Below are 143,559 nucleotides of genomic sequence, written 5' to 3'. Positions count from 1 at the left end.
GCTTACCAGAAAACCTGTAATACCAGAGTCCAGATGGCTAATTGTCCCTGCTGCAATCTCAGCCTCTATTTCCATAGATCAAATCTTTTCTTTATTAAGCATTCAACCCTATGGGCAAAAATTCCAAACGTTCTTTATGCTCGTGCCGGGCCCTCTGCCTTATGGAAATTCATGATGCATTATGGAATTACTAGCAGAAACCATCCAGAATCAACAGGAATGACAGGTGAAACTCACAGTTTCCCTTGTTTTACTGCTCTCCTATGATCTCTGCTTGCTTTGATAATTAGTGTTGCTATTGATCTCTTGCTGGCTAGCATGGAGAAAATACTCTTGGAGCTGTCAGTTTCTAGCAATATATTTGACAGTCTGCCAAAAGTTTTGCAAATAGAGCAAACCTACCAAATTTGAGGTTTGTAATGTTTTTTCAGTGGTACTTGTCCATACCCCATCAGCAGTGGGAATAGTAGGAAAATAGTAATGAAAATACTAGGAAAGTGCATGCTGACTGGACACTAGTATGGAAATAATCTTTAATTCACTTGTCTTTTATGTGATCCTATTTTTATTCACTTGTCTTTTCTGTAATCCTATTTCTGAGGTCCTGCTGACCTGGCAGGAGCAGCATGGCTGATGACAGTGAAGCACTGGCACTCTGCTGCAGTGGGTGCCAAATTCACCTCTGCAGCACCCACTGGTGGGGTGCCCTCATTGCTCAGATAATTCTGGTTGCCAGATAAACTTTGCTAGGTTCTTCGCCCTACAGAAAGGAACCAGCCAATTTGAAGTGTGTGCACTGAGTACTTTTACTGCTGGTTTTCCTTCTTGCTATATGTCTGGAAACTCAAAAAGTCAAATGATAAGGCATAAGACCTTTGGTAGGATTGGAAATTCAAAGGCCTGTCCCTAGGAGGCTCTGTTCTCCAGACTTTGTAATCTGTGTGGGAAGAAGCTGATCACAGCAGCTACACTCTGCAGGCTGAAAGGCAAGTGCCATGAATGCAGGAAGGTGCTGTCTGAGCTTGTTTTCAGTCAAGGCTCTTTGTATCCTCATGAGTCCCAGGACCTTGCTCAGTATCTCACATTTCTTTCCTACTTTTGCTTGGGCCACAGATGTCATCTGTAAGATTATTTGAAGATAAGGCTTTTTACACTCAATTCCCTGTCATTCTCTGTTGAGTTGGACACTACTTCAACTATTAAACAAGCAAGCTGAAAATTACCACAACTCTTGATATATTTTCATTTTAAGGTAATATTATTGAACTTGGTGCACTGAAGAGAAGAGGAATATATGTGCCATTTCGTGTCATCCATTACAAACTGAGAGAGGAACATATGGCTGGGTGATTGAGGACTTTTGCTTTCTTTGAGCAGCAATGTCCTAAACAGCTCCTTCCTGCACAATATCCTCTGAACCACCTCCCCAGCTACATTTTGGTGGTAAGAGTTCACTATGGTTGACAGCTGACTGAAATAAATGAGGAGAGTCTGTGGAAAGGAAAAACCAGACAGCATTTTCACAGCCCTTTTTAAAGTGATACCTCCACTGTATACTTTCAACATTGGAAAGGCTATTTAGTGGCTCAAATCTGCTCAAAACATCAACATTCAGGTAGCACCAACAAAAAAAAAAGTTTTAACCATAAACAGCAGCCATATATTACAATATTTACCATAATATATCATCAGATTATTTCTTAAGATCAAATGAATAGAAAAGTCTAGGAGCAGCCTAGAAATCTTTTCCCACAGTAGCAGGAAAATTGCTACTAGATGTGTTCTCCAGAAGGATCTTCAGATTATCTGCTCCAGTATGTGATACACAAGCAGTACTTACCAGAGGAGGCTTTCGTGTCAGACTGCCAGGCTGAGGGGTTAGGGCTGATTTTGCCTTCTGCTGTAGAATTTGTGTCAAAGATGTTCTCGTAAGGAATGACTTCCTGCTGTTATCAGTCTGTCCCAGTGCCCTTGACAGCTTTGACAGCTCACTGATGTCAGCTTCCAAATGTGACATGAGGATGATCCTGCCAATTCTCCAGCCTGTTCCAATGCAAGCAGGTGGCTTCATAGCAGCCAGAGGTCTGGTTTTGTCTTGTCTTTCTCTTAGCATGAGGGAGCCCTCATGTGGCACGGATTTGTGTTGCCTTTCTTTTCATGACTTCGTGCTTCTTCACAAGCACATCCTGAATATCCACTTTTCCCAGAAGGCACAATGTGCCAGGCCCCTGCTTTGCTGTCAGTAGAGATGAGAGACATGGCAGTCCTTAACAGCTTACTGAGAGGTTCAAGTGTGCTCTGACACAGCCCTGCAGGTGCCACTGCAAACACACTGATCCTAACCAGGCACCAGCATTTAAGTGGGAGCTGTCATCTGCTCAGCCTCACCTCGGTGATCCTTGTGGGCCCCCTCCAGCTCAGAATATTCTGCGTGATTCTGTGATCACACCTTGGTGCAGTGTTGGACAGAGGGTGAACACATGGGCAGCCCTTGCCCAGCATTGGCAAGGGGAAGTAGCAGCTGGAAATGCATCTCCTGAGCCAAGAAAGTTGCAGTGGCCTTAATGTGCTTTGAAAGAGCCCCATTAAACACCTACTGCCTTGCCAGCTGCTGGCACAGTAGGACTTCAGGGTCATTCAACACAGCAAAACTAAGCTGAAATGCTCTGCCACCCACCAAGGAGAGGTGAGAAGGTTGTTCTTTGAGGTATGCCCCAAAGAAGTTGTAAAATGATGCATCTGTGGAAAGGTATAATGGATTTACTCATTATCAACCTGTTTTGATGCAGCAACAATTTGCATGAGTTTTTGATTGTAGCAGATACTAATCAAGCCCTAACACTCCCAATTTCTTGCAGACTTTATAGTCAGCTTATAGAAATAGCCAGCTCTGTACCCTTGGTTTTCTCAGGCAACATATGGAATTACAAAGAAGAGAATGTTGCTGATAAAATGAAGGCATGATGAACTTGGAACAGTCTATGTAAATGTTTGTAGATAAAAAGATATCAATGTGCAGCAGAAAAAAATTGCTTTGTACTGCTTCATTATTTTTTAATAGTAATCAAAGCAGCATTGATACACTGTGGGTTTTTTTTAAATACACCACCGTGCTTATCCTTTAAATAATTTTTGATATCAAACCAGAGGAGATCAAGGGATCAAGCTATTGAATCAATTCTGTACAGATAGACTTTCTTTTATCATTAAGCATAGTTAATCTGCTTTTCGTAGGAACTACTTATATCTGTCTTTCCAGAGTTTGTTTGTTTGATTTTTTTTCACTATTTCAGCTCCCCTATAAGTCAACGTCATTTAACCAGTATCACTGGTAATCTGCTAATTCTACAGCAGGCCATGGTCTCTTTTCTGAAATAGCAGGACATTGCACAATTCTATTTGGGATGTACCACTATAAAGAAAAGGTCTAAACCCAATGAAACCTTTGTGTATTTTAGTGTCTGGCTCCTATAGCTGCTATAGCTATCATAAATTTTTGATCTTGCAAGAAACAGCTGGGGCAATAACATTTAAATAAGTTAGACAGAGAAAATATTGATGCAGTCTGACTCCTAGGAAAGAAGATGTAAAAATCATCCTGGAATTGTATACAGTGCCAGGGTATTGTTGTTTTCCAAGTGGGAACCAAATGTAAGATGCAATAAATGTTCTTCCAGTCTCTGATGGAATCTGAATTTTGTCTGTAACAATTGAACAGACACCTTTCGGGATGTCTATAGAAGAATAACTCGATTTTCTGACACTGTAAGGCAATATTCACAAGCCTTTGGGATTATAGGAATATATTTATTTCAAGCAAGACCTTTTAAATCCAGGAAGTTCAGAGAGCCTTGAAGCAGAAAGAAGTGGGCACCAAAGGAGAATTTGCCCTGTCAGTACAGTCAAATAATCCAGTGCCACAAAAGCTCATTTCTTTACCCTGACTTCAGAGGATGACTAGCACAAATATTGGCACCTACACCAGAGATGTTACATCAAATCCATCCCCACTGCACCTGCACTCACTGCTTGGCCAAACAGGGCAGGTAGGATCAAGCATGGCCACGTGGTGTGAACAGTGCTGGGCCAGCCACTCCCGAGCTGTGTCTGTCACCTGAAGAGGGGCTGTGGCAGCCCTTGAGTGGAGTCACAAGGCTGACAGAAAGGCTGTTGTTCTGCTAAAATTTTATGATTCTGAACCAGACACCACAGATGGAAAAGTTGAGTACTGCAGCTCTGGTCCTGCAGTAGTTGGTTACCTTCATCAAACACACTTGCTTCATCTAGAATGGAAATTTCATGGCTATCTCAGGAAAAAAAGGGCCCTCAGATTTCATTGTTTTCCACTTTCTTCCTGAGTGCTTTTGTGGTTATACATTAAATGGAAAGAAGAAAATGGTGACACCAAGATGTGGAAGGAAGCTGCTGTATAAAGGAAAATGTCTCTTCGTTTAAATATTCACACAAAGAAAGGAGAGGGAAGCACTTGAAAGCACCCAGGATGCACTATATGTAGAATAATGGGACATAAATGGAAGAAAGGAAAGCCAAAGCTATTAAATTATGTTTTGTCTGTCCAATGTTGAAAATTGTTATTATTCAGCACGGCCCAGTCCATGTTTGTTTTGTTTTAATGTCTGGAATACTTTGCATTTCACCCTAATAATCCACTCTGTTCTAAATGTTTATACAGCATGATTTACTACAATGTGGATGTGTAATTATAGTGATGATTAGACAAAACATCTTTGACAAGAAAGGAAAACAGTAGTTAATAATGTTTTCCATCTGTTTGGTAAAACCTCACTTAGAAAGAAAGAGCCCTTTAGCATATAGCAGGGTCCAAGGCAACACCTATGTGAGTACATGACAGCAGTATAAATGCCTAATGAATTCATTCTGATCATTGCTCACACGTTTTTGAAAGCACTACCATCTGTTTTATACATAAATATTACAGTAATTAATGTCAGCACATGTTTATATTATATAATTTCCAGAGTCTTATTTTAGAGTTAAGATCTTTTTTCTTTTCAGGCAGAATAACAGCATATTTTAAGTTATTGGCAGGAAATGCAATGTTATTAGGATAAAATGGGTGAATTTCAGTAATGGCTCGCATCTTTATTGGAAAACTTTAGAGCATTTAATGCTTCTGTTCCTCATTAAAGGATAAATACTGGGTCAGTGCCTACTCATGGAAAGCCCAAAAGAAACTTAAGCACTGCTGAATGAGGTAAAACTATAGTGGAAAATACCATGAAACCTCTGAGCTCCTGAAATTGGTATTTTGAGTCCCTGTGGCAACCTCCTGATGGCTGGGCATTGAGGATTTATTAATGCCTGGCATTGGGCACTCTGGCTCCAGATTGGCCAATGAGCCAGGTTTAAATTAAATGGATGGGTTAGCTCTGGTAGGGTTACATGACTCCAGAGCCCTATTGTTTCTTGCTGTTTATAAGGTTCTGGTGTTGTTATTGTCACCAACGCCTCATGAACATTGAAAGAAAGCAAAATACTTGAATAAAAATGTTTCTGCCCCCCCATCCAAAATGATAACAATGGTGTCCACAACAGTGCAAGGCAAAAGTATTCATCTGATTCTCATTTATGGCTTCTGCTTACATGGTGTGCAAGTCACAGATGTGGTGAAAAACCAACTGAAGTCAATTTAAAGAATTCTGTTGAGTTCTTTGGGCTTCAAATGAGGATTTATCTTTACTTGTATTCCAAGAAAAATATGTTCCAGATGCACAAAAAAAATTGAATGACAGTCTTGAAACATAACTGTTTTCACTGTGTTCATTATATCAATAACTTTCTCTCCTTTCCAGTGAAATTGGGTCACAGCTGAACTTTTCTTGTTCTGTTGCCAATACCCCATGCACCTGTACAGGGACCTGCTGTTTGAAAATCTTTGCCTAGCGACTGACATTGGTGAAATTTATTTCTGATATACTTTCAGTTACATCTCTTTTTCTAGATTCCATGCTGCTAGTTTCACCTTTCATTTGAGTATTGATGCTGCACTTTAGCATGGCTTATTAGTATCTTAACTTTATTTGACTTTTATCTTATTCTTTTACTTTGTTTTATTTTAACAAGAGCTGCAGCAGATGCTGCAGTTGTCGAATCTAGTTGAGATTTACGCATCTCTGGAGAGACTTAAATCTTCTAACACTATTCAGTACAATCTGAGCCTCCAATAGATTTTCCTGGATATCTTCCATCCTGGATTCCACTTAAGCAAGGTTCCTAAGTATCCATCTAAGTTTCCAACCAAGTAATTGCTGCTAAGGATTGCTACTTCTTGCAAAGAAAGCTACTTCATGTTTATTTCCATTACAAATAAATAACTGGAAAGGGCAAATAATTGGAGACTAAAAAGGGAATGAGAAATAAATAGCAGCCTTATCTACCTGCAGAATGAAAGTGTTTTCCCCCAAATCACAGTTATCTGATAGCTAAAACTTCAGAGAATCATAGGATATCTGGAGTTGGAAGGGACCCATCAGGATCACCGAGTCCAGCTCCTGGCTCTCTGCAGGACACCCCAAGCAGCACACCATGTGCCTGACAGCATTGTCCAAAGGCTTCTGGAGCTCTGTCAGGCTTGGTGCTGGGGAGCCTGTTGCAGTGTCTTGGAGAGCCTGTTGCAGTGCACAGCAACCCTCTGGGTGAAGAAACTCTTTTCAGATATCCAGCCTAAACCTCCCCTGATTCAGCTTCGTGCCTTTCCCTTGTGTCCTGTCACTGGTCACTGGAGTGAGGAGATCAGTGCCTGACCCTCTGCTTCCCCTCGTGAGGATGTTGAAGGTCACAATGAGGTCTCCCCTCAGTCTCCTCCAGGCTGAACAGACCAAGTGACCTCAGCCACTCCTCACACAGCTTCCCCTCCAGACTCTTCACCATCCTCGGGGCCTTCTTTGGACACTAACAGCTCAATGTCTTTTTGATATTGTGGCACCCAAAACTGCCTCCAGGACTCGAGGTGAGGCTGCCCCAGTGCAGAGCAGAGCAGAACAATCCCCTCCCTTGCCTGGCTGTGCCTGATGTCCCCAGGACAGGGTTGGCCCTCCTGGCTGCCAGGGCACTGCTGGCTCAGGTTCAGCTTGCCATGGACCAGGACCCCCAGGTCCCTTTCTGTGGCACGGCTCTCCAGTCTCTCATTGCCCAGTCTCTACACACAACCAGTGTTGCCCCATCCCAGGTGCAGAATCCAGCACTTTCCCTGGTTAGAGTTTCAGAAAATTTGCTTGTATCACAACTGTGAGTCTCCTGTGAAGTTCTGCTCAAGATTTAAACTGCTGCCAGTTATTAGAGGCATTCATCTCTGGAGTTGTGAAACAAGCTTTTAAATACATATACATTCATGTACTTCTGGCATTCTATGTCTCCTTCTTCCAGAGGATCCTGAAGGATGAAATAATAAATGGTGTACAGTAGCCCCAAGAGTTAGGGGTCCCATCCCAAGGAGCACAGTAGTTGCCTAACAATGAATGATTTTGAATGTGAGCTGAGAGTTGGAAATCGAGAAGGGTCTCACACATCCCTGAAACATCTGGGGGATTTGACTGGGTGGAAGGCAATGACATGTGGGGCTCTTGGCCACAGTATCAGTGTTGACACCACAAAAGTAGTTTAAGCTCTCTGGTGACCGTGAGCAGTGAGAATCTCAGTTTAATGTCTTATCTAAAATACAGTGAGTGGCTTCCTTAGAAAAGGCCTCTCAGTATAGAAATGGGATGCTCATTCAGTCTGCTCTGGTGGTGGAGCCCAATCTATCACATCACCCATGCCATTGCCTAAGCTTGTTCTCTAGAGATTTTTCCAGTCACGCAGTAACTTAAGTTAATTCTGCCTATTCTGCCTACATAGAGACTGCATGTAATATCCCTTGGTTACAAAGGCAGTGTATTCTGCTGCTGATATCAAGCAGTGTGCATGGAAAATGTATTACAGTGATCAAAGAAAATGTTATGGCTACGTTCTGCAAACACTAGCGTGTGCAAATGGAAAAATTGGTATAGCCTTTGGCTCTCCTATGTTACACACATAAAAGGTAAAACAGATTAGCTTTTCTGACTGTATAATTTTGAGCATCTCTAATATATGAAAAAAGATAAAAATAAGACAAAACAATGGAGGTACTCAAATTGTACAGAATAATGGATTATTTCTATATGTATTTACACATATGTTATATTTCGATAACTAAATACAAACATATTAGTCAGGAAAGCAGAGTCTAAAGGAGAAAATCCAACATCACACTTACCTGTCTGCTTCTCTTTCAACACTCAATTTCATTCTCTCTCTGATAAAGTAAAGTTGTGGGATTGGGCTCCTAAGTCAAAACTCCCATTAAACAGAAAAGTCTTAATTATGAAAACCACAAAATTCAGCCCAAAGGAGTTGTTTGGTTAGTTCATTTCTCAGGTTAAATAATGACAAAAGATAGTAGCTTCAGTAGCTTCAGGTTAGCATTACCAGCTCTTCCTGTATCACAGCTGCTCTCTGCTATTTTCTGGATAGGGTATGGCTGTGGGCCTGTTGCTGGTGTGCTTCTGTATAACTTGGTTGAATTAGTGTAACAGCACCCTGGAAGAATAAACAGGACATATGACAGTGCCTGAAGACAGCAGATTTACAGGACTACTGATAGAAAGGGTATTCACTCGAGTGTTTTACCCTCAAGCCCCTGCTGAACTCACTGAAATAGGTTTTCTTGTGAACACAACAGAAGGAGCCCAGCAAATTGATAAGCACAGCAAATTACAAGGACATGCTGTAAGCAGGTGGCACTGTTAAAAGCAAGGCAGGCAGAACGGGGTGATTTGGAGCAGGACAACAGCCCACAGTCTTTAGGGAATTGAAGTCTGCTTGAGATCAGGATGGAAGGTGCACACACATGTGATATAAAACTCTGCTATTCAAAATTCTTTCCTCTCAGGTATTATTATGCTGCTATTGTCAATACAAAAGAATGCTTCAATTAAAGAAATCTGTCTGCTCCCTCAGTTCCTGCCCAACTGAAGGGAAGAAGAAGACTGAAACCAAAGGCACTGCACCATAAACCAAGAGTGAGAGTAGGGCCGAAATCCCTCCAGCTGGAGGGAGAGGAATCCCCTCCCCAGTATGTGGTCACCCGAGCCCAGGCTGCCTGGTGGTTCCCACTGCACAGATATTGGCAGGGTGGTCTGGAGCAAATGAGAAGGCTTTTCTGGCAGGGAAAGGCAGGCACAGAGTAGGGACTACTTAACCTTTAACCTGATAGACTGAGTTCAAGTCTCTTGAACTCTGTAATGTTAAACAAACTTACCGAAGGATGGCTGAAGAGACATAGAAAACAATAGAGTTGCTTCTGAACATGTGTAAGCATGTTGCATTTATTTCTCAAAAAATATGATACATGTCCTACTAAATTCATGCTCTCCCTAGCTCATCTACCACTGACCTACTATCTGCTACAAAAGTTAATAAATTTACTCAATCTCTTTACCTTCATCTTCCCTGATGCAAGAGGAAGCTCAGTATTCAGCAAGAGTTAGTATGGGTCTGGTATTGAACTGGTCAAAATGGTATGTGCAACACCCACCTCACAAACTACAGGTGTTTTTTTGTCAGCAGTTTCACCCAAAGGACAAAAAGGCTAAAAAATCATCCAAACCTCCTCGTCCCCCTCCAGAAAAAGAAAAAAAAGAAAAAGAAAAGAAAAAAAAAACCAAACGAACAAACAAAAAAAAACCTCCAACAAAAACACCACAACTAAAAATCAAACCAAACAATCAAAAGAAAAACAACTAAAAAACCAAACCAACCAACAAACCAAAAACCAAAACAAAAAAAAACCCCACGCAAAACCAAGCAACCTCCCTTCCCCCTAAAAAAACAAAACCAATGCCCAAAAAACCCCCAAGCAAGCCCAAAATGTTCTTTAGAGCAGGCATGTCCTAGAGATCAGAACAAGTGTTCCTGGAGCCTGTTTTCTCAGAAGGATGGATGGTAAATAATTCAAGCCATCAGGGGAAGAGGACAACTAAATCAGTCTGGATGGTAATACTCCTATTAGAAAGCAGCCAAGAAACTATAGAAGATTGTGATTAAGCACTTGATGAGTAATTTTATATCCTTCATTGTAAAAACAGACTTTGAAATGGCACTTTTCAACAGTTGTTTTTCTGGTAAATTATTTTTAGACTGTACCCTATAAATTTTCATACATTTTCAGGCTGTTCCTTCTCCATCAGTGAAGATACCTCAGCAGCAGAATGCCGATTCTCTTAGTTCTCAGAATTAGAGCATCCAAAAGATTTAGATTACAGTTGTTAGCAGTTCATGTATTTTTTTCTCTTAGACATTTTCCATATTTTCATATGAACACATAGTATTCTTCTACTCAGATCAATTTCTTCTGCTAGCAGGATAAGTACTAAGATAAAAGGGCTCAGTATATTTTCTTTTTCTGCAAATCACTTTGTTAAAAAGACTTGACTCTGATACATGACTTTAAACTGCACAGAGACATTCAAGTAATTTGTAGGAATTATAATCAGAGATACACATGAATTTCAAGAAGAAAATGTGCATTATAAATACACAGTTTTGGTTCAGTGGTGCTCTGAGCATCCAGAAATAGCAGAGAGATCTTTGTACCCTGTGAGTTATGCAAACACCATGTACCTGCTCTGACCTCAGACACAACATACAATAGCCTATTTAAAAAGTGACTAATATTATTTAAAACAAAAATATGGCTTTTGAACAGATTAAGAGTATTAATGCTACCATTTTTTAACTAACTGGTCGCTTTGTTTGATTTTCCATTATTTTTACAGGCATCCTGCCAATATATCACTAGAAATACAAAAGAGGCACACTAGAAACTGTACCGCTATGCATCTGTTTTGCCACTGTGTAGCAAATAGGTATAATCCATCATCTGCAATACCCCTTTCAATAATATCCTTCATATTTCAAATAATTTAATAGTCCAGCGACAGTCTAATTCTTTCCTTTGATAGCCAAGATGTTTTCAAAGGTAAGCTTTTCCCCCCCAGTAGCACTTTCTGGATTCTCTACTAAAATAGCCTTTAGATGCAAAATGCCTTCCCTTTTTTAGCCAACTTGAGGAACATTGGAAAGATCTGGAAAATGCATTTTCACTTTTCAGGTCTGTCCCAAAAATCTTCACAATCTTCCTGTCATTTCCTTTTTCAATCCATCTGACACTGGATCCTCATCAAATATTTAGGTTAAATGTTTTTTAGTGGCAACCTCATGACAGCAGATTGTGGGCTGAGTCTTGTCTTTCCTCCTAACAGGTTCTATTAATGAAAAAAGAGTATTTTTACTAGCAATGGGCCATATATGGCTTATTTGATGGAGCTGGGTGCCATCATCCTTAGTGGGAAGAGCATGGAATAGTCTCAACACATTACTGCATGCTGGAATAATGTCAGTACTTCTGTACTGCAAAGTCTCCCTACTAGTTTGTATGAATAATGCAAACCCCATTGCTTGGTACTAGGATAAAAAAAGAGGGAAGAGCAAAAACAATTTAACAATGAAATATAATTTCATCATTCAACAACATAGCCCATTTCACCACTTCAGCTGTCTCAGAGGCCAGAAAATGCTGCTTGAAGCCTTCTTAGCAGGTCTATGCCAAGAAGAGAAGCTGACCCTGAATCTGTTGTTTTAAACCTCTTTTCACAGTGTAGGATGGTTTAATCAAGTGTGTTTGTAACTGTGCCAGCGGTACGACTGCTTTGAAATGTTATATGTGTCTAACACTCATGGTTCAACACTGATACCCAGGGGATGTATAATGCTAAATACTTGTCATTCTCTAAAGGAAAAGCAGACAAATTCAGGACAGTATGTGCTTCCCATCTGTGCCTTGGAGTGAAGCTGCTTTTCTTTATCAGCTTTCCTATGCTTAATAATGCAATACATTTTGCTGTTCACTTAGGCATGGTGATGATTGCAGCAAGCAAGAATTCAGCAAAAAAGGGAGAGATTCACATTTGCTGCTGTGCTGCTGTGCTGTAGCCTGCCTGCTTATTTGTCGTGCTGCTGTCTAATGGGCATCTCACGAGGTAGCTCTTTCTAAATACTGTCCTGGAAAAATCCCATGTATCCTATTTGTCAAGACCATTTCCTTTCTGCATCTGTACAGTGCTGGCAACCCAACTGCAGCAATTGATGTTGACAGGGCAGCACAGTGTACAGTATTTATATAATATCCATTCAGTCCAAGAATCCACATGTGTCTCACAAAGAGGCAGCAAAAGGAAAGCACTGGGAATTGGTTTTGAAGTTACACAAGTGGTCTGACAAAAGCTTTACTGAATAAATAGCCCCTTTCAAAAAGGATGAGCTTGCAGTGCTTCTAGTATCAGAAAGCAAAGCATTCAAGAGGGCAAGAAGTTCAGCAGCACCAGAAAAAAACATTTGAAAAGAAAAACAGGAATGGAAAATATTGCTGGTTGCCATGTGGAATAGTATTACTTTGAAAACTGACACATTTTTACCTCTCACTTGTAAGCTAGAAGCTTTAGATTTAATCTTCGATTTTCCATTTTGAATTCCATACTGTCTGAGAAAAGAAAAGAAAAGAAAAGAAAAGAAAAGAAAAGAAAAGAAAAGAAAAGAAAAGAAAAGAAAAGAAAAGAAAAGAAAAGAAAAGAAAAGAAAAGAAAAGAAAAGAAAAGAAAAGAAAAGAAAAGAAAAGAAAAGAAAAGAAAAGAAAAGAAAAGGCCAACAAACAAACCCTTCCCCTAAAATAAAACATAATGCTATAGGAACTCGGGGTCCTCACAATTCCTCCAAAGTTATTACACTATTCTTCCTAATATTTGTGTGCTATCATCCATTCCCGCATGTCATCACTAAGCAGGCTCTAAACTATTAAATTATAGCACACTTATAAGAAATCACTATAAATATATGTTTTACATTAACCAAGAACTTTACACGTTGCCTGAGCAAGAGCTTCACAACAGGATCTGCTCAAGGCTTTATACCACCCTTGGCAAGCAAAAAGCCGGTGACCTTTTAAGCAGCCGTAGCTGGTTCCCAGGGCCCAGTTTTCCCCCAGATCCACCCTCAGTATCGCAGGTGCCTGTGGTGCAGCCCTTGAAGCAGCCACTCCGGCTTTCAGTGCTGCAGAACCACGGAATAATTTGGGCTGCGAGAGACCTCTCAGGACATCAAACCCAACGAGAAGCTGACAGGGCTCCCGGGCGGCAGCAAAACCTGCTCCCAACACCATCAGCAGTGATGACGACGCTCAGCGCGGCCGCCACCGAGCCCGAGGCACGAGCAGCTCCGCCGTGCCCGCCGCTGCCCGGCCCGGCCCCGCCTGCCGCCGCTGTCCGCGGGAGCGGGAGAGGGACCGGGGCGGGGAGCGGGGCCGGGAGCGGGGCCGGCAGCGGGGCCGGGAGCGGCGGGCACAGGATCGGAGCCGGGATCGGAGCCGGGAGTGGGCCGGGAGCGCGGCGTGCGCTCGCCCCCTGCCGCCCGCTGCCGGCACTGCAGCGCCGCCGCCGGGCCCGCGGATCTCGGGGCCTGCTGTGGGAACGAGCCCCGGGCCTCAGAGCGGGCAAACACACGGGTAAAGGACTCTGTACACAGGGTAATTCTATAGGGTATTTTCATGTCCTGAGAAGGGCAGCGAGGGTGGGGAAAGGTTTGGAGCAGGAATCTGATGAGAAACTGCTGGTGGAGCTGGGTGCGAGGGTTTAGCCTGGAGAAAAGGAGGCTTGGGGGGTCCTTATCACTCTACAGCTGTCTGAAAGGAGGGTGCAGCACCTGCGGATCAATCAGCCTCTTCTCCCGGGTAACAAGCTCTCTTTCCTTTGGAGACCAGCGAAGAAAAACTGCTCCCAATAGATTAGTAAGTACTTGTTGCTTCATTTGTCCAGAAGTTTTGCTGTCTTTAGACTAAGAGTTGGAATGTCTTTTTTTCTGTGTAAAAGGATGGGCTGAGAAATAATACCTGTCTGTGTACAGGAGTAGGTAGCAGAGAGAGCAGAATACCTTACTTGATGTGCCTTTACACTTTGTAAGTATCACCAACATGACTTCTATAATTATTGTCTGGTGAACTGTAATGGCAAGAAGCCAGGCAATTGCCATTACTGGTGCCCAAACTGAATTCTCCCTGATCCCTGGAAAAACTCCTGTGGATTTGGGTCAAGTCCTGTGATGAGATTTGTGCCTCAAGTTAAACTAGCCATTTTCTATTATAATCACAGGCCATGGCAAGCTGTTTATGGATTCTGTCATCCAACCATGCTACCATGGCTTAGACCTTGAAGTGTTTTGCTGCTTGTGACTGCTGACAAGACATGTATCGCAAAATCCTCAGATGATCAGTTCACAGGACCATTTCCTCATCACTTACACTGGTACTGAACTGACTACATCTGGTCTAATTTAAACTTCCAGCAACCCTGGTACAAAGCTAAATGAGGACAAAAATAAGACCCTTGATTTAATTTAAGGAGAGTTATTTTTTTAAGTAACTTTAATTAAGTCAAGATAGGAAATTCTTACTCCTAAGTGAATGTTCATGCATAAACTTACAGTGAAGTATGTGCAGCTGTGGAGGAAAACAGATCCAGTTACTCTTGGAAAATAGCTTAAGACAGTGTCAGAAGCCCACTTCTTGCACCTTTGTTAACAATCTCCATATACCTTGCTTTCCTAGTGTCGGAGCATACAGGGGGAGCTTCAGGCACTGTGGCATGGAATGGGAGGAGACATTTGAATACAGTGAAGCTGAGCTGTTTCTGTGCTGCTGTTCTCAGCATCCCAGCTGCACCTCTCTGTGTCGGCCCTGGTCCATCAGCTCTGTGGGGCTGCTAACCCACACTGTGGCTCTGAAGGTGCTGATTTGCCCTGTCTCAGCTGCCACCTGGAGCTCATGCAAGTTCCTGCACCAAATCCACTGGTACGCCTTTGGGAAACAATTCTTGAGAGCTACTGTCCTGCCAGTAGACTGGATTATTTGAGAAATATCTCCTTAGTTGGCAGGAAAGTGCATTTATTTCATCGGCTTAGTACGATCAGGATCTGTCAGTTTTGAGAGATCTGCTCTGCAAATAAATTACCTAGGCACCAGGAACTTGGCAGGGAAAAGCCAGAAGTCATTGTCCCAAAATATTTGCTCTTCTCACTGTAAAACTCACAAAGAATTGAGTGCTCCTGTCAGGGAGAGATGGATATGTGTGTGTATTTCTAACACTTGACTACCTCCATGTATGCAAAGTAACTCAGCAGCACGCTAAAAGAAGGATGAACTGAAAGCTTTGCAAGGATGTATGTCCTTGTCTCTTGCCCTTTGGCATGTAGAAGCACAGCCAGACACTCAGTGAGGCTGAATGAAGGAATAAATGTTTTTGCCAGTACAAACATGCATCTCTAAGTCGTTTCTGGCTTAAAGCCCAAGTCATTTTGGCATGACTGAAAACATTACTTAAAAATTTACCACTGTGTTTGGAAAGCCGAGAGTTGTAGCTTTTGAGAGGTATTGGCACAGAGCTTAATAACAGCAGAGCCCTTAACAATATGGCAGGATTAGGACTGACAATAACAAGAAGTCAAAAGCATACTGAACCCACAGGCTTATGTGATGAAAATTTTAAGTAGCAACTGTTTAAAAATGTTGCTTCCAAAGTCATTGTAAAGCCTGAAGGATGAGGGAAAAAATGGATGTTTCCTCCCTGTGCTAGACCCAGCAGCTTCCAACAGACAGCAGCATGTTCATTCCTTGATGAACTGATGTGGAAAGTCCTCTGATTTCAGTTTACCTTGGCAGTGATTTAGGTCCTTTCCCTCAAAGCAGAAGAATCAAAGCCATTAATTGTACATCTAAGGTCATGATGCACTCCTCTTTCTATCTGAAACTAGACTTCTGTTCTCACCAAAAGCAAGTTCCAAGTATTTCCATGATCTTCAGAAACTGGAATATTTCGAAGTTTTCCATGCATCTCTTCTGTTTTACTTTGTGACCTGACTGCAGGGAAGAGAACCGGTGGTCTCTCTTTTTCTGTCATTGTCATGGGCTGAAAAATGTAACCAAAAATGTGTATTCTACTTTCATCTGTTGAAGCCAGTTGGGAGATATTGTTCCTTATCTCTTGTAACTCTAGGGGGGGAAAGAGGGCAGGTGCCCTCTGTTAATGGGACACCTGATAACACCAGATAAGGCAGTGCCTTCTTATCTCTTCCTCCACCCATCCTCTGAGGGATATCACCTGTGAATGGGCCATTTAAGGCCTCTCACATCACTGATAACATCACCTCATTCCATTGTGCGATGCTCCACCCAGTGGGAGCAGCCAAAGCCTTTCCACCAGGATAAAACCAGCAATCCCAAACACCAAGGGAGCCTGTTTCCACTGGATTCCCAGAGGAAGGCTGGACCCTTTCTTGGGGATCATCTCTACTCCAATGGGGCCACACCTGTCACTCCAGGAGGACTTACTTCAGGCTGCTTCCAACACCTTGACCAACAGGGTGTTAGGTTTGTATTCTGACTCTGTCAGTGATCCTTTGTACTATTGCATTTATTTTTGTTTTTACCTTTTTTTGTTGTTTGTTTCTTCTTTCTCTATTAAATTCTATTTCTGTCTTGAAGTCTCACTGGTTTTGCTTTCAAACCAGTGCACTCGTGTATTGCCAAAGGGAGTGTTTTCTTCTGCTATTCAGAAAATCAGGAAATTCTGAAAAATTCATCTTGTCATTGGGTAAAAGAAGACAGATCCTTTCCTACTTTTTTTTCCTACTGTACAGTTAAAAAATGCGTATTTCTGTTGCTTTTGCGAATTGTGCACTAAGTGTATTTGCTACAGGCTTTGAAATGTCAGGATGAACATCTGGTTTGGGTGTGCATTAGTTGGCCAAGTTAGGAAACTAAATATTTTGCCAAAACATTAACCCAGCTCTGAATTTATAACTAATATCAGGAAAATCACTTGGGGAAAGTGTAGGCATGTGTAGACTGTGTAACAGCCAAGGTCAATTCTTCCATGATAATTTTGACTGAATTAATTTTATCAATGTGGTTCACAGACAGCTGCTTCCAGTTCATAGGAGAATATTTATATCAATGAGCAGCTTTAAAAATATGCAACCCAAATAGTTTCATAAGGAATGTACATCAGTGAAATAATTTTGGGAACTAGAAACATATTTTGGAACTGAGTCATGAGCAAGTGATAAATATGAAAAAAACCAAGTTGCCTCGAAGTTTTAAGAAACCAAAAAATGATCTTCAGACCTTCAAAAGAGCCACATCAAGAACCAAAATATTCCATTGGAACAGACAGAAAGAAAGGGAAGTATCAAGAAGCAGTGCAATGCATCAGGAAAAGCTTTCTTTATACTAAGTAATGAAGCACTGAAGCAAGTTACTTAAGGGTGCTGTGGAATTGTCATTGCTGGAATATTTCAAGGATCAGGCTAAACAAGCATTTGCCAAGAAAAGTTTTGGGAGGCTACATCGTGCCGTGGATTATCTCTTAGCATGTTTTCTTTGAGTTTGATCAATATAATGGACAGAAATAAAAATCCTTAAACAAATCTCTTCTAGCTTTCTACACACTGTCCAGGGCTAACTGTTTTCCCTTAGAGGTTTCATAGTTGTAAGCCTTTGTCAGGTTCCAATATTGTTTTTGCTTCCCTGGTTTTGATGTTACTGACCCCAGCCAGCATTTTAGTGTTCACTTTTCATCTGGCTGCTGCGGTCATGACTGTTACCGCAAATTTGAGCCAGCAGATAAAGTGCTGCCAAGGCTTCAGCAACAAACATGGCAATTAAAAACAGCAAATTTTCTTTCTTATGGAAAGAAAAAGGGGGAAAAGAGCAGGCTGCTGGCTGCTGAAATTTTTCCAGAACTCCATTTCCTGGAGCTGGCATCTCATCCTCCTCCTGTCCAGTTGACAGGCTCCCAGCCCGGTGCTGGTGCAGGGCAGAGGTGCAGAACTGGCAGGCCATGGCAGGGGTCAAGCAGGGAATGTGGCAGGGACAGCTCACCCAGCATGGCCTGGCCTCTGCAGGAAGGGAAGCTGCATGACTAAACATGTTTTATGTGGTATGTGTCTCCTGCAGCCCATTGCTCAGCTCCCACGGAGAAAGGAGGAACACTTGAGCAGAGCTGTGGAACAGGGTGAGATTGAGGACACTCATGGGGCCAGAATTGAAGACTTTGAGGGTTCAAAGACTGTAAGTGACTGCAGTACTGCAGGGACTTCCTGTGGTCAGTGGAAACAAGGCACTGCACCCAGCCCTGGAGATGGGGCATGACGGGCAGAGGGCTTCCTGCTGCCTTTGGCCCTGTCCAGCTGCACAGCGCAGGGGTGTCAGCCTTGGGAAGGGCTCACAGACAGGAGGCAGAGGCACCATCGCTGAGAAATGGCTCTGGGAGTGGGAACTTCCCACGAAAAAGAATGGGGAAGCTTGATGCAAGCAAAACCCACTTCCTTGTCCCACCCTTTCACAGAAATACCTCAAACACAAAGATACGGTTCACAGCTCATTGCACTGACAAAGAGAAGTGATACTCTCACTGTTTTCAGCTTTGCTGCATGTTATGTGAACACTGTAAAAACTGCAGGGGGAAGTGAAATTTTCGAGACAAATGTGGATGATGCTACAATTAGTGGCAGTAGTCAAGATTATCATGTTTCTTCTCTGTTCCATAAAAGCAAATTTACTAGTTTTATTTTAATGCCTGGAGCTTGTGGTGTTTTGTCTGGGATAAGAGTTAATTTCTTCACAACAGCTGATATGAGGCTGTGTTTGGATTTGTGCTGGAAACTTGATAGTGAGGGATGTTGTAGCTATGGCTGAGCAGAGCTTACACAGTGTAAAGGCCTTTTCTGCTCCTCACCCCACAGGGAGGAGGCTGGGGCTGCACAAGGAGCTGGGAGGGGACACAGGTAGGATAGCCAGCCCATGGGATATCACAGATCATATGTGTCATGCTCAGTACACAAAGCTGGGGGAAGAAGAAGGAAAGGATGATGGTGTTTGTCTTCCCAAGTCACCATTACACACATGATGGAGCCCTGCTGTCCTGGAGATGTGTTCACCTGCCTGCAATGGGAAGTAGTGAATTGATTCCTTGTTTTGCTTTGCTTATGCATGCAGATTTTGCTTTTACCTGTTAAACTGTCTTTATCTCAACCCACAAGTTTTCTGACTTTTACCCTTCCAATTCATTCCCTCATCCCCTGGGGAATGAGTGAGTGGCTGTGTGTGGCTTAGTTGCCAGCTGGGATTAAACCATGACAGATACTCTGCACCTGGCCTTTCTCTTTATTTGACAAATGTAGTAATGGAATTTAAGTTCAGAAAAATGCCAGGTCCATCCAGCTTTTGTATTTTTGCCCCTGTGTCCTCTGAGTAGTCCAGACATGGCAATGAAAGAACCTTTGACAGTTCCAGGTTCAGAAGTTCTCAGCAGCAGAAATATCCAGACAGGCCAAGGATTTCTTGTGATAAAATGGGTACTGTGGAATGGGCAGTGGGACGCTCAGAGAAACGATTCAGGTAAAGAGCAAATGATGCACAGAAGGGCTGCCAGTCTGTCGTATGTCCCAGATCAAACAGGTTTGTGATATCCAGTTAGTGTGCCAAGTGTCTACATATCACTTAACCTCTCTTTGAGGATGTGTTTGTACAAACACTTGGGGTTTTATCCTATTTCTGTGCTATTGTTTGCCTAAAAACAAGGCAGCATCGAGGTTTTTATGTGGCTCATGAGGCTCAGTGGCCTCCTCTGAAGAAGCAGCAATCCCAGGCGGTGTTGAATCCATTTCTGCTGGTTTAAACTCAATACTATTTTTCCTTGGTTTCTAGTAGGGTATTCAAGCTGTGAAGCACAACTGGGACATCTAAAAGATAAGGACAAACATTTTTTCTTTTGCGTGCTTGTTCTGGTTTCAGCTGAGATAGTTAATTTTCTTCTTACTACCTATACAGTGCTGTGTTTTAGATGTAGTAGGAGATTAAAGTTGATAACAAACTGATGGTTTCTTTGTTGCTTCTAGTTCTTACTCTAAATCAAGGACTTTTCCATGCTCTGCCAGCAAGCGGGTGTTCAAGAAGCTGGGAGGGAGATGGCCACAAGAGCTGATCTGAAATAATCAAAGGCTTGTTCCATACCCTACAACATCGTGCTCCATATATAAACTGGGGGGATTGGCCTGGAGGCACAGAGCTTGGGGCTGGATGGGTCAGTGGGTGGTAAGAGATTCTATTAGGTGTGATTTGGGTTTTATTCCTTTCCCTCTCTCCCCTTTTCATTACTATTACTATCATTATTACTATTAATTATATTATAATTTTTATTCTTATTATTACTATGCTTTATTTCAGTCACTAAACTGTTCTTATCTCTACCCATGAGTTTTACTTTTTTCTGCCTCTTATCCTTATCCCACCAGGGGAGGGAGTGGGAGGGATTTAGTGAGTGGCTACCTGGTAGTTTGTGGCCAGCTGGAGTTAAACCATGACAGTGATAATACCAAATGTTTCTGAAAAGTACCAGAAAACCTGACATTTCCATAGGCAGGTAACTTGGCAAGTCCAAAGAGAACAACTGATTTCTCGCTTTCAGCTGCTCAAAAGTGTGGTTTATATTTTGAGAAAAGATAAATAATTCCAGACTTCCTCTACTGGGAGGAGCAGTCTGTATTTTCATGAGTCATTTGAGGCTTTGTTTCCCATAAACCTGTTTCCCCTCAGCCCTATATTTTTCCAAACTCGCCAGCTTCTTCTTGTTTACGTAAAGACGCTGAAAACAGAAAGTTTCCCTTCTTCATAATTCTGTTGTGCGTGCATTCAAGGACCACAGATATTGAACAATCTCTTCAGTGATGTATACATCCTTGGAAGAAAATTTAATTAACCCTAATTGATTTTTAACCAAGTCAGTCTTCAGAGTAAGCACTTTTGAAGACTGCTCAGCTGATCAGTGATCAACTTGGTAAATAGACTAAATGGAGTCTCATTTGAAACTGAGCTGTGTTTGCAGCCAGAGTATGGACTGTCTGTTCTGATTTACCACACTAGTATTTATAGCATATAATCTATGAAATGCAGCCATAATATTCATTCATAAATGTCAACAACAATTATCAAAGCTGTTCCTACCATGTTAAATCTAGCGTTCAATCACTCTAGTGTTTCCACGTATTTTAGTTCCTTCTCTGTACCTGAGGAGATACATGTCTCAAGTTGTAACTAACAGCACTCTTTTCACCCTGAAACTCCTGCCTTTATGATCCCCAGAATACTTGAATCTGTATCTTCTGTCCCATGTCACAAATTTCAAATGTCTTTCTGCTAACTGAGAAGAATATATGACTTCTGCAGTATCTTCCTCCCACCAGAGAACCCTGGGGAATCGCTGCATATTTATTTCTGGTCTAAACACCAGCTAATGAGGAGTTCATCATTACCTCAGAAATTCCTTTCTGGAAAACATAACCTAGGTTTGAAGACCTGGGCTATTTTATTCACCATTGTGCTGCTGCAAAATGATACCTTCTTGCTAATCACAGACTATGTCTTGTGTTTTTAAACCTTAGGAGCCATTTCTGGGAGTCTCAACTCACACTATTAGCTGTAAGTAAAAATTTTACTGCTTCAGCAGGTCTAACCAGTATAATAAAGGTCTTCTATTTGCTGTAATGCAACTTCAGGCAGCAAACTTTAAACAGATTTTTGTCTAAATAACATTTAAGGTAATTTGAGTCCTTATTCATTGAAACTGTTTGGAACAAGAATTTTTAGCAAAAGCATATTTCACATACACATAAGTCCTATCTTGAAAACTCTTTTCTCAAACAGATCTCCCTGAAGGCAATGCTAGCACAGCAACTGTGGTGCTGCTTAGAGACTGATTTCTTGATTTGGAAAAATATTGCAGCATCAGCAAGTAAGTTATATGTGGGTTTAAGCAGTTTCCAAAGAAGCAGATACATTCTGCTGAGTTTGCCCAGTGCCATCCTGGCCACAAATTGGATTCTGCATTGTCCCCATGGCCACATCTAGCTACAGCAACCAGCAGAGCAGGTGGAGTTAACACAGGTAACATAGCCCTGTGCCCATCTGCCCTTGTAACAAAAGGGTTTAGCAAATAACAGCTGAGAGGTGAGGAACTGTTAATCCAGAAATTACAGTAAAGATAGATGAGGAAACATGCAAACTGTTCAGGTAATTACATGGGAGATAAAAATCCAGTCATCACCACTGTTTCCCATAGTACTTCCAGGATGTAAAGCCAAGAAGATTCACAAGACAAAACAAGGGTTAAATTCCTGGAAGCCTAAGGAATGACTCTATGCTCACTGGGGCAGGCTTCCACAGCTCATGAAAAATGATGTTATTTACTTCATGGAGAACAGTATTAGAGTCTCCATGCTAAAAATCTGATTTGAAGTTTTATCGGGATTTCTCCCGATAGCTCCGAGGGTCCAGCCAGCGGAGTAATGGCTTAATAAAATAGCGAGACGGCTTCCCAGGATATGCTTTGTAAAATAAAAGTTTTAATAACAGCAAAAATAATAAACGTTACAAAATGAAAAGAGATAAGCTGAGCACAGTGTACCAAGCACAGCTACACAGGCTAAGGCACTCCCAAAAAGCCTCATGTACCCTTATGCAGGCCCTTTAGTACTCGATGGTCTAGGTGGGCTTTTTTGGCTCTCTGCCCAATGAGATGGACACTAGACTTTGAGGTGCACTTCCAAAGCCCTATCACTGTGTCTGTGCTGGGACTGAGCCAATTACAGCGAGCAGGCTATAGAAAATTCTAGCTTCACTTCCTTATATGGAAACACCTGCTCGGGTACAGAAATGCACGACTACAAAGTTTCAGGTAACGTACCTACTGAACAGGAAGACAACTCACACCATGCACATTTTCTGCTGTGTACACAATGTTTTGATATTAAATCTTTCCAATAGTATTTCCATCATATTAATTTTGTCTGTTCCCAGAAATTATCAGTTGCATGGAAATTGTATTCTGTGTTTTACTGATGCATGGAATTTGCTTTTAAGTTTGCAATAGAAAATGCTTTCTTAAAAGTATAAAAATTATGTCTTATAGTTAGATGTCAAACTGAATATGACAGTCTGATTTTAACAAAAATACTTTTAAAAATACTCTGGAATTTGTGGAATTGTCTTACTAATACAAAAATATCATTATTTTTTTCTTTCTGGGCAATTTTTTCAAAAGTGGGGGGTTGGTCTTCCCTTGGAGCATGAAGGGTGGTCAAAAGGGATGTAAAAGGGGAAGAGGGAGATCAGTCACAGGCTTTTGAATTGTTTGTTTGTTTGTTTTCACAAGGCTCTGTTTAATGTGGTCGTGTCACACATTATCCAAGTTTTGAACTGATGAAGATGATCAAATCCACCTGCCAATGGATTTCACAGAATCACAGCAGCTTGGGAGAGATCTCCAGAAGCCATCTGGAGTAACTCCCTGCTCAAGCCAGAACACACAGAACCTCTTGCCAGGATCATGTCTAAAAGGCTTTTGAATAACTTCAAGGATGGAGACTCCATGACCTCCCCAGGTGACCTGTGTTAGTGCTTGGTCATCCTCACAATAAAACAGCATTTTCTGGTGTTCAGAGAGAACCTCTCATGTTTCAGTCTGTGCCTGTTACCTCTGGCTTTGTCACTGGGCTCCAATGAAGCCTGGCTCTGCCCCCTTTGCACCCTCCCCTCATGTATTTATATACACTAATAAGATCCCACTGAGCTTTCTCTCCTGAACAATTCCAGCAGCCTCAGCTTTCCTCATAGTGAGGTGCTCCAGTCCCTTCATCATCCAAACATCCTCATGTGTCTGAGTAATTTTGCTGTAGCTTTCCAAGGATCCTGCAAAATGTATGTCTTGTTTTGTTATTAATGTCACATTTCTTATAACTGGCTCTGAGGTCACAGGTGCAAACACTAAGTAGCAGAGTCAGGATTACATTCCACCAGCACCATAGGAACAGCCCATTGAGTAAGACATGTCTTAATCTGTTGACTACATTAAGTAAAACATTTATATGGGCCCATTTTTACTTTCCAGTGATAATCAGTGTTTGTCGCAGTTGTAAGGTATGACTGAAAGAAGCCACTATCAGTAACATTCCCACTATCAACTGAATGCCTGTTTCTCTGGAGTGTTATCTGAAGAAGAAAACACGTGTTGGATCCTGGGTTTGGCTGCCTGGGCCTGGGGCCGAGGCTGTTCAGCTGGGACCGTGGGGAAGAGGCTCCCAGAGGCACAGTGGGGAGCCCATGGCCTCAGCCAGCCCTGGGCCTGGGCCCTGGCAGAGCTTTGGCCACGGCCAAAGTGTCCTAGTCCTGCCACAGGCTGGTTGTGGCCCCTGATCCAGAACATGCCTCCGGGCCAGCATGGGTGTTTTCAGGTGTTTTATGATCCAGGCGAAACCAGAAATAGACATTGGTTTCCTTGCAGGATAATGCATTTATTAGTTCAGCCTGCAAGGTCCTGTTATGCAACAGGAGGATGTTTTGATGAAGTACCTAAGCAAAAAGTCCATTCACGAGCACATTTTCCAATGAACATTAGAGTTCTGTGCCATTAATTCTGTATTTATGTTGCTTCTGTTTAGAACATATCTGACTAATTGCATTTATGGTTGTACTCAGAGAAGGGGAGCCAGGTGTTTTAACAGTTTGTTCAAATACTATATCACTTCAGGCTCTGCCTGGTAAAATTAATAGTTTTTCAAGTATTGTAACAGAGAAGCATTTATCTGATTACTGAATATGCATCCTGTTAATGGGATCCTTCCTCTGATAACAATATTAAGAGTCTGGCAACTGAGGGCACAGAACTATTAAAAATATCTCTTTGTAGTTAATGATCTGAGATTCATTGCAAACACCAAAGAACATTGTCACTAAAAACCTTCTGCTAAACACAGATACAGATTTTTTTTCATAAGTAATTTATCTAAGTATAATTCAGCTTTTGAGAAGAACATTTTTTCAGGAGGAAGTGGCAGTACAGGTCTTTGCAATCATGTTCAACAGCAGCTGATGAAGAAAAAAAATAACCCTTTTAAACCTATTTAAACTAAACTGGCTGAACACCAGATCCCAGAGGGGGATAATCAGTGGCACAGGGTGTAGCTGGAGGCCTGTCACTAATGGGGTCGCCCAGGGTTCAATACCAGGCCCAGTAGTGTTTAGTTTATTCATCAAGGCTTGGATGAAGGGGCAGAGGCCTCCTCAGCAAGTTCACTATCAACACAAAGCTGGGAGGAGTGGCCAATACCCCAGAGGGTGTGCAGCCCTTCAGAGGGACCCTGACAGGTTGGAGAGATGGACAGAGAAGAACTGACTGAAATTCAACAAGGGCAAGTGCAGGGTCCAGCACCTGGGGAGGGATAACCCCCTGCACCAGGACAGGTCAGGGGTCAACCTGCTCCAAAGCAGCTCTGTGGAGAGGGACCTGGGGCTCCTGGAGGACAACAAATTGTCCATGAGCCAGCAGTGTGCCCTAGGGTCCAAGAAGGCTGATGGGATCCTTGGCTGTATTAGGAAAAGCATTGCCAGCTCTGAAGGCCTGTTTAACTGTTCCATTTATGATGTTTGGTAGGACAGGACAGGACTCGGGACTTTCTAATTGCTCTTACAGTACTGCAGGTTCTTTCTATGTTTTTGTAGTCCATTCTGTTTCTTCTAGATGTCTTTGCCTTCTCCTCCTACTGGCTGCCGCCTTCAGGTTATCAGACATACCTCTGAGCTATTGTGTCATCTGTTTGGATTTTCCAGGCTATTTTTCTGGTCATATAATCTATGCATTTATCAGACACAAATGAAAGAGTAGTCAGTGCTCTGCCATTGCTGCCTTACCCTGTGTTACAAACTGCTAATTCTAATTGCCCTGGCTGCAGCTGAAAATCCCTTTGCCAGAGCATTTTTTGAGATTAGGTTTCTCACTGTATTTCTGGAGGCTAGCAATGATCTTGTTTTTGTTCAAATATTCTGACCTGTGGGACATTTATGACAGATTCACAGAAGCAATCAAAAGCAAAACACATAGAAGAGATAAGAGAGAGGTTTCACAATACTGACAGACCAGTGATTGCTTCAGTGAGAGAAAAACAAAGAGCTGCAGCCAGCCAAAGTTGGTGCTTCAGTCTTCCAAAATCAGACCTGTCTGTATAAAGGCTGAAATCAATAGGTTCAGTCACAACTGTGCAATGTGGAGATCTTTGAGTGATTGTCATACACCTAACATCTGTCTAACATACCTTTATCTACTCCTGCTGTGCAAAGCAGCCCTGTCAGATTACTGCTTTAACCATGACATCAGTGCTGCAAGGCTCTTGTGTTTTGCACAGGCAACAGCACAGAAAACAAGTACAACAAATGCATTTCTCTGCTTTGTAATTTGCCTGGCTGTTGGTTAGGTTATGCCACACCAGAACCACTCTGGATTTGAAATCCTCCCTGTGCCTTTCTGCATGTGTATATGTGTATGTGTATGTGTATGTGTATGTATACAGTTAACTGCTCCTCACTTCATTACCACATTTCCCTCCAAAATATTTAGTCAAGGTCACAAGGATCTCTGCCCATACAGAACCATAAGCTCAGAATGACTCAGGTAGTAAGGGACATGAACAAAGGAGTGGTTGGGAACAACCATCATGGATTTTCCATAGAGATATGGTGGCTGACTAGCATGATTATCTTGAAGAATGAAAACACTGAGGAGGGAGAGTTTTTATGCACCTTGATTCCATAAAGAATTTCAGCAGTGTCCCAATGCATCCTTGTAGCCAAACTGATGCTAGATAGGTTGAAAAAGAAGACTATAAGCTGGGTGGGGTATTCATTGGGCTGCCAGGCCTAAAGGGTGATATTGGCTGTGCCAAGTCCTTCTGGCAGTGAGTCAGCAGCAGCACCTTGCAGGCTCTTTATTGACAGCCCAGCCAACATCAGGTAAGGTGAGAGCATTTGGCACATTGAAAGGGAGGGCCACTATTCAGAGGGACAAACAGCTTTGCAGAATGTTCCTTATTTCCAACCATGGTAAACTCAAGGCCTTGAACCTGGTACAGCTTAGCCCCCCACACCTGCTCTGCACATGAGACACTGCAGCGTGACATTCCAGGGACTGGCTGGCTGCACAGCAGCCTGGATGAGAAGGACTGGGGGATCCTGATGGGCAGGAACACGAGTTCACTGTGCACACTGACAGCAATGGAAGCCAACAGCCAGCTGGGCGGGGAACTCTGCATCACACTGGTGTAACAGGCACCACCAGTACACCACACTTGACTCGTTACACCCCATCTAGAACCCTAGTCCAGCTCTGGGCCCTCTGTTGCCATGAATTTTCCTGGTTTGCTGAGCGTTCATATTAAAGGAGAAACGTGCAGTTTCTCACGCTGGTGAATTGTAAACACAGGACCATGTTTTGTAAATATTGGCAATGTTATGAATACTTTCTCCAAGACAAGGGGAGGTTGAATGACAGCCTCCTGGACCAATGTGACAGGAGAGGTGGCGATACCCTTCTCCAATCCATGGTCACCTTGCCACAGGTATATAATGGAAAAATAAACTAAGGGCAGGTCTTCTGCCCTGCTGCTCTTGTTGCACCCAGATCTGTGTCCCCAGTCTGTGTTCCTGGTTGGGCCTCCACGGTGATAACTGGCGCCTATACGTGGTCAAGTTGCAAGCTAGTGAGGAAAGAAAAAAGAAGAAAGAAAAAAAAAAAATCTGCCTTCTACAGCTGCAAAAAGAAGAAACCCACGATGTTCTCAGAGGAACGATTGATGATGGAACTGCTCCACTCCTTTTTGTTGTCCTGTGACGCTGACTTAACCAGGAAACACGTGAGAGAACTGCTTAGCTGGGGAAAGAAACTTGGAATTTTTTATACTGCTGAAAAGGCACTTTATATTGGCCCATGGAGAACCCTGGGAAAAAGCCTTTTCTCTGCCGTCCTTGACGGAAACTCTAAGGCAGGCACTCTTTTACGGGCATGGACAACAGTCTTCCCACTTCTAAAAGAGGCTGGAGAGGACTTTGAAGTTGATTCTGGGCTTTCGACAGGAAGCAGGACTGGCTCCCCTGTGAGCTCCGTCGCTTCTGACGAGGATTGCTCTGATGCAGGGTTAGAGCCGATGCAGGAGACCCCCACCCCCATGTCGGGGGTTGGGCGCGCCCAGCGGGGTTTTTGGAAGGGCGGGGAAGCTTTTTTCGGTCCGCTCCCCGCGCGGTTTGCCGGGCGGGGAGCTGGGGTGCCGAGGGGGCGGAGCGCTCGGCATCGGGTCCCACGCCGAGCGCGGGGGATCGCCCGCGCCGCCCCGGGCCGCCGTGCCGCGGCGACCCCCCCGCTGCCCGCCACCGCTGCGGGGTCCGCCCTGCAGCTGCCGCGCGGAGCCGCCCCGCCTCGGGCCCCCTGCGGGGAGCCGGGGGGGCCGCCGTGCGCGCCGCCCCCGGCGCTGCCGGCGCCGCCCCCTGCCGCCGCCTCCCCGGCCCGCCCCGCCCCGCCGCGACCTGCTCCGCGCAGGATTCGGCAGGCGAGAGCGGCGGGGACAGCCCCTCCTTGCCCCGTCCCCCCGCCGCGCCAAATGCTGTGCGCGGGGTCGCCGCCGCCGGCGGTCCGTGCGGTGCCCGCAGCGGAGCCGCCGCCGCCGCCCACCGCGCCGCGCCCCGCCCCACGCGTCCGGTGCCGGTCCGGCGCCGCGGGGGGAGGGCTGGGCGCAACGCTGCCCGCTGCTGCGGGGCCACCCGCGATGGACAGCCCCCCCGCGCCGCCGCGCGGCCCCGCCGCATGCCCCCTCCGTTCAGAGGGGACGGGGCCGAGCGTTGGAGCCGCAGAGCTGCTGCCGGCTCTGGCCCCGGCCACCGACCCATCGGCTGATGGAACAGGAGCTGAAAGCTGTGGCCGATCGGCCACGCCTCTCTGCCCAGCGCGACAATCGCCCCCCCGCTCAGAGAGGAGTCTGAGCGAGTTACTGTCCCCCGCCCACCCCCCCTACGGGGCCGGGTCGGCTGTGGGAGATGATAACGGGGCAAAAGCGTTGTCTGATGTGCACGCTTTCCCTGTCGTGAAATCGGATGAGGCTTTTAGTCCGCAGGTGAACCAGGCTGCTGACCTAAGAGAGCTGCTGCCTGAAGATGCAGCTTTGCCCGAGCCAGTTCAGGGAGCTGTGGACGTGGGTCCACAGCATCATAGCCATGATGACCCATCATGGGCAGTCCCGCTTCCCTTATCAAGGGACGTGGCAGAAGATGATATAAGCTTCACTGAGGCAATTCAATGGATCAGTGCAGAATTTGAGGATCTGATCTTTCCTTTTGTAATAAGAGGTCTTGCAACAATGATGCTTGAACCTCAACAGGTTTTTACCTTTGAAAGAAATTGGAAATTCCTAGCTGGACAAATGGCTGTCAAAAATAGCCACCTGCCTCGAGATGATCCCTTGTTTGGGGTCGGAGTTGACCTACTTATGGGGAGGAGTCAATATGATTGCCCTGATGTGCAAGCTGGCTTTTCTTTCAGGGTTTTAGGTTCGTGCAGATACATAGGGATATCTGCATTGATAAAAACCAAGTTATCCTTCTCCCCAAAGGAAGACTTCTTAGACATAGCACAGAAGCCAGAGGAAGCTTTTAATGAATTTATATCGCGTCTGATGCAATTTTTAGAGACGAGAGTCGAGGATGTAACTTTGACAATGATAATTTTGGAGCAATTAGCAAGAAGCCATGCTAATTCTGCTTGCCAGAGGCTCCTGGAAACCATTCCGGAGACTTCTAATATCCTGGAGATGGTCCAGACCTGTGCAGTTCTAAACACCTGTGATTCTATGGTGATGACCCCAACGGCTGCTTCACAGCCGGCAGAACAGAGGCAGAATGATGGACATGAGACAGAGGCAGATATTCAGCCTAGTGGAGAACAGGAAAAGGAGGCACAGAAAGTGACCCCCTTGTTTTTCTGCGCACAAGGTGTGGGTCCAGACCATACTGCAGAAACATGCGAGGCAGTGGGTCATGCTGAGCCCACGCCAAGCCCGAAAATTCGGAGGCGAAGAAAAAGACGAAGACGTCAGGGGGACGAAACACTTTCCCAAGCTCTAGAACAAGAGCAAAATTCTCTGGCTGGTGTACAGCCATCATCTCAAGTGTAGGAAGTGTTGATGTTGCCACATAGCTATGGTCAGTTTTCCTTGGACCTTGCAGTGGGTTTCTACGTCCACATCCTATGTTGCATGCATTCTTTGAGAAAAAGTCAATTGCTCAATTTGTGTTTTCTAAGTTCTCTATCCTCAGGTTCTGGGATCTTTGCCATGGAGGTGGCCACTGAAAGTCTGCTGAGCTGCCTCAGGTGCATTGGACTGATCCTGTTTGATCCTGAAACCTTGTGCACCCTGTGCCACCCTAGTGCCACCCATCACAGAAGCCTCTTCGAGATCTGATTGACATGGACACAGACTGGCATCCTCTCTCTTCCTATATGGCCTCCATAGAGACTTTGGATCCTCTGGAGCTGCTGGACAAGGACTGACTGAAGCAGTGTGATGCTGAGAGCCAACGGACTGTTAATCATGGACTCAGAGGAATTGTTTGCTACGGCTCAGTTTTATGTATGGTAGCCATTGTGACCTCTGTGGGGAAAGGGCACGTTGTTTGGGGGTTGTGGTTTTGGGACAGAATTTTGAGGTTCAGAATTTTCAATTGAGTGGAAAAATTTTTCTTGGAATGCTCCTGCCTTTTGCACCGTATATTCCCTTGTATCTTATAAAAATTTAAAAATATGAGGGTGTTGGTTGAATTATGTTAGACTATGCTCGAGATATTTTGAGCAGGTTATTGCAAGGGGTTCAGGGTGAAACCCTGGGTAGCAAAGGCAGAATCAGACCAACATGTAGCCCTCACACCGTCACCTAAATGAAGGTCGGTGAACTTTATACAGGTTTTTTTTCTTTCTTTTTTCCTGTCATAGAATTGTTCATTTTTCTTTTTCTGTTTTCTTTTTAATATACTTAAAAGGGTGAGATGTTGCCATGAATTTTCCTGGTTTGCTGAGCGTTCATATTAAAGGAGAAACGTGCAGTTTCTCACGCTGGTGAATTGTAAACACAGGACCATGTTTTGTAAATATTGGCAATGTTATGAATACTTTCTCCAAGACAAGGGGAGGTTGAATGACAGCCTCCTGGACCAATGTGACAGGAGAGGTGGCGATACCCTTCTCCAATCCATGGTCACCTTGCCACAGGTATATAATGGAAAAATAAACTAAGGGCAGGTCTTCTGCCCTGCTGCTCTTGTTGCACCCAGATCTGTGTCCCCAGTCTGTGTTCCTGGTTGGGCCTCCACGGTGATAGCCCTCCACTGTGAGAAAGATACAGATAAACCTGAGTACTTTTGGCATAAGACCACCAAGATCTTTGGGGCTGGTGCACCAGAGCTAAGAGGAACTGATGGAATTTTTCATCCTGGAGATCGGATTATTTCAGTGGGACCTCACAGACCACAGATACTCCATGCACTGGAGAATACTACCAGATCTACAAGGGACAACTCACCATAATTAGGGAGAAAAGGGAGAAATAATACAATACCCTATTCCCATGTTAAGATACTATGAACAAGTTTTCTTTGTGGAAAAGTCTATTTTTTCTGATGGAACAAAAGCAGGGCAGATATAAGGTTACAAAAATTTAAGGTAGGAGAGCATATAAGGGACAAAAAAATCAAATAAGATAAAAATACACTTCAGGGGTTTTTTAAATCATTTTATACTATTCTTGTTTATTTGGGCTTTCATAAAAATTGGTTAATTCACAATAAAAAACATTTGCTTTACTGCATGCTTCACAATTGGTAACAATTGGTAAATTGTTAATATTTTTGAAGACATAAGCAAAACACTAGGTTTTTGAAATTCACAACATCAGACTAAAAAGATGCCTGTATTTAGAAACAGTTGGTAATATTAAATAATTATATATTAACAATTGAATATGAAAAATACTGATAAGCTTATGCAGTTTAAGCTTTATGTGTATATTTACTGTTTAGAGGTGCAAATATACAATTTTCATCAAAACTTGAATACAGTTCAGAGAATGCAATGTGCATTCTTACACAGTATCTCACATATAAAATGTGTAGGAATTTACCTACTTATCTCCAGTTAAAACTATTGAAAATAAGGGTAAAAGACATTGAAAAGAAAAAGTCAAACAACTAACTGAAATTAACATGACTAGCAGAATAATGGCAGAAGAACACGGTGAAGGATTTTCTGGGTCAATGCAGAAGAGTACATTCAGAATCACCAGACATTCTACCCTGTCTGCAGGGACAGACATATTCTTAGATTCTGCAAAGGATATAAATATTGTCAAATTTACACAATTCCTGATTGGGAAAATTCCTATACCTTGGTATCATTTTCTGCATTTTCAACCACAGTATTATTCTCTTCAACTGTTCCATTTGCATTGCTTGTTTCTTCTAAAACTACCACTAAACTTGACAGCGTTGTGTGAGGATCAAGCAGTTTCACAAGGGGTATGTCCACCTTTCGCTCCTGGAAGACACGGTTCTGAATTGTCATAGCTAACATAGAGTCTATGCCCAAAGACGAAAGTGGTGTGTTCATGGTTAGCTCATCTGTGTTCACTCCTGTGAGGTCACTCACCAGTGAGGTGATGTAGTCCTCAGATTTGAGAAAGGCAGTCTCTGGGACTTCAGGTCCCTCAGAGGTTTCAATCTTGTTCCTGAAATCTTCTGACAGAAGTGATATGAAGCGTCTTTTGAGAGAAATAATCTGTGTAAAAACATGATTATACAAAACTTGAAAGTTCAGTTTGACAACAGCTTGCTGAGGGTTGTTTATAAGTAAGGTCTTCATGAGATAGTCATGAATTTCAGGCACTTGCAGAACGTCGATGCCCTTGGATCCCAGAATGCTCTGAATGTGCTTTTGATTGAGCAGAATGCCAAGGTTCAAAGCACCCCAGTTAATGGCCTGGCCTGCAAGCCCACAGTTCCTCCTGTAGAGGCAGAAGACATCCAGGAAAGAGTTTGCAGCTGCATAGTTTGTCTGGGTGGCATTGCCCAGAAAGGAAGTTACAGAGGAGTAGCACACAAAGTAGTCAAGTTGCTGGCCTCTCGTGGCCCAGTGAAGATTTAGGGTCCCTGCTACTTTTGGGCTCAGCACTTTGTGAAAGTCATCCAGCTTCAGGACTTCAAGGTGGCCATCATGTAAAGCCACAGCACTTTGGAATATCCCTTTGATCGGACTGCCCACAAAGGTGTTGGCAATGGACTGGAAAGCTTTCTCCACATCACTGGTCAAAGCCACATCACACTGCACAGACACTACTTTGGTCCCTTTGTACTGCTGCTGCAGAGCCCTCATCTCTTCTTGCTTCTCACTGCTGGGGATTCTCCTGGAGAGTATTGCAATACACCCTCCTCCGTTCTTGGCTATGAATTTCACCGTTTCAAAGCCAAGTCCAGTGAGCCCCCCAGCTACTACATAAACAGCGTTCTGCTTGAACAGCTGCCTCTGGGGCTCGTACAATGGGATGTCTGACAGCACACTGATGTCCTTCTGCTTTCTCAGAACAGCAAGGGGGACAGAAGCACAGGTGAAATAGGATGTCACAGAGTTTAGGCCTTCAAAGTTCTCAGTCTGCTGAAAAACAGCACCTGAGAGATGTCTAAACTGTTTCATATCCATGGAACTGATCCAGGTATGTAGGGTCTTCTGCAATTCCTTTAGAGGTGCTTTCTGGAAAAGGCTGGCAGTGGTGAGGATATGAAAGCTGATGTTTTCATGATCGATTTCACTGACATTCTGGATACAGTCAGACTGTTGATTGCCACACACGATCACCACATCTTTAAGAAAGCACATGTGGGCCAGATCCTCCCGAGACAGTCTGCTGACTGGAGGAAGAATAACAAGGGCATTGCACAGGTTGATAAACTGGAACACATTAGGAGTAGGCTTTGCAAGGACTGTTCTCCAACCCATCTCTTCTGCTGCTACAGAAAGAACGTGGCACAAAGCCGATGATGGCTGTGTAGTAATAATACCCAGTGTTCTGCCATGTTTCCCCTTGGGTAACCTCTGAGTGAAGATTTCCCATGCAATGATGAAGTATGACACACAAGGAACATTCTGGAGGAATGGGAATTTTTTTGCATTGAAGCAAACTGTTCCGGGTATCTGAACTCTGGATGCTGCAGCAGTGGGAAAACATGAAACCACATAATCTCCCACTTTCACTTTTTTCACATCAGTGCCTGTTGCAGTGACTGTGCCACTGAAATCAAGACCTAGAAGCCTGTGTTTTTCTCCTGTTTGTGAGTTCCAATACAGCGTATTACCAAAGTTGCAGCTAGAAACACTAATGGGAAAATAATCTTCTGAGTGCAGACAAATTTTATCCACTTGAATTTCCACGCTCTCTTTGTCAAGCTCAGCAGCAGCGCTGGTGGATAATTCTCCGGACAAGTCTTTCACTGTGTAAGGATCAGAAGTGTACAAAGTGAATGACTCTGATTTCTGGAGTGATCTTACAGGTTGGATGTAGTCTGCATCTGCAAAAGGTGTGCGTCTGATCTCGGACACGTAAATTCTTCCCTGGCTGACGCAAACTTCTGGATACTCCCCACCTTTGTATTTGGCAAGAACATCTACTAACACTGAGATATCCAGGGAAGTGGAGGAGCTGAGGTCAATCAACTGAAATGTGATTTCTGGAACTTCAACCATACAAGTTCTGGTCATGCCATACAATGCAAACCCACAGTTAATGTGGTCCACATATCTCTCTGTTGTTCTGTAGGTGATCACTCTGACAGAGCAGCGGGATGTCTTCTCTCTCAGGGCCACCACGATCTGGCGATAGGCTTCGCAGCACTTTGCCAACTGATCTACCGCTTTCCTTGGGAAATCTTCATTTAACTTCTGAATTCCCCACAGGAAGAGGATTTCATCATAATCCTCAACCTCTGCTCTCATTTTATTCTGTGTCTCACTTTCCACAAGGCTTTCCCAGCCTTCATACCAAACATATCTCGAAGCAGGATGCAAGTATTTTTTGAGCTGCTCAGCTATCCCAAATTTGTCTGCAAACACAAGGACTCTGGGCTTAAACCCCAGATGTCCAATTGTCTGTGAAAGAGAGACTTCTTTCCACTTGTTTTCAAACAGGAACTCATTGTCTCTGGAAGATGATTCCTTCATGAAAGTGATGGTAACATGCTTGAGCTCAGCCAAAACAGAGCCCTGTTTGTCCACAAAGCATCCACAGACCTCCAGGCAGTTCCCAGTGGATTTGCTCATTCTCATGTATATCATCATTTCCTCCTCCAGCGGGCGGAGCACCACCAGGCTGCCTATCCCTGAAGGAAAGCCTGCTCTGGACTGGAGTGTCCTTGAGGTCAGGACAGCGGTCATCTGCAGAAAACAGTCGAGCAGCACTGGGTGGATACAGCAGCTGTACATGTCTCTGACGGTCTCCTCATTCACCTTTATCCTTGTTATTGCTTCCTTTAGCTCCTGGCAATAATGAACATCGCTGAGCTGCCTGAATATGGAGCCGTACTGAAAGCCAACATGAGACAGTGCTTCATAAACCTCCTCTCTGCTAATCACTGAAGTACATCTTCGATAGATGGCTTGGAAGGAGATGCTGCTTTCTTCCACCACACCTTCAAGCCCCTTGGCCACTTGGCCAGCAGCATAAACTGCGTTGGAGGAAGAGAGAACCTCAAAGGTTGTCACAGCTTTTTGTGGACTCAGCTTGATACTCAGCACTTGGGAACTCTGTGTGAGAACACATGGTGCAGAAAAACTGATACTCAGCTGGCAAGAGCTCAGAGGCACTTTAGGTCTTGAGCTGCTCATCACAGAGGCCAGACCAAGCTCTACATAGAAAGCACCAGGGACTAAGGCCACCCCATTGTTCTTGTGCTCATATAAGTATGGTGTTGTGTCCTGGGACACCAGGCAGCCAAACTCCACGTGGTCACTCTTGATGCCATAAATCAAAGGATGACTGGTGCTGACATCTCTCTGGTTTGCTTGTTGATGGATATCCAGACAGCGCATGAGTTTCTGGCGATCAAACTGATATTGCGGAATGGCCACAGGAGCACTTTGGTACCCATGATAAAAGTGCTGCCAGTTGGGATTAAATCCCAGTTCAAACAGATTTCCTACCAGGGTGAGAAGCGTCTGATATTCTGCATCCGTTTGCAAAGACGACAACACCTTTGTGTCTTTTCCCAGCGTTTCTTTAATGCTTCGCTGCAATGCTCGGTGAGGACTTATTTCCACAAACACCACGTTTTCTCTGCCTCTGGCTGCAGTTTGGATGGCTTGTGTGAAAGCAACAGGCTCACGAGTGTGCTGTGCCCAGAATTTGCCCTGAGCAAAGTCATTTTCAGATGCAGCCACACCAGTCAGTGTTGAAATCACTTCCATTTCCCCCTTCTGCTTTTCTAAAGGCTCTATCTGCTCCTCCAGCTCCCCAAGTATCATGTCCATGCTGGGGCTGTGGTATGCAACTGGAACATTTAAAACATGAAGAAAAATGTTTCTCGGTCTGAAAGCTTCAGCTAACTCTTTGTGGACAGCTTCCACAGCATCTACACTCCCAGACAAGGTGCAGGAAATGGGGCTGTTGAAAGCAGCAATGCACACCTTTCCCGAGTAGGGATGCAGACGTTCAGCAATCTCTTCAACAGGGATGTTTCCAACCACCAGCATTCTGCCACGGGCAGTCTTTACCTGCAGCCTGCTCCGGTGATAAATCACTTTGACTGCATCTGCCAGGGAAAGGTACCCAGCAATATGTGCAGCAGCAACTTCCCCCACCGAGTGGCCAACAGCAGCAACAGGCTGAATGCCCCAGTGCTTCAGGAGGGAAGCCACAGCAACCTGCAGGGCAAACAGCAAGGGCTGGGAAAACTCTGGATTCAACAAGTCCTTTGGGCTATGATTTCTTGCTGGCAGGAGGCTGATGGCAGTGTGCTGCTGGAAAAGGTCTTCTATCTCCTTACACTTGTCTCTGAACACCGGCTCTGTGCTCAGCAGTGCCTCACTGAACTCCTTCATTGTTACGCCGTTGCCACAGAACACAAACACCAGCTGTGGCTCCACTTTGGACATGGCAGGTTTTGCACTCGCTGCCGACCTAAGCTCCTGCTGCAGATGTTGGAGGGAATTTGTGACAAATGCTTTTCGGTACCTGTAGTTGGCATGGCTTCTTCTGCAGGCAGAGGTGTAGGCCAGGCTTGGGAGAGTTACGGAGATCCTTCTGCTCAGTTGCTCAGCTGTATCAGCCATTGTCATCTGAAGGGACTTCGGGGAGGCTGCTGAAAGCAGAACTAATTCCAGGGGCTTCTTAAAGGCAGGAAGAGGCTCGGGCTGCTTCGGCTGCCTGACTACAACATGAGCATTGGTTCCTCCAAATCCAAAGCAGTTGATGCCAGCTACTCTTCCATACTCACTGGATTCTTCCCAGGGCTCCACAGCTGTGGCAACAGCAAGGTTTAATTTCTCTGTATCGATGCTGCTCATCTCCTTTGAGTAATGCAAGGATGGAACAATCTTTCCATGATGCATCATCAGGAGCACTTTGATTAACCCGGCTGCTCCAGCAGCCGATTCAGTGTGTCCAATATTTCCTTTCACTGAACCGATTTTCAGAATGGAAACTCGGGAAGACCTGTTTTTGCTAATGACACTACCCAGGCTCTCGGCTTCAATAGGATCTCCAACAGCAGTTCCTGTGCCATGGGCTTCAATGTACTGCACAACTGAGGGATCAACACGACTTTCATAAATGCTGCGCAGTAACTTCTCTTGCTCTATTTGAGATGGCCTTGTGATCGGAGTCGCGGACCTGCCGTTCTGATTGACTGCACTGATGTTTATCACACCCCAGATTTTGCTGTAGTCTTCCTTTGCCTGTTCCATAAAAAGTTAAATTTTCTTTAATAAACTCATGCTTCCTCTGTAAAGAGGACAACAAAACTCAAACAACAAAGCCAAAAGCAACCAGAACATGATGCTAACTGGTAAATGTGGGATCCTTTCTCTATGCTAGAGGAAGTGCATAAATTTTTAAGAAATGCTTCATTAATCTTAAACTTGAATTGGAAAAACTTCTCTAGATTTGTCACTATTAGAGCTGAAGGCACAAAATTCAGGCAAACAACCAGTCTTATTTCAAGCTGCGTCACAAGCAATCTTACCTTTTTCAGTGGTTTGAGGAAAACAACACCACAGCCTTCTCCCCTTCCATAGCCATCTGCTTTTTTGGAGAAGGGTTTGCTTATTCCTTCTGGAGAGATCATTTTGGCTTTACTGAGGGAGACAAAGGTGCGGGGATCAATGATGCAGTTCACCCCACCACAAATTGCTGCCTCACAGTCTCCTGGAGTCAAACACAAACATAATCAAGTTGAGATGGCCCTGGTGATAGACAGAAACAGTAGCAATCCTGATTTCATTGTCCAGCACATCTTCAGTCCCATTACCTGATTTAATGGCTTGCAAGGCGTAGTGCAGAGCAAAAAGAAAAGATGAACATGCAGTGTCAACAGTCAGAGATGGTCCAGTCAGATTAAATGTGAAAGAGACCCTGTTGGCAACAATGCTCATTGCTGTTCCAGTACCATCATAATGATTTATTTCACTTGCTGCTCTGCTGGTTATGATTTCATAGTCTCGATTCATGAGACCTGGAAAACATCAGGCATGTGTCAAGTTAACCCAAGCCAACAATAGGCATGTACAGCTCAAAACCTGAAGGTGTAGTTTGGTTTTCAGTGTTAAGACAAAACCACGTGGCATCAGGGCTCCTGTCATGGAGCTTTGCTCCAACACAAGTCAAGGGCAAAACCTACAGCAGTTTCCCCTGGACTCAGCTTACGCAAACACACCAAACACTTAAAAATCCTACTTCCCCAGGAAATGACAGGCGTTTCAGAATGACTTAGCTCAGTGTAGGATGCAGCTAAGTTCTCTGTGGCTTTCTGAGATCCCTGTATCTCAGTCTGAGACTGGTTGGTTTAGTTTAGCTATGAGAATATTTATCAACATGTTACAAGGGGGGTAATTCAGACATTAATGTACAAGACATTAGCTTCAGTTCCTCAGATGTACCAAGTTACAGGTCACAGCACAAACTACATCCAATACTTCGTATTTATCATTTTTTTCACACTTGCAACCAGTAAGAAATAGTAAAGAAGAGCAGGGCCTGTGAGAGTACAGTAGCCTTAGATCTCCAGTCTAGATCCAGCCTAGAGCCAGATAACATATTGAAAGATTGTGAAGAACTGTTTCAATCTTTGTGAGGTTCAAACACACTTTCTTTGCCACGACATGTTCGTCTTACCAATAAAAACACCTGTTTTGGTGCCACTGACAGATTCTACAGGAACTCCTGCATCCTCCAGGGCTTTGTATGTGCACTCTATCAGTAATTTCTGTTGTGGATCCATACGTTCTGCCTCCATATTATTAATCCCAAACAGGTGGTTGTCAAATGAATTAAATCTGAAATACATAGACCAGAATAGGATATGACATATGTATATAAGATGCATTTACTTCTAGACTCACAGTAAACATTTTTTGCAATTTCATGAACAGCAGAGCAGTAACTGTGTTTAAGCCACAGTTCCCATTTATGAAATTCAGAAGAAAATGTTTATAAGCCAAAGATGTTTTATGTCTCACCACAAAATACATCATTTTATCAAGGATTCTGCATTTCAGAGTTAATAGCCCCCTCCCACCCATTTTTATTCTCATGGTCATTGCACTATTACCAACTGGAATCCTCAAACTATGAAATGTGCAAAATGAGACTGCCTCTGCAGTGATGTGGTTGTAGCAAACAAGTTATAAACAAAATGAGAATCTCTCCTCACTACAAAGAATTCCCCATGAAACCTTGTTTTCTACATTATTTTAAGCAAATACACACCAACAGTTTACAATTTAAAACCAAAAACTCGAGGATTAGCTCAGATGTTTTCAAGGCATATGCATGCTTCTCTAACAATACATTCAAAATGCTTTCTGTGTGTGTATGTGTGTGTTTGTCTTTAAAAGCATCTCCAAAACAGGCCCATGTTTACAAAAGACCACATTCAAATGTAATCTTGTGTCCCATGATCAGATTTATATGGCCTTCTATCGTTTCCTGATTTCAGAGTAGGATTCAATATCTAACATGGGATAAAGCACTAAATTAAATTGGGCTCCTATGGTTCAACCCTGCCAAGTATAAATGTCAGGAGACAATAAGATTTCTTCTGGGCATGTCAGCTTCTCCTTTGACTGAAGCTCTACCGCCTGAGGACTTAAGGTGAATGTGGAATTCCAGTAAAACTCTTACTTTGACCCTACAGTAATTTGCTGGTTTTCACACTATCACAGCCTCTCAGCAGCTGTACCCACAGTGTAAGTACTACAAAAATCAGTGGTGCAGCAGGGTAACAGACTCACTCATCAAGAAGAGCAGCTCGTGTTGTACATATTTTTCCTGGCTTGTTATCATCTGCATCATACCACTCCTTGGTATTAAATCTCTCGGGTGGGATTTCTACGGTGCAGTTTTTGCCTTCCTCCAGGACTTTCCAGAAATTGTCAATTCCATCTCCTGTAGTACAAAGTTTTTAAAACAGATTAATTGATGCACTCCCCTCTCCATGCAGATTCAGAAATGCACAATCAGCTACAAGGACCACCCACAAGTTGCTTAAATAGACATGCCACAGAAAGAAGTGATCCTTCCTCTGTGAGAGGAAAATGAAAAAGCATGACTGAGCCCCTCACTGCTTGCCTAAAAGCAAAGGAACCCCACAAAATCCTTTACCACTTTCTCTCCCCATTTCGCTGCCATCTCACTGCATCTACTCTACACTGCAATAATGCAGAAAGCTTTCTCTTAGAAAAACCCAATCTGTTCATATTACAGGCACTGCTGATTAGAATGTCCAGCCCTTCATCTCTCCTCTCCCTATGGATGCAGAGTCCTGTAACCATGCACAATCACACAGCCAGTGAACACACAGAAAGTTCAAATCATCCCAGATCCATCCAGCTCATCTGAGTGAGTTTCATGTGCAGCTCAATGCCCTGCCCACAGCCAGCACTGCAGCTTTTGTCTATCTGTCCTTCTGTCTGTAAACAAATTCAAGCCAAACAGTTTCCACCACAACATCACCTTTCAAAAAGATCCCACAAACAGCAAAGCAGTGAATGCAACTAGGGGACAAACATGATGGTTTCCTTAATTTCAACATTAATAAAAGGCTCTGCTTTTCACACTCACAGCCCACTTTGCTTTTACCCCAACCTTACCTCCGGGAAAGTTGCATCCTATTCCAACAATAGCAATTTCATCCGCAGTCTCGATCTCCATCTCCTGGGCTGCACACGACAGAGGCAGTGTCAGTCCTGTCCAACAATTATGCATTTACCATTGAATAAATGCTAGGTTAAAAGGTGAACTTCACACAAACACACAAACTTTTTCCAAAGTTAGTTAATCTGGAATGATCTACTGTTTGTTGTGATGACAAATGACCCTGCCCACAAGTGAGCAGAGCTGTACTATATTTTTAGTATTGTCTCTACTTTTAGAGGGAATTCCCCACTTAACTCCCCAAGCTTTCTCATGCACACTTCCTTTCTCCCGTTTAACCTCTGGTACCAAAATGTAAAATTTTTCAACAAATTAGATGGCAAAGACAAGAATTCTCTTTGGGGTCAAATTAAGTACCCCAGGATAGAATTGACAGATGATTTCATTTTCCTTGATTCTGGGAAAGGAACCTGTCAGATGAAAATCAGTTCATCTGAGCACATTAGAACTTACTAGGATGCCCACCTCTAAGCCCTGCCATCCTCCTGGACTTCCTTCAACCCACAAGAAGGAGAAGATTCCCCTAGAAGGTTTTGTGGGGGATTCTTGGCAGTGGGGAGAGATTCTCATCTCCGGGATAGCACAGCAGGTCCCAGAGAGGCTTTCTCAGTCACTGCCTGACAGCAGTGAACAGAGATGAGGCTGTTTCACAGCCCCACACATCACTCAGAGTCATTATTTCTTGGAGGTTTGCTTTGAAAGGGGAAACTAGGAATAACTGCTTAGATTCATGCTTTGAAAAAGTTACTTCCAGGTTCCATGAAGAACAGAAAATGAGAGAAAAACTTGAAAAGCCACCTAGCAAATAAAGGGAAACCAAAATCTGGCTTTCTAGGAGTAAATTCTATTTTATATTCTATTTTATATTCTATTTATAATGTAAATTCCAAAATGACACAAGAATTGTTTCCTTGAAATTCTTTCAGAATTGTCTGGTTTCTATGATTCTATGGCTTCTTATTTTAACATAACTGTTAAACTAAAGCTGCAAAGCCCAACAAAATACTTTCATCACAAAGGTATTTTTAAGCATTTTTCTTAAGTTAGTACTTAAACAGCAAATAATAGAAAATTAAGGACCTTCCAATCACAACATAAAACATATCTTTGGCATCTCTAGAGCTATCCTGTGATCTATGTAACTCTTACCTTATATTATCCCAGTGGGGTGGAGCAACAGGCTGTCTGTGGAAGTCGTTTATATAGGATTCTGTGTGATTTCTTTTTTAAATGGGCATGCTAAATTGTTAACGCCTTTTAAAGGAAAAAATGGAAATGAGTCATGTGATTAGTCAGCAAACTTGGCTAAAGTTCAAAACTAATTCCCTGAAGTAGTAAATTCTTGATGTCATAAGTTTTCACACCAAAACAGTAGTAAAACCTCTCTCTTATCTTTTTACAGTTAGCAAAACAATTGAGATATCTTGCCATGAAGTAGCCCATAAAATCTTTGTGATCTAAGACTGTGATTTAAAAGACTGTCTTTAAAGTAACAAGTCAATTTGGTTTGCTCTTAATATCAGTAAATACAAACAAGCCACATCTATTTTTTGGAGGCATCATTTGTGAAAATGAAGAACCCTCTATAAACTTAGAACCCAGCCTCATGTTTGATTCCACAGCTGCTTTCTTTTACCAAGTATAGCCATTTAAATATACAAGCACAAAAGTCAAATGACAAAAAGTCACAAAATATTTCTGAGTCTACCACAACATTAAAGGCAATATTGAGCTTTCTTTCTAAAAACAGCCATGTGCTTAAAAGCCAAATGACACTGGAATATCCAGAAATAACCTCTGAAGGGATCAAGTCTGGTAGTCACTGCTAGATGCCTTTTTCATTCTCCCTTAGCTGAATTCATCCCAATCACCTGAACTCATCTTCCTCCTCTCCCAACTTTGTAATGGAAACACAGGACTACATTCACTTATGGTTAAAGTTTTCCTTGATGGTGGAACCCAAGTCTTTCCACAAACACAGCAAAAAAAGCATTGTGCTGAGAATAAAGTTTATTCTGCCACCAAGTAGCTTCATAACCTGCTCTGAAAAGTTTTAAATATTTCATAGCTGAATATCTCAGTCACTCACTTTTCTGAATTGGTCGAATAGGTTGTTGGGAGTTATTTAATGTTTTTTTAACTTAATTAACCCACTTCCCTGATATCATTACAAGGCTTGTTAACAAGATGGCTAGTCTGAAAGTGACTTGGGAATCTCCATAGTTTATACATCTCTAAAGAGCACTCTTGTTAGTGCTGGTACCATTAACATTCCCTGGCAGAACAGAATGTGGATTCATTCAACTCTTACAGTTTCACAATCAGCACCTGAAAGCAGTGGTTGCTAAGCCATATTTTGAGGTATAGGTTAGGTATTGGTAGAATACTGAAATGAATCCTGCACATCTGTGGCCACTAATTTCAATGCAAGTTAAACCAAGCTGAATCCCACTGATCCAAGCACAATATGAACAATGTGAACACTACTGCAGGACTAAGAAAGAGATGTTCATATCATTGGTTCTGTACATTTTTGTTTACTGTTTAGCAGTGTATTGCCTGACTGTTGATGACATCCACTAGTCTCATCATAGCTGGAACGTATTAATAAACCCAAGTGCTTGCTCAATCCTTTTGAGCAATGACAGAAACAGAAGTAGGAACTAAGTATAGATGCAAGCAATAATATATGTAGCAATAATGGACTGAGTCCGTTACTAATGTAGTCTATTTATAATTGAGCTACATGTTGATTTGTCATGCATTTCATCTAAATTTAAAAGTAAAAAGTTGAAAGGGGAGACAAAGACCTGTCATATTGTCATCATCCCTGTATGTGTTTAAAAAGAGACTGGATGTGGCACTCAGTGCCACATGGTTTAGTTGAGGTGTTAGGGCATGGGTTGGACTCGATGATCTTAAAGGTCTCTTCCAACCTAGTCAGTCCGTGAATTCTATGGAGGCACTACAATTTTTTTGTCTCCCATGCCGTTACAGTGTTCACCTCTGAACAAACCTTTGGTTTCTTCAATCCAGACCTATGTCTGATAATTCTAAAAAGAAAAATAAAATATACGTGTATTTCCCCAAACAATTACATCCAACTGAGACTCAAATGTAGGAAAATAGCTATTTATTTGCCTAGTCTTCATTATTTCACTCAAGTTTTTACCGTCTTCTGATGGGAAGACATGCATGAGTGAAGTATCTGTGGGACTGCATGTCTTTCAAAGACAACAGGGATAAAAAATTTGAATGTTTTTTAACTCCAAGTAGATATTAAGACTAAAATACCTGTGGGTTACCTGTTTCCATCAGGACACAGGAAGAATTACTTCACAAATCACTAGATATTATTTCTTCACTGAGGCAGTGCTTTGACAAGATAGGAGGTTGTGACACAAATATGTCACTATGTATTATCATGAAAATCTAATAAGAAAAGTCACTGGCTCTTGGGCAAAACAATTTCCAACCAGTCCAGTCTCAAAAATCTCAAAAATCTCAAAAATTAGCTTTGTATATAATTATAATTAATAATAATGAATTCATATATCATTGAATAAGGGAGCAGTTTTTACCCTTCCCATCCTACAGCTATGAAGTTTTCCACTTATTATCACTGTTGTTTAAGTTTTAACACCAAGCACAGCAGGGTTCTCTTATGCCAGGAGCTATTCTAATCCATAGGGAGAAGAAGGACCCCACCACAAAGAGTAATATGTGTGACAACTCCTAGTTCTTTTTATGAGCTCTGCACTAAGGGGCTACTCAGGAGGAACAGAAGTAAAAGGAAGAGCAGCTTCTGGCCTCTAAATTATTTTCCTTGGATTTTTTTTCCACTTGAATAGTAATCTCATGCATGATTGCAAAAATAAGCTTTTTATATGACAGTAAATGATGCAAAGCTGTCTGCATGCATTTGCTGAAAGCCTGAAACAATATCCAGGGCCTGCCTCATTCCGACCAACTGTGGATAGTGTGGTGCCATTGCTAATAGTTTGAGCATGGACAGAAGCAACTACTTTCCTGATGATCAGAAAGTAGAAGACATGACATCATAGTATGAAGATGTTTGCAAAATTTTCCTAAAATTTGAATTATAAGGAAAGGATGGAGTACAAAAGGATTTCTCTTAACTTCCTAGAGATGGAATCTGGAAACTGCATGCCTCGTGCAAACTCTGAACATTGCTGGGGCAGGGATAGGGTCCACCCCATTGAACCTGAGCTATGCAAGTGTTATGCACAGAGTCTATGGTAACCATCTAGATTTCTTCTCCAAAGACAACAGAGAAAAACCTGCAGTGGGAAAATCAGATCAATTTAGAAGTTTAAAGTTATATAAAACCACTTTCAATGGTGAATGCAGTAGAACAATAATTTCCCTACACCTATTCAATATCCCTTTTCATGTATGCAGGGATGACATTAATTCTTTTTTCCATACACTTAATCTGAGATGTGAAATAAGATTATTATCTAACAGGACTCCCAGTTTCCTTTTCAGAATTGCATCTTCTCAGAAGGAAATACTACATCTTGTCAAATCCTCGCTTTCTCTATTCCTGATACATGACATTGCATTCAGCTATCTCAAAAAGTTCCTCTGAAAATTCCACCACTGAGTAACTGCATCTGGTATCAAGGCTTATATTTAGATGTTTAGTATGTTGCAATGAGTGGTTATCCTTGTCGTGAAAAATGTTCATCTTCTGTCCAATAAGAATCTGAGTTGCTGTAGTTGACTTCTACGTATTCTGGATTTCCTTATCATACAGCATGACTCATTTTCCTCTTCATCCCTACTTGGCTTTACAAAACAGTCTATTTCCATCCATCATAATTTTTCAGTCATGTAAGTTGTCCCACCATGGTTCAGTTATTCCTGTGATATCATAACTTTCTGACTGATGCACAAAGTTTCAGCTCCTCCTGTTTGTTCCCCAGACAGTGTGCATCAGTCAACACATATTTGAGGTGTCAGGTGGCTCCTTTTGGTTCTATCTGGCCAGGCAAATAAGGAAAATTCATCACTACTCTGTTGGCCTGACTCATTCCACAGTTGGTTGCAATGGTGTAAGTGTTGCCACTTTGGACCCCAACCCAGAGTCCTCCTGTTCAAAGCCAAGCTCATCAAATTGTCCATCCTGCTACCAAAGATTGCCCTTCCACTTCCAGAGAGGTGGATGCCATCCCTCCCAAACAGGCTGCAGTCATCAAGGAATATCCTGTTCCCAGGCCAGCAGATGGGTGCCTCAATACCTCTCACCAGTGCATCACCCACTACAACCATTTGTCACTTCCTTCTGTGGCATCCACTGCCTGCTGCTGCTACAGTTTGTCCTTGCAGGCCTTGTTCATGGGTGTCTACAGCAATTAAAGCTTCATATCTGTTTTTGGTTGCAATGCTGGAGGGTGGGGAATGAAGCAGAGCCATGTTTTTGTGGATCAGGAGGGTCAAAGATGTCACATTTTCTGTGTTGTCTGTTATGGGTGTATGGTTCTGTAGCCAGTTATCTCCATCTCAGCCTCTCTAGTACTGCACAGCCTTTCAACTGTTTCCTGCAACTCAGCCAGCTGATGCAACACCCTGTGCACATCTTTTGCAGACATTCGCCTTTTCTCCAGAAGACTGTAGTCACTCATTGAAACATACTGCTTCTACTGATGTCCTTTCTTACCAGTCCCATCTGCATGGAAGCCTCAAACATCTCAGAGGCTTTCTCTGTAGAAACACTGGGTTTATATTTGAGGCATGTGCCCACCATTATGTCAGAGACTCAGAGCACTTCCCTGGGCTGTGTGCAGCTCTTCTCACGTGCCCTTCTGTGCAAACTGCTGCACTCTCTCAATCTGTGTTTGCCCTCTCGATCCCCATCTGCCCATCCTGGTCACATTGCTCCCCAGGGCCATTTCAGTGTCCCACCGTTGCTCCTGGCAAGGCCTGAACTGCAGAAGCCTCTCTCACGAGAGCTGCTGGCTGCAGGCAGGAGCTCCCTGCCCTGCCTCGGATGTTCCAGAGCCAGGAACCCCCTGTACCCTTTGATCTACGCTCAGCCATGCACCTCACCACTGCCACCGCCGCATGACTGACTCACTGACTCCACTTAACATTCAAGAGCAGATAATTTATACTTTGCTCCAGTATTAAATTATTGAACAATTAAGAATTTTAATGCAAAAATAAATTGTGTACATTTTAATCTAGCCTGCAACGAAAACAATTATAAGGCAAAAGCTCTCTATTTGACAGCTGAGAAATTGCAGCCTGAGGCCTCAAATAACATCTCAATCAACTCAAAACTGTTCCTTTAAGAAAAGCCAGTTTTCTTCCTGGTCCTTATGAACCTGTTAGCAGCCCTCAACTTGGGAGCATGTATCAGCCTTTGCAGATTGGCAGGCTGTTACAGGATTACAGACAGCAAACAAGTTTTCATAGAAATTGCATCTTCTGGCAATTCACAAGGGTCTTATGCAAGTGGTGAGACAACCATATAACTCTGTTTAAATATACATAGGAATTACTGAAGGGAGCTTCTAGCTGGCCAAATGTACTGGTTGCTTTTCAGTCTTGTAGGCAGCAATAACATATTTCACTATTTTAATAAATTTCACAGATATTGACACACAAGATAAGCACACCTCCCAAACTTATACCAGGTTGTGAAGAGCAAATGGCTAATGGCTAATGTTACCCAATAGAGAGAAAAGTGAAGTCAAAGGAATTGAATAATCCTTGTTAAAGACAAAGAAATTTAAAAAATCCTTGCAGGATCTCAGATATACAAATTATACATATTCATACTCACAGTGACAAAAAGCAGCCAACACACACCTGGTCATGCAGATAGGCACTGCACTCTAGTGATACCTCTGGGACTAAGAAGTGGGCAGACTAAGAAATAGAGCTTCTCACTAACAAAAGTATCCCTAAGATGTAATATGTGGTGTAGGGTCCTAGCAAAATAAACTCAGATCCACCTCAGACATGTGCAGTTCAGGGTACTGTTCCAGTGTTTATTGATCATTCTTTACAGCACAATCACCAACCTAGGGTACAACAGGTGAACAACAGCCCAGGAGAACGACTATGGGTGACTCTGGTCTGCCTGTGCTTGCTTCCCTGCAGGCGTGACTAACTGGCATGTCAACAAAAGTTGTGGGAAATGTAAGTTTTCATAGAATCATGGAATGATTTGGGTTGGAAGGGATCTATGGAGATCATCTGATTCAACTCCCCTGTTCAAGCAGGAACTTAAAACTTTTCAGTAGAGTTGTGTGAAAACTGGAAAGTTGAAGTGTGGTTCCTAAATACATTAGTAATGGAAGTAGAAAAAAATGACTAAGTAACTGAAGCTGTGGTGTAGAGACCAACACGCAATGACCCTTCTATTTTCTGTACTCCATGTTGCACTCCAACAAAGATTATTTTTGTTCTCTGACTAAAAACATCTTACAAAACATGTTCATCTACCATTGTCCACAGGAAGGCAATATGGACTATATCCAAATAGAGCTACCTCAGGATTTCAGTGAGTGTTTGGGACTTAATAGACAAATTTAATTAAAAACAAAACCAAACCAACAAAAAGACCTCCAAAGTTGCTCACCCAGCAGACCAGAATGTGAACTGATGAGATACCTCTGTCTTCAACTTATAAGATCCCTGAGCTCCTGTTGCTGCCATCCTGTTCACACCCATAAGTTCTGTGGGCTGAAAAAGTAAGCATCCTGTTCTAGCAAGCCTATGAGATTCCAGAGACACACTAGACACTCCTGTGAATTCAATCTGGTCTGACAGGCCCAGAGCACCAATCAACACATGCAGATTATTTCAAAACAGAACACTGATGACATTAATTTCATTTAGCTTTGTGAGCACTGAAGGTGGTGACACATTTTCAGCTGTTAGCCAGAGCTAATAAATTGCTCACCATAAAGAGGTTCTCTGTCATCTACACACCTCATCATTAGGGAATCACCAGGAAGACTCTGAACTATCTAAATGGGATTATTTTACTAGTGGAGGCAGTAGCTGTTTCAGATAAGACCCTTAGTCTTGATCCAGAAGCAGAAACAGTTATTTTCACTCCCAGCTGAGCACCCTAGCTAAGTTGCAGAGCCAAGCTCCATTGTGCTTGCCCTCTCGGCACCCTCTTTAACATCCTCATGCAGCCACTCAGCTAAACACACTCATACCAACATTCAACCCTTCCTGGACAGTGGCTGTAGGCAATAAGAGGCTATTGAAGAAGTTGTGTCCTCTTTACCTAACTCTTAACTCCAGGCACACAAAATTACCCATTTGCAGCCTGTAAAACATGCCTCCCAAGTGGTCATTTCCTCTTTTTTACTGGTAGTAGATCTTCTTCCCACTCTTTAACCTCTGCATTTCTTGTTGTTCAGCCTCCTGAATCTCCCATTTACTCATCCCATGGGGGGATTACAGTCATCTACCTTTGGCTACTGGATTTACTGTAGAGTCTGTAGCCTATCAGCTAGGTGAGTGTCCACAAGTCTTAAAGTCTTACCCATCAAATGAGTTTATCCTTTCTGGCTACAATCTTCTTATAAATCCACAGTTGATTTCTTGTGAAGGCTGTAGAAAAGCTTCAAAGTGTCAAATGAGATGGTATTTCTTGACAACAAAGTTGACAACAACCTATGTCACAGAAAATTACCCTAAAAAGACTCATGAACCAAACTTCATCTTCCACATATTTTCTCAAATGAAAAAACAAAAAAATGAAACCAAACAAAATAAACAAACACAACAAGTGATGAACCAAAAGTACTGAACTTCCAAAATCACAGACAAGATCCCATTCAGAGACAGGTATTATGCTCCAAATGAAAACATAAGGAGTATGATGCACACTTGACCCAATTATCCTGTAGCAGATAATTACTCCGCTTATTCCTGAGCAGGGCACTCCCTACCAGGATTATGTTCTCTTGTTTATCTTGCTTGACAAGGACTCTCTGTGAGAGCAATCCCAAAACAGAGGAAGGAAGACAGGTAAGAACTGATTTTCAAGGAGTCTTCGGAAGAGGAACAGCAATGTTGGTCTGCTGCGCCAAAAGTAATTGCTCCTTTGGTCTGCCTCTCTGCAAAGATTTTGTTCCACATCAACAAACAGTTCTCAATAAGGAAGAATGGGTTTGTTTCTTGATCTTTTGTTTCTTGATTTTTTTTAACTCAAGCCATTTCCATTAAGCAAGAGATCTCAAAGTGATTTGAAATATAATAGTTTGGGTTGGAAGAAACCTTTGAAGATCATCTAGTCAAAGCCCCTGAAATGAGCAGAGATCTCTTCAACTAGACCAGGTTGCTGAGAGCCCTGTCCAACCTGGTCTTGACTGTTCCCAGGGATGGAGCACCTAACACCACTCTGGGCAACCTGTTCCTGTGTTTCACCACTCTCATTGCAAAAAATTTCTTCCTTATATCTACTCAGAATCTACCCTCTTTTATTTTAAAACAATGAGACCTTGTCCTGTTACTACAGACCCTATTTAAAAATCTGTCCCAGTCTTGCTTAATAAGCCTCCTTTAAGTGTTGAAAGGACACATGGTCTTCCTGGAACCTTTTCTTCTCCAGGCTTAACAACTCCAGCTCTCTCAGAGCTTTTTCATTGCTTTGATCTTTTTTGTGGCCTTCCTCTACCCCCTCCAACAGGTCCATGCCTCTCCTGTGCTGAGGACTCCAGAGATGAATGCAGTATCCCAGGACAGTATCACAGATCAAGTGATGCACTTCACACATAAGATAGAAGTGGCAATATGTTTATTGATATAAACCAGCAATTTAACAAAGTCTGATAGCAAATATGACAGTGGTTTAACAAGATTTAATTCAAGGTACACTTGATTTTTTACTACATAAAGGTCAGATTCAGACAAAACTGTCAGGGGCACTCTCCTATTGAGTCATAAGGTTCAGAAAAAACCCACTGTTTTCTAAACTGCTTTCCAAGGGGAATTTAGATGGATATAGACTTAGTCCCAGACTAGGTCAGTGGTTGATGCCTTAAGGATAACCTGTGCACAATCAATCCTTTATACCACTCAGCTATGATTTCAAAGTTTAGCATGCTGTTAATCAGTTACCAAGAATCTGTTGCAGTAAGAAGTCTCTCAGCCATGAGGAGTAGACCCGAGAGGCATTCCTGCTCAAGGGGAGATCCTGGCATGCAATTCACTCCCATGCAGGACAGCCCAATTGGCCCAGACTGTCCACTATTCATGGAATAAGAAGATTGACTTACAATCATACTTACATGCCAGATGTATTTTGGGTTGTTGCACGCTCAACTAGCCCTTAGCTGTTGAGCAAAACTAACTGCCCCTAGCTGTTGAGCAAGATTTAGGGCCCTTAGCTGTTGTGTGATTATCTGTAAGTCAGACACAGCCATCACAACCACCACTGGTGGCTATTATGTAAGCAGAAAAAGGCAGGGTGGGGACCACACTGTCAAAGTGGTGTCCCACAAGAGGAAAGCAGAAGGGCAGAATCACCTTTCTCAATCTGTTGGCCACACATCTTCTGATGCAGCCCAGGATGCAGTTGTCTTTCTGGGCTGTGAGTGCATTGCTGGCTGAGTCCAGCTGTCTATCCGCCAGTCTATCCCCAGGATGTCTCAGCAGGGCTGCTCTCATTTCCTTCATCTCCCAGCCTGTTCCAAAATCAGTGGGATCCTCTGCTAAAGAATAATGAAAGACTATTTTCCAAATGGTGAAACTGACTGAAAATCACAAGTTATCTCTCTGTGTTGCTTGTAGGAAAGTGGATAGTTTGTGGGGAGGGAGAAAAGTTCTGAAAGTTTCATATTTTTTTTCTCTTTCTTTAGTGTGTGTTAATAAATCTATCTGTGTAACCTTTAAGTTGGGCCTGTTTTGCCTTTTTCCTCCTAAAAGTCTATCTCACAGAAAGAAAAAAGAGTAAACACAAAAGCCATCAAAAATTTGATGCACCCAGCGGGGAAAATTAAAATTGGTAAACGTGAAACTACTACAGTGGGGTTAAACCACAATACTCCTGGTTTGGTCCCCAAAATGGAGCTTGAAGGGTTTGAGATAGTGACAGATCTGATTGGGAGGCGCTAGACTGAATTTATATCTGTTAGTGCTGTTCAGCTGGTAATGAGTGGGCCCCTATGCTTGCCAAGCTGTTTGCTTTCCTGACTGCATGTTAGAGCCTAGTGCTAGTTAGTGACTGCTTTTTGCTTTTGCTGTTTGCTGTAGTGCTCTGCTACTTCCCACCTTACTGCCTTGTGCCTGGGAACACCCTGAGAGCAGCCATGGTGATGTGCTTGGGCTGGCAGGGGGCCAGGGGGCTCCTGCTGGTTTTGTGCTGCTGCACTGGCCAGGTTGGAACACTGGTCTGAGCCTGAGCTGAGGTTCAGAGGGAGCGAGGAGCTGCGTGGTGCTTGGTTGCTGGCTGGGGTTTAACCATGACATCTGGTCAGCCATGCAATGGAGCACTGAAGAGAGCTGGTTGTTTGACCAGTGCAAGTGGTCACTGCACTCCCACTCTAAGTGGATGCAATGAGTGTGAGGAATGGCTGAGAAAGGAAGAAAAAAGACTCTCAGTTAGAGGATAATTTCTATCCAAGAAAAGTAAAGCGAAAGGAAGGCAGCCAGCATTACATTTGTGTTTTACAATTAGTAATCTAAGACCACTGCTAACTGAACAGGAGTGATTTCTGTGGACCATATTCCAGTAGCTGACCAGTGAGGAAAAAGACAGGGGTGAAAAAATATGAAGGTACCAGGGGAACACCAAGGTGGGATCAGGATGCACTCTGGTCCATTTATGAGCAGTAACATTTAATGTGGCTGTCAATACTCAGGGATCAAAAAGGTTTTTTTCTAAGAATATAAAGTCTCCCTGTGACATGTCAGCATTCCAAGAAACATACTCCCAAGCTGACAGGAATTCAAGAAGCTGAAAATCTCTATAAGGTTCTGCTATATTGTATGTATAGCAGGTACTGACATCTCTGCAAATATCCTGGCTTACAAAATGAAGTTTAAAACCACATGTTGATAAAGATATATAGGCACAGATAGAACCAGATAAGCAGACCTCCCTGTTTGCACCTGCAACAGAAGAAGATATTACCTTGACATACACACCTGTAATAAATCAACATATGCCAGGAGAGACTGGATTAACCTAACAAGGAGATACCTTCTCTAATATCCTGTTGGCATAGAAACATTGTGGAGCAGGAGGGCAACGGTTACATTAGTTGTGTATTTGGCAGAAAACTTCCTTGTCAGGGAAGTAGAAAATTTCCTTCCAGTAAAGGAAATGAGGAGGGATTTGAAAGGTCATCCATTCCATGGATAACAGAATAAAATTCTCACATTAGCCCCTGCAATATCTTTGTTGTGCTTCTGAGCTCTAATAAATCAGAGTTCATTTCATGTTCAGATAAGTATTCTCTGATATATAAGTATACCAAATGATAAGGTAATGTTTAAAATAAAAGCTACCAAAAACATTCAAGCAGACATTGCCTGATCAAAGTAGGAGTAAAAGAGAGGCACTGTGGTTCTACTCCATTATTCTCCATAATAATGTGCACTTCATCATTCATGTACATTAAGGAAACTGAAATGTTATGGACTCTTTATAGGGATGTGCAAGTACAAAAGTTGGTCAGGTTCTTCAGCAGAATGATCACATTACATCATATCATCACCTTCTAGGGTTTTATGAAGTCTTCTTGGGAAACCTCATGATTACGAAATCCTTGTGGAGACAAGAATTTTTCTTTAAGTCAGCTTGGAAAGAAATATTCCCCAGAATTAAAGTAATAAAAACTGGCAGTTCACCTTGCCTTTCTGGTATCCTATACTGATAAGCTGAAATTCTGTTCATCATGATTATGTTCAATTGAAACAGACAGCTGCTATCTACGGTATCACCCAGACAGTTAAATCACTTAGGCTCCTTCATTCTTCCCAAAAACAAAAATGAAAAATCAAATGAATGCACTCTCATCATGCAGCAGAGAAATCACCCATCCTTCCAGCACTCAGTAGTGGCAATTTCACAGTGTCATTCTGATCTCCCAAAGCAAAGGAAAAGCAGCTCCTCAACAGGAATGTTAGCTCTGGGTCCTCGTGCCAGAATAACTTCTGGAGTTTGTTTGGAATCTTATATTCTAGACAGACAAGCCACCCTAGAGGAAACCAGGAATTCACCTCCCATTCTGCTGCCCCTATCATCTGGCCACCCCCATCATTCCTTTGTGGGCATTTTCCTGAAGGCCAAGGGAAAAGGGATCCTTCCTTGCAGGCTGGCTGGTGAAGGCACAGCGGGCACACATCTCCCACTGGCAGCCCCCAGCTTGACAATTAAACTGCACCCTTTGGACACAGGGCTTTGGGGTGTTGCATTTCCCACATGCGTGGAAAGAATAGGATAGCATAGCATAGCATAGGATATAGTTTCTCTGTCAGGTGCTGTGGGGGGCACTGTAAAGATCAAGCCCATCAAATTTCCTTTAGAAATGGCACTGGCATAATTATGCTGTGTCATGGTGGAAGAAATGGGATAGAAAACTTCTTGATTTCACTTTGTTTTACTCCAGTGTCCAGTGTGTCTCACACAATTTGCAAAGCACTTTCCAAGGGCAAACTGCACACATTTGGAAATTCCCCTCTCCCCTGGCATTCCAAAGAGAGGATCAGAAATAAGTCATCTGTGCTCTGACTGAGAACTCGGAACTACAAACGTCCATTCCTGATGTAAGAACACAGGTCTACATTTTGAAATTAAAATACACCATGCTTTCTGAGACTTGGTTGTGTTGCACTTCACCACAGTCTACACTGAGCTCAAAGACTTTGTGAAAATAGACAAACAAGACTAAGTCAGTCCTTAGCTTCTTGAGAGCTGCACTGGTGCGCACAGCTGATTTTACAACTTTTCTAGAGTACCTCTATAGCAGAATCCAACCAAGTGATTTTTTTTTTTTTTACAGTGAGAATTCTCAGATACCAGAACAGGTTGCCCAGACAAGTTGTCACTGAAGATGTTCAAAACTGGACTGGACAATTTCCTGAGCAACCTGGTCTAGCTGACCCTTCAGCAGGGCAAGGTGGACTAAATCACAGCTCTCCAACTGGAACTATTCTGTGAAATTTATTTTGCTTTACACTTAATTATGACATTATGATTTCCTAGTTTTTCTTGAAAGCAGACAGCTAAGAAATGAAAAGTAGCTAAAAACAGTATAACATAACTTCAAATAAAGCACATAAAAATTATAATTTCTCCTGTGTAAATTAAACATACCAAACAACAGAACATAACAACTAGAATTCCTGATGAGGTTTTCAAGAAACTGGGAAAACTTAAACGAAATGCTATCTCATGGCATTTTATTTCAAATAACATGATTGCAAAAGATCTTTGCAGCTGTATAAGGAAATTACTTTAGACTAAAGGGATTTATTGAAAAGACAGAAATCACAAAGATATTTTCTACCTACGAAACACAGAGAAGATAGGGATTTCCATTAATACATCCTTGGAAATAAATACTCACGGAGTTGAGAAACTAAGAAGTGCTAAGTTTGTTGACATCCCTCCCTCCTTATTTCATAAGAATTTGCACGTCACAGTTTTATTTTAAGACTACATTCGCCACCCAAACAACTAAGTTTGAGTTAGCAGTGTAGGAACATGAGTCAACAACGCAACCTTGTGACGACAACAGCCACCCACATGGGGGGCTGCACTTCAAAGGAAGTAATTATCTTCCTCCATTCACACAAGACCTCATCATCACTGTGGTGCTCAGGGCAGGCTCCCCAGCACAAGAGAGATATCAGCTCACTGGACTGAGACCTGGGAAGGGGCACCATGATGGTTTGGTTCTGGAGCACTGAATGTAGCAGGGCACAGGACATAGATCTCATCTGGAGATGGCCATGGGTAGGGAACATCCTCTTGGGAAGGTACAGGGAAGACACAGCCAGGTTGCTCTCAGAGGTATCTTGGGAAAGAACCGACTGTTAAAAATTGTATCAGAGAAATTTCCATTACATATTGTCACAGGCAAAAACTGTTTCCTCCTTCAGGGAATTTCCATGAATTTAATTTATTTGTCAATTAACAATCTATTAGTTACAGATGGCAGGTATCAAGGGAGACTGATAAAACCAAGTAACACTTAGGAAAAATCCTGCTTTCCTTCACACACTTCTTCCTCCCCCTGCCAGACCTTTTGCTCCTCAGTGCCCTCGCCCCAGTCCATCCTCAACTCCTTTGCTGAGGCAATGGTCAGTATGGGAGACTGGGACCAGTGCATGCTGGGCTGGTTCCTTCACTGGCAGCAGCTTCTCCAGGCTGCACCTTTCAGCTCCTGCTCTGGCAAAAGCTTGGACCCAACCCTTGCCCAGGTATCCTCTTCTCTCTTCCCTCCTCCTGCTCCATTGTGGACTTCTTTTGAGGAGTTTGCAAACAAAAAGAAAAGCAGGGAGTCTCACCAGCCAGGCAGATGTTGATTCTTAATTTCAAACACTGTGCAGAAAGTGCATTTGCTCTCCCTACCCTGGTGTCCCTTCAGCTAGGACCTGGCTCAGCCCTGGAGACATTGTGACACTCAGGCCACAACCCAAGTCATGTCTGCATTTGCGAGCCTGCCTGGCCTGTGCCTGAAAGAGACCTGGGCTGAATTACTGTTCTTGCTTCTTGCATCTGGCAAGGTAAAAATACCTCAGAGACAGATGGTGGAACCTGCTGTGGAAGAAAGAAGGTCCTGGCACTGCAGTTCCAGGGTGGGGTTGAGCCTAGGTCTCCTGCTCTCCTGAGAAATGATCTGACCATGAAATCTGCAACAGGAATGCAACACACCCACTTGAATGGGATCTGCTTGTTCTTTTGCTTTTCAGGTTTTTTCTTATAGCTGCCATTGACTGGTTTATGTGGACTTCAAGTGGACAGTTCAGGCATATTCCGACACCACCTAGAGGTGAGGCCACTGGGGATATTAGAAATTAATTGACTGTATGGCTGGGTCTTGAAAATCTTGAAGATCTTGAAAAGAGGCAAATATAACCTGATTAAATGTGGGCACCAACTATCCCTCTCAGTGCTCTTCCTAGGCATGTCAAGTATCAATCAGCTTGTTTGACTATCCAAATAAAATGTCCCATGAATGGAGTTCTCCATCTTCCTTCACTGGCATCATCACCCAGTGGATTCCTTTCACATGATGATGAACTGTAGTGAAAGTCTTTTGTCCTTGTTCTTGTGCTTGCTTCAGTAGGAGCTGTCTCATCAAAGTTAGATTGATCCCATTAAGGGTAGGCTGCAGATCTTACATATAATTAAATCATAACAATAGATAACTGCATAATTTAATCATAACAATAGATAAGATATAACAGGAGCTGAAAACCATAATCATATCTTATAATTTCAACAAAGTTACACACACAAATATAATGGTGATTACTTGAATCTATCATAAGGTTGTTTACAAGTACAAAGTCACAATAGGTTCTCATACAGGCACATCCATTCCCTCAGGCCCATGCTCTGTTCTCCAGAGAGTAGGGTGCAGCTCTGTTATGAATTAATTCAGACACAATTATTGAGTATATAGTATATACCATAGCATTATGCATTGTTAAAACAAAACCTGTGCCTTTACTGCTGGCTGTGTTATCAGAGAAATTAACTAGTTAACACCAAGAGTGGAATTCCCTTTTAAATCTACTTTCATTATCTCTGGTTACCTTTTGAATTTCAGTGGGCAAATTGCTTTCATCTCCTTTATAATTTCTGCCACAGTAAATTGCACCCACAATGGAGAAGCATGTGTGGTGCAGAATGTACTAGAGTTGCCATACTGATTAGCACAAATAAAGAAGTGAGGGTGCCACGTTCCAGTGTGGGAAACTGTGAGGAGTTCTTTTAAATATAGATGGTCAGGGACAAAATTAAGCCAAATGAGGCAAACATTGTACATTAGAACCATTTATTGGTAATGAAAGAGAAAAATAAAAATTAATTACCCTACTAAAGAGTGGTAGAGAAGACAGAGCAAGAGGAAGAAAAATGGGAGGGGGAGAGCGAGAGAGAGAAAGAAAGAGAGTGATATATATCTACAGAGAGAGAAAGAGAGAAAGAGATATCAGGTGGTGGCAGGGTCAGAGTTGGGCAGGGCTGGACCCTGGGGGCTCAGGGATGAAGATTCAGAGATGAAGCAGGCACTGTGTTGGTCAGGGACACAGGGAAGCAGGACGGACGTGATGGCGGGCAAGAGCCAGCAAGGGGAGAAGAACCAAAGGGCAGAACTCCAGAAGCAAGTTCAAAAGCCCCCAAAGAGCATCAAAAGGCAAAGGACAGAACAGCCCCCCGGCTTATGATGCAGTTACTTTTATGCCCAAAGTCTGCCTGCTGACAGGAGACCATTGGCCCAGTCCAATGTCCCACTTCAGTCCATTGGTAGAGCTCTTTTGCCGTCTGATTGCAGAATGTGCCTGGGGTACAGTTTCCATGTTCCCTTGCTGACTGCCTGTCCCGTGTGAGACATGACATGGTTGCTACACAAGGTCTCCCCAGAGACAAGACTTTGCCCCATCTTCTCCTAGCTGCCTCCTGGAGATGGCACACATGCACCCTTTCCCCCATGTGCCCCTGGAAACCCCTGGCATAACAAAACTGAACTGGCTCCTCACAGAGGGTCTCCACCTTGTGGGTCGAGTTTGTTTATGTGTGAACCAAATTTAGTTATGCTGGCAATGATTGCTTCTGCAAGAAGGATAAGCAGTCCTTCGATGGTTAGCTTGATCTTCAGTGCAGGTGCCTGGCATCATTCCCAGTATCATTCCTGGGAAGAGAAGACAACACAAGTTCTGGAGGGGTTAGTCCATCTCAGGCTAGTAACAAATGTCCTTTTTCCCACTCAGGATATCACTATTATGTCTCTTTAAATGCAGCTGAATACTAAAGATCTCTTTAGTCTGTCAGGGATAGTTTGGCCTTGACATTCCTCAGATAGAATCTCAATTTTCAATTCATCAAGTGCTTGCCATACTACTGTTGCTGCTTCCTCCACCTTTTTGCTGGATGGCTCCTGCGATTAGAGTTGCCCTCCACGAGGGGGATGCTCTCTGAATTTGCCTTGCCAGTTTTGCAAAATTTAGCACAGCAGCGGTTAAAGGCACGGATTATCAAAAGCCAGAATGTTTTCAATATGAATTTTGATAGCAGAGTGAGAAGCTGACATCTGTTTCTCAATACCCCCTCCTCTTTCCTTTTTCCCGACCGTGCTCCGCAAGCACTGATGCCGCCTGCAGCTCCTTTCACCAAACCCTGCAGAGATCAAACCTTTTCTCCCTCTCCCTGTTTGCTGGCATACCTCTCCTTTTGGGCAAAAAATAGCAGATAAAACTACTTTACTTTTCCCCTTCCATTAGGAGCTATAGGAAATAGCTTCTAAGTGCCTGTCTGTCATACCTATCTCAGAATACCTGTGCATGGAAAAGGGAATCACCAGGATCCAACCTGCCCTAGGTGCTGAGGGCAGCAGGAGATACATAACCTTGCTTAGAGCCTGGCTGGCTATTTTACACTCACAGGTGCCAAGCCTGTCTTCCCTGGATGGGAGAAAAGAAATAGCTACAACTTTTCTGCAAGTACTGGCAGGAGAGAAGAGCTGCTTCTCTCAAAGGCAAGAAGTGCCTGCCTGTGACATATTGTCTGGACACCTCTTTAGCACTGTCACATCTGAGTTTAATGTCCTTCTTAGCCTGAAACCACTCAAACGTCGCCACGAGTTTCAAGAGCACCAGGATCGGCTTTGGACTTGGAAGATCCTTTCTATCATTGCTACTGCATGAAGCTCTGGCACATCACACTGGTGATATTCTTGAAGCTTGCCAACTGGAGTCGCTAACCCTTCTTTCAGAGTCTTATTTCTTGCACTGTCACTTTTCCGTTTTCTAGACGAGTACTCTGAGAGAACAAGCAGGGCAAAATGTAAATCACCACTGTGTGTGTTTTGCTCTCAGATGAAAGAATGATGCATAGCAGTGAAGCAGCGACTGCAGCAGATTCGGGGAAAGCAGTAAAAAAGCCTATGACGTCTAGAGGATGAAAAGCAGGCGCGGGGCCGTGCCGGGGGCGGCAGGGTCAGCCGGAGCCAGCAGGGTCACCGGAGCCAGAGCGGCTCCGCACGGCGGGCGCTGCAAACGGGCCGCGCCCCGCCGAGTCAGAGCCAGGGGGCAAACGGAGGGCAGGAACAGGGGGGACAGGAACCCGGGGCGGAGCGCGGCGGGGGCAGCCTGGTCTACCCGCCCGGCCCCCACTTCCAGTCCCACGGAGACTGCGGAAGCCCCGCTGAGTCACGGCGGGGGCGGTTCTGCCCGATGAAAAGCCCGCTCCGAGGTCTGACGGGCAAAGGGCTGATCTGAACTCCTCTCCCTCTTTCTCTCCTCTCTCTATCCTCTCCTCCGGCCGGCACAGACCGCACCGTCGGGCCCCGGCAGGAGGAGCTGGGCCGGCAGCCCGTGCCCGCCCGGCCTATGGCGGGGCCGCGGGAGCCCGCGGAGCGCTGCTCCTGCCGCCGCACCGACTGCCTGGAGCGGCCGCTGCGCCGCCTCTTCGAAGGGCTGGCGAGGGCCGTGGCCGCCTGCCCCTGGCCCTTCGTGCTGCTGCCGCTGCTGCTGTCGGGCGGGCTGGGCGCCGGCTTCCTCCTCCTGCCGCAGCGCCAGGCGAACGACATCGAGGGGCAGTTCACGCCGACGGGGGGGCCCGCCAAGGCCGAGCGCGACTTCGTGCGGCGGCACTTCCCCCCCGACGACTCGCAGCGCTTCTCCGCGCCGCGGCTGCCCACCGAGGGCGCCTACGCCGCCCTCATCGCCGTGGCCACGAACGGCACCTCGGTGCTGGAGCCGGCGGCGTGGGCCGAGGTGCTGCTCCTGAACGCCACCGTGCACGACGCCGCCTACGAGCGGCTCTGCGCCCGCAGCGCCGGCGGCTGCGCCAGCCCCAACCCGCTGCTGTCGCGGCTGGGCCCGGCGGGACCGCCCGCCCCGGGGAGCCTCCGCTTCCCCGTCAGCGACGGCGTCTTCCTGGGGGCCGCGCTGGGCGGCGTGGACGCGGCCGGCGGGCGGGTGCGCTCGGCGCGGGCGCTGAAGCTGCTCTATTACCTGCGGGAGGACGGCCCCGAGGCGCACGACAGCCGGCAGTGGCTGCAGGGCTTCCTGCGGGACATCCCGTCCAAAGTGGCGGACCTGCGCCTCGGCTCCGTGCGGGTAAGGCACGGGCGGGTGCGGCCGGAGCCCGAAGGGTCCGGGCAGCCCCGGGGCGGAATGGAAAGGAAAGGAGACGGTGGCGGGAGAAGGCGGGCGGGTGGCGAGGGCCGGGGCAATGCTCCTCTGCCAGCGCGATGTTTGGCCTTGCCTGTGCGTGTGTCCAACGACCAAGAAGAAGAGGAAAAGTGCTTTATCTTGTTGTTTCTTGTTGTTTTAACGGCAGGTGACTTACTTTACCTCGCTGTCCAGACAACAGGAGTTTGAAGAAAATACCAAGAGTGTGATCCCGCTCTTCTCCATAACATATTTCCTGACAATAACCTTTGCGGTCATCTCTTGCCTAAGGTAAAATGTCTCTAAGCTGTGGCTGAATAAGCAATGATCTTTGCTCTTCTTTACCTTCCTCAGTTGGTTTCTGCTCCAGTGAAGGCATTCTTGAAGCTGCAGACTTCTGGTGACATTTAATCATAGGAAAAATGTATTCCTTTGCTTTTTCTTGTCTGTCTCTTCCTGCTTCCCAACTGCTTAGATGGGGTTCATGTAACTACCAGATGAATACCTGAACAAGTGTTCGGTGCAGACATGAGCAACTTGAATGCTCACCTCCTAGAGAAATTAATCTTGTCTAATGCTGATACCTGGGATCTCTTACAGCATCATTCATCAAGTGTTCTTTTCAGACAGAGTATTGTCTGTGAAATATTTGACACATAACTAAGATATTCCTTGAAATATTTTCAGACTGAGCTGTATAAGAAATAATATCTGGCTTGCAAGCTGTGGAGTGCTTTCTTCTGGCTTAGCTGTATTAAGCAGCTTTGGATTGATGCTCTTCTGTGGAGTGCCCTTTGTGGTCACTGTAGCAAATGCACCATTCCTGATTCTGGGTAAGTAGAAAAATTAAGTTGTATTAAGGTACAAAGACCAGAGTGAAGTTAAAACAACCTAATTATGTCAGCCTTTTATGATGTGAATGTCAGATAATACATTTTCTCCTGAAATGAGTGGAGGAGATACCCAGAGGTGCAGCCCCCTCAGAGCACCTACAGGTGGGCAAGCCCCTCAGCTCAGCTCAGCTCAGCTCAGCTCAGCTCAGCTCAGCTCAGCTCAGCTCAGCTCAGCTCAGCTCAGCGTGCCCACAGCAGGACTGGAGATGGGTTCTGGTGCAAGGGCAGCTTTTCCCAGAAGACAAGGCCTGACCTAGATCCCCTGCTACAGCAGGAAGACTGTAAATGAGAGAGTGGTAAGGTTAGCACTTGTGGCATTGTTGTGGTGTCCCTGGAAATGTAGCCAGGCTGATTAATCCTCTGCAGTACAACATCTGTGTACTAACCAGTCTCATTTAGCCACACAGCTGAAGTGATGCACCATTTGTGCAAGCAGCTCCTCCAAAAACACAAGGAAATTTGTATCATTGCATCCTTGTTACACAGACTGCCTAACAGCCAGTGCTGAACTTTCCAAACACTGTTAGATAATGTTGCTGCAAACAAATTACTGCTTTTAAAATCCTTACTGCTCTCCTATATGATACATTTATCTGAAGTTTTCGTGGGCTTGGTCTCATGCTGAGGAAAACACATGGAGCTCCTAGGTTGACAAAGATTGTGCATCATCCTAAGGTGTCCAGTGCAAATGCTCCTTTGGGCAAGCATTGTTTCTTTGTTTTCTGCATAATTCCAAAGCATTTTAATTTACTTTGTTTGCTTATCAATTGCAGTGGCTCTGACTATCAAAAAGACCCTTTTGTATCCCTGGGAAAGGGTTTAAGCCAGTGTCTTCAGATCTTCAGAAATAGCATTCTGTCTTCCTTGCATTAAAGCAAACAAATTGTCAGTACATCAGAGGACTTGCTTTGAAGGCTGCTTGCTTTCTGAAGCAGCCAGGTTCACTGCCATCCAGTAATAGCTTTTGACATGCTGCTTAATTCATTTTTGCATGTTTACTGGCAATGGCCTGTTGCGGTAGAAGATGATGATTTCATCTCTTCTGTGCTTGGCTAAATCTCACTCTGCTATTGCCGCAGCCTTGCTTTCCCATTTGTGTGATGAATTTTCAGTGACTAGAAGAGCCCTTGACAACATGGCAAAATACTGACAGGTGTGAGGTAATAATCTTGAGAGTTAGCAGAAGTGAGAGAAGCCCATTGGCTCTTCAATTTTGAACTTCAGCTCACTTACTGTGGCATCCTAGCAAAAAGCCAAACCCAGGATCCAGTCTTCCCGGCAGGTTTTCCCAGGGACCCAGCAGGTAATATTTGTGAGCACATCAGTATAAATGTGAACAAAAATGAATAATAAATCGTGAATAAGTGCTGGAAGATAAGCTGGAGAGAAGTGGAGGGCAAAGAGCATAAAAAAGTAAGGCACTGGAAAAGTGGAATCACTCTTCTCCCGTGTGGTAGCAACTGCTCTTGCTGCCTTCTGAAGGCAGAACCAGAAATTATTTCTCTGTGTGGCTGCAGTTCTGAAGAAGAGATTTCAGAGATAATAGGGAATGCTTCCAGTGACAGGAATAGTTGAGCATCAGAATATGTGATGCTTTGATATCTGTATCGTCTGCATCAGGGGACACGTGGACATCCACTACAAGGCACTTGTCAGAGATGCAGTAGGTGTGCTCTGTCCTTCAGCAGAGTCAGTGAGGGATCAACAACCCATCAGGTCACCTGGAGGTGCTGAAAGTTAATATATTCATCTAGACACAAAGGATCTGTTTTCCTCATTCTCTTGTAACTGGCATCAGTGTTTGAGCAGTGTTAGAAGCCCACCTTCCTTTTTCAAGATTTCATGGGGAATGAAATGTGACTAATGTTGTTTTGTTGGGTATTGATGGGAGCTGCCATTTGCAGTGCAGCGTTAACAGTCTCTCCTCTTGCAGGGGTTGGCGTTGATGACATGTTCATCATGATTGCTTCCTGGGAACAAAGTTTAAGGAAAAAAGAGAAATCCAATGTTAAAGCTTTGCTGGCTGAGACATACGCAGAGGCAGCACTTTCTGTGACCATCACCACTCTGACGGATGTTTTGGCCTTCTTCATTGGCACCTGGACTGCTTTTCCATCCGTGAGGTCTTTTTGCCTCTATACAGGCACAGCCTTTGTCTTCTGCTATGTATATACCATGACCTTCTTTGGGGCAGTTCTGGTATTAAATCACAGAAGGGAGCAAGGGAACCGACACTGGCTGACTTGTGTGCGTGTGGATGTAGGTAAAGATCAGGCTGAGAGCTCCTGCTTGTACAATGCTTGCTGTATTGGCAGCTGTTCTAGGCAGCCTTCTCAGCCAGAAGGTGAGCATCCAATGAGCATATTCTTTAAAAAGTATTACGGCCCTTTTGTTACAAATAAATGGATCAAGCTGCTCATGGTGCTGCTGTACGGAGCATATTTGGGTGGCAGCATTTATGGGTGTACTCAGATCAGGGAAGGCATCGATCTCCGAAATCTGGCAAGTGATGACTCCTACGTTATTCCCTACTATGATGATGATGAGAAATACTTCTCCACGTATGGACCCAGGATCATGGTTGTCATTAGTGAGAGTGTAGATTACTGGAATGAGTCGGTGCGTCTTGGCATTGAGAGCTGTGCACAGAATTTAGAGAACATTTCCTATGTAGATAAGAACCACTCAGAGTCATGGCTGAGAGTATACACAGAACTTGCCAAAGGGGGGTTGATAAATATAAACAATAAGACTGACTTCTTAAATGGCTTAAGCAGACTGTTCAAAATTCTTCCCAGTTTTGAGTGGGACATAAACAAGACTCAGAGTGAAATAGAAGCTTCACGTTTCTTCATCCAGACAGTGAACGTGACATCAGCCGTGGATGAGAAGAATCTCGTCAATCAGTTAAGAGAGGCAGCCAAGCAGTGCAGCATTCCACTGAAGGTGTATCACCCAGCCTTCATCTACTACGACCAGTACCTGGTGGTAGTGCAGAACACAGTTCAGAACGTTGTCGTTGCCGCCGGGGCCATGCTCGTGGTCTCCCTTCTGCTCATTCCCAGCCCGCTGTGCTGCCTCTGGGTGACTTTTGCTATCGCCTCTGTTATAGTTGGCGTTGCTGGTTTCATGGCCTTCTGGAACGTCAATCTGGACTCCATATCCATGATCAACCTGGTCATTTGCATTGGGTTTTCAGTGGATTTTTCTGCTCATATTTCCTATGCCTTTGTGACCAGTGGAGAGGCATCAGCCAATAAAAGGGCAATTGAAGCTCTGTCCCTGCTAGGTTACCCAGTACTACAAGGTGCAGTTTCTACGATATTAGGAGTAGTTGTCCTGGCTGCAGCAAACACCTACATCTTTAGGACATTCTTCAAGATCATGTTCCTTGTAATTTTGTTTGGGGCTCTTCATGGTCTTGTTTTTATTCCAGTGTTTTTAACATTTTTTGGAAACTTTGGCAGATCACCTGGTACCAAATCTAAAAAACTTGAGCTTGAGAAATTTTAAATGTTGTTTGTGACTAAGTTTAATGTGTTATAATTTATATTTATTATATGTAGATTCAATTGTAATGTCTGTGAGGGAATATAAGACATGAAGAAACTGAAAGACAAAAAAACACAACAGGGAAGCAAAGGCTTCAGAAAGGCCACGCAAGAAAAATAACAGAAGTAATTAAAACACAGAGATTGCATTTGCATTTCTCATTTTTGTGTCAACATCCTAATGTTGTTAAATTTTTTTTTTGTGTTTACTGAATGTATTAAAGTTACTATAAACACTGACCACTGCATCAGCTTAATGGACTATGTTACATGTTTGTCAGGACATGTTCACAGTGGGGAAGAGTAACTTCCACTGGACTGTATTTTCTCCCTGTTTGCCTTGGTGCTGTAATTCATCCCAGCACTGAGCTGGAAGACAGTTTTTGCCCAAGAAGCTCAAATCTGGGCGTTTTACGGCAAAATTACAAGAGGACAGAACTGTCTGAGACTGTGATAGCTGGTAAGCCTTTAGGACACAAAATGTGCTTAGGTTCCTAATGCAGCACAAGAAACCCTTGGGGAAGACTCAGACTAAGCTGACTCCCATTTTCTATTCAAAGCCTTTTCTTGGTGTTCTGTTTTCTAGGTAAGGTTGAACATCTGGTACCCTTCAGAAGTTTATGTGTAGCTTCTGTTGGCTGCAGTTTGCAGAGGGAGATGCTATAAGTTATTGACCTTGCATGGACCTCCTGAGAATCACCTTGGGAGATGCTGTGCCATGGTAGGACAGCAGAGAGAATCACACCCTGATTCGGGACAAAGTGAAAAAGCAACTGAGGTTTAAGCAGATCAGTCCTAAAACTGTAAACCCATAAATTCCATTTGTTTCGTCCTGTGATGTGTTGATAGAGCAGAGGAGCTTTCACTGAATGAGAGGTAAGAATATGTGAAGTGACCTTCTAACTTGAAGGTACAAGACAGTCGGTAAAAGTCAATTCATTTTGTTGTTAATTTGTTGCCAATATCACGACCCATTGGAAATAAAGTGAATGATTGTAACTGATGTAATTCTGGAAAAATTGGTGTAGAAGTTATTAAACCATTCAGTCCAAATCTGCTACCATAGAGGGTTCCTTCTGACTGAGCAAGTGTGCCAGGGTTTGCCTCTGTTTCCTGTGACTTCTGGCCCACTTCATGAGACCCAGTAGACAGGGCAGGATCCTTCTGTTTCCTCCTGAACAGTTTTTGAAAGAGTAGTGAAAGACTGAAAACTCATATTAATCTTAGAACAAATCTGCTCCTGAACTCAAAGTCAAAACCCTGTGCTGAATCTCAGAATTACAGACAGCAGCATTAAGTTTCCCAGACAGGGCACTAACCACAAAGCTAGATTTGGGAAAAAACAAACGCATTAGAATGCACAACCCCATGCACTAGAGTCCCCACTTACACCATTAAATGTTTCACTGTCCACACAAGTGCTCTAATGACAAATGTTCCTGCCGTTTATGCACTGATGGTGCTGTGGAAGGAGCAGATGATGCTCTCATATTGCCCAGCACCAGAGGAAGACCTCTTAATAATGGGTTTAAAAAAGGGAAATCTACTTCTGAGGGAAGTAGAGATCAGCCTATTTAAAGCAGGTACTCACCTGCTCACCTCTCACCGTGTTGTTTGGCCATGTTTTAGAAGCAAAAACAGCTCTCCTTGCTTCCAGCCGAAGTTTCCAAGTAGATCCATAGAGCAGAAAGTTAGGAATGGCTTGCTTGTCTAACTTCACAGCCAGTTTAAAGGATTTAGAAAACTCTCCTGACATTTCACCTGATACAGGTCATCACAGAGTAGGAAGGAGCCAGAAGGAGCAGGCCACAACTTTCACTGGAAGTTTCCATTTGCTTTGTATTAAGCTTGCTGGTAGAATTCTGGTATGAAAGCCTCAGGATTACAGAAAATTCAGATGTCCAAGTTTGAATTTCTTATTTTTAAGTGCCACTGCTTGTGACCAGTCGATCTAAGCACTTAGCCCTGCCCCATTTTCAACAGCAGAGACTGTAGGAGACTGTGCCTACTTAAAAGGAACTGAGGATATTCTCATCCTCTGATTTCTGGAAGCTGCTTTTGTGGTTGTGATGTGGTTTCCCTGGCTGGACAGCAGGAGCCCACCAAAGCCAATCTATCACTCCCCTCCTTAGCTGGATAGGGAAGAGAAAACATGGCAAAAGGTCTGTGGGTTAAGATGAAGGCAGGGAGAGATCACTCACCACTTGCTGCCATGAGCAAAACAGTTTTGAGCTGGGAAAATTAGTTAAGTGCCAATCAAATTAGAAATAAAACCAAATCTTAACTCCATCTCTTCCCCTACCCCTCTTCTTTCCTGTTTTCAACTTCACTTTCACTTTACCTCCTCCCCGTCAAGTGGTGAGAGCAGGGTGGGGGTGGGACAGGAATTGCGGTTGCAGTCAGTTCATCACAGGTTGTCTCTGCCGCTCCTCCCTCCTCTCACTGTAACCCTGCTACATCTCCTCCATCGCCCTTGGTGTCTGCAGAGCTGTTTCTCTCTCAGACTCACTCCTCTCTGGCTGCAGTTGCTCTATGGCAGAGCTTCTTCCCTTGAAGTGTGTTGTCTCAGAGGCTTTACCTCTGCTCAGCCTTGGACAGGAGCAGGTTCTCCTAGAGCTGTCTCCAATGCTTTATTGGACACAGGGAACACTGGAACATTGGACACAGGGAACCTTCTGCTATCTTCTCCCAGATGTCACCCATGGAGGCTCCTCACCAAACCCTGCCACACAAACCCAACCCAGTACTCTCCTATCTCTGCCCAATAACCATGAAAGGAGAAATTCCAGCTCCTAGGGGCTCCTAAAAAGAGCACCAGCTATCAAATACAATGCCTAAACAGACAAGTTTCTTGGAAACCTCATGTATGACACACACAAAACCAACTAGGAATGACAGTAAACTCTTCAGTAACATGCTGTTAAATTGGCCAGAAAGCAAAGACAGCCTTGGCACTTTATGGCTAATCTTGTAATAATATTTAATGACCCAGTGATACATCTTTTTTTTTTCCTTTTTGACACTATCCTATGCAGATAGCAAGAAGCTTTTGAGTAAGAAAAGTACATTAGACTTCAAGGACTTACCCCTCCAAACAAGATCATTCTATACAAAGTTCAGTAACTCCAAACAATAAAAAATTTTTTTGCTTCTCCTTCTAAATGCAAATTCACATTATTTAGCTGGAAAAGATTCCTTTGAAGTCCCACTACTGAAGCAGCAATTGAAAAATGGTGTGAATTTCTAGGGAGAACATTCCCTAGAAATCTCATTTTGAGAGAGTGCAATTTTACCATAATTCTTAAAATTATTTACAATTTTAAATGTTTGATACACCTCAATTTACATACTAGGGAACTTGACATTACATTTTATAGTAGATTACAATGAATAAGAAGAAAACCAGTGTGCATAATTAAAATTAACCTTTATTACTCCAAAAACAGATGCCAAATATGCAGTATGTTTCTGTCGAAGTATTTCTGAAATACATGTACAACTGTAACTAGTCAGCCTAGGTGTTTCCTATACTGTTTTATAACATTTGGAAGTTCTCCCACACTGAGAGGGATGCTACTAGAGTAAGCTGACAAAAACAGGCTAAAAGAAAGTTGATCTTGTTTTGAAAGGAAAAAAAAAAGCATCCGCTCTCACTAAAAAAACTAGGTTATAATCAAGCATTACGCTCAGAAAATTCTCAAACACTGTATTACTTCATGTTTTAGGTGTAGCTACCAGTTTCCATTCACATGTACTGGCACCAGCCCAACTATTTTAATGTCCAGGTATGGCAACCCTCAACATTAACATGCTATTAATATTCTGTTGCCCTCTCTGCAACAGAAGCTTGTAATCCCACAACACTACAATTGATTGTGCAGAAGGATTATGACCAAGATCTGTTATTCCTAAAAAACCAGTTCCATAAGATCAGAGGAATACTGGCATATAATTGCTAGCCCTCACTTCCACTTGATTGGAAACTGCCCTTGTTTTCAAAACCTTTTTTGTATTCTCTTAGAATTTCCCAAGGTTTCTGTAAGGGTTGAAGGAAAAGGTTTTATTTCCCTACTTCTACCATAGAATAGAACTGGGAATGCTATTTGAAACAACACGTGCTTCAAACATTTTCTGAATTACCCTTCAGTGAGCAATGTTGTCCTCTTCAAAGAGACTATCTGTTGGATTATCAAATGCCTGTACACAGCATTAATAGAAACTAGTGCTGTAGACTCTCCAGCAGTTTAAAAGCACTGTCATCAAAGCACTGTCATCTGTCTACCGCAGTAATAAAAATTTTAAGAAAATTGTCAGCAGCACATCAGAGGTCACAGGTATTTCTCTTATCCCTGCTATGGTTCTACCCAAAACATGGTCCAAAGAGGCTTAGACACATTTAGCCTGTGTTTTTGCATTAAAATTTCTCTCCCAGCCATACATGTGTGTATTTTAACCCCAACAGTACTGGAAACATTACCGCTAACATTTTTGTCAAGCATGGTGCTCCCACAATGTAGCTTGTTCGTTCTTTGAGATGTTTTGTTACATTTCTAAGTAAGAAGTCTCTAATAGTGGTCTCTAACCTCAAACAGAGTATGAGCAATAGCTACACGACATACTACTGCTTTACATCTCAGTCACTCTCCATAACACATTCCAGAGCACAAACTGTGGGGTATCACTTCAAACACACATGTAGCAGCACAGCCCAGGAAGCCGTGCCAACACACACCAGTGTATGTGCATGTTTTTCTTCTCAGCTTCAACACATTTGATTGAATCAAAATGCTGAATTCAACCCTGAGATTTATCCTTCTGAATAACTTCTTGTGCGAAGAGTATAAGGAGCAGAGGATCAGGAATTTGCTTTATTTTGTGTCTTATTCTGATGAGACACAACAAATAGATGAGTAACAGGAGCTCACAAGAGACAGAATAATATTAAAGTGACACTAATGCCATACACACATCAGGAAGAGAAAAAAAGGCTACGCTGCGTAAGACTACTGCATTGCTAGATGTACATTCTTCAAATTATCAGTTACATATCCCAGAAGTTATCATCTGACTTCTAGTTTTTTCCCCTCCAAAACAACTTGGATTTCTTTGGCATCCAAAGTCTCATATTTCAATAAAGCTTCTGCTAAATTCTTGTGTTCTTTTGCATGAGTCTTCAGGATGTTCTTTGCTCGCTCATAGGAGTCCTAATTTGAAGAACAGGCAGAAGGAGATTTTAAGACTTCACAACAAAAACAACAGCAAGATTCCACTTTAAAAATTGTTTCCAGGTCAATACAGTTTGAGACAAACACTTAAAGTTGTGCTTTACATTTCAAAGCTAGCACAGCTCCTGACTCACAAAGCTTTAAAATATAGCTGGCATAATTAATGAAAAACAACAAAATATTTTATACCACCTGTGCATTTTGCACAAGTAGGGCTACAAACAAAATCTGAGACAAGCCTTAGTATTGCTACATATGACTTAGAAAAGACTGACCAGTTTGAAAGTTTTCTGATTCTTCTAACAATTTTTTTGCACTAGGAGCCAAGCTACAGCATTCAGAGATTGTTCCTCCAAGACTAGCCTCTTTTAATATTTACAAAACTCAAAATACTATGTTGTTTTAGAAAGCTGAAAGCTACCAGCTACTGAAAGTCACCATTTGCTGCAAGTAGATGCACAATGCCAGCATTACCAGCTTCAACTTTTAGTTCTACCCTGCTAAGTTCTCACAAGGCCAAGTCAGTTCAAAAACAACTACAGCAAAACAACTACAGTAACTCGTTTAAATGTTGTAAGTAATTCTCCTGCTTGTACCAAACTAAGTCAGATTACCAGATCAGTGATCATGAAGTTCAGTGATTATCAAATGTTCCAAATTTCCATAAGCATCTGACACTGATCATTGTGAGGAAGAGGATACTGAGGGCAGCACTCTGATCTGATACAGCTATTCATGTGATTTTATACAAAATTACTTATCTTGGGAATTACGAAATTTGAAAGTAACATAAAACATCTACATCTGTTCTAAAACAAATTGTAGCCATACTTTCCCTGTGAATTGAACACGAAAAATACAAATCCTGACCTAATATAGGAGAAGTGTTAAGCATGTATTAAAAAGCTCAACACCACCAACTTGAGTCACACTACTTGTGCATGACAATCACCAGTAAGCTTTCATATGCAGAGATCCAAAGCTGCAGCTACATTAAATACTTGGGAATCCTTCCATCCCTTTGTGAATTGTATGTATGAAGTATGTGAAGAATGAAGTCTTGTGAAGTATGAGAGGGGAGGGGGAGAGGCTCTTACCCGTAGAAGCGTCCTCACTTCCTGTTCAATTGCAGACTGGGTTTCAGGGCTGACTTTGCCCGTATCAGTGTAGGTCATAACACCAAGCTAAACAATAACAAAAATATCTCTATCTTGCCACTGTTGCAGTCATAAAACTCTCTACAGTTTCAACACCTATTGTTTCTGCATGCAAAAAAATCATAAGTCAAATGCCTCCTGAAGTGCTTTAAGCAGAAGGAAAACAAGAAGCCTATTCATCAATTACGTAGTTACTGCAAAATTCTGTTTCAGTAGGTCACAGTACAGATCCTAATTAGGTGCTTTCTTACATAAAAACCAAAATGAAATGCCTGGACTATTAATATTTGACAGACAATCAACAATGACTAAAGAAGCTTCTAAAGAAAGTCTAGAAAACTTACTGTTGTTACCCCCTTTGCCCTCCCAGACTCAGAATTATCCTCAATTCCAAAATGTCTGGCTTTATTATAACTATTTCCTGAAGATATTAGAAATTTTCAGGGCATTTTTGAAGTGAAAATCCTGTGAGGTAATTTTTTAAACTGTCAAATATGCAGGTTTTCTAGTTGAGCTCTCTATAGCAGACCAGATCATAAGGCTTACTCTTCTTGTGAAAACTACTAACTTCAATCTCAGAAATCACTGACAGACAAATAGGCCTTAGCTACAGAACAGAACTTGGTTTTGCTCCATATAAGTATTAAGGGATTGATGATACTACCTTCTCACTCATTCCAAATCGAGTCACCATCAGTTTTGCAATTTTAGTAGCATTGTCAAAATCACTGGAAGCACCTAGAGAGCAATCAGATCTAAGTTACATTACTGAAACCACGTTAAACACGCCAGTCCACAGCCTTGATCAAAGACTCTTTTAACTACCCATCAGCTGACCTGTTGTGATGTGATCACTTCCAAATATGAGCTCTTCTGCTACTCTTCCTCCCATACAGACATCCATCTGTGCGAGCAACTGGGATCTAGTTTCACTCCATCTGTCATTTTCTGGGAGCAAAGATACCTGTAAGATACAGAACTGTGGTCAGGTAACAAAAACTGAAGAAGTACTGAAGTAATCTCAAAAATATTCTTGTTTATATCTGAAGCAGATAAAGATTTTATGCAACATTTAACATGCTCTGGCCTGCCTCTGGTATATGCATGCATCAGGATTGCTTGGAGGTGCTCAGTCAAACCACTGAAACAGACCATGGGCACCCCACCCCATCAATGTGAGCAACTTACACCTCCTGCCAGAAGAAACAGAATAACCCTTTCTCTCAATTTCCCCTTGTTTCTTACACTTGGACTGAGTACAAATCAACTTGCCCAGAGGATTCAGACCAGTGGTTTGCATTAACTGAACGTATTAAGTTGAAGTTCAACAGGAAGTGATGTAATAGAAATATTTTTCTGTTCAAATGCTTGGTAGATAATGGCAATATGGAAAAACCTATGGATATCTGTGCAAAAAACAAGACATGTAACCGATGAAGTTTAAAAAAGCCAAACTTGACAAAGAACAACCTGATAAAGGATGTCTGTGTTAAAAGTACAGTTGAGCTTCTAGTTACCAGCCCTTCAGACGTACTTCCAAATTTTGCTGCTGGGTGCTTTTCAACTGCATCAGAATCAAACTTACTTATATTTCTCTTCCCTTGTGCATGTGAATTGTTACACTAGTGCATGGTAATTTATTACAAAATGAAGAAAGAAAGCTTTTTATCACCCAGAAAAGATAACCTTGGGTTTTCCAAGAGATTGCTCATAACAGACTAAAATATTCATTAACAATCACAGCAAATAGCATCATTACAAATTCATCTACACCACCAAACCAACAAAAACAAAAGTAAATAAATATTAAGAAACTAAATAAAATTTAAAGCTCCTAAAAAAGCTGGATGAATAAACACCCACATGTCCCAGCGTTGTTCCTCGTGTCATGATTGTGGCCTTGTTGATCGGCATTGCATCCTTGGTGTAATAGGCAATGATTGCATGCCCAGACTCATGGTAAGCTGTGATGGTTTTGTTCTTCTCATCAATTTCTACACTTCTACGCTCAGGTCCTGAAACAGAGGAGCGTTAAATTAACCTTTCTGTACAGCAGGCCACCACAATCCACACATTACAAACACTCAAACAGAGCACAAAGCAGCCGAGGAACAGCATGTGATCAAAGGGAACTAATGCTTAACTGCAAAATGTGTACGAGTCAGATTTTAATGCCTAAAAATGGACCCAAACATATTCTACAGACAAGCTGCTTTTACAGTACTAGATTTAAAATGCAGTCTAAGTATCTGAGAAAACTGCATTTCTTCTCTTAAGCATGAACAGGCCAGATTTATAGTGGTTATGTCTAAGATTTGTGCTACCACATGAGAAGTGAAACAGAAGCTTCAGTTCCATAGATAGAGGAAGGATGAGAAATCAAGCCAGTGTCTCCCTCCAGGCTGAAGGACATGCAGCATTTTTAACTTTAAAAATGGTATGAAATCTTAAAGAACATATTCCACACTAGACTTTACATACTACTCTCTGATCTCAAAAGGTTCTATTTAAAAATAACTAACAGGAAACTTTATTTGTTAAAACAAACAAACGAAAAATCCTCCTCCAACCCCACAATTAAAAAACCAAACCAAACTAAAACAAAAAAAAACACCACCAACCAACCAACCCCCACAGCCTAACAATCCAAAACCCACCACCATTAAAACTTCTCTATTCTCCTATAAAAGTCTTCATCACACAAGAAAAGCTCTCTGAAATGTAATATACATGTATGTCTTTCATATAAAATCCTACCCATTAGAATTTTGTCCTTGGAGAATTCTAGTTCTTTCATGGTTACCATATCTTTTCCATCAACAGCTGCCTTTAAGGCAGCTTGATTTACAAGGTTTTCAAGCTCTGCTCCTGAAAATCCTACTGTGCCTCGTGCAATTATTTCTGGATCAACAGCTGTAGAGAAAGGAAAAAAACCAAAACAAGTCCATTTTGTTTATTAGAGTCCATATTGTCCTGAAATTTTAAGGAAGAATCATATTCTATTAAAAACCATGCATTAAACACAACAAACAAACAAAACACAATAAACAAACAAATCAGTTTTAAAAGAAATTACACTTAATTCTCCAGACACTATGAACTCCCAGGGGCTAGAGAGAAACACTACATATGAGACAATTTTTATGTTCTTTATTGACACAGTAAAGCCACAGCTGCTGGTGGAATAAAGGACTAACATGTAGGGGCTGATCCAGTATAAAAACTGTTACATAAAAAGATACTACAGTAAAATATTTACTTACATGGGTCATACTTGATTTTGTTAAGGTACCACTTCAGAATTTCTGTGCGACCTCTCACATCAGGCTTGGGAACAGTAACTTGCATATCAAAGCGACCAGGACGTATTAGAGCACTAAAGAAAATTACATTTTAGTACATTGTCTCAAAAGTGCTGCAGTAAACTTACTAATGTATATCAAGGAACAAAAATCCATTGCTGTTTCTAAAGATATCAACATAGATTATTGTTTTGTGCACAATACAGAGAATATGTTTTTCTTGCTTGCTTGTAAAAAGACATATAAAAGATATTTATTGACAACTCATTTTAAAGGGCTTTCTGCATTTCAAAATTTTGCATTGTGAACAAGGAATGCAGCTTATCAATTTAGCTGAAAAACCTACAGAAATTTCAAATGCTTAGAAACATTATTTCTCCATATTTAACTCTGCAACCTATTAAATGCCAAAACCTGGTCAATACACATCCTTTTTAAGCTGGAAAACTCCAGCTATGACACTGTAATACTTGAAGACTATCACAAGCAACTTTGGTTTTGTTGCAGGGTTTTTTTACTATGTCTTCTATAAAACAAGCAATGCATTATACTCACTTGTCTAATGCTTCAGGGAAGTTTGTTGCACCAATAATAACAACACCTTCATTTGGTTTAAAGCTGTGTGGAAAACAAGGTGTGAAATTTCTTTTCTGGACACAGAATTTACAATTTTGTCAATAACTACTGCTACTGATCTCATTGGCCAGTCAAAAACTTGCTTTCACATTACAACATGTGATCCAAGAATGACCATGTTTAACCCAGCAATGGATTAAAAACATGGTCTAATCTCAGTGTTGAGTTTCTTCCATCAGATACATAACAAGGCTAAAAAACCTGAGAAATTTAAAATGAACTGCACTATTGTGCAAACGCAACTCAAAAGCTTCTATATTATTTACAGTAAGTCCAATAATGCTACTGTTAGCAGTACTAGAAAACAGCCATAAAATCATATTAAATATATATCTTTAAAAGCATTACCAAAAAATGACACAAAACTTCAAAGCTGTCAAGAAAAAGTTCACCCACACATCCAAAATACCAGTCAGTCAAGCACCTTGTGTGCCCTCAGAAACCATATATACTTACCCATCCATTTCAGCAAGGAGTTGATTAATGGTCTGTCTTGAATAGGGGTGCATTGGAGATTCAATTCTCTTCCCACCAACAGAGTCCAATTCATCAATGAAAATAACACAAGGTGCATTTGCTTTTGCTTCCCCTGATGAAAGGAAAATAGCAGAAGGAGCCTTGAATCACACAAAGGAACAGACAGTGTGTCAGGCATTTTAAGATTCTACTGTTTCTGTTATTCTTGGATTATACAGTGTTCTATTAGGCATCACCAAAACTGTTTGTCCAAAAAAAAAAAAAAAAAAGAAATGGAATCTTCTGGATTCTCTTTATCTCGCCATTTCAAAAATGAGGAAGATCTCATCAGCTTATTCTCATCGTGCTACAAGAAATCACTGGTAAAATAAACCATGAAAATGTCATATTTTGGATGAATTTCCTACAAGTTTATTTTATAAGCTTTATAGGTAGAGAATATTTGCCTAATAAATAAAAACAATATGAAATGTGATGGGTCTCAACATTAACTTACTTTAATAGAACTTGCTTGTCATTTTACAGTGAAGGGTTCACACTTAAGTTTACAGGTATTAAAATACAAAATAAAAATGCAGTAATAATCATGAAGACCATCAATTGGTACATGCATACCAGGATGCAATTCATCTCAGTCTCCCTGACATATCTGTAACATTAATATTAATGCACAAGTCAGGCATCTACACTCCTGTAATCAACAGACAATTGCATTTTTAAAGTATTCCATGTGTTCTATTTTGTATCCCATCCATTCACTTCCAAGGTGAAGTCACCTTTTTTCTACAAATGCAAACTACTTTGTACATTGTATATATTTGACCCTATCAATCTTCCATTTAAGAGGGAAGCTGGATTTTCTCCTCCCCAAGAATATTTTCACGCTTAAAATACAAAGTCTCTTCTGTGACAGTTATAAAATCTAAACATTAGTTTTGAAAGTTCTGTTATCATGCCCTTTATTCTCAGCCTGTTGATGGATCTGAGAAAGGAAATCTCAGCTTATTACTATGCCACAATACTACAAAGCTTTAATTTTGAGTAAAAAAAATCTAAATATGAGTGCAGTAATTGAGAAGGTTAACACGATTTTTTAATCCTAAACTTACAATTCAAATTTACAACAATTTACATATGACTAAGTAAATTACAACTGCAAATATTCAATTTCGTTTACAGAACATTACATTTCTAATTAAATTACTACTTCTCTCTGGGACCATTGTAAAATCAGTTATAAGTTAAACTATAATTTCATGTGATGGTTAAGAAGATTCTACAGTTAACTGATGCTCACAGAATTGTGACATCTACCTACACAATTAAAGGTTTATTTATTAATAACTCATACACTACTAGTTTACAGTAACCGGAATTGTAACTAATCAAGCTTCTAAACAACACTGAATACTTGATCTTGCACGTGAGAAGATTTCAAACCCAGGAATACTGAACTTACTGAACAGGCTGCGGATGCGACTGGCGCCCACACCAACAAACATCTCATCAAACTCGGAGCCGGACGCGTAATAAAACGGAACATCGGCTTCGCCAGCCACGGCCCGCGCAAGGAGCGTCTTGCCAGTGCCAGGTGGCCCAACTAACAAAATGCCTAAAAGACAAACGAGAAAACCCCAACAACACCTCCACAACCACACAGTCTTCTTATATGAGTAGTTTCTTCCATGCATTAGAAGAAATAATGTACACTTGTCTCCAAAAAGCTGTTAAGATCCCGTTTCAGGTATGGCTCATTACTGCCAGTCTGAAGGACCTTCCTTGCAACAAATCTAGATACAATTTGATCCATATTGAAACAACAACAAAGACTTGCAAGACTATCAAAACAGAAGCCTGAAGTATTCTGCAGATTTATTGTCGAGTTCAGCAGCTGACTCTCTAACAGTGTTTGCTTCAAACTGACATTTTCCTGGCTGTTTCTGTGGAATCTTTTTTTTTTTTAATTAAATCCTTCCAAGTAACTGTCTTTAAACAGTGTAGAGTGCAAACAAGAAGCAGATTTCTCAGGTCTACACATTTCAGATCCACATGGATTTCCACTATGATCTTAATCACCCCTTTACATTAAAACATTTGTTTCTGAACTATCTAAAGCAGTTAGGGAGCAGTGTAAGTGCTAAAAGCCATAATGAAGAAATAAAGGCCTTTCAAGAGTTTAGTTAACAAACTCCCCTGCTTGTACAGGACAAAGTACCACTGTTCATTAGTTCAATAACTGAAGAAGTCACAGTCAATTCTCCCTAACCCCAAAATTTTCATTTGCATAATACATGAATGAATAGTAAGAAACTAGGCTGTAAAGTAGTCACTCAGTACAGAACATGCCTCACAGCCATGGCTACAAAAGTTTTTCACTTCTGCTGAGCAATGATTCTTACCTTTTGGAAGTTTACCTCCTAATACAGTAAATTTGTGAGGGTTTTTCAGAAATTCCACAACTTCTTGCAACTCCTGCTTAGCTTCTTCAACCTGTACGTGGAAAACATGCCACAAATATAACTAGGCATTTATAAAATACTGCATGGTTTTGTAGGTAAGTTTTGCATTACAGATTAAGTCCCTAATTGTGTATTGATCAAAAATACAAACAGCCAAAGATTAAAGTCTACCACAGAATTTGTGTGGATACCAATATTAAATTCAACCTATCCTAAAACCGTTTGCAGGTCTAAGTAAAATGTAAACTTAGTAACAGCGAAGGAATAACCAAACAGTTCAAGACCAGATCTGACCAAAGAAAATAAATGCAAAATCAAAAATTCTACATCAAAATATTAGTCTTATTAATTAAAAAGATATTAATTCTATCTATTTGTCCAAGGGGAAGGAAAGGGGGAGGTCCTCATTTTGTCACTAACAGTCAAAGAACAACTGAACAGAAAAAACAGAGGTATCCCATCAGTAGTGACATGCCCACTTCTTTCTAGGAATCTCCCCATCTTCTGTCCCAATAACACTGCCTGAAAGAGATGGTACTAAGAGAGAAAGGACCAAATGGCATTATCATCTTCTTATACCAATTAACTTCTGCAAAAGGTAGATTAACATTGATATTTACGGCCTGCCATTTGCTTTTTCAGCCATTAGAAATGGTATTCAACAAGTGGACAGTGCACCTGTTATAAGGTATTAAATGCCACAAAAACAAAGGAGAAAGAGTGGTTAAAACCTTCCTTCATCTTGGAGTGGCCAATGCATATAAAGCTTCAGTTCATACAAAGAAGTTTCTTGAACAGAGTAAGACATTCATAACGATTAGTGAAACATCAGACTCATAATGATCACTTAAAACAAGAACTTGCACACATTTTACTTTTGATCTTACCCCTTTCACATGTTCGAAGGTGACATTCTTCAGCTGGATGGGATCAACTGCTGCATCAAAGATACTTGATGTTCGAAAGCGTACTAAGAGCAAACAGCAGATGACGAACAGCAAATTTACACACAATGTCATTTCATTGCAAGACTGTGCTGCACCTGAACACGTGCCAGTAAGACACTGACCTTACACCTGCCCTTTTGGCAGGGCATGTGCTCATTTACAAGTGTCCAGCAGGAATAAGATTTCAAAAAAAAATCTTTAAAATATTTGCAATTAATTCAGCGATATGCTTTTTAGTCACTGTAGTACAGAAAGCTCTTTATCCAGAAGCATGTGGACAAAGCCAGAACTTCCCCCTCAATGTTTCTGTACATGTCCTAACTTTCTTGAGCCTCAGTTGGTAACTTAGCATCAAGCTGGATGTCCCCAGTTACATCAGCTCAGCCTTTTGATTGTTCCACTATTTCCAACAGATTTCTCAAGATGGCAATTTAGCAATGCAAGTTCCTAGTTGCTATAAACTAGGCTGTGAGTACAGACTGAAAATTCAAATCATCTTCCTTACAGCTGATCTAGATAACACATCATCTAAATAGAAAGTCAAATACATAATTGGTGACTAGTCTAACTTCTCTGGTTCCATTTAATTGCTTCACAAAAAGAAACAAAGTAATTATACTGATACAGAACATTTTTGTCTTCATAAACGTTTTGCCACACTGTCATCTGAAAGGCTGTAGCCAGAAGCAGTAAATAACTCTTAGGATAACTTAACTAATAAAACGAAATCCTAATGTCAAAACATATTTAATTTATGCTAAGCCTGCTCGAAGAAACAAAACAAGTGAAACAGTGTCGAAAAAAAAGTTAACTAACCAGCATCAGAAAAGGAACCTTTCCCAGGTAAAAATGATGAATATACAGCAAGATAAAAACAAAGAACGAAGAGAAAGAAAGAAAGCAAACGTGATCTTCTTAAGGAATCTGTAAAAGAAAATAAAAACATATTCAACATGGGCTAAAATAAACTACTTTCTGATTGCAAAAACAAGACATGTAAATTAAAACAACTTACCAAGTGTTTTTTGCAGGAATACCTGTGCTTTCAAAAAGCCTTCTGCAAAACCAGTTTTAAAAGCCTCCTGGTGTGCCTCCGGGATGTTTTTTGTTTTCATTAGTGTGTCTAAATTTTCAACATCAATTCGTCGCTTTCTCAGGATAAAACCCTGCAATATTGTCCACAGCAATGTTAGTATACACCAAGGCTTCATAAACAGTTAACCTACCACCTGGCTAGCACGGGTGACAGGAAAAAAATAAAATTACAACAGCATATAATTCACATGCTGTTGGGTCAATAAAGGGTACAGTAGCTTGAGTGTGGAATCCCCATGGTCTGAGCACAAGCGTTCCCATTTTTGCTGAGCCCTCCTGGATCCCAGTTCCAAACTGGAAATGCAGCCTAAGACAGATCTGTACACAGCCAGCTTTGTTCACTGTATTCACTGGGACTTACTAGCTTATGCTTCTTGCTTTATTTCCAACTGCAAAATATCTTTGCAAGTATCATTTTGATGGAGCTTAAGCAAATGCATCTCATATGCCCTGTCAAATTTCAGAGCAGCACTGCATGAACCTAGCTCTGGTTTATCTTCATCCACAGTACACCTAGTCCACAGATGAAATAAACCACATATGCCTAGAAGGGAAGAGTTCAAAGAATTTACACACACAGTAAAATGAAAAGCCTTAATTAGCCTGACTTCTGTACAACCAATTAGAAGCAGACAGTACCCAGGTTAATTTGGTTTCGTTAGTGCTTTGGATAATTATCTGCGGAGTTGAAAACATTCTTGTGTGTCAAACTAGCTGTATTTCTGCTTAAAGAAATAAATCCTTTGACTTGAAGTTATTTTTAGTTGATATTCTGTTTTAGGAACAGAGTATAAATAATTTAATTTCTAGTGTTAAACCCATAGTTATATGCTGAACCTATTCTGCTAAAACTTTAAATAATCTTGTTATTGGTAACATATGAAGCAAATATATGCATTAATAAGAAAAAAGAATACATTGCCACTAGCTCAAGCTTTAGAACTAAGAAATGTTTTCATGCTAGCGAAAGAAAACACCTGGTAAATTTTGAAGATTTATTCAAGAGAAAGAATTGGTCTGAGCAAGCCCCAAACAACTTCATGTTACTCATATTTACCTTCAAAACTGAAGAAAGTGAACTTTTTGTTTCTGTGAATTGATCAGATGTTGACTGCAGACGTCTTCCTCTTGATCTCAGAGTCTTAAAGTTCCGTGTCTGTATATAAACTTTACGTAGTAAGAACAAACAGAAGTTAAAACCTAATCACTACCACCACTACCAAAAAAAGTCTTGAGAAATTTCAGAAACTATTATATGAGAGAATATGGAATATAATCTTCCCAACATATCCACTGTACTGTAAATGGATAGTTAGGTGATCACAAACTCTACTTGTAGTCTGACCTTGCAAACCAACTTCTGTTTCACATAGAATTTCACGTTAAAATAATCAGGGTTATAATTAGGTAAATTATAGCTAATTGGCCAACTCAGGGAAGAGGAGCCATTCACACAATTAAATCCAGGCAGGCTGACAAACATGAAACATTCAGAAGCAAATCCAGAAGGATAGGAATAATGCTTTGTGAGCTCTGCTGATAAGGTGCCCTGAGGAGATCTGGAATGGCTTCAGTGTACTGTTAACTTTGGAAGTGACAAAAGAAATGAGACCATTTAATCACAGTGTGCTTACGGCACTCTAAGCCATCTCCTACCACATCAGAACCCTTGTGATGGACATTTTACTCCAAGCAAAGAATATTTTTCTTCTTTCCCTACTATGTTTTAAAATAAACACCAATTAGATTGGTTTCACTAAGCTTGTTGTCATTCAAGAACAGCACCGGATAAAAAGAACTTCTGCAGCTGACCCTTGAGCCCTGCTCAAAAAGGTCTAACAGTCAAGTAGCTCTGGACCTTGTCCAGCTCAGTCTGGAAAATCTCCAAGGATTAAGATAACCAAACTCCTCCAGACAATCTGTTTCAGAACTTAGCCAATCTCATTGTGAAAATTTTCAAACAGGTTTTATTTGCTTTTAGTTGGGATTGTTGCCTCTTCTTTGAGATGTATGTGAGAAGGGTAACTCATATGGCTCCAACAGCAACTGGATCACTCCTTGCCTTCTATTCTGCTAAGACCTCAGATCCTTTAGCTTCCCCTCTATATAAAATGCTTCAAAATCTGCACCCTTCCTTGTGACCCATCACTGGGCTATCTCCATGTTGTCAGCACTTCTCTTCACCACAGCATACAAACATGGATACACCTAGAGGTAGCATCAGAAGAACTGAATTTAGGACAATACCTAAACTTCCTGAACTGGTGATTACATTTTCACTAATGCTGCCAGTCACCACAACCCTCAGAAAATTCAGCTGGATGAGTACTGAATTCAACATATCTATTGATTCAAAAATAGTCACTTTTTCAGTGGTCTTTCAAGATTATGATGCACAAATACTGACATCTTGGAACAACATGGTGTTTACTAGATTCGAAAAACACAATTCTCCAGTGAAAAAGATAACTTCAGGATTTAAAGAGTTAACACAGAAGTTTCTGCTGGAAGCTTACTGATATTTCCTGAGCGATGCCTTTACAACAAATGCAAAAATACTTTTCCAGAATAGCCAAGTTCTATAGAGATTAAAACCAGTGTAGTTTAATGCTTTATACCTGGCCAACACCGCACATCTGAACAGAAATTTTGGAGGGGATTAGGATGTTGTCCATACAAACAAGATGAGCGTAAAGCACTGAAAACATCCACAAAACCTGCAAAAAGATACAACAAAGTGTAAATACACCCTATCTTAAATGACATCTCAATATTACTCCTTACACAGAAGTTATTTTAGTCTCTTAAACATTAATTCTATTTTACTCCAGTACTCCAGGCATCTTTAATTAAACAAATTACCAGAACATCTATCAAAGCTTTGAAGCATTTCCAACATTTGTTTGTTTTCAGGCAATTGTCACTGAGCTATTTTTTTTTTGTATCTCACAGCATAATGCAATTTAATATTTTTTCTCTAATAGCAGCCCTGCAATATTATTCTTAACACTCCTCTTTACTGCAGTACTATATAGGCAGTATCTCAAATGCCAGCTCTATACTTCTTTTTCTAATACATTCTTAAGCACCTGCAATCTTACTTCCTTCATTTTAGACTAATTCCAACAAAACATCTTCACCTGCAAGGAACTGCTCTTGTTTATTTCAGCAATTAAATACTCTACATGGCGTGCTCACAGTTTGCCACCTTGAATTACTTTCTAATTAATATCTTCACGTGACATTGCTTCAAGCAAAAATTTGATAAAAATGTAAACTGGAGATGTCTGTGACATAAGTAGATAAGCAAAATCCAATGTCTTGGTGAAACATACTGGTGGAAAAATTCACAGCTCAGGCTCATCATTAAGAGAAACACACTTGTACTACAGCTGAGTTCAGAAATGTTTAACAGCAACCAACTTGAAATCTGAAGAAACAATTTGTTGAATTTTCTAAGTTTCCCAAGTTTACAGAGACAAGCTATATACAACAAAAAATACATCAATACTCATTTTATTAAATACAATTAACTACAAATTATCTACAGCACAAGAGACTAAACTAAAAATAGCTGTATTCACCTTTATAATTTAACTCTCACCAACTCTCATTAACTCTTCACTCAAACCTACCATGTTTATTTTCAAAGAAGGACTGAGCAGAGACGTATGACGTGTGCCATTGCGAGGAGACTTTGCTTTCTGTACAGTAGCCAGGAAGAAGCCTGTTCACCAACTCTCTGAACTGGTTAGCTTTCAAATCAGACAATCCCAGGTCTCTTAAACTTTTAAACACAGACTAAAAAATAGAAATAAATGTTCAAAATTTACATGAGATTAGCCTGGGGAAAAAATTTCCCAGTAGCACCAGAAGCAAATACAGACTGAAAAAAATCAAACCAACCAAACCAAAAATCCCAGCAATGGAATCACAACACAGTGGTGAGCAGTACAACCCATGGTGATTGCCACAGTTCTGCAGTTACTGGGAGATTCCATGGTTTTCCTCCCAAAAGCATGCTTAGTTACCAAACTTGCAAGAAGTAAGTTGAGAGAGAAGTGGCAATACCTAGTACTACTTGGCACTGTGTTTTAATTTTCAGTCTCAAAAGCAAGAAACACCCAAAGACAATTTTTTAACAGAAAAATAAAACCGAACATGAAAATATGCCATTTAATCTCTCAAAAACCTTCAACACATCTTAAGTTACAGTCCCCATTTTCTCATAAGCAATAATGAAGCAAACCTTAGTAGAATTTATTCTAGAAGAAAAAGATAATATAGGGTTTATTAACAGAAAACTTATTGCTACTTTAAAGAAAGAACCATTAAAATGGAAACGAAAACAAATTTCTTCCTCATTTGCAAAGTATTACCGAGACAAGTAATACCAGCTCTTTTTTGAAATAAAATACTGTATTTTTATAGAATCCTTACTGGCAAAACTCTGACTGATTGCAGTTCTGCCAAAAAGATACATTCTACATGTTAACACCCTGTTTTGTTTAGTCACAAATTACATTATTTTATAGACCAGTCAAATATTACATTCACTTAAACTGTTATTATTCACATTTATTATCACTTAAACCACCATTTTTTCAAAAAGTTTTTTGTACCTCACTCCTCTGAGGATTATGCTCTGGGGAGGTGTCCCTCTGGATAGGCTGTATGGATGCTTTGCTGGCAGAAGTTGTGGAGCTTTTTGGTGAATGAAAGGCATTGATAAGGTGACTCAGAGGAACAGTAGCCTGGAAAAAATTAGATAAAGACTTAAGCTTGTTTAAACTATTTAAACATACTTCTGTTCCAAACTCTAACTTATAATTGCATATCTTGTACACCGCCTTTTAACTGAGGACTGAATTATGAACCACATGATCTTCAATATTAGTGTTAGCTGATACCTCATTCCAAAAAGAAAAAAAATAAAGTTTAAGCATGTATGGCAGATCAGAAGCTCAAATTTTTATCTCTGAAGCAATACTTTTATAACTTGAATTATTGTACTTTGTTTGCATTATTATAAGCTATTCCCAAATAGCTTTGTGTTTTCTTCCTTGTGTTTGTTATCTTTGTGTTTTCTTCCTTGGCATCATGCTTTCAGCTTAACAATCAAAATGAAACTATGCAAAGCACACAGTCAAATCTGGAGTTCAGCAGCATTCAGCCAACTCCACCCCATGAAACAGTACAGAAGCCCAGGTGCACCATGTATCAGGGCTCCTCCTCTTAACACATGACTACATCTCTTGTGAACATGTGAGACAAATAACCCCAGCAGTTCCAAACTCCTCAGACTCAGTACAAATCTCTAGGAAGGAGCTGGGACACAACCAGCTGGAAAGATCCCTGATTGAAGCATAATTAGTATGTCTATGGATGTCCTTCTGCAAGGACTACCATTATTGTGTTGACTAGACAGAAGATCAAAAGAGACAATGCCATGAGACACGAAAACTGCCTCATAATTAATGGTCCAAAGTTGTAATTCGACTCAAGAGTTTGTGGTAAAACCATAAAGACTCTAGAGGTCAAAGCCAACATCCCAACCACTAACCAAACTCTCCATCAGCATTTCCCACTCTGGTGAAATGACACATTCCTAGAAACATACAAGTTCTTCCATTTCACTACTCTAACAAAAGCTTTAAACACATTCACCATATGTGGAAAGAACAATCAGATCCCATTATGGAATCAGACCATCACACACTAATACAAAACCTAAAAATAAAACCAAAACCACTGGCTCAGATCAAAGTCCATAAAACTCACCAGTCCCATCAGACTCATTATCTAATTAACGATGCCTTCCCGATCGCGTTCGGATTGTTGTAACAAATTACCCGCGGTTTTCCCTCCACTAACTCTTCCAAGTCATTTCCTTTTGGCTTTCACAACAACCCGTTAAAACTAACAGCGTAGTTTAACTGTAGTAACACACGTCACCACCTCTTGCTTCTGCTACAGACACTAAAAAGCGCCATCTAAGGTTATTGCATCATTTCAGAGTGCTTTTACTCTTTACAAGCTTTTACTGTACCTTCCTCTCCTCCTTCACTTACGTATCTCTTTTCTCGGTGCGGGTCTCCCACCGCCGTAGCCCCCACCCGCTCCTCTCCCCGCTGCGGCCCCGCTGACGCCCAAAGCCCCGGGAACGTGGCAGGCACGAACTCGGCACCTCCCAACCCGCAACCGCCGGGCCTTCCGAGCGCCTCCGCACACGGAGCGAGCCCCGCCGGAGAGCGGGGCCGGGGCGCGGCGAACCGCGCACGGCACTGCCGGAGCGCCCCGCCAGCCCCTCACCTGCGGCTGCACGGTGGAGAAGGAAAACATCCTCCCGGCGGGGCGGACGGCGGCCGCAGGTGCCTCTTCCGCCTCCCAGCCCAGCCGCAGGAGCCCGCCCGCTGTGGCCGCCGGCGGCTGAGGAGGCCCCGCGGCTCCGCTCCGGGAAATGTCCGCCCCGCGGCCGCGCCGACAGGGCCGAGCCGCCCCGGAAGCGGCGGGAGCGCAAAGAGCTTCCGGGCCGGGGCCGCCGCCGCCCCGCGCAGCCGCCGCCGGGGGCGGAAGAAGGGGGCGGAAGAAGGGAGCGGGAGCAGCCGGGACCGGGAGGGACTCGCTCTCACCCGGGGGCGGTGCAGCTGCCAGGGGCACCGACCCCTGCTCGGTGTCATCGCCCCCGGGTGTTGTCCGGAACGCGGGCTCGTTAACTGGCGCGCAGCGCCAATTCACACACACAGGCGAGGTATTTCTAATTCTTACTTTAGTTTGCACCGAGTAGGGACGTAGGTGGTGACCCACGAAAGGCTGGCTTACCAATCATGAAACTTAACGCTATACATTTCAACAACGACATTCATTGGTTACCAATTACATAAGTTTTCTGTTAATTAGACTTCAACCCCATATTTGCTAGCTATAGATCTCGCTTCTCATGCGAATCAGTCTGTAGGTGCAGTTCTTCCTTCCATTTGAGTCTGGGGTCTGTTTTGAGTAGATGCTCAATGAGTGGTGATCCGGGTCTCCCACTACCTTTCCCCAGTTCCTGCTCAGTCCTGACTTCACTCCTGGTGGCGCTTGTCCAGACAGCCCACTTGTGTTGGGATTGCCTTTGCTTGTCCATACAACAAAAGATTAGCCAAGTGTGTGATGTTTCTAAAGCGATGGAGGATAGGGACGTGATTCGAGACAGCCAGCACAACTTCACTAAGGGGAAATCCTCTCCAACCAACCCAGCGGCCTTCTATGATGGAGCACCTATATCAGTAGATAAGGGAAGAGCTACAGATGTAATTTATCTGGACTTCCAAAAAGCCGGTTTTTTGGGGGGTTAGTAGCGTTGGTTTTTTTTTTTTCTTTCACCTGATCACTGCTCTTCACTGAAAATGCTACCCCACACCAACTTACACTGCTCTGAATGAGCACAGCCCCACTGCTGCCTCCCCCTGCCATTGTGTACATGTCTTCTGTTTCCCACTAGCACTCCCATGATCAAAGTCATGTAGCTCAGCTTGCTGATTTGGCAGAAACCTCACCTGACAACAGCAAAAAAACCTAAAAGGTGGTGAACATTTATCTAGATCCACTGCATGAAGCAGTTTTCCACGTAGCTGTACAACGGCTCGTGCTGCCTTGAGGGAAGGGAGAGGTGTTACCCTCTCTCCGGTGAGCTCAGGCTGCAGTGAAATACTCGCTCCTGATGCACTATCATTGCTGGCATAGCCTGAATTCTGCCCAGGGTGCCAGCACAAGAAGCAACCTCCCCTTTCTCTCAGCTGGATTCTTCCACTGGCATTGCAGCCACTAAGACACACGAAAACCAACGTTGCAGAGTTAAATGACAAACACAGGATAAATTGTATTTAATACCACTACAAAAAGCTAATTTGAAACATGTTTTCTGCATTTCCTCATGAAATAGCGGCTCTCCTTCACAAGTCACAAGCAAGGCCTCCTGAGCAGGGTCAGGTTGTAAGTAAGTGATGTACCTGGTGCAAAACAAGGGCGTAATGACTGATCTGCTGTGTGACAGGAGACCACTGTTGTGCACTGACCCCTACAGCGATAGCTCTTTGCTGGTGCACAGACTGCAACAGAACAATTATGATCAGTGTGAACAAATCATGAGCAGCAAGGTGTATATGTGAAACCAGTATAAAAGCAGTAAGGCAAGGGTTAAAAAAGTGACCTAGAACACAGCTGAGAGCAGTAAAACTGGTAAACACTGAGGGCTGCACACTGTAAACAGAGCAGAAGGCTTGTGCTCTGGGAACAGGAGGGTGGCAGCTAGGTCAGAGTACACAGTAAATGCCATCCCTGCCCCTGCTGTCACAAGAGGGAGGCAGAATGTAGCCATGGAGATACCCAAAATAAGGGAACAAATTGTGGAACAACCCTGCCCAAGATAAATAGCAGATGAAGTAATCAAGAATCGGCGGGAAGCAGCTGATGACATTTATCTACCTCCTGATCAGTGTAGACCCGCCCAGGGAGCGGTTTGCCATCCCTAACCCAGAGAATGCCAAGAGACAGGGAGGGATGAACGGCAGTAGTGGGAAATGGACAGGGCGTGTCCTCCGGCACACAAACCCTCCTGGCTGTGCCGTTTAGACAGAGGTTTTGAAGCTATCAAGTGTGAGAAAATTGTAGAAAAAGAGGATATCATTGAGTTGGAAGCTACCCATCAAGACCACCGAGTCCAACTCCTGTCCCTGCAAAGGACACCACAACAATCACGCCGTGTGCCCCAGAGTGTTGTTCAAGTGTATCTTGAACTTAGATGTGAGTGAAGCATACGAGAAAATTATGTGAGCCTAAAGTCGTTGTTTCAATGTGAACAAATATCTTCCAATTCCTTTATGTATCACACCAAGCTCGGTTGAATTCTTACACGTTCAAGCCTCCCATGGGAACGGGTTGTAGCTAATCATAGCAAGTTACAGCCTAGAGCCAAGCAGGAAACGCTGGCTGCCCACCCGAGCAGCGCTCACCCGGCTCAGAGCTGCGCTGCGCTGCTCTGCCCTGAGGGCGGCCCCTGCCGGCGGCGCCGCGCGGCTCTCGCGAGAGCTCCGCCGCCGTTGGTGCCGGCGCGGGCGGGGCGGGGCCGCTTTGAATCGCGGCGGGCCCGGGGCCGGGCGCGCCATGGCACTCGAGCGGCCCGGCGGGGAGCGGGGCGATGCTGCCGGCCCCGGCGCCGCCACAGCGGCCGGCCCGACGTGTATCGCGGTTCCCCGGCCCCCCTCCATCGAGGAGTTCACCATCGTGAAGCCCATCAGCCGCGGCGCCTTCGGGAAGGTGTACCTGGGCCGCAAGGCGGGCCGGCTCTATGCCGTGAAGGTGAGGCGTCACCGGGGTCGCGGCGCTGCCGCCGCCGCCGGGCAGCCCGCGGGGAAGGGGCGTCCCGAGGGGCGGGGAGGCGCGGCCCCGGTACGAGCCCGTGGCCCCGGTACGAGCCCGTGGCCCCGGTACGAGCCCGTGGCCCCGGTACGAGCCCGTGGCCCCGGTACGAGCCCGTGGCCCCGGTACGAGCCCGTGGCCCCGGTACGAGCCCGTGGCCCCGGTACGAGCCCGTGGCCCCGGTACGAGCCCGTGGCCCCGGTACGAGCCCGTGGCCCTCGGGGGCGGCCGCCGCTCGGGCGTACCCGGTGCCCGGGGACGCGCTGTCCGCACGGCCGTGCCGCGCTCTCGCCTCAAGTCCTGGAGGATTTGGTCCGGGGACCGCTGATAACGACAGCTGCTTTTATAAGTGCTTTAAATAAGGGGAAATAATGACAGAAACCTTGCCAAGCGCCACAGCGCTGTTGGCTTCCCCCATGTAAACAGCTGCTGGAACAGCCCCCTCAGCTCCTGCGCCTGCCGGGCGGCTGAAGCAGCGCCTCTGAGAGGCAAGGCGAGAATAAATTATAAAAAACGTTCTTGCTGAGTAAGTATTTTTAAAAAACCGACCAAAACCTGTTGCGTTTTCTGTGTTGTTGCACAGAGGACTAGGATCTAGGCTTGTCGTTAGTAAGAACTTTACCAATTATTTGTGCAAACTTGACTTTGATTAAAAGGATTATAACAAACTACATAGTACACAAAGACTAGGAAACATAAAAACAGTCATGCCAAACAGGCGTTGCTCTGCGGAGCTATATGTCTCTTCACGGTTTTATTATGAGCATTTTGAGGTTAAATCATTTGTATGCTCTGTTTTGTTTTTCAGGTGATGAAAAAAGCAGACATGATCAACAAAAATATGGTTCATCAAGTGCAGGCAGAGAGGGATGCATTGGCTCTCAGTAAAAGTCCCTTCATTGTGCACTTATACTACTCACTTCAGTCAGCAAACAACGTCTATTTAGTGAGTAAAAAAATGGCTGTGGCGTTTTATGGTAGTCTTGGAAACTGAGTGTGAACTGTCGTGATATTTCACTACATTTTTGTAATGGTATTCTTTAGTTACTTTTACATCTTTCTCAGAATGGTTGAACAAGTAAAATATTTCTCTTCTCGGGTGTCTTTGGGCTCTTTTTCAGGAGAAACTTCTAATAGCTAGTCTGCCTTAGAGATATGTAGAAATTTTAGGGAAAACAATAAATCATTCTATTCAAGCAGACCCAAGACTGAGGGATACTGCATGGCTCACTTAAAGAAAATCTATTTTACTTATTGCTATTCCTCAAATTTTGTTATGGTTGTTGGCCTACATGACAAGATGATAACTGAGTGGCAAAACTAAATGCTGGTCCACACGGAGCACTGTGGAGCACAGCAGGACTTGTGAATGGGTTTATCTACTGCCTTCACATAAGCATTCAGACTGTCTGAATCAAACTCATATCGGTCTGAATCTAGTATTGTGTATAAATGATTGCAAGATAAAGTATTGGAATACTTTGATTTGTATAGAACAGGTGATCTTTGGCTTCAGGCCTTGAGTTTCACAGGAATGCTTTGCACTTTGTTTTCTGTGCTATGGGAATATTTGTGTGGATTGCTGTATGCACACGCAGGGACAGCTTGATGAGATTCTGAGACAAGGTTGCTATGGTCTCCTACAATGCATTTTGAGTGTAAATAAAGGCTTCTTTTTCTGGAATAGCTGAACTGCTGCGTGAACTAGAGAACTTCAGGGTGAAGGATTTGTAAAGGAGATGCTAGAATTGTGTCTGAGTGTATGTGTGTGTGTGTTATATATATGTGTGTGTAAGAATATTATATATTGGAATATAAGTACTGGTGAGATTTCCTGACCAAAACCCATAAATGGATTTTTGACATCAAAGAGTGAGTTTCAGAAGCCCTGCTGACTTCTATTTTATTTTGAGTATGACATGGGCCATCATAATGTGTCTGCATAATGATTTATTCGATGTGTGTGTTTTCTTTGCATTCTTTTTCATGTATCTTAAATGTGCAGTAACTCTCACCTCTCACTGTTTGTATTTTTGACAATTTGTACTTATTTCACAAAGCTCAGGTCTGAATCTAATATTGTGTATAAATGATTGCAAGATAAAGTATTGCTTTGATTTGTATAGAATAGGTGGTCTTTGGCTTCAGGCCTTGAGTTTCACAGGAATGCTTTGCACTTTGTTTTCTGTACTGTGGAAATATACAATTTTAAGCTAAATATTGATTAATATAGGAATATAAATATAGGTTAAATATATAATATTCAGTAAAGAAATATGCAGTATTTATAATGTAGAAAATTTTCTGTAGTTAACTCTCAAAAGCTGTAGTCAGCTTTTTAATTAGCTTCTAAAAGTAATCTAGGCAAATAAAATAAGTGACCAATCTACAGAAAGAAAATGTTTCATGTCTGCTGTTACGTGAAACTTTAATTATTTTATCCAAGTGAAAAGTATTGTGTGGGAAATGAGGTTTGCACAAAGATATTTCTATCTTCTGCTCCTTGAAATTATATTTTTCTAGGAGTGAAAGTTATTTTGTATTTTACTTGCAATTTTGAAATATGTTTTAAATAAAAAATTTAAAATGCTTGAATGACAGGTGATGGAGTACCTTATTGGTGGAGATGTCAAATCTCTTCTCCATATATATGGATATTTTGATGAAGAAATGGCTGTTAAGTATATTTCTGAAGCAGCGTTGGCTCTTGACTATCTTCATAGGCATGGAATAATCCACAGGTGAATTTTTTTTTCTTACAAATAAGTATTTGGTAGTTTGGGTTTTTTATTTTTTCACTCTAACACATAACATCAGTGTTTCATTGTGGCAGCTTTGCTAGAGCTCCTGGAAGCTCTTTTGGCACGTATGCACTGCAGCAATGTGAAAAATGGCTGAACCCCGATGTGTGCTTGTGTGCTGAGCACACAGCCCCGCGCTGCTCTCCCCTGCCAGCCCTTCCCAGTGCAGTGCTGTTCTAGCAGCTGTGACGGTTCAGGAACCCTCTGGGCACAGCACAGGGGCCTGCAGGACAAAGGGACACTCACGGACTGCCCTGATGCTCCCTCCCAGTGAGAGCTCTTCCAGCATTCAGCAGTGCTACAAAGAGCCACATGACAGCTCCTGGAGGAGCTGGAGGCTTGCTTGTCACCTGCAGGAGCTGCACACTGGGGAATGCTATGATGGTGCTACTTGTGAAGGATGCTCGTTGAGCCTGCTGAAGCACAAAATATGCAGCTCTTGACATGCATGCTGATTTTTACAAAGCCTGGGATGTTTGTGCTATATTTAATGCTAAATATATTTAATTCTTTTGGTGTGTTCTTCAAACTGGAATCTTCTGCTGGCTAAGAGATGTTACTGTTAAACAGCTCAGACCAGTATTTTGCATTGAGTGTTTCTGGTCAGTTAACTTTCTTTGTGTTGCTCAGTGCTCTTGGCTGACTTCAGCTGTATTCATATTTGCAGGGATTTGAAGCCAGACAATATGCTTATTTCTAATCAGGGACATATAAAATTGACAGACTTTGGGCTTTCCAAAGTTACTCTGAACAGAGGTAAGAGTTGTTTCTATCCTTTTGGTTGTATTAAAATGTGTTTTTGCATTCCATTTCCATATTCTTGAATACTTCACATCCCTGTAAAGGGCACCTTTCAATTAGATAAGTTGCAGTAATACCTGATTTCTAATAGGTAAGTACTGATTAGCCATGTGCTAGTAAGGGGTCTGTTCTTTGCAATGCACTTCAGAAGGTAATATTAATTCTTTGAGACAAGGGTGTATGAAATATGATCTAGAGCCCTTTCTTTGGACAGATATGGATTTCAAAGTTTTCTGAACTCCACTAGGAGATGTCAGTGGGTGAATGAATAATTCTGAATTGTTCCTGTTTCTCTGACTACTTCTGCCCTTCAGGTCATGTTTCTCAGTCCTGTGTAAATTAATTTCCAATAAATTAACAGGAACATTCCAGACATTATTTGAGGGATAGGAGGAGATGCTAAGTCCATAACAGGAGATTAGATCAGTGCTTTGGCATGTGAATGTTCTCTTTTCAAGCAGAAAATACAGCTGAATAGGCATGACTGTCTGGCAGAGGCTGCAGATCTTAAGGTGAATAGCCAATTTCTGAACTGGTTTGTACTTCCTTAGCCAGATCATCCAAGCTTATGCTGCACAGCTCAGTTCAGGTTTTTTCGAGACAGCTGCTGGAGGGTACATTCTTTTTATATAATTAAAGGAATATAGAAATTCAGAGTTGTCTGTGGAGTTTGATTCATGGTTTTAAGAATATAAAGGAAAATCCTAGGTATTGTGTATTTTTATGATATACTGCTTTAACTGATGTTCTAATGGGACAGGTTATTGTGTTTAGTTGAACATTATATGGAAGCTTTAAAGCTACTTACTGCTAGTGAGCAAAAAAAAGCTATCTAGGCTTGAATTTTCACCTATGAAAAATTATTGTGTAGCTTTTTTGAGATGTCTTTTGGAGTGATGGCGGGTTTGGAATCAAATTTAGTATCCTATTCCACAAGCTGGAGCTGCTGCCTAAAAACTAAAGCTGATATCAAAGTAGAAAATGTTGTGCTTTTAGCGTAGTATATTGGAAAAGAAATTTGACTTCCATGACTTCTGTGTGTATAAATGTATAAGAAAAAACACCTTTTAAAAGAAGAATGTACAGGTAAGGATTTGATTTGTATTGGTGGCTTCATTTGTATATTTGTTGAGTATGTGACTAAAATTTTTCTTCCTCTTCATGAAACTTAAGTAAATGTCTGCAACTTTGCCTTTGTTTAATATCAAAATGAAAACCTATTTGATTTTGGGTTTTTTTCTTCTGTAGAGATAAATATGATAGATATCCTTACTACCCCATCAACAGCAAAGCCAAAACAGGACTACTCACGTACTCCAGGACAATTGTTGTCTCTTATCAGTTCTCTGGGCTTTGTAAGTAATTTTCACTATCTTTGAAGTACTTCATCCTTTCAGTTTATTTACTACCTTAAATTCAATAGTTGGCACTGTAAGGCGATCCTTGCATCTCTTCTGCCAGCTGGTAGAATGACTTACGATATGTTTAGAGCACTTTGAAATTCTGACATGATTACATTGGACTGTATTTTGAATTGCTGACTTTTTAATGGGCATGGCCAAGCTCCAATGCAAACATCATAAAGAATGGGTGAAGTTACACTCAGTCCTGGGCTGAGAATTCATTCAGACTTCATTAACTTTTAACTATGCTTCTTTGTGCTTGTTAGTACACTCCTCCTGTAGGAATGAAAGTGCCAGGGCACAAATCACGTCAGTCACCTGACAGTCTGCATGGAATGGTTTCTCCTGTACCTATGGCTGAAAAGGAAAATACCCCTCTTTCGACTAAGTTATTCAAAACACGTGAGTATGCCAGGCCTTGTGCTGAGGAACGCTCTGGCTTTAAGGTTGTGGTCTTTTAATTTTATCTGAGTAGTTTAGACCAATTTCATAAAAGGCGTGTTTCTACAAGTGTCTTGCTCTCCACCATTCCTCCAGTGCTTTACATCTGACATGTTTTCACCTACATCACCTATGTCATCTCTAAAGGGGTTTTGTTTGATTGGGTTTTTTTCAAATCATGACCCCTGAATTCAAAATCACCCTTTAACATTTTACAGAAATAGTGTCAGTTCTTGACATACTTTCACTTTAAAATTGTCAAATATAGCAATGTATGTTTTCATTTAAATTGTCTTCTCTTGTGCTTTCTCATTTCTAACCTGAAATAAGGAAGAAGGCAACTATGTTGCTAATGTTTTTATTGCTTTTACATTCTTGGCAAGTTCCTAATTCAAAAAAATTGTGAATTGACTACGCAGGAAAGATGACAAGAATTGTTGTCATACATAGCTTTCCTTGGATGTGAAAGCTTAACACAGTGTGAACTCAGTCAGTATATGTTGCCTGTTTGTATCAACATCTGAATTTTTTTTTCTCTTAAGATCTGGATAATTCTCAATTAACACCTGTGATGCCAGCAAGGAGTTTAACTCCTTCACTGCTTCAGTCAAGAAACAGGTTTGGTACCTGCAGTGTCCGTAGGCAGTCTCACTCTTACCTGTCCAGTGTGGAGTCAGAAAACCGGAGCAGCCCCAGGTGGGGGAAAGATGTAGAGGTCAGGACTGTTTCATCTTCCCACTCTAAATTAAAATTAGTTTGTACTTGTGTATGCAATGTTGCAAGTGTCTTCTATTTACTTACTTGCCTCAGTTATTTCAAGTTTTGAGAAACTTTCCTACAGTAGAAGGAGCAGGGGTTGTAATTTGTGTTGAGTAGGATTTTGGATCAAACCGGTAGAACCTTTTTCTTCAAACAAATATTAGTGGTGTGCAATATAACAGGAGAAGCAGATGCTATTGAGCCTGCATCAAAGGAGTGGAAGAGGAGGCTTCAGTGACCATCACTGGTTTAGCCGTGTCCTGCACAAGGTGGGCACTGCTGGGAGCAGTGGCTTTTTGGAAGCTGACTTTATCCTGATAGCTTTATTTGCTCAGCACTGCAGGCGAAAGAACTTGGGAAAACAATAAAATCCACTTCAAACTTCTGCTAGCTGTTAAACTGAAAAGTTTAAGGCTTTTATTACTGAAGGGTTTTGTATGAACTAACCTAACACAAATAATTATAGCTGATAATATTGTATCCTAAAATGTTTTATCCTATTTTAATGTGCTAATGAAATTCTGCACCAACACAAACCTAAAAGCAAATGCTGCTGTGCTGTGTAGTTCCTTGCCATGATTCGTATCTAGGGCATGCAGACAAACTTACATTTAAAACAATTTATTATTCTGTATCTATCTGTTTCTTAGGCCTTGGTTTAGTATTGTGTTATCAAAACATTAGTAATACCAGATTTTCCTTTTATCATCTCTGAAATGTAATATACTACAGAGTACTGTGATGCGGTTCTTTCCTTTGAACTTTCTTGGAAACTGAAAACTTCTGTAGCCTAACTTCTTAGAATAAAATCACAAATACAGCTTCAATTGCTCTATTTTTTCAACCCTCAGCATTTAAAAATATGGCATTTTCTACTGTATTCTAGCAAGCTTATTTTACGTTCTTAAAAGAAGTCAAATTATCAAGTTACCTTTAATTTGGTTTGGATTTTTTTTTGTATTTTGAAGTATGATTTCTCACAAGTAGTAGTTAGAATGAGTAATGCTTGCAAATCTGCATTTCATTATGGAGGTTGTAATAAAGTGTTTCAAATTAAACATTTCTATAATGCTGTAATCATATTTTTCTTGATACTCAGAACTTAATGTGCTTTTTTGTAGCAAAGCGAAGATGAACCTTGTTCTACAACATGCAAAACCAGGAACAGTGGCTCAGCTCTCCTTTCAAATGTTATGTTGCCAAATAGCAAAGGTATTGAAGTTTTAAAGAAAGAAGAACTTGAGTCTGCCATTTCTCCCATTGCCAGCGATGATTCTGGCAGCAAGCAGAAGTTGGGAAGTGAACATTTGGATATAACAGATACTCCCGTGAGCACTCTGGATGTGAAAGGCGTAGTAAGAAAGTGTATTTCTGAAAATAAGATTTGGAAAGAAAAAGTCCTTGTAAATAAAAGAGACATGACTTACAAAACAGCAGAGACTTCCAGACTACAGCAGTCACTTTCAAGGCAGAATGACCCTGTCAAAGAGGAAGAAATGTTTGAAAAGCCAGGTGCAAAAAGAAGCTTTGAATCAGTTGACACTAGTCCTTGTCAGGAGTTCAACTATGTTAAAAAAAGCAATGCAGAATATAAACGTGGCTGTCAGATCTCAGAATTTCCAGCAAACAAAGGGACAGGTTTGACAACAGAAATGCAGTCATTAATGCTTTGTAGTGATAGATGCCTACGTGACATCTGCAAAAGCAAGGAAGAAGTTGAGAGTTTTATTAGTAACCAGGAAACAGCAGAAAGATCACTTACTCCAACGGTAGCTAAAAATCTCATGTGTGATCTGGATGCAGACTGTGGAAAGGATGATGAAAAGGAGTACATGAACTCGAGTTTTTTAGGTACTGATGATGTAAAACCTTTAGATGTCTTCAGTGCAGATTCTGACTTACTTCCTGAAGTGTCTGTTACAGAAAGCCATCTAGAAAAACAGCTTTTAGATTTGGACAGAAGTGTTAAAGACCTCTCCTTTGAGGAACCAAAACCTGAAGGTGTGCTAATAACATCACCAGAGTCCCAGGATGCCTCAAAGAATGGAGAGCAGGCACATACAGTCCAGGACTGCAAGCCATTACATCAGGAAAAGGACAATGACCAGAAACACGTGGAGGAAACTTGCCTTGACACAGTATCTTCTCCTTCAGAAAAGATGATGGAAGCACTGAGTCTCTTAAAAAAAAATGCTGTTGTTTTTCGGAGTTACAATAGTCCAATCAATGTATCCAACATCTCTGAGCCGTGCAGCATGGCTTCCTTAGATATAATGGATCTTTCACCTGCCTGCAGTGGCTCTTACCCAACAGCTCTCACGCCATTACAGAAAGGAAGACCGTACCTGGCCTATCAGGTAGGTAAGGAGGCAGATGGAAACTTTGTGCCTACATTGGACTTTAGAGACCTGAAATTATTTCAGTGGTAAATTTAGGGGAAACTCAAGTTGTCTGAGGTAGTCTGTCAAAACGACCTTTGCTGACAGGGTTTCACTTGCTGCAGTTGGGTGGCCAAAATTATAATTTCTGTAAGAATTTAGCAGTAGCTTTATGTTCACTGGTTTGCCTTTAGCTCAACATGCATTGACTGTCCATCTCTGAGAAATCTTTGCTGTTACAGTAACTGATTAAAAAAAGGCCAGTACTATTTTGTCTCGTTCTGCTCCTAGTGCTGTGTTGTATTTTCTGTGAGCAGTTATAGGTTTCCTTATGTAATGGGAAGTCTTTGATTTTGTTGTTGTTGATATCCTGCACCCTTCCCAACATGGTCTGTGAACACTGTTCAGCTGCTGGTAACTGCCATTGTACTGACTACTTTCCTTTTTTTATTCTGGTAAAAGTGATGGTGTCATGTATTCTGTCATATATCATTTACAAGCCTATCACAAAGATTTATGTAATCAGTGATAGCTGCTGGATATGACACTGGAGGAAGAACTTAGGTGAAAGTTCCTCAAAGAGCAAGCATCTTTACGCTTCAAGACTGTTGAGATAAAGCAGTGGAAGCACATTTCACACATACTTTTCAAGGAATGGCTTGTGACTCATTCTTGACTTGAACTTAAGTATCAGTTTTTACATCCATGACTAAACCTGGGGTTGGGAGTTTGTGAGCTGGATTTGTCTGACATGTGAACTCCTTGTCCCACCTCTGCAGACCCCGTATCGAGGGGACGCTGGCACACCGTACAGGACTCCAAAGAGCGTGCGGAGAGGAGCTGCCCCCGTGGAAGGTGAACGCATCCTGGGCACCCCAGACTACCTGGCACCTGAGCTGCTTTTGACACAGCCTCATGGTAAGGCAAACCAGCCACCTGGCACGACTTGAAAGGTGGCATCTTTACATTTATAAATGCCTGTAGAACTGTAAACCCTTCAAGCAATAAGATTGGGAATTCTTCCAAAATAGCTAGTGCTAAGCTTTTGCCATCATGGATGGCTGTGTTTGCTTCAGCTGCTCCTTCCATTTATTTACTGCTTTCTCATAACCAGGGGTTTTGGTTGTCCATCACAGTCATGCTTGCTGCCAATCAGCACTGGAAGCTGCTTTGGCAGCCTGAGACTTGTATGTGGCTTAGCAGTAACAACTTGGTCATCCTAAGTGCCCTTAAAGATTCTTTGGGATGGGAAAGGGGGAATTCAGTGAAAATTTACACTGAAAGGCTTAAGCCTCCAATTATTTTTAGATGTTAAAACTAGATAATATTTTGGAAATGTAATCAGGGGTACTTAGACAGTGTGAAGCTTGGTCACTGGATGATTTCTCTGTGGTTACTGGGTTTTCAGGACTTGAGTGAAACCTTGTAGAGTCTAGGGTTTGTGTCAGGAAATTACAAATCTTCCATTACCTTCAGCGAAGCCAGGGTTATTAGAACTCCAAATTTTCCCTCACTAAATATTTCACATGTTGAGCTGCTTGTAAATGTAGTTTTAATCCTAAATAAATCATGTTACAAAACTGGTTTGTTTCTAACTTAGATTTAATGTTGCCATTTTTCTTTATTGTGGAATACTACCTTAGGAAAAAAATCGTCATTCCTATGCCTTCAGAGAATCATACTTGATATTCAGTGTTTGTATTTGTTGGTGGGGTTTTTTTTGGCAGTAATTGTAATATTTTTACTTCATTGTCTTTTCATATGCAGGGACTCTGATCTCTGGTGAGTTTTCTATATTCTGTGCAGAACTGAAGTGTTCAGCATAACTGAACAGTCAAAGTATAACCAGATCACAGTTTCTGAGAACATTGTTTGGGTGAACAATGCTTCTATACAGAAAGACATGTCCAATATGCCTCCACATAAAAATGTGTGATGTTCAGGAAGCATCATATCAGTGTTATTAAGCTATCAGAAATCACAATGTAAACATGTGCTTCAGAAGGAAAGTCAGCATTCTTAAATTGTGTAACAGGAGGTAAAGCCAGAGACACTTTTTCTCATTGCTGCCTTTCACTTTATTGCAATCAGTCTGATTTACTTTGTCTATGGGTAAAGAAGGTTCAGGTGCTCAAGAGCTTTTGTTACTGCTTCTTACTTCAAATCCCAGAATCAGTGAATATCCCAAGTTGGAAGGGACGCAAAAAGGATCACTGAGTCCAACTGCTGTCCCTGCACAGGACAGCCTCAAGATCCATGTCCCTGAGAGCATTATCCAAATGCTTCTTGAACCCCTGCCAGGCTTGGTGCTGTGACCACAGCCCTGGGGAGCCTCTTCCAGTGCTCAGCCACCCTCTGGGTGAAAAAGCTTTCCTTGATATCCCACCTCAACCTCCCTAGCACGGCTTCATGCTGTCCTTGCGTCCTGTTTAGCAGGGATATGGTAGGAGTTAATCTAATTTTTATTAGACTTTGTGTGGGAAAAATTGCTGCTGAAACCTGGTTATTCCATTGTTCAGGTTGTGATCTTATTAGACTTTGACTGGAGCTGGGAGCATTTTACTGAACATCCAGGTACTCTAACAACAGTGGATGTGAGCTCACCGCTTTGATGTGCTTAGCTTGGTGGGGCACTCTTACCGCTGTTAGGAGTTGCTAAAAGTGTGTTAGATTACTGGTTAAACACTTTGGTTTTCAGCATTTCTAAACTTAACAGTAGTCTTTGTGAAATGGCTCAAAACATTGGTTTGCTTGGAGGTGTCTTAGGTTTTTTATATGCTAAAAAAGCCAAGAACAATTAGATTTATTATCTTCGAAAGTTTGGGAGTTTTTTAACAGTAATTGCGGCACCTGTTCTTTATAGAGTGGAGAGGGCATGGCTTGAAGATGCAGAAAGCTTACAGTGCATGCAGTGGTGTCTGGGATTGCTTTGCCTGCTGGTTTTGATGTAGATTAACAGGAGAGATTGGCAAAAAGACATTTCCTATAATGTGGAAAACCAGAACTATTTAATAACAAAGCAGAGATAGCTAACAACTACACATTACCCCAGTCAATTCATTGTAGTGGAAGGTAATGCCAGCTTCATGTGTGCTGGCTCATTTCTGCAAGCTGGCTTCATGATGTTCACCATAATTTAGCCAAACAAAAATTAAGTCTGAAGTTTTGGAGACTTTTTAAAGAACTGAGAGAAGGGCACAGGTGGCAACATGGAGCACTCATCCAAGCTCTAGTAATGAGGCATCTGTTTCTTATCACAAAACAATTTCTTGGAGAAGTCACCTCCTGGGTTCTCTGTGATGGGAGCTGATCATTAGATTGTTACAAAGAGCCCCTTTGGTTTTATCAGTAAACCCCAGTATTACCTACAATGAATTAAGAAGCAGAGTGGCTTTAAAAAAACTTTTAATACATTTATAATCTGCATGAGTTTTAAATACAACTTGTCTTTTCATAATTTTCAAGAAACTTGCAGAATTCAAACACTCTTCAGTTTCTGCAAACCTTTAAGTCTTTGCAAGTATCACATGTGTAAGTGTAATGATTTCTTGGATTTATTTTACCAGGTTCTGCTGTAGACTGGTGGGCCCTTGGAGTTTGTCTGTTTGAGTTTCTAACTGGAATTCCACCTTTTAACGATGAAACACCAGCACAGGTCTTCCAAAATATTTTGAAAAGAGGTAATCTGTTTCAGTAATCAGGGTAAGTGTGTATTTCCAATATTTGTTTTACAGTTTGAGTTACCAACTCAGTTGCTTCTTTATCTGTAGATATTCCCTGGCCTGAGGGTGAAGAAAAGCTGTCTGATAATGCCCAGAATGCAATAGATGTTCTTCTAACAATTGACACTACTAAGAGAGCTGGACTGAAGGGTTAGTATTGAAATTATTCTTTGCAATTAATTGCAAATTTTTAAGTGGTTTCCTCCTGAAATTTTTGACTAATAAACTTCTATGTCTCACTAGGTTCCATGTATAGTACCACAGCACTTAACAAGTTGTGGTATTTTCTGTATTTCTTGTGGGTTTTTTCTTTCTGAACAAGGTAGTTCTGGGGTTGTTTTGTTGGTTTTTAATTTTTTAATTGAATTTCTGTTTTGCTTTACTAATGTTCTGCTATGCATTTTTACTGTTTGACATCTGATGTACCCAAGTTATCTCTTCTCTAATGGGTATTTGGAATTTTTAACCTCAATGACATTGGGAACCTTGATTAAAAGATGATAGTGTGGGAGAGAAACCTCCTACAACAAACAGTCAATTTAGAGAGAGCAGGTTTTTTTTAGGAATCAGCCTGTCTTTGCTGAATGCATAGGAGAATACAAAGTTGGACAATAAATTCTGTTAACAAAGTCTTTTTTTTTCCTTGTAGAAGAGCTTAAACATTTGCTATTGTTAACAGTGACTATGTTTTAGTAAAAAAAAAGTTGATAATGGAAAGAAATTTAGAGTGAGATATTTTGGAAATAGAGAAAGAAATCTTATAAGAACTGCTCAAGAAATCACTGGAGAAGGAAATTACTATGGAAAGGCTTACACATAAAGAGACTAAATGCTAAAGCTGAAATCAAGCCAAACTGAAATAGAGAAGGCACAAGATTATGAATGAAGATTATTATGTCAACAGAAAATCCTGTGGCTTTGATATTTCCCAAAAAGCAATGTGAATGGGTTTAACTAAAACACAAGTTATTGTCTTTATTTCTGGATTTCAGAGTAAAATCTAATTACCTGTCAAGGGCAGAACTTTAAAATAGATGACATAATGGTTTCTTCCTATCTGATCTTCGAAATTCATTCTTTGTCAAGAACTTTAACTCTATCTGGCCTCTTTGTCCAATTTATCATCCACTGAAGTGAGGCTGGATGAGTAGTTTTCAGGACAACCATTAAGTTTTTGTTGTGGTACTTAAGTTTCCATCACTGTCATCTTCTCTCCCGTCTCCAAAATTTGTGCTCTCCCTTTTATTGCTACAGCATGAAGCCTTTTGTAGTGGGAAATCCTGGCTGTGTTATTGTAGTGCTGTGCTTCTCTAAATTCAATGTTTCTGGGTAAGAGCAGCTTTAGAGCTGCTTTTGGCTCAGTGGAACAGTGTGGAACAGGTTCCCTGGATGGGGCTGGCAGCTACTTGTCCTGCCAGCAGTTTGATCCTACCAAAGTTGGGAGTAATCAAAGGCCAGTTGCAATTTGCACTTTTATGATCTTGTAAAAAGGAATACAGAGCAAATTTACTGACAGTTATAGATGAGGGAGCAAAGGGACTACGTAGCTTGGACATAAGGAAGTTTATAATGCTAATGTGAACTTCTGTTTCAGAACTGAAGCATCACCCCCTCTTTCATGGAGTGGACTGGGATAATCTCCAGAATCAAACGATGCCATTCATACCTCAGCCGGATGATGAGACGGACACCTCTTACTTTGAAGCTAGAAACAATGCTCAGCACCTGACTGTGTCTGGATTTAGCTTATAGCATCAAGATAAGTGAACATTCTCCATGCTTTTGCACACTTACAGGTTGTCTTGTAACCCTAGTTTGGTCTTGACTAAGTTTCCTTGCTGAATTTAGTGTGTTTCAAGTTACCAGTCTATTTTTATTATAGCCTCATTTATTCTAAAGTGAAACTACTGTATGAAACTGGTGTCAAGTGCCTTCATGCTGCTTATCTCACTGCACCTTACTAAGAGGCATTGCATTTCTTGGAGCTAATAACTCCTGGCAGCAATGGGGCTTTTTAATAGGAACGAATTATTCCAGTTAGGAAGTGTGGTATTATTTCCCAGCTAAACATAATAGGAAAAGGATATAAAGGAATTGTAATTGTATCTAAATAATAACTTACCTATTGGTGGTTCAGTGTGGTGGCAAGCTGGTTTGGGAGCAGTCCTTTCTGATCAGTGTGAATATATACCACTGTGCAAAACTGGTCATTTCTATTCAAGGTGGAAAATTGAAATCTTAATGCAGCATTGAAATGTCTTGTCTTCTGTTTGTCTTATTCCCAAGAAGGGGTGAGAAGCTTCAGTGGTGTTCCAAGTTAATTTGGCTAGAAGTGGCACATGAGACTGACAGGAGTTCCTCTGATTATTATCCTGTCCTAGAGAAATGGGCAGGGAGAGGATACTTGGGGCAAGCCTGTTAAATGCTCTGCTCAAATCGTGGTGTTGTAAGCACTTGGGCTGTAGGAAGCTGAACTGAACATGCATTTTAGCAATTACTGGTTTTATACAGAAAATGCCCAGTCTGTGTGTGTGTGCTCACTTGTCAGATGACAAGTGACAGGTGATTTTTGTTTTCTAGCAAGTACTATTCATACTGAAGATGCAAATATTAAAGACCATAATATATTGTAGGCTAACAGACTGTTCTGTAAACTCTCAGGCAGAGCTTGGGTTTTGACTAGAATATTAGAAGTGTAAATTCTGTATAAACCTGAATTAGGGGGAAGTATATTTAAATGTATCTTTAAATGCAATACAAAACTTGTATCTGCTAGGTTTTAGAGGTTTATTTGTAGATAATCCTGTTTAAATCATCTTCAGTATTTTTCTTGCATAGGTATCTCTAACTTAAAGAAGGTTTTAATTTTTCAGGTTAATACATGTTAGACAAAGATCATTTGTTCTAGATGGTGTTGCCAGCCAAGGGCCATGTGCCAGAAGCCAAGCATTTTGCCAGTGATTTTTGCTGAGTGCCTTCTGGTTTCTTGGACTCTTTTTGTAGCTAGTTGTAAGTTGGTAGTAAGCTGTCCTTTCATTACCCTGCTTCCTGGAAGACAAGATTGATGGAATTCTGAGCAAAATAGTGTTTGCTAGGCTTCCTGCTGTCCCCTCAGGTTACTGGGAGAGGAATGGGAATGGTGAAGAGAAAGGAAGTTTCCTAGAAAGGCCTAACAGGAGCTGATTCTTAATAGCTCAGAATGACCAATCCCAGCTCTTGGTGTGGTAACTGAAATTTGTGAAAGGGAATCTTGGCAAGTTGCAGAACATAAGTGAATCTCACTCCCTTTGCTAAGGACTGCAGTTTCAGAAAACTTGTAAATTGTTCAGTCTCACTGCAGCTGTTACATGATGGAAAAGGTGCAAACAAATTAATGCACTACTGAAGCAGTATTCAGACAACATTCTCTGAAAGTGATGAGAAGTTCTTTAGTGGTTTTCCTGTGTACAGTTAGAATATATAAACTGGGGTAGGAGGGTACCTTAATCACTAGTATTTTATGATATTTATTCTACCATTTCTAGTAATCTAGTTTAAGAAAGCAAGTCTTACAAGAATTAACTATGATTACATGTCGAAGAAATAATATAAACCAAACACTACAACAGCTCTTTGTCTTCAGTGCTTTACAAATGGTTACACCTGTTCCCATTTGGAAATACAATGCATTCCCATCAAGGTGGGATAAACTTGGTGCACTGGTATAATCTTTTCTAACCCCTTGAAATAGCTCTTAATCATCTACAAGGGTCAAGCAAGCTTCTATAAAAACCTTATCCTGAAACAAAATCATAGTGTTTCTACCAGTTGATTAATGCAGTACAAAACCAGAATCTGTAGAACAGTAAATAGGCCAATTGAAAAATCTGAATGTTTAATATGAACTTATCGCTACACTGCTGCCCAAAATTTAAATTTCACACAATTAGCCCTGAAAATTTTGCAATACCCTCTTCTTCTCTTCATTATCGTGCATTTATCCTGGTTAGAGCAAACATGGAATTGAATGTGAGATGTTGATTGTTGAGATCTGTGGTTTTGTTTGTTGTGGGGTGTTTTGGTTGGTGGGGTTTTATCTTTTGTAAAAAAGGTGAATCCTACCTTTATTGTTCCACGTGGAGCTGCTTGTCAACTCAATCCCATTGGTTTTGCTCCACTTGTTGCTTGACTTGGAATACTCCAGGGAAAAGTTTAAAAGGTGTAATGTAGTAGCTGGAAGGGATTTAGAGTTTCTTCTCATTAGTAATGATCTACAAATAATTGTGTAGGCTGGCAGAAGTTTCTGATCCTTAGAAGCTGTGGAATACCACTTGGCAAGTACTCCTCTGCTGCTCTGTGGTGCTCCCTGAAGGCCTGAACTTTCTTTATGTGAATAACCCCAGTAAGCTTTGTAGCTTCCAGGTTATCTTGGCAGACAGTTTGTCTCCATTAGCACAGTCCATCTGAAAGCTACTGGAGAGAAGAGTGTTGCACTTTGTCAGACAGAAGCAGCAGCCCTGGACAGGTACTCCCAGCCTTGTGTGCAGTGTCTGGGGGCCAAGGGGCTGCGGTGCTGCCATGTGTTCTTGAGCTCAGAGGTTCCAGTTTCAGCATGGTCGGGTTTATCCATGGTTACTCTGGCAGTAAAATGCATTCTTTTCCTCTCTACTCCATTCTCCAAAAGTTCACTTTGCACTTATTCACACTTCAAAAATTCACTTTACTTTTCTGTAAATATGTAAAATAAAACAGTGCAGTTGTGCTGCTGCTTCTGCATATTGTTTTTCTTTTATGGTGTTACTTTTTCCCTTGCTGGAGTGTGGCAAATGGATTTCAACAGAAAGAAACCCTGAGAGCTTCCCACTACCTCAGCAAAGGCAGTGATTTTAAGTAAGGAAATGCCTAATACTTCCAGTACAGGTGTGTATGCCCTTCAGCTAGTTCATAACTTGCTAGCCCATGCCCGCAGGCTTTGGTACCAGCTGCATTTGTGTACTGAAATGGCAGGAGAGCAAAGTCCTGAGTAACTCCTGCAAGGTGCGAGTCTCCTCCTCTGCACAACTCCAGTGAGTCAAGAAAGGATGGTGGCTCCATCTCCTCAGCACCTGCTGTGCTGCCACAGCACCAGAACAGAAGATGCAGAGCCCTGAGGATGGAGCAGCTGCACCACACACACACTTAGACCTGGCTCTGCTTCTGTGCTTTCAGCTGAGCAGCTCTGAGGGGGTGGAATGTCTCATCTGGTCTGATACAGAGCAAGCTTCTGCCTTTCAGGTGAAGCTTGATTTGCTGCAGAAACCAGCTTGATGATTTCTTCCCACGTGCAGTTTGGGGCTGGATCTGGCCCTTTGCAGTGCTATGCAGAACTGATTTGGCTCCCAGCCCTCCTGAGGAGAGCGCAGGCTGAAGCTATGTATCCTAGGTCAGAGCTCCAGCCATCTGCTTATGCTGCTGCCTCCACATCAAAGCTGTGTCTCTTTGCACTTGGGCAAATGATAAAAAACCAAAACCACCAGTTTTCCTTACCTTTAAGCTGAAATACCTGCCAGCTAGGAACCTGTTCAAATTACTGTGAGTTTGAGACAGGCCCAGTTCTGAGTCACAAGTGAATTGTTACTCAAGTGATGTTGTTTCGTATTACAACTTTCAGGTTGTGACTGATTCTTCATGATACAGCCAGCAGGCTCTTGTGTACAGTCACAGCTCTGATGTACAGCATTTAGGAAATATTAAGTTCAAGATAAAATACAAAATATTAAGGGATTAATTTATTGAAATATGAATAAATAATAAGGATAGTACAAGCCTACATTTATTTCAGGGGGAGTTAACAATTAAGTACCTTTGGGAATGTCTGTCCCCTCTCTAAGAGCTCGACCCCTACAGGTGACACGGTTCTGAGCTGTGGGAGGCACTCCAGGGTGGTTTGTCCTGGCAGAAGACATGCTGCTTCAGGAGGCTGGGGTTTTCATGTGATCTTCAAGCTCCAGTGTCCTTCCTGTATGATTTCTGTCCCTTTATCATAAGAAATCAATCACTTTAGGGATTTTAAGCTCAGGTACAATGACTTCAGGTCCCAGCAGAACTTCCCTTCCAGGATAAGCTTTGTTCAAACCTGAGCTTTCAGTACATCTCATGCCAAAACTCATCTCTGGCACATGAAATCATCTGCTTGTTACAGAAGTCTTTGAAGAGGTTACAGCTATTATATTTCTTAATTCAGCTTTACAATAAGAAAATCAGAAAAGGGGAAAAGTAACTAAAAAAAATCTGCATGTAACTAAAAAACAAGATTAAAATTTCTCTGGTAAAACCAACATTAAATTCTGTGATTACATTTTTATACAGTATAGCTTATATGAAAAATGTTTTCCAAACTATAAAAGATTTTCAGGAAGGACCAAAAAAACTTTCCTTAAAAATTATTTGTAGGATGTAGTCCTGGTGGAAAATGAAAGCACATCAACAATGGTGAAATTTCTGAAGATTCAGAGCTTTAACCATGGATTATGTTGTGATATAATTCTTCATAGCAAACTCTAAGTTTTCTGTCAAATCTAATTTTAGTGCATTTCCATTTTCCAGAGATTTAGACAGCTTATATATTAATTTATTTTAAAATTAAGTGTAAAGCATGCTTTTGTCAAGCAAACTTCACAAGGTTGTACTTCTATCCGTATATGGGTTAATAAATATTCTGTGGGGAAAAGAAAAATATCAGCTCCAAAATCAGCTGAAAAGGTTTTTTCTGAGAGGAAGTAGAAGGATAAGAGAGACATATCAGAATTGATATGTTTCATGATGTTACTTGGGGAAAATCCACAATAGGTTCAATTTTACTTTAACTGCCAAGAGAAAACTTACAGTGCACTGAGCTTTTTAAAAGCTTAGAGCTAGACTTACTGAGCTAGTTTTCATCTCATTTTAAAGCACCTTGTGCCTAAACTATGCATTTCAGTTAAAATAAGCTGTTGTCAACAAGAAAGAATACAGTTATGAAAGTTAAAAAGATAAGGTGCAGCCTCTTTACGTGGATCCCTTGTACCACATGCTGTTTCCAAACTTGTATTTGACAGTCCCCCTATTATTAATGGCTCTAACTTTCAGGATATATACAAATTCCCAAATCTTCTTTACAATTTTACAGGATAAGTGAAGGATTCAACTTCATTTTTGACCAATTTATATGGAAATTGCCCCACACTAGTTTAGCAGCAAAAATAACAAGTTGAATTCCTCAGAGCTATATTGTATTTTTCCAACAGCTTACAATGTATTGAATTTACACTTTTTTAGATCTTTCACCTGGTAATATCTAATGCTGTGGAAAAACAGGCAGGGATCTTGAGATTGTAAAATTATTTCAATGTTAAAGTGACAGTTTTACATATTTTTCACTTAATTCTTTTACAGAGATGTTATTCTCTTCAACTGACATCAGCAGGGCCAGTAATTACTGAAGGCCCATCCACAAGCACACTCCAAAACAATTATTGTTCATATGGTTTTGAGGATGGAATTAATAAATTTATTTGTAACCTAGGAGCTGTGAATCATTCAAGTTTCAATAATATTAGTCCTTAAACGTTTAGCTCAAAGGTAGTACAAAATATTACTGTAACATAAGGAAGATCATCCCAAATTCTGAGATTCTATGAGAATTCAGACTTCCTTTGCTTTGCAGGGCCATCTTCTCCTTGAAGTCCTTAGTCTAGAATTCTCAGTTCAGTTTTCTAGAAAAGGAAACAAATAAATTAAGTTTAATGTACCTTCACATATGAGATGATTTTTCATTTGTCTAAAAAAAGGTTACATTTGAAAGGTTTCCATACCAACAAAACACAGCAGGGCTTCAAGATACTTGAAAATTTGCCCTCTTTCACCAAGGAGAAGAAAATTCACTAAGAATTTGGACCTGCAGCTGGAATTCCTCAGAGAAATCCCTGACCCTCTGTCGGTGGTATGCTGGCTCAGCAGCGCAACACTTAAAAGCTGTTTTCCCCAAGACTCCACAAAACTTACAATTAAGGGTTCTAAAATCATAGGCTGAATTTAGACAACTTTTATTATTATGAAAATATATTTCAATCTGGGTTTAGGGCCCTTAGGATTCAGCTTAGGATTCAGGTTTTCAAGCCTTCTTGCTGAAGGCTCCAGTACGAGTACCCGGATTTTCAGCATTAGGTTCCCCACAAAGGAACAGGGGACAGGTTCAGAGGTGCTGGGATGAAGCTGAGCTACCCCTGCCCAAGGACCAGAGCTAAACCCAAAGCTCTTGGTTACAGAAGGCTGCCCCTCCACCACTGACATGGAGCTTGCTACACTGCACAGAAGAGTTTACAAGTCATGGCTCCACAGCTGCAGCCTGAGACAACCTGGCAGGATAGCAGAGACTCGTGGTTTCTGCTGCAGGGACAGTTAATGTAATTTAAAACTAAAAGCACACAGACAGGGTCAATGCAGGCACTCTGAACAGCTCTTGCCTAAGAGCTCACACACCTTAACAGAGCACAAGCTGAAACTGGCTGCGGGACAGGAGAAAAGGACTTGTTTTGCAATCCCGTTTTCTCACTGACTGGACTTGATCACCTTCCTACACACTGTTAAAGGAGACAGAACTCCAGACAGAAAGGTGCTGCAGAAGCACATAGTCCTTAAATTCTGCCTTTGAGTAGACTTCTTCAAAAACTGAGAGAAAAGCTCAGGAACACAGAAAATTCTTTGTTTCTGTTATTGAACTTCATCTCAAAACAATACATGAATCAGTAAACAAAACATGGGGCTATGCTATCTCTGTGTTTCAAACTGACACTGGTATTACCACTAGTACAAATCCTAATGTCCAAAACTCAAAAAGAATGTTGAAAAACTGAAGCACTGAGCAATGAGCCACAAGAATCATTCTAAGACTGGAAAATAATTTTAAAGTGAGGTTTCAATTGCTCCACTTGTTTTGTTTAAGCAAGAGATTATGAGATGACATGGTGATAGCAAGAAAGTAACCATGGAAAACACATCACAGGCTCTTTGTCAACTGCGTTAAGATACAGGAAAATTCAACAGATGCAAACTGAAGCTTAACAAATCCAAACTAAAAGTAATGTACCAAGTGTTTCTTCATCGAAGCACTGGATCACTAGGACAATATAGTGGGAAAATTGCTGGAAAAGGTGCTTTTCTAACATCTGATTTCTGTCTGAATCTGTGGCTGAATTGAGGGTGCAACAGAGGTCAGAACAGATGATCAAAAAAGATAGTAAAGAACAGCACACTGTTCAGAGAGAGGGAGAGGACACAGCCATGCAAAAGCAATTCGCAGAACACTGAAGTTCACAGAAGCTTCAAGTAAAATACTAAAAAAAATAGGTTTGATTTAAAACACCCCAACTTTGTCCTTGCTGACAAGGGAAAATTTCCATTTGCTAGTGCAAACAATGAGCAAAATGTGCATAACTGCCTGAAAGCCTCAGGACTGCAATCTCTGGTTTCATCAGACAGTGCAGCAACAGCAGTGCTGTGCTGCCAGCTCGGAGCCAGGGGAGCTCCCTGGCAGATCTGCAGCCTTTGTGGGCGCTGTACTGTTTACAAAGCCATGGGCTGGGCCCGAAGAGGGCAGTAATTAGTGGTGAATGCCAGGGGTCCCCACTGGGGCCAATCCTGTTTAACACCTTTAGCATGGCCTGGATGGCAGAGCAGAGTGCACCCTCAGCAAAGCTGCAGATTACTCAAAACTGGGAGTGGCTGATATGCCAGAGGGTGGTGCTGCCATCCGGAGGGACACAGCTGGCTGGAGAAATGGGCTGGCAGGAACTTTGTGAAATACAACAAGGGGAAGTGCTTAGTCCAGCACTGTTTGGAGAAATGACTCCAGGCATCAGTATGTGCCAGCTGGGAGGCAGCTTGGCAGAAAAGGATCTGGGCATCCTGGTAGACACCACGTTGAACATGAGCCAGCAATGTGCCTTTGCAACAAAGGCCAGTGAGGAGGTTCCAGGCTTCCCTTCCTGCACTATCCCTTCCAACAGGGTGAGCAAGGTGATCCTTCCTCTCCATTCAGCACTGGAGAGGCCTGGAGTGCTCTGTCTGCTTCTGGCTACATCAGAGACATGGACAAACTGGAGAGAGTCCAGCAAAGGGCCACAAAGATAACTGAAGGACTGCAGCATTTCTGAGGAGAGAAAAACACTGGCACAGGTTGCCCAGGGAGGCAATGGACTTTCCCTCCTTGGAGATAATCAAAAGCTGCCTGTACACAGTCCTGGGCAACCGGCTTCTAAGTGTCCCTGGCTGAGCAAGGATGTTGGACCAGATGACCTGCAGAGCCTTCCTTCAACCTCAACCACTCTGTGTTTCTGTGATTTACCACAGGAGAGAAAACTATACCATGAAAACTAGCAAACATTAAAAAGCTAGAGCAAATTGAGCTATTTCTCCAATCCACACACACGAAAACTCTCTGCAGTCTGACAGGAAAAAAATGTAAAAGCCAAGGGCATACTAAGATAACAAAATCAGGTGTGAGCCTGAAGTACAAGCAGACGGTATCTAGAGAACACTCACTTGATCTTCTCATGCCTAGAGAGCTGAGAAAAGGCAAGATCAAAGTACAATTGTCCTTCAGCTGAAGGAACTCAAGGTAGATGTTACAAAAATATCATAGTAAGGTGCTAGTGGATGTTAAATATAGGTGACAGATGGCACTCTACAAAGGATGTGATAAGAAAAAAAAAATCCCATGCCACAAAAGGACTAGGAAGTCTAGAAGTGAAAATGGCTCAAGAGAATATGAGGAGTGAAAGGATCAAAGAATGTTATGGGAATGTTTCCAAGCTATCCATCCTCACCCACTTCTGTATGCTCAAAATTATTTACCCTGTATCACCTTTCATAGATTTAACATTAATTGCTATATATAAAGCATACTATATATAAAGTCCAATTAACCAATACTTTCTCATACTGACAAACTTTCAAGGCAAAGATTTTTCTGTCCTGTGGAAATAACATGATAATATCACCTACTGGTTTAAACAAATGACACACAGTGAATGTGTTCTATTGAATGCACATCTTTACCTTCTCTTTCTTTGGTGATACACATGCACCAACCACTGGGCAATAAATGGCCATACAATAGCAAAAGTTAAAATACCAGGAGAAATTTCAAAGGGCCACCATGATGGTTTCTAAGGAAAACAGAAAAAAAATCCAGTCAGCATTCTGTGTGCACATATTGAATACCACCTGTATACTTCTCATCACTTCAAATGCTACAGTACCAAAGAAAATAATAGTAAGACTAGAAGAAAAGATTAATCTATCAAGTAATTTCCTCAGACAAATTATTTTTTATCTCCTAGTCAAGGAAGAGACAATACAAAAAGCACATATCAAGAGCTAGAGATAAAATATTCAAATTCATCTTTCTTCACAGTTCATACTTTTTGCACATCATAAAAACAGTATTTTACCTTGACAGAAGAGGCGGGCTGGTAATTTGACTGTAGTGTTGCAGATTTTGCCTTAAATACAAACAAAGGCTGATAAGTATAAAAAAGGAAACTGCAATTAAAATTTTTCTTCTTCACAAAAGAATGTGAGATTTTTCATCTTGTGAGGGCTTTGCAATCTGTATTATCACAGATAAATGCACAGAAACACTCCCATGTGACCCCACATAGCTGCTAACTTACCCCTCAGGTTTCCACTACTCTTTATAGTAATTTCATCACTTCTCTGTGTCTTAGAAAATGAATCAGTGTCACTTACTGGACTTCTTTACAGTTACTGAAGGCTCCCCTGCTCAATCTCTCACTGCAACTGTCTTAACTCTGGTCTAGTCCCAGTTCCAACCCAGGGCAGAAATCGCAGCAGCCCAATTTGCCTGCTTGCTTCTCTCAACACCAGTCTCTGCTGAGGTCAGAAACAGTCTTAGTTTGCCCTGGGCTACAGCTATGGGCATGTCCAACACCATAAAGGAAAGAGAATACTCTGTTCCATGTCTTCCAGGCAATCCTGAAAATGGAAGTCCCAGAATCTTTTCAAGACTATTCCCATACACTATTGTGGTGCTTCCACAAAAGCAAAGCAGCTGGTTTTGCAGGTCTGTCTTGATTTATGTAAGCATGAAACAGAAGCTTCTGGTTCTTCTTAGGTGAGGACAGCAAACACAGCATGAACTGCTGGGGAAGAATCTTTTACTACTTCTTATATTGCTCAGGCAAAGATAGAAAATCAATCTGTATTTAACCAAACATTGGTTTCTTGAATATCTGTGATGCAGGAAAATTATGGTTTTAATAAATCCTTTTCTGTGGCTGCCTTAGATTTGGAGTATATGCATCCCATAGGATACTGCTTGTACAGCTTGTTCATTCTCATGCAGATCAAAATATATCAGCAAGTCAAACAAAACCAATCATTTCCAGGTTGCTGGTTCAACTACATCACAACATGTTCTATTGAAACAGAAGGAAAAAGAAAGACTGTATCAATAATATCTACACTTGCTTAGGAGTTCTATGGGCTGGATGAGGACCTGATGTACAATTCCAATAAAGGTGGATTACTGTATGAGGAAAGAAAGCTATGAACGATCAAGTCTTTTGCTGAGTGCAAAATGGAATCTGAAGTTCAGCCTGTGAAATTTACCATCTGAAAGATTAGGATAATTTCTCACTTTCTTTGAAAATGCTTTGAATTCTTTGGGATGATGCACTACTGACACGAACTGTGGATTCTCCATATAGAGCCCGTATAATGTGTATCAATAACTATGGCTAAGATCAATCTGATCAGAAATCAGTGAAATAACATATGGTTCATTTCCAGGTCAAAAATGCATGGGTTTGCTTACATGTACCAAAGTTTTGAATTGTTCTCCTGAGAGTAGGTACCAGTAGGAAATTTTAAGTTGAACTCATCTACAGAATGTAACTGAAATGTCTTTACAGTTTAAGAAAATACTGTCAAAATTTTTCATCTGAAAAAACACAAAAATATCCAAGGGTATTTAATAAAAGGTGATCAAATAACTCCAAAGAATAGTACCTGTGATGCTGCAACAGCCTCCAGCTTGTGCAGCCTCTGCAAGACATTCTGCATGTCCTCCTGCAGCCGCATCAGCACCACTGCAATCTGCTCATTGAGGCTTCCGCGGGGGCCTCTGTCGGAGCCCCAGCGCTCGCCGTCCCCTCCGCTGCCCATCTGGCCTCCCTGCGAACCGTCCCCTAACGGCTGAAGCCTGTGCCCTGTTGGGAGGAGGGAAAACAGAAACACAAAACACAGAATGGGCTGCAGCTCTGCTGAAAATGTTAACAGTTCCATTTTCTCCCTCGGTTTCCACCCAGGAGTGTGGTACTCCTCACCACAGACTATATTCAGACAGTTCAGCAGCACTGAGGTCACTGAAATGTCACTGAGATGCTGCCCTACAGCCTTAGAGTGACAGTATCATTCAAATTCCTAGAACTGCAGAACATTTAGAAAAAGCTATTAATATACAACCAGTCAAGTTCAGCAGTGAATTCTGCCCAACTAAAAGTAAGATCTGTCTTAATATGTGTTTTTAGTTTGGCAAAGTCTCCAGCTGGAAAACAAAGATCACTGGAATACAGTGATGAGAAAAAATAGTATTTGAAATCTACAATACTCCCTTAAACTAGATACAACTATCACCAGACTGTCATGTTTCTGCCTGTAAGTAGCAAACATCAATAAAACAACAAGAGAGAGAAGAGGAGACAGTTAACTAGAGTATGTTCTTTATAATAGTTTTCACCATAAATGTTTTATTTGGATTTTCTTTTTAATTTTTCCATCTGATTACGTATAGGTGCTAGATAAAAGGCATGCTAGATAAAAATAAAATACTTTCTGCCTTTTTTTGGTTTGTACAAGAAAAACTGATTTTATCCTTGACATTACAGATCATACCACTGGAATGTGGTGCTGCTCGGAGGTGACAGTATTAGAAGTATTATGGAATTAAAATGCGCAGAGGTCCAACTTAAAATGAACATCTGGGCTATTATGTGATTAAGAATCATTAAGTTTTAAGACTCATAATGGATAGTATCAGGATCACTCAAAGGTGTGGCTAGCATTCCCATTATATACAAAACAATATCTCACTGATATCTTTCCATGGCATTTCATGGTTTCAAATAAACCACCACAGAGATATAAATGCGTATGTATTTAACAGTAAATATGTAACTTCTAAAGAAACTCCTCTCAGGCACACACTGCTTTTAAGGACTACATTTGTAAAAACCCAAGTGCCATAAGCAGCAGCTGGAGTCTAAGTTACCCACTGTAATAGGCATTTTGTTATCTACTTTTATTTGAAGAACAGAAGCACTATGAACATGACTGTCCCGCTGGACAGTGCTGACAGGTGCTCCTCAGACACCAGCAATTCATGGCAGTGAGGAGAGTGGGGAACACAAATGCAGGGTCACAGTACCTCTCCCTCTTCTGACACTGTAGAAATCTGCTTTTTCTCCACCTTTTTTCTCCTTGTGAGGACCCCCATTACTGGCTTTGCCATCTTCTCCTCCGCATTTGACTTCACCTTGTTCTTCAGCTACTCCCTCTCCAGTACTTCCAGGCTGGAGATTCCCGTAAGTCCTGCAAGTGTGCCTTGGAAAATCCGTATTTTCTAACAGAAGACTGTGATCTACATCCAAGAAATGGGGTGAATGCTTTAAAGATCCTTTAGCTGATGTGATGATCTCTGAGGGCTACAAATTAACATTAGCAAGTAATTAAATTCTGTAAAATATGACAGTTAAACATTAAAAAGGAAAAAATATCATCTTTACTTTCACATTAAGAAAATACTTTGCTCAGGACTAAGACTTCTCTAGAACTTTCCTCATGCAGATTGGGACAAGTTATCCACCCACTTCAATTAAAGAATCTCAAACAAGCTTGAACGGTACACAAGATTGGGAAATCAGCTAGATAAGACAGGTTGCAGCACTTCTATCAAATTACATTTCCCAACGTGCTTCATTACTGGGCAGAATTTGATTTGTTAAAACTAATTCTTTACATACTCAGGAAAGAGGTAGACAAGAGGATGATGCAATATTCAAATGCTCACTGGCCTTTCTGATCCCAAGCACCATTCACACATTTCTCTCCAGAATCAGGAAATGAGGTGTCTGAGTAGAACCTACCAAGCCCACACTTAACCTGGGCCTCTGAAGGAGGTCTAGGCCAGAAAGCCAACAAAGACTACAGCTAGGATTAGTAATCAGCAGGAGCACAAATCCAGTCAGAACTATGGCAGCACAGCTGGTGCTCACCTTTTATAAGGAAGTCAGAGGTGTACATTATGACTGAGAAGAATACGAGAGAACACAGAAATTCTTGTAATCCCCCCACTTCTTTAGACCTAGGCCACTTGCAGGCACTGGCCTGCAGGCCTCCTGCTAATGCTTTATTTACTCTAAGAAATATGCAGAAGTCATCAGGCCAAAAAAAAAACAAGCAAAAGGTGAATTGTTACAAAGATACTTCTTATATTTTCATAAAAATAGCTGAATTCTGGTCCTTACATGCTATGAGACCCTACATTAATTTGTGGACACAGACCTTAGTTTCTTTATACTGTTTCTCCTTTTTTGACCATTGTCTCTTTGTACTGTTGTTTTTGAAGCCTTCTCCTCACGTAAATTCTCTGAGGGCTTCAAGGCTTTTAGATCAGCAGTAACCAAGTTGTAAAAGGCTGACATTGAAAGGAACAAGTCCCAGTAGTTCAAACAGAAGGACAGCATGTATGAGCCACGTCATTCACCTCTGCATGTCCCTGTTCACTTAACTGAGAAGAACCTATTAAAAATAAGCAGCACACCAGCTTCAAGGTGCACCCAGGAATACCAAACTCCTACCTCTTCCAGTCCAAGCTGCTCCATAGAGTCACAATAAACCTCACTGTCCGAATCGCTGGTTAAGTGCTGAGCTGCTGAGATCTCTTCAGTATTCTCTTCACTTGCACCTGCAGGGAAAGAGGGATGGCACACAGGCTTTGTAAATGTGAGCCAGCTGAGTCAAACCTGGCAAAGACTAGAGCAATGAGTTAAAAAGTGTAGGTGAGCATCAATTCACGACCCTTCTATTTACAACTGTCATCCTGAACTTAGGAATTACAGAAAACCTTTACTAGTGGAAAAACTATACTTAATATTGACATTTCTGCATTGTAAATTTTGATTTTGCCTTTTTCATTACACTCTCCTTCCTAAGCTCAGTATAAAGCAGTTTCGCTGAAAGTTATGTCGGTATTAAAAGTATATCTTCAGATCCCAGTTTCAACAAACTGGCATTTATAAATGTTTAGCTTTTCAGAATGATAAACCAGACATGAGTGCTATTTGTTTTACTACAAGTTCACTTTCAAAGGCAAATAATATTTGCACAGGTAGCATAATGATATTACAAGAAAACACTTCTATTTCTGTGAGTTTAGAACTCTCTGTCTCTGAATTCATCTCTCTTTCTGTAGGAGAAACTAAAAGAAAGCCTTATTTTTAACTGGAATTAATTAAGTTTTAGTATTCTGTCTTCAGATTTCTGCAGCTGAAAGACACTATTACTAGTCTCTGAATCCCAGGATTAAGCTTTCAAGAAAAGAATATTTTTCATGAAAAACACGTGCAAATGAAACCATGGTCTTAGAAGGACAATACCTTGGTGAGCAGCGTTATGAGCTATTTCTAGGCTTGGCTCTGTTTTATTTGTTTCTTCCTCTGGGTTGAAGCCATTCAAGGCAGATTTGGTCTGGATGCCATTCTGCATATCTGGGATAAGGCTGTCCTTGCAACAGCCATTACTAACAATACCTTCCAAATCCTTAGCAGCTGCTGATTCGGGTTTCACATTCTTATAATCTGTAAAAGAAAAGAAAGCTCTATACCTAATAGCTCCAACCATATTTCTTCAAGCAGCTAGCTTGCTAATGGAGTGTATATATAATGTATCTGCAGAACAAAACATCTAAATACTCCTATATTCCAATTTGTGTGGATTGTTCTGTTCTTACAAAAGCATAAAGAGCAGATACTTAAAACATAAGTATGTAAATCTGAAGTAGGTGTCTCTTCTAAACTAAATAATGATCCTAATGTCCTTGGAGGACATCTGTATAGAATTCTAAATATCTGATTTCATTTGGTTTTCACTAGATGCTGCTGTATCAGCATCCACTTCTTTATGGACCCTCTAAATAAATCTTACTGAAAGTTCTGTTTTGTTTTGTCTGAAGAAAAAGAAGTAATTTTCAATTCTACTCTTACAGGCCATGTAGCCATACATAGCTCTTACAAAAAAGCACTGGCAACAAAACCCAAAACGATGCAGTGTATAAATATTTAGATAACCTTTTGATAGAACTTGCTAGGCAAGTCAAAATCATATGGCATAGCTTGCAAATTTGTACTGGTTTTAATTCTTACAGCCTAGGTTGAAACACAGACATCTTTCACCTATGCATTCTCATCTATTTGCATCTAATTCCCCTGAAAAAGTACAGCATTCATGATACTTTGGTATTTTCTGTCACTTAGGTGGCTAAGAACAAATCTGGGAGACACAATGCTCCAGAAAACTTACCCTTTCCATTTATCTGCACTTCTTTTTCTTCCTCTTCACGAAGCCCTTCTTCTTCTGATTCTGCTCCACTATCACTGCTTTCAGCTTTTCCATTTACAGCTTTTATTTTTGGAGTGGAATTCATAACATTACTAAGGTCTAAGAAAAAAAAGCAAAGAAAAAAAGATATATTTTAAAGGAAACAAACATACACCACCACTACCACCCCCAAAATGATCAGTCACAGATCTACAAAAGCACCTCCATATCAGAAGATATATCAAATAATGCAGAGTATTTCTCTAAGCTCTTTATTAATTTGTTCAATGTTTCTTTTTTGTGGCCCATCACTGAGAGCCTGACTGCTGCTGCAGATATTCTCAATGACTGAGGCAGCCCCCAGGGAAGAGACTGCAGCCACTTTCAGGAGGAGTCTCAGACCAAGCCTATTACTGAATTTAGGTTACAGCTGCATCTGGGACTGACGTGGTCATGTTCTTTTAATCCCAGAAGTCACTGCTTTAACAGAATTTCCCTTTTGGGCTGAAATACTTCAAACCTGCTCACAGTTCAAAGGCAAATCTTGAAACATTTTATTCAATTATGTGAACAACAGAATTCTGAATAAGGTAAACATAATATTCCACTAATATTCCACAATATCTGCTCTAATTTAGGCAGATGCAAAATATGGTAAGAAGACTCACATTTATACAGATATTTACCTAACAAATGACACATGGAAATAAATTCTCTGATTTCACTGAACAAGTTGAAATTAATATATACACTGAGCTTTTTTTTCCTAAATATTTTCAAAAACAAATATTGAAATGGACAAAGTAACTACTAAATCTCTGTTTTCCACATCTTTGATCACTCCAAGGATCACAATTTACTGTAACTGTACAAAAAACTGAAAGGTAAAGATTTAAAAATATGAAGTACAGAAGGGACAATTCTACCACCTCCTGTAAAAAAAGTTATGGTCAAATACATCCTGATGATCACTTAAGCTTCCTATGTTAGGACAGAGTACAAAGGTACAAAGAGGGGACAGTTTCTGTAAGACACTTGCAGTTTTCATGTTAGCTCCAAGGCTGAAATCTGACTCTTTTAGTTGTCACCACAGCATTTCATTTGCATAATTTCTATGTTCTCTTGTCACAACCCTGAAAGATTTATTCTCACATTTAGGCTTAACATTAAACAGCAAAATAATATCCAATTACACTGGAGTTGCCAAACCAGCTTCACTACTTTCTCTTGCTGCATGGTAATTTAAAGCTAAGGCTTTTTTCTACATTAACCTTCCAATGAAGAGCCTTCCCACATTTCTCTAGTTTCCAAGCTTATCCACAGCACTTTAAAAAAGACAAAAAGGTAAAATAACTTATTGTATAGTAACAATGAATATGTTAAATATTAAGTTCACCTTAAGTTCACCTTATTAACTTTGATGGCAAGGTAATGTTTCTGTGGGCACCCTGCATCACTGCTTTGGATTGATTTAATTCATCTCTTATCTGAAGATTAAAAACACCCCTACTTTATTGTAAAATGAGAATTGGAAAAGCAATTGTCTGTCTTGTACACTACAAGAATATAAGCACCTGCTCATTTTCTTCTCATAGAAGGACACTATTTATTTGCACAGAAATTTGCTTCACAAAAGAGAAATCCCAACATAGTCCCATTTTTTTCTCACAAATGTGTTTCATGAATTGTGAACCCCAGTTCTCAAGATGTTTTTCTCAGAAGCGGCAGCATAAGAAGGATGAGGCAGCAGTTACGTCCTCCCAGCATGAGCATTAGGCACAGACACAGCCCCCCTGGCACCCTAAGGCACACATCACTCTTCCCTTTAACAACAAGGGGTGGGGACACAATCATCCATGTGTCCTACCCAGCCGTGGGAGTAAACAGGAAAGACAAGACCAGGAGGAACACTGAGCTGTGATGGAGAATTAACACTGTAAAGCTCCGCACCCTACCAAAGGTACTGCAAAAAGCCCCAGCTACACCACACAGTTTTTCCCAAGATTGACTTTATTTCTTTTTGAAAGGAATGTTTTTGAATGTTCAAGCACATTCTTTCTTCACTTACTTGCAGTAAGGAGATAATTCATTTGGGGAAACTTCTAAGTGACATATCACATACATTTAAATTAAGAGGAGGAACTGAGAGAATGTATCAACAGTTACAGATTTATGGTATCACATCACACCTGAATAACTGAAATCCATCAGGATCATATTTCTTCCACAAAGTCATTCTTGGCAACAGTGCTCCCACAGACCATAAAGAGGCATAAATGGCTTTGATGCAGACTCTAAGAACACAACCCTGTACAGAGTTTGGCCTCCTGCAATGCCAGGCCTAATTGTGTGCTGTTCCTCAGAGCCCTTACACTGCTATCCTCAGGTCCATCCCCAATTGCTTTTCCTACATGGTACACCCACGGTTGGCTGCCCTTCTCCTTGCTCTGAGCATCTGCTAAGGAACCAGACATGATGGTCAATCATCAATTTAATCCTGAGGGTTACAGGTTTGAAGACTAAGCAGAGCTAACTAGCATGACTTCTGCATCCCCTGCTAGTAGGTTAATGGCTGTTCCCTGAGGAATGTATATCCTCAGTGTGAATGGCAAAAGTTAAGCAAGCTTTTAAAACCTTACCTGGTTTGTGCTAATCCCAGCCAGCCACCCCTCACCCCTTTATTTAATGCACTCACTTCAAGTGCATGCAAAATGTTAGTAGCTTTTTTGGTTGGCCTACTTTAGATAATACAGGAATTTCTCTTGGCTTATTATTTTCATCTCACTACATAGAACATCAAACTGTGAGATTTGTGACTAGTTTCTAAATCAAAGCAGTACTGCTTTTTAGCCATAGAAGAAGTTCTATTCTGTAAAAGCCTGGGGTGTGGGCTTGGGGTTTTAATGCTAAATAGTAGGACCTGTATAACAGTAACAACTTGAAATAGAAAGCAGAAGGATTTGACAAAAAAAAAAAAAAATAAAAAAGGCAAGATGGAAAGGATGTGAGAAACAGACATGCAGCTTCTCTACAAGCTTTCACTAGATGTTTATTTTCTAGTGTCAGCTCTATTAAGGTATTTTCTACAAGCCATTCTAAATATCACAGAATCACAGAATAATGAGGTTGGAAGAGACCTCTAAGATCATCAAGTCCAACCTATGCCTTAACACCTCAACTAGACTATAGCACTAAGTGCCATGTCCAGTCTTTTTTTAAACACATCCAAAGATTTTTCTTTAAATATATTTCTTTCAATATATTTCTTTCAATATATTTCTTTAAAGGCAGCACTACAATTCTCCTCAATGACCTGTATAATGGGGCTAAGTTTCTCAAAAGTAAGTATGTGATTTTTAACTCTCCACATATTTCTAGGCTGTTTTTACCCAGGTGGGAGTTCAGAGCTTAAATGCCTCTGTGGATCTGCCTCAGCCTGAAGGTCATTTTACAAAAAGAACTTTGCCCAGCAGGTTTTTCTCAAATGCCTTGTATTTTTGTTTTATGAACAGGCATGCAATTCTTATACAAAATTAACATGCACTGCTGGAGCTGTACTGATGGCTAGCCCAGTACATCACAGTATCATCCTCACACAAGTTCTACAGTCTCTCACATGCTTTGAAAATACCAGTAATCAGGAGCCAGTCTACAACAGCACATGAAAGATCTGATAAAAATTTTAGCTAGCCTTGTACACCGTTTAATAAAAATAACGTTTTCATGAAATACCATAACTTTATTATCTGCTCAATAGCAGCAAAATCTTAACCACTAGAAGATTATTTCCATGACCTACACTTGTATCACCTTGTATAGAGATCTCCCCACACATGTGTGTTTACGTTAAGCCTCAAGGAGTCTATACAAAATTGTTTTCATCATCAGGTAACAATTATTTTCTAGCCATCACCCCTTGATGTTTCATGCTTGTTACTGATCCAAGTAGGCTCCCTGCTTCAATTCTAAGTTTGTGCAACCATGTTCTGCTGTTTCCAATACACTTGGTTACACAAATCCCCACCTCATTTTGAAACTGATGTACCAAATACTGCAAGGAGTGACTGCATGAGACACAAGGGGTACATGCAAGCATCTGGGAGCAATAAGCTCTTCAGCTAGAAGAAGAGTTTCTATTCCCTCATTTCCTTGCATTCTTTTTAATATAGGACACTACAAAGAAAATTTCCAAGCCTGCCCTGTAACATCTGTTCTACACTACTCAAACAAGCAGCCATCACAAATAAAAAGAGATTTTAGAAGATTCTGTCAGAAATACAGACTGAAAAATCTAAAAATTGTTACTTTAACTACCATGGTTTTATTTCTTTTAAATTTAAGTGCATTAGGTGCAAGTTCTCTGAAAAATGTGCACCCTAAGCACACATACTGGGGCAGCCACATCTTCCTCTATATAGTTTTCTTTTTTTTTTGTGTGTGGTTTAGTCTTCCTAAACTTTATTGTAACAGAAAAGGCCTCTCCTCATTTTTATTTTTCTTTTAATATACTCCAAAAGACTAGAGCCTTGTCAGCATTCCTCTCTCTGCTTCTGTGCTTTTCAAGCTGTTACACTCCAAGAGATGCCTCTGTATTTAATACAATTTATTCAACAGTACTCAAATCTTTATTTACCATTAATAAACATTAAAACAATAGTCTGTAGATACGAACAAACACAGAAAACAGCAACTTCTCAGACATTTATATTAACTTGCAAGTACAGTATTTAGCATCACTGACTACTCATCCCAGACCTTTACACTTCTCAGTATCTCAGGAGTTTCTCATCTCCATCTGTATTGCCAGTACCTTTTCCCAAGGATTTTCAGAATATGTGCCTTTTAAATACAGATACCAAGTTTTGGGGTTGACTTGGATACATTTCCCTGCTCCCTGATGCTCCTCAGCCTTCTGCAGTAGAGACAATGTGCCTGGGATTTCCTGGCAGAGAGAAGCCAGGCAGAAGAGCAGCTGCTCCAGGCATTCCCAGCACTGGCAGGTGTTCCACAAAGGCCCCCGGGTGTCCAGGGCCACCAGGCACACACAGCTCGGTTACACGGCGCGTGTGCAGCGGGAGCAGAGGATCCAGGCTGTGCCAGCTTTCTGTCAGCACCTCGGCCAGCATGTGAGAACAAACATGAAAAACAGCTGCTTCTTAGATGGTGTAACTTGAAACATCATAGTAACATCATTCGAGGATCCAGGATGTCCCCAAGCCTGGTACTACTTCCTTCTGGGAGGAGCAAACCTTGCTAAGCTCTTCTCTGTGCAGAAGAGATAAAGTCATCATGGAACTTCCACTTTGCATGGCAACTAGGAAGGAGCATTTTTACACTCTTGAGTTTTGACCCAGAAAACACAAAACACGAGCACAGTGAACTCAGAACCCTATAAAGAAAACTGAATTGTGCTAGAAAACAACACAAGGCCACATAGCTGAGTCGCACATTGTAGCCTGAATCAAAAATTGTTTTGCCCTGTACCAGAAAAAAACAAAAATGAAATAACACTAAGGCCATATTCTCCTGCCATCTGCTCCAGGCCTACCATCTGAACTGCCTTTTACAAAGCCCATATCAAACACAGCATCAGAGGTAAAACAAATGGCTTTTCCATGCATCTTAAAGGCTATAATTAATTATTTTTGCTAGACAAAGTTAAGTTCGTGTCCACTGGGCACTTTTCTGACAGCAATCAGGATACAACTACCTACATCTGTCCTTCCCCAGCCTCCCACACCTCTATCCACTGCTTCTTTGTAGCTTGTCTTTGTAGAAGAGAGCTCTGAGAAATAGAGATTCCAGTTCTTTCATGATAAGATCTTAACTACAATAACACGGCTAAAATATAAGACACCAGAATTTTGCACCAAGTGGGTACATCTTCTAAATTATGAAAACTGAAGAGCTTTTGACATTTACTTTCCTTTTTGCAGGAAAATCTTGTCTGGCTGGAGGAAAAAACCAAGTTCAAGAACCAATTATGCACCAAAACCGTTACTGTTGACTCAACCCAGCATGAATCACAATACAGACAGGCTTCTTCCACAGAAGAAATCTTCTCATAGCTCCCTCCACTTAGAAAGAAACCATTTTGAATCTTCCATTTTCACATTTGGATACTTTGCTGCTCACCCTGTGGCAATATATTTTCTGCTCACTCTGTATGAGAGGGGAGCTGTTGAAATGCTCAAGGCTTAGAGCTACACTGATAGTCTGCCCTGATTTCCAGCACTGTTGGACAGCACTGACATAAACCATCAGCTTGAAGTCAAGTCACAAAAGAGGCTGAGATTTGGTGTGTAAAGCCTGAAGCAGGCATTATTGCATACAGATTGCAACAGGACAAGCCATGGCTTGTTGAGACACTGATTCCACAGCTCACTGAGACTCTCCACTGACTGGAACTTGCTGGCCCAGCCCTTAATCTTCTATAATAACCTCATCCTGCAGCCAATGCTGGAGAGAATGTTCTAGACACTCCTGAAGGCTAAACTACTGAGATTTAAACAAAAAAATATTTGTATAGCAAGTTTCACACTAGCCTTTCTGAGTATCATTTGTAACCTTGATTATACCTGTTAATTTATAATTGGAAACTTGAAGGGGAGAAAAGTTTAAAGGATGGGATTTTCAAAACCTCACTCACCCACACACCCAGCAGCTCCTCCTGCCTCAATGCAACTCCTCATTGTGGTGCAGCCACTAACAGAACCTAATAACACACTGCAGTTCAGAGCAACACGGATTTCAGCTCTTTTCTCCTTTCTTATGAATGACTAAGAAGATTCACTGACACCGAGTTCTGTAAAAATCCTAGTGAAGAAAGGTGGAATGAAAGGGCAGGAAATCTGTTAAGCAAGTATCTTTGAAGTCAAACAGCCATGAAAAAGTGAGCTTATGAGGCAAACAGAGTGTTTCAGAGCAATGGCCCAAAAGCAAAGATGTTGAAAACAACCTGAGAAGGTCTTTGAGAAAACAAAACTATTTGAAAAGATAAACTAGTCATATGCAATCTAAGGAAACACAGTTGGAAAACATTGTATTTTAAGAGTAAGAAAAGTATTTCTATCTGGAAAATAGTAATTAGAAACAGGCTCACTTTTTTCAAAGTTGATCTATGTCCTGTACTAACTACTGCCTTTGAAATACAAATGTTTACATGTATTTGCTTGTTGTAAGAGCACACAGACCTCAGTTAGTACTGTCTTTTAAACCTAGCTCCCATATGGAATGCAAGAAGACACCAGGCAGATTGTTAAACAGCTGTGTCTGCCTGTGAGCCAGGCCAGCTTCTGCCATTCACAGGTTCCTCCTTAACAGCCCGTGCTGCCATCAGCACTGTCCCAAACCAGCACATGCAGCACTACACAGCACCTTGCCTCAACAGACCTTCATGTGGTGCAACTGCAACACAGCTGGGAGAAAAGCTTTCGGGAGAGAAACGCTCCTTAGGAAGGAAAGATTTAAGAGTATTATAATGCTGAAACTTTCTACAGACTCTGCAGTACCTAACTTCTTATTACTGGAGGCAACATTTGGTTTTCACAAAGGTTTACTAACACCACTAGTAGTCAGAATGCAAGCAAAGGGTCATCTTTATTTGGGAGGATTTTAGAATAGATTAAATGCCTTATCACAAAGCAAAAAGATTATACAGAAAAATTCTACTTAACAACTTGTAAACAATTTCCAGATACTTTACTTAGCTGTTCAGATACCTTAACTTAGTGTGGGAGACAGTCAGACAGAGATTTCCTTGCCCCCCTTTGGATTTACTCTCATTCTGAAAAAAGAAAACATTCATAACCATTCTCAGGGGAATATTCTGAAGGATGAATTGGTTCTGAAAATCTCAGTATTTTCCACCCTGTATCAGATCACTAGGGTGCCAATCCTAGCCCACCTTTAGCTTCTTCAGCTATTAACACAACAAAAATGGCCATTCTAAAAATTCACTTTTACTCAGCAATGGTGTTTTGAAGCTTCTTTGCCTTTTTAACATTGACTTAGACATCAGATTTCTTGTTCATCTACTAGCAAGTGCAAAAAAGTTAAAAAGCTGCTCTTCTAAAGCACCCATCCATCTTATGTGTCCCTCTACTCTTCCAGCAGATACAAACAAGATTCCTTCTATAATGCTCCAAGAGCTACCTCTTCTCCTCTGCAGTGCTGTCAGCTAAGAGCCCACTTTCTTCTTTGATGTCAAGTATTTCACATACCCCAAAATAATTTGTCAATGACTTTGTCTGTAAAGAAGCACTTTATACCTGTCAGAAAGAGACTACTGACACAGCTTTCCAGACAAGTCAAGCATTTCACACAGCTGCAGGGTGACCTTTCCAAAAAATACCTATGTTACATGCTGTTGAAATAACTCTTAGATGTGCTCAGCCCATTGGAATGTATTCTCTATTTTTCTTTCTTTACCAACACACTTAAGTCTGGATATTTGTAACCCGTGGGTCCAGTAAGTTTGTCCTCGTTTTCTAATAGATGTTACAATTCATTCATTTCAATGCTGACATGCCAGACATCAGTGTTCTTTATTAAGGAGCCACAGGCTCTATTGATGCAGAAAGTATTTCAATGGTTTGTATTTAACATTTTCAAAGAAATCACAAGATTAGAGATGCAATTATAAAAGGCTGTACTTTTCTGTTGAGGACAATCTGCTAGAGACAATACACAAGCCATAACTGATGCACACTGAGCTTACAGACAATTCTCTTCCACTAATTCAAGAAACTGTTAATTGTGAGGCAGTGGCATACAATTCTTAAACAATTAGATAATGATCTGCATACAGATTAAAGTTTGATGGAATAATGGAAGGCAAACTCGAAATAGAATGGACCAGAAGATAGGGGTACAATATGAAGCAAGGCAGTCAAGAGAGGGGCCCAGTTTTCAGAATATACCAACTGAAAAGGCTGCCCCTGAAAAACACACTTTCCACAACAGAATTTACAGACTGCGGGGACTTGGGGGTAAGGAAAGAAACAAGACTGGATAAATTCACACAATCAAAACATAACTGTGTGTCTATTTTTAACAGCACTGTTACCAGCATCTGCAGCATCTCAGACAGGGCACATTGGTTCTATTCTTTAATGTGTATGTGAAAGACTGAAGGTAACCATGCTTCTATACTTCTGCAAAATATTTTGATATCTGTACTGCCAACAACAATAATTATTTCCAGCTTCACTTTTTTTAATCAGGGAAGTGGTAAGAGCACCAAAGAAAAGGCTTCAAAACCTAAAATGCAATGGTAAAGTTGTAACATACAAGGGACTTTGTGAAAATTCTGTCCTAATTTATTGTGGCATAATCAGATGTTACACCTGTAAGCGGTATGAATGATGACATATCACCAGAATTACTGCACCAATGACAGCACAAAGTAAAGCTGAAATCTGCTATTCTGTTTAACTTATACTGCCTTATGTTTAAACTGCCTGTTTAAAACACAAGTATGCTAGATTTGTTATGGAAACAGGTACACTTCCATGATTCTCTTTGTATCTATGCAAGTAATTTTTTCAAGTGGCTTCTGGCACTGTGCCACAGACACCAAGTATAAGTAAATCCTTATTACACAGATCACTGACCTGAATCTACTGCTGCTCTTACCTGCCCATCAATCCAGCCGTCAGGCGAACCTATTGCGTCCCACACATGAAGTACACACAAGTTCAGTTGCGAAAAATGTCACACCCTCTTTCAAAAGGCCATGTAAGAACTTCTACCACTGCTTTTCCCCAAAAACAATGAAAAATTATTTCTGTTTCTCTGAGGCTTGATAATGAAACCACATTCCTTTAAGGTAGGGGGAAAAAAGCTACACACAAAAGGCAACTTGACCAGTTGATTCATAATTCTTAAAGACATTAACCAATTTATTTGTGCAATGGATTTGGTTTTTTAAAACAGTTTCAAGTTTTGCCCAGTTGCATTTCAGTTTTTAAATGTCATTTTAAGCCAGATTTAAACAACTGTAAGACTTATACAACAGCCTTATGAACACATTACCTGTAACATAATAACTGGTATGATCAAAACATTCTTACAATGGTTTTGCTAAATAAAAATCAACACACTGATTTTTATGCAGCTGTGACACCACTAGGTTTGCCACCTGTCAGTAATTGAAAATGTTTAAATATTCCCCTCATGACCTTGAACCTCAGAAAACTTGTATGTATTAGAGAAGCCATAATTTTAAAAACATGAGGTTTGAATGTTGATTTTTTTAAAAAAAATTTAGATTAGATGACAGAGCTGGATTACCAGAACTACATTCAGTTTGACAATCCACATCTACATCAGAATGTATCAGTACACATTAGTTGTTGATTTTCTTCATGGAAAGGCACAAAATAGATTTGGTTGGGAGAGTTGTTTTGTTTTAAATACTCTCTTTTCTTCAGGCTTCCTTCAACAGCTCAAAAAGGCCATGGACAAGGACTAAACATGCAGCTTCCTGGACCTAATCACCTCAAAAGTAAAGTAAAACAAAACCCAGCCTAATGAGGTGGCAAGCCCACAAGTCACAAGTGTTAGCAGGAAGTTCCTACAGCACCAAAACAATGGAAATGATGGATTTACACATAATTTATTATTCCTACCTTCCAAATACTTAGAGACTTTCTCCATTCGAACTGCCATACGGTAAAGAGAATGAACAGAGAGATGCAACATTTAGCTTTTAAATCATTTACAGAAGACAAGCCCCCAAACACTGAGTTATGATTATTAGTACAAAGAAAGTTATTTGTCCGAACCTGATGTTAGGTCAGATCCTCTGTTCTTTTTATCTTCTACTATTTCATAGAATGGGCCTATCACTTGTAGCAGTTCTTCAACTTTGTCCGTCATTGGCATACTCTCAAGAATCTGCACAAGTCCAAAACATAAAGCACCTTATGAAACAGCATCTTAATGATTCAGTCATTCATTTCAACTGATTTTAGAAATTGCTAGTCATTGTAAAAGTCAGTAATATTTCATTAAGTCACTACACTTGTTATTCTGATTTTTTTTTTTTACTTTTTTTTAATTACAGGGAAACAACATAAAACTAAGTTATTGGATAAGAATCTTACAATTAAATTCATATTTTTCAGGTGAGAAGATAAGAGAGCTAATGCATTTGCCAACACTAAAACAGCCTTGACACAGTATTTATTAGTAGACCTTGGAATCCATTATTTCTGCAATTTTGAACTAAACCATCTCAAATTTCAACAGGCTGCTGTTAGCCAATGTAATTATTTTAGAGACAAGTCTTTCTGCAGAGAAAATAAAATGGAAACACTTTTTTTTGTCTTAGAGGATTCTTTGTGTTGTCAAGCCCTGCCACCTTCAATGGAATGTAAGGAGCAGATCAGAAGTGCTCTACTAGTCCTTCTAACCCCAAACAAAAAAAGGACACAATACAGCAAAACTCAGAGAGCACAAAGACCCACTCAGAAGAAGAACAAACCAGAACCAAGTTCTGCTTTTGAAGTCATTTGGAGCATTTCTTCATTTTAAGTTACAAAAACAATACCTTTGATCATATGATAGGAATGCAAAATCTTAAATCTAAAATAAATTAAACAGAAGAGACTAAATAGTTGGATGCTAATTTAAAGGCATATGGTATTATTGTACCATTCTAATTTAAGTTCTTTCAAACAAGAGTTTTGCCAATAGCTTTATTTCTCTTTTTTAGTTACCATATTTTAAAAGTGACAATAGCTATAGGTAAAAAAACAACTCAGGCTGAAGCAAACTAACAGCTCCTCCTCCTGAAGGGCACCAGGAAAGCAAGAGATGAAGGTCCATGCTGCCACAGAACAAGCTGCTCAGAGGCACCAAGCACACCAGAGAGCACGAGGAGCAAAAGCTGCAGCGTTATTGCACAGAGCAGGAGCTCCAGGCAGGCTAACACCCCGCAAGTCAACACTTGAAACCAGTCAAGGATACCAAGAGACAACGATTCTATCGACCTGCAGTTTCATTGCCACTTCTCTGATCTGTTCATTGTCTTTATTAGGGAGAAATACTCAGATACACAGAGCTGGATATGAAACAGAGATTGAACAGTTTTGTGATTGCTGATTTTTTTTACTTCAATAACATTGAGAGAAACGGGAAGTCTATTCTAGAATAAGGCTTGTATTTGTTATGTGTTTATAGTCAGCTCTGTAAACTGTTTCACACATGCATGATGTGTGCACATTACTATGATGTCTGCACATTACTGCTCTTCATATATTCTGAACAGATCTCAATACATTCTGTGCTCCTTATAGCAATTCTTAGAACTTTTTCTAACTGCTAGCTTTTAGGTGAGCACAAAAAGAGAAAATACTTCCCCAGCAAATGTAACTGCTTTCTTATTATAGCCACTATCTTCCTTGGATGTCACACAATTCATATATACTCATGTTTTAAATTAGAAACACCACAGTGTTAACACTTCATGCTAAGATACCACTTATTTGTAATATGTAACAAAACAATATACTTGAACTGTAAACAAATCAGTTTAAACAGCATTGCAAAATAAATTTCAGAAATGCTACTTGAAACAAACTAACCTTGAATCTGATCTCAGGTCCATTTTGTTTATTTTAACTAAAAATAAGACATTTGGTCAGCTCTCACCAGCATATCAAAACCTTACCCAGACACATTCCTCAACTGTGATTTTCAAGGTTATCACATTAAGGAGCGGAAAAAAAACCCCAAAACAAATCTGGAATTTTGTGACAGGATCATCTGATGCGTGTATAGGCAAAACACAATGCGCAAATGCCAGGGTGGGGGATATATGGCAATCTTCTACAGCCTTAAACACAGTCCTGGGATAGATATGAGCATACAGGTGAGTTTTTGCCCCCTCAGACATGGATACCTATGCAGCAACAGCAGACTGCCCACAGTAGGTTCATGAGGATTAGTGCAGTACGTGCTGATAGAACAACCCAGTGGATCCATTTGAAATGCACTTCCATTGACATTGCAAGTAGAATCAATTGGGATGGAAAAGCTGAAGCTAGTATTCCAAATGTGAGAGCTGAAACAGCACCAAAGCAGGGTAAACAGATTCCCCAGTTTCAAAGCTGAGCAAGGCAGGGAGTCGTTTACTCTCCAATCCCTACATGTAATCCTCACAGAAGCAGAATATTTGTGGTTCATTAGGGCCAAGAAAGCAGACTTCTTCACAGGAGGCTTACTAGAGGTTTTTTTTAGAACAAACATTGCAGTTTCACTTGGTTTTAGTGTCCTGTCCAAACCAGTTACTGCACTGAAAAAACCCCATAAGGTGATCTCCTGAAATATCAACATATATTAAATGCGAGATTTGAAATGAAGCACTAAACCTTGTGGCACACATTCAAAGGAATTATTAAAATTTAGTGGGATTTTTAATCAAACAAAAAGTATTTGCCCTTCTGTGTTTTCTGGAGCTGCTTATTCTTCATTTTAGAGCAGATACAGTAATAGCAGCAGGAACTAAATTACCAAAACTACAGACAGGAAAAAGAACAGTAAATGAGACTCCAGCTCCTTGCCTAGTAAAAAATTTTGTTGTATCACCCATTAAACAGATTCAGAGTTTGATGTCAAGATAATGGCCTACAAAAAAAGCAAGTGTACTTGGAGTAGAACTTTTTCCCTTGACTCAAACCTCATTATAATAACAGATTACAATTATACTTTTATTCAGATTGTCAGCAAATAATCTTTAAACTGGAAAAGTCATCTTAAAAAGTTTCAGTGAAAAGACTGCAGTGAAAAGGGTTAGTTAAGAAGTGATATGAAAGTTTTAATTCTGTTTACTTTAGTTAACAATGCAATTCCTGCTTAATACGGTAACTATGATTGTTTACAAGTTACACATCTATTTGAAAACAGAGCACATTACTCAATGCTAATAGTTTCACTGCAACTATAATAGTCATGGGATATTTTTGTAACAAGTACAGAAAATTCAGGTTGCTGATTTCTTCCTGAAAAATCGAAAATTATTAACTTTACATATTTGATTATAATAATGTCTCCAGTCATGAGATTGAGACCTTTTCTCCTAAAGTCCTTCTGGAAACTTGTTTTAGTCTCTTTTCCAGGATAAGGATTGCTTACTCCTCTCAGCTCTAAGAACTGAGGCAGTGTGCGGTACCGTTCTCTTTTCTTTAATGCCCCCTTTACCATGATTTCAATATTTCACTTTCTTTAGCTCTGCCATTTAAGCTTTGTATGAGCTAGACCTCTCATGTTTCTCTTAAAACAACACAAATTCTGTAGCTTTTGAAGGAGCTTTGTAATTTTCTTCTCCCCATAGACCAAACATAGTACTGAAATGTAACAGCTTACACAGGAGGTAACTCATTTGGAGCTTTGGCAGCAGTAGTCAGCGAGACCTGCCTCACATTCCTCTATTTCTGGAATATTTGTTCTAGAAAATTCTTTCATTAGTAAACATACCTTTTTCATTTCATCAACATAGGCTATCATGGCTTCTTCTTTGGACATGTTTCCCAAGGCACTCCAAGCATCCCTAGGAAAGAAAGTCACATATACCTTCATTATCTTCAGGGCATATGGGATTTTTTTCAACTTGGCCTTAAGTAGGTCAGTTATGTAATGTCCAAAGTTGCTCTGATACAAGCAAAATGCAAGAATGATCCACATTATTTTTTAAGTACAAATATATAATTTGCTAGGATAAATACACAGTGGAAGAAGAAGCAACAAACTGAACAGACTGGGGACTGAAGACTTCCTCACTGACTACCTATGATTTTGTACCCAGTAAGTTGTAAATAAACACGGATACAAACACACACATTACCCTTTTGACCAAGTTGAGTTTAAGATCCTCTGCTGTACAAAACAATCAGGCCCAGCACACTTCAGCCAGCACTTACAAACAGCTGTCACTGAGGCAGAACAAGCTACAAGACAAATCTGTCCTTTCTGAGTTTATCAACTGGGGAAAGACATCAGTCTAGTAGGCAAATAGTTACCACAGCAGCTACTTATGACCTAAATAAAATCTTGCCCTCTCCAACTCCACAAGACAGAAAACTCTAACCAAATTTATCAGTATTGCACAAGAAATCTGTCAGAACACAGACTGCAATAAAACATTTCCTCAGTCTTGCACATGATTTAACATTTAAGAGTATTTGTCCCACTCATAGAAAACCACCAAGGTTGGTGGCTCACATTCCAGCTACAACCAGCCAGGTGGATGAAAGCTCACTGCCCTAGTCTATGCCCTGCACTCTGGCTTGGGGAGGCTGAAGAGGAAGGAAGGAGGAAAAAAAAGTCACAGGAATCATTTCACACATTCCCAAGACCACCATGACCACAAAGACAACAATATTAATCATCATTAAAATATTATAAGCAAAACATTCACATTGGCTTTTCAAAGTGAACTTAGCAATTTGATGAATCAGAAGTCTTCCGTGGCCAAGGGAAACACAGATAGTGAGAAGCCCTGCCACTGAGCAGACAAACCAGAAAGACACAAACCCAACCTCCCCAGGAGCTCAGAGCTGTATTGGTGGTTGCCAGTGAGCACTCATTTACTTCTGGCTCAAATCACACATGGAAATTCAAGGAAGAACTCCAGACACTCATACACATCAGTTATTCTGCAGAGCACCTAGAACTTCATTTTACAACATGAGATAAACACTGCAGAGGTACCATGATTGTGGTTGCTGAAGAAAAACCTGCCCACCTGCATAATCCAAGGGAACGTTTTCACCTGCAGCTCTGGGAAGTTATAAATTATCTGAGTCAGAAAGCTGGAATACAACAGAACACTAACTCAAGCACCAAAGGCTGTGAATGTTCTTTTTATTTAAAAGAGTTTAGAGAGTTTTTTTTCTCCAAGTGCTACTCTTCTAAACATCTCCACTCCAAGCACAAAAAAAAAAAAATCCCCAAAACAACAACTCGTGAAAAGTTACCATTTGTATCTACCAATTGGATCCCAAAATCCAGGTCGAGGAATGTTACAGGGTCCTTGAGTTGCTTGCTTATAAAAACTATAGAACTTGAGCATCATTTCATTCGTTGGCTGGAATGAACCTAGTGAAAGCATTTAAAAATACAATTAAATTGTCATCAAGAATATTAGTGAGTATTTTACAAGCTTAATGGTTCTGTGAGAAAACAGCCTGCAGCCTGTTACAGCCTGATTCACAGCACTACAAATAAGTCAGCAGAGAACATCTTCACCTCATCTACCGAGCACCAGAGCCACTGAAAATATTTACTGTACAAACAGCAAGTTTCAGACCGAGTTTAAAGGACTATAACCTTTACTGCTGTTAAGGTCAGACTCCACTATTAGAGTAAGAAAAGGTAATAAGTAACATAAAGTCGATATCCTTGCACTCAGTTTAAAGGGACAGGTTTAGCTCTCAGTAAACAAAGTATCTTGCAAGTCACTTTACTGTTAACAAATGATAACTTTACTGAGAGTCTCCAGAACTCAAAAAATTAACCAGACCAAAACAACACAATTAACACAGCCTTCTGCAGTGTCTTTGTTTACTTTAGCTATTTGATAACACTTTCAGTAACAGTTTCATCATACCTTCTGATTTGGTTTTCTTTTCTTCCTTGGTGGAACACGCTTTTGTAGAGGTAAAAAGTGTAAATATAAAACTCTAACAGCTGGCAGGGAAGATTCATAACCAATTATTATTCATAAACCTATTATTATTATTATTATTCATAATTCAAGTAGCTTGAGGTTGGATTCTAATCATTAGAAGTTTATAGTGACCTTTACCTCAGAGCCTCAAAATATCAGATTTTACTTTACACCGTAATTAATGATGTATGTAATGAACAAAATTTTAATAAAAATATTATCAAAACTCTTATCAAAAAGATACGTTCTGCTTTTTTTTTTCTTTTCTATTTTGTTAACTCTTTCAATCAGAGGGGAACTCATGGTGACAGCTTTGTTTAAGCAACTTCAGGATTTCAGGGAGGCTGAAACCGGGGGGAGGTGACAGGTCCCCCGGTCCAGGCTCCCGAGTGAGGAGCGTCTGGCAGGGCTGGGCAGGCTTTCCCCGAGAGGCGGGCAGCAGCACCAATGCCGAGCCTCCAGCGCTTCTGCAGCCGCGGCGGGGCGGCCCCGCTGCCCTGCTCCCCCCGCGGGCACGGCCGAGCCCCGCCGCCCGCCGAGCCCTGCCCGCTCCCGATGGCGCCGCTGCCGCCGGACCCCCCCGCCGCACTCACCATTTTTGGGCAGGCTCTGGATCACCTTCACGGCCGCCTCGAACCTGGTGGCGTGCAGAGAGCCGGTCTCGGCCATGGCCCCGGCCCCTCACCGCCTCCTGCTCGGCTGCCGGGCCGCGTCCGGCGGGGCAGGTTCAGCTCAGCTCAGCGGCCCCGCCGCACCCTCCTGCACGGGAGCGGTGCCGGGAGGGGCCGGGCCCTACCCAGCCCCAGCCCCGCTCCCGGCCTCGGCCCCCGCCCCGCGCCCTCCCCTCCGGCGGGGCCGGGACAGCCCAGCCAGCACTTCGGACCGGCCTCGCCCCGCTCCCCCGGCCGGCCCCGAGCTCAGCCCGCCCCGGCCTCCGCCCCGGCCTCAGGCGCCCATGTTACGTCTCCCACAGCGCTCCCTGCCCTTCCCTCCTCCCGCACCGCCCTGAGGCCGCGGGGGCACGCCGGGAAACGTAGTTTCCTTCTCTCTCCTTCCTCTTCCTGCCCCCTCTCTGTCCTGCTTGTATTGCTACAACACAGGCGGATGAAAATTTCAAAACGTGCCATAATCCACCCATTTTACGGCCCTCAGTTGTCTTCAGGACATCCACCACCTGGCAGCCTGCTGTGCTGCTGCCTCCCCTCCTCACAGCCATCCTCATACCCACATCCAGTCCCACACAATTCACCTAAATTACCACTGTAGACACATTTTTTGAAATAGTTTTAATGACTCCTCTTTACATTAAAATTTTAGGCATGCCTAGAACCCAGGGAGCAGCTATTTCCATGGTATCCAGAGATGTGGGTGAATACCAGCACAGTACTACCAGTTAGCTTGGTAGCTAAATAAATGAATGGCCTTATTCAAGAGCGCTGTGCATCCAGCACTCTGCAAAGTCAAACAAAAGTATGCTAAACCAACTGCTTTTGTAGCAAATGGAATAATTTACCCAGTGAGCAATAGGATGAATTAACAGCCCCATTGAATGGACTTGAGTACAAAAACTTGGCTTTCAAGTCAGTTCATTTATCTAGTACACAATATATATTTTAAATTCCTCTGAAGGCAGTTGTGTGCTCACAGTGTGTGCCCTCTGGTGGGAAAGAAAAGCTCCAGAGAGAGGGAATTAGAGCAGATCAGCCCCAGCTCTGCTGAGCTAGTACATTCCACAAGGTCAGCAGCCAGCTGGCCTAGGGAGAGCTTTGCTGGAGAGAAGCTGACACTTCCAGAGGTGTTCAAATAGGATTCCCTTCACTGGGCAAATGATGAACCCGTGCTGTGGGCACTGTTCCACTCCTGAATGTTACAGAATAATTCCTTTGCATTTTTCATTTTGAGTGCTAGATTTCTAAAGTACTTCTGAGCTTCATACTAAGATCTGTCATCTTTTTTTTATCCAAGAAGGTAGGAATGACAGAAGCTCAGATCAAAGGAAAGTGCTTTTTGAAGATAAATGGGTTTCTGCATTCTTTGAGCATGCGAGGAGTTAATTTCAAAAGTAATACAAAAATTAGGAGCCTTTTGTGAAGCCGGTTGATGTGTGAGTTCTGTTTTATCCACGGCAATCTATGGTGATGTTTGCCTTTTAATTGATTTAAGAGAAATGCAATCTGCATTTTTATAATGAAAGTTCCCAGACTTTCACTGGAAGCAGGCTTTAGAAGAGATGCAAATGACAACCTATTTAATGGCTGTGTGCAGAAACAGAAGCTGCCCTCTTTGAACTGAAGATGTGTGAGGGTAAAAGATCTGCAGATCCAGAATGAGGTAATTGAAGTAACCCAAAATAATCAGTATCATCATGCTCTGACACAAGCATGAAATAGTAAATGAGAGGCAAATTTTGAGCACTGATGAACATTTTGTGAGAACATATCACAAATTACTAGTTAATTTTAATGTTCATATTTAATACTAATTAGCATTGTTAATATATGTCTTTACGTATAGTTTGCCTTCTCAGTGCTGTGACTTCCATGAAGAGTTAATAATAATTAAATGTGGAGAACAGGTAATAAAGGAGACTCTCTCATCTCTCTCAGACAGCCAAGAATGGATCTGCAACTTTATCTCAAGGAGGACCTAGGCTCCATTCTTTAGGGAACAAAATTATATTACACGCTTGCAAAATCTAATTATGATGTATGTGTTAAACTGGGCTGTGTTTCTATTGTTCCACAAGAGCAGTTTCCAAAGTAATTGAAACTATGTCTTGCTTTTATTTTTTTTATGACCCAATGTATGCGAAGACACACTTGGGGAACTGTGACAGAAAGAGTGACCAGTGATGCCCATGATGCCAAGAGAAGAGAGAGCACGTTGCTCTGCTCCCGTGATTCGGCAGCGAGTGCACTGCATGACACTTGACATGTCTGGGAGATCTGCAGTCCTCACACTCATCTTCACTTGGTGTTTCACGAACCACATATGGAGAGCCTGTGAATCACTGCTATGAGGCATTCCTGGCAGCACTGAGACACATCAAATCTTGTATGGAAGCATGTTGTTGTGGCTGCTGAAAGAAAACATTTAGGGGATCTCTGAAGAAAAGGCAGACAAGCATGATTTTGAGTGTATCCTTGGACCTGTCCTTCACAGGTGCATTAGGCACGGTTATTGAGTTCAGTGCTGTTATGCCACACACTATCAAAGTCTATCAAAGTCTGACATCTGGACCTACCTTGCAATCCTCATTTTGTGCTGTTTGTGAGCTGCCACTGTCCCTTTGTATAATTTTCATTTGTATCCTACTGCATTAGTTTTCTAGCAGTTGCTTCCAGTGCTGAGCTGTACCCCAGCTCAACTAGAAGAGCACCTTCATTTTACTTGAGGGACAAAGAAGTCAGTTAAATTATGCAAGTGAAAAGCTGAAACTGGAACCAATTATGCCTATTGCTCCCTCAAGGGTTTGAATCACAGCAGTGTATTTTATAGAATTCTTTAAAAATGGCTCTCAAGAAAGTGGACCATAGTCTCATATGCATTATGAGCAAGTTCTGTAAGCTACCAGATCCAAGAGCATGTAATTTTAGCAAAGCTTACTTTTTGAAGTATGTAATCCAGTGGGGAGGAAAAATGAATTATTTAAAACCTAATAGTCATAATTATGAAGAACTAAATTAGCATTACAATTTCTCAGTCAAATCTACGTGCTGATGAAGAATGGAAAGATGTTGTTTAAGAAGGGAAGAGTTCTTTTGTCAGGAGCAACTTTCTACACTGTTTACAGTAAAAAGACTAATATTTCAAATAACATTTACTTAGAGGATTTTTTAAATGAAATCATGAAGGGTATTTGTGTCAAAACCAACAGCTCTGGAGAAAGAGAACTATTTGCTTACCATGAATATGGCAAAAACAGCAGCTGAAATTTGTTCACTTATGTAGGCCAATCCTTGTTCCTCAGGAAAAGCCCTTTGGGCAAAGGACTAGTTTGACACAAACAAGAATGCTTTTGGGGATAGAAGTTTCCTTGTGAGGTTCAGTTATACCCCTTAATAACTCAACTAGAAATACAGTCATCATTTCACACTTGGGGATTAAGTAATGGAATTATTTTTACCCAATATTAACGTCAGCTTCTTAGCCTAAGGATTAGCCTCCTCCTTGTCAAAGGCATTGAAGGTAACAGATCCCATTTCAAATCTCTTTTGAACTATTCAATTCGGGTATCTCAGGTCTTTCAGTGATCAATATTTCAACCTGCGTTTTTATTTTCCATCATGTTCCCCCACTTCACACATATTTCAAAAAAGTAGATGGAGTAACAAGAGTATAAGCTTAGATCTGTTTCATAAAATGCTCTTTGAAGAACAAAATATGATCATACTTCCAAAGACATTCAGCAGCGTTTGACTTTGCATTGAAGTATACAGCACTTATGAAGTCAAAACCCTTTACAGGTTTATATCTTTGTAGGTTCTAAAGCATAGTGCAGTTCCATATTGTGTTTTAAGTCCCTCTTTTTTTTTTTTTTTTTTCTCCAAGCCTACTATTCATCTCTTTGATGAAATTTTTAATAAAGTTCAGTTTTCCTTACTGCCTCAAGGTATTATTCTTGTAGAGCCAGCAGATAGCAATAAGAGAATTGTTCAAATTTTCATATTCTAGAAAGAACATTCTAAAAATCCCGATCCCTTACCGAGCCATAAACTGAGCTTTGAAAAGTATGTAGTTTCATCTTGCAGCAATGACAAACTGTGTCTTATTATAAACATCAGAAGACAGCTCATAATAAATACTTAATCCTTTCCCTTCAGTAAAATACACAATTTCAGGAGGTTGAATTGTGCTGTCATTTAGAGTGATATAAATTTGGAATAATTTGATTGATTTGGGAATATTTATAGTGTTACACATTTTCATAATGAAAATGAGTTAGAATTTGACTCTGAAAAATCGAACTGTGTCTGGTATATTTTTCCTGTTTTAACATTTGTGCTTCTTGTCTTATGAGCTATTGCTGCTAAAGTTTTAGGAGCCTATCCCTGTGTAATTTGCCTCTTGGGAATAGCAAACAAAATACTGTGACTGTATTATATTAATGTGCTTATGCAATGGCATATTTATAGCCAGACAGCTCTTGTGATATTTTCTTTTCAGTTTCTGGAAATGGAACCTTATGCATGTTCGTTTAAAATTCTAGCAAAAGAATTTTATTATTCTTTCTAGCAAGTCTGAAAAATGACTTCGTGAAAATTTGATGATTTTAATGACATTTTTCATGAAACACATTTATCAGTGTGCAGAGCCTGGAATATAACTGGCAAACATCTCAAGTATTTTCAGGCCTGTGTTTATCACTGTGGATCTTTACACAGGCAGAGAATATACGACTGTGGTTTTGGTCAATGGGTTTCAACAACCTGATTCAACAGATTGGTGAATTACTGGAGTGAGTCCTCCAACAAGCTCTCAGAAGGATTTACGACTGAGTTTAATTGGGTGTCTCAGCACAGAAACCCCACTTCATTGCAATCCCCACAAGCACCCAGCTCTTTTCCTGTACCAGTCATAGTAAAGATCAGACTTCTGTAGAAATCAGTGCCAGCGAGACACTTTCCAGTTATGAACCAGATTTTTCACTCTCATATTCAGATCACGTTTGCAGCAAGACATTTCTAACAAAATTTATCTGGGAAGCTTTATTGAGAAAGAAGCTTGACATTCAGGAGCTATTTCAGTTTATACTGTTAGATCATTTCTGCTCAACTGAAATAAAGGCATTGTCTTTGCTTCACAGTTTTGGGGTGATAAGGCCTGTCCAGTTCACTTAGGTGGGGTGGATGGGTGAACTACAACAATGTACAACATCTCAAGATCAGAACCTCATGGGTTTTGCCATTTAAAATAAAACATTAATTATCAGACTGAGTATTCTAAAGCAGAAAAATAATGTATGAATAAATAGGATGGG

General features: G+C 41.5%; 5 protein-coding genes and 1 long non-coding RNA gene across 7 annotated transcripts; 3 read left to right on the top strand and 3 right to left on the bottom strand.

Moving 5' to 3' along the window:
• The first annotated feature begins 20,518 nt into the window (after window positions 1-20,518).
• On the top strand, window positions 20,519-23,640 carry LOC134563198 (uncharacterized). Its single transcript, XR_010083338.1, has 3 exons — window positions 20,519-21,643; window positions 21,869-21,956; window positions 23,376-23,640. It is a non-coding gene; the product is annotated as an uncharacterized LOC134563198 (long non-coding RNA).
• Window positions 23,641-31,873: 8,233 nt separating this feature from the next.
• On the bottom strand, window positions 31,874-41,496 carry LOC134563189 (uncharacterized). Its single transcript, XM_063421030.1, has 6 exons — window positions 41,436-41,496; window positions 40,578-40,731; window positions 39,460-39,620; window positions 38,597-38,800; window positions 38,312-38,493; window positions 31,874-38,024 (listed from the first exon to the last, which is right to left on the bottom strand). Exons 1-6 carry the CDS (start codon window positions 41,494-41,496, stop codon window positions 32,466-32,468), a joined length of 6,321 nt encoding a protein of 2,106 aa, XP_063277100.1. The 3' UTR covers window positions 31,874-32,465.
• Window positions 41,497-60,702: 19,206 nt separating this feature from the next.
• On the top strand, window positions 60,703-67,295 carry LOC134559468 (patched domain-containing protein 3). Its single transcript, XM_063414270.1, has 4 exons — window positions 60,703-61,788; window positions 62,012-62,133; window positions 62,530-62,675; window positions 64,669-67,295. Exons 1-4 carry the CDS (start codon window positions 61,057-61,059, stop codon window positions 66,246-66,248), a joined length of 2,580 nt encoding a protein of 859 aa, XP_063270340.1. The 5' UTR covers window positions 60,703-61,056; the 3' UTR covers window positions 66,249-67,295.
• A 2,399-nt stretch (window positions 67,296-69,694) lies between these two features.
• YME1L1 (YME1 like 1 ATPase) lies at window positions 69,695-88,104 on the bottom strand. The gene is made up of 19 exons (XM_063414283.1): window positions 87,897-88,104; window positions 86,207-86,338; window positions 85,220-85,385; window positions 84,203-84,301; window positions 82,642-82,751; window positions 81,505-81,655; window positions 81,306-81,413; window positions 80,430-80,512; window positions 79,483-79,573; window positions 78,543-78,695; window positions 77,063-77,195; window positions 76,526-76,588; window positions 75,932-76,044; window positions 75,426-75,581; window positions 74,532-74,683; window positions 73,506-73,632; window positions 73,333-73,406; window positions 72,609-72,695; window positions 69,695-71,490 (listed from the first exon to the last, which is right to left on the bottom strand). The coding sequence occupies exons 1-19, from the start codon at window positions 87,924-87,926 to the stop codon at window positions 71,347-71,349; spliced, it is 2,172 nt and encodes a 723-aa protein (XP_063270353.1). The 5' UTR covers window positions 87,927-88,104; the 3' UTR covers window positions 69,695-71,346.
• Window positions 88,105-90,694: 2,590 nt separating this feature from the next.
• On the top strand, window positions 90,695-110,010 carry MASTL (microtubule associated serine/threonine kinase like). The gene is made up of 12 exons (XM_063414231.1): window positions 90,695-90,926; window positions 91,795-91,932; window positions 93,588-93,727; window positions 94,455-94,543; window positions 95,837-95,943; window positions 96,258-96,393; window positions 96,975-97,147; window positions 98,313-99,548; window positions 100,349-100,487; window positions 103,136-103,249; window positions 103,340-103,441; window positions 104,886-110,010. The coding sequence occupies exons 1-12, from the start codon at window positions 90,732-90,734 to the stop codon at window positions 105,041-105,043; spliced, it is 2,727 nt and encodes a 908-aa protein (XP_063270301.1). The 5' UTR covers window positions 90,695-90,731; the 3' UTR covers window positions 105,044-110,010.
• On the bottom strand, window positions 109,017-138,525 carry ACBD5 (acyl-CoA binding domain containing 5). 2 transcript variants are annotated; one of them, XM_063414243.1, is made up of 13 exons: window positions 138,173-138,525; window positions 136,888-137,008; window positions 135,389-135,461; window positions 131,695-131,806; window positions 131,539-131,571; window positions 120,890-121,027; window positions 119,968-120,168; window positions 119,170-119,276; window positions 117,738-118,014; window positions 116,321-116,520; window positions 114,742-114,792; window positions 114,347-114,456; window positions 109,017-111,003 (listed from the first exon to the last, which is right to left on the bottom strand). In XM_063414243.1, exons 1-13 carry the CDS (start codon window positions 138,246-138,248, stop codon window positions 110,991-110,993), a joined length of 1,512 nt encoding a protein of 503 aa, XP_063270313.1. In that variant the 5' UTR covers window positions 138,249-138,525; the 3' UTR covers window positions 109,017-110,990. The 2 variants fall into 2 exon arrangements, with proteins under 2 accessions (XP_063270313.1, XP_063270324.1); XM_063414254.1 differs by lacking the exon at window positions 131,539-131,571 and having other exon boundaries at window positions 138,173-138,522.
• Between the last annotated feature and the right edge of the window lie 5,034 nt (window positions 138,526-143,559).

The sequence above is a fragment of the Prinia subflava genome, chromosome 1 (genome assembly GCF_021018805.1).
Source record: "Prinia subflava isolate CZ2003 ecotype Zambia chromosome 1, Cam_Psub_1.2, whole genome shotgun sequence".
Classification (NCBI taxonomy): Eukaryota; Metazoa; Chordata; class Aves; order Passeriformes; family Cisticolidae; genus Prinia; species Prinia subflava.
The sequence above is the reverse complement of the archived record's forward strand: the minus strand, read 5'-3'. Positions and strand labels throughout refer to the sequence as shown.

Excerpts from the sequence above, each read along its gene's own strand:
- YME1L1 (XM_063414283.1), bottom strand. The coding sequence starts at position 87,926 with ATGTTTTCCTTCTCCACCGTGCAGCCGCAG. Across the intron at positions 84,302-85,219 it reads CTTCTTTGAAAATAAACATG|GTTTTGTGGATGTTTTCAGT; the intron begins GTAGGTTTGAGT and ends ATCTTTTTGCAG. Across the intron at positions 78,696-79,482 it reads AGGAGGTAAACTTCCAAAAG|GCATTTTGTTAGTTGGGCCA; the intron begins GTAAGAATCATT and ends TTTGTCTTTTAG.
- LOC134559468 (XM_063414270.1), top strand. The coding sequence starts at position 61,057 with ATGGCGGGGCCGCGGGAGCCCGCGGAGCGCTGCTCCTGCCGCCGCACC. Across the intron at positions 61,789-62,011 it reads TGCGCCTCGGCTCCGTGCGG|GTGACTTACTTTACCTCGCT; the intron begins GTAAGGCACGGG and ends TTTTAACGGCAG. Across the intron at positions 62,676-64,668 it reads TGCACCATTCCTGATTCTGG|GGGTTGGCGTTGATGACATG; the intron begins GTAAGTAGAAAA and ends CTCCTCTTGCAG.
- LOC134563189 (XM_063421030.1), bottom strand. The coding sequence starts at position 41,496 with ATGGAGATCGAGACTGCGGATGAAATTGCTATTGTTGGAATAGGATGC. Across the intron at positions 39,621-40,577 it reads CGAGCTGCTCTTCTTGATGA|ATTTAATTCATTTGACAACC; the intron begins GTGAGTCTGTTA and ends TATGTATTTCAG. Across the intron at positions 38,494-38,596 it reads CTTGCAAGCCATTAAATCAG|GAGACTGTGAGGCAGCAATT; the intron begins GTAATGGGACTG and ends GTTTGACTCCAG.
- MASTL (XM_063414231.1), top strand. The coding sequence starts at position 90,732 with ATGGCACTCGAGCGGCCCGGCGGGGAGCGGGGCGATGCTGCCGGCCCC. Across the intron at positions 90,927-91,794 it reads GCCGGCTCTATGCCGTGAAG|GTGATGAAAAAAGCAGACAT; the intron begins GTGAGGCGTCAC and ends TTTGTTTTTCAG. Across the intron at positions 97,148-98,312 it reads GGTGGGGGAAAGATGTAGAG|CAAAGCGAAGATGAACCTTG; the intron begins GTCAGGACTGTT and ends GCTTTTTTGTAG.
- ACBD5 (XM_063414243.1), bottom strand. The coding sequence starts at position 138,248 with ATGGCCGAGACCGGCTCTCTGCACGCCACCAGGTTCGAGGCGGCCGTG. Across the intron at positions 131,572-131,694 it reads AGGATCTGACCTAACATCAG|TTCGAATGGAGAAAGTCTCT; the intron begins GTTCGGACAAAT and ends ACCGTATGGCAG. Across the intron at positions 114,457-114,741 it reads AGCCCGCCTCTTCTGTCAAG|AAACCATCATGGTGGCCCTT; the intron begins GTAAAATACTGT and ends TGTTTTCCTTAG.